The sequence below is a fragment of the Numenius arquata genome, chromosome 2 (genome assembly GCF_964106895.1).
Source record: "Numenius arquata chromosome 2, bNumArq3.hap1.1, whole genome shotgun sequence".
NCBI classification, from domain to species: Eukaryota; Metazoa; Chordata; class Aves; order Charadriiformes; family Scolopacidae; genus Numenius; species Numenius arquata.
In genome coordinates, this window is record NC_133577.1 from 125,518,494 (window position 1) to 125,643,723 (window position 125,230).

The window sequence follows — 125,230 nt, forward strand, 5'->3', positions numbered from 1 at the left end:
TTTGAAACAGATAACTTATTCACCTTAATTGATTATTTTCAACGGTGTGACAAAATTTGCCATTCCTAAATAATTAGTACCTTCATATTACAGGGTTCTACTGATTTGCTTACTTGCAGCCAGTTTTCCAAGATACAGATGAGGTCAGTGTCCTCACTTAGAGTCATGCACCTTAAGTTTTAGACTTCTAGCTTTAGTTTAATTCTTCTTATACATTTGGTTAGGATCCACTCATCTAATTCTAAAGTTAGTTTGGCTGTGCTAAACTATAACCCTAACCATCTCCGCCCTCAGCTTTTGCACCTATAAAATTACTCACCTGTACTGTTCCCGAAATACTATGAGGCATAACTGACCTGCACACATAAGGTATTTTCTGCTCAACACACTCATGCTGCACGTTAGTGCTGTTCGTTAAGTGGTGGGGCAGAACATTCCCTGTCCCATGTATTAATCAGGAAGAGACCGCTCTACAATTTGAAACAGAATCGTCCTTAAACTTGAGAATCAAGGTTAATCTCATCTGCACGTCAAAGGAAACCCCATTCCTAAGGTGAAATACTCCTCAAGTGTCAGTCAATCTTCCTTACATCTGCATTAAGAAACTTTACATAGTGTTCCAACGTGACATCTGAGTTGTACGAAATTTAACAGCCAACTGTTTTTCTCTTGGTCTGTTTATACCACTACAAAAGAGAGAGAAAGGAAATAATCTACTAACCTCTGTTTGACGCAAGAATGACTCGCATCCAATAGAAGGGATCTGCAGAATCCGATGACATGATTCCAAACAAAGGTATCTGTCAAAGTGCACAGAGGTATTAAGCAGATATACAAAGAGAGCCTCCATTAATCCAAAAATCTCAACGTGTAATGATTCAGCTGTTATATTGTTTAATATAATTTATTCCTTTTTTTTTTTTTTTTTAATTAAACCAGAGCACACAATAACGAAAATACTGACACTGTCTATTTTAATCCTCCAACTGGGGTATGACTCAGAGGATTAAACTATGTGAACTAAGACCCTTCTACAGGAAAAAGCAGAAACCCCTAAAAGAAGAGTCAGCGCACACAAACCAGATTACTGAAGCTGAAGATGTAAATGCCTGACATACGCGACTCTGGAGTACAACTACTCCCCAAAAGAAATGAAAGAGCGTAAAATTAATAGGTTACTCACCACAAATCATTAACAGAACGAGGAAAAAATATTAGATGATATTTCATTACTTATGTCACCAAAATTTTTGCAGATATTTTGTTTTAAAAAAAAACCAAGAGAAAACAGTAGCAAAACATCTTTGAGAAGATAGAAGAAAGCAGGGTTTTTTGGGTTTTTTTTAAGCAGTCCTAAGCAGAATTTCTTTTCAGTACAAATTAAAGATAAAGCATGAACTACAATGTAAATATCTTCCTCCAACATGTTCAAATACTCAAATTCTACAGTTAGGAATATGTTTTAAAATATCCCATATGGAATTATCAAAGTTAGCCAAGTTTATACAAAACTTCCAGTATTCTATATGTCAATACTGAGGGATTTTGAGCTCTTTGAAATTCTTCTTGATCACAGAAAGAGTACACTAGGAATCCAGACAATCTTATAGATTAATTCCTTAAAACTCTAGTCTGCATCATCTGATTTCCTTATTCAACTCCTACAATCTTTTGTACAGACTCAAAATCTTAATTATGCACTTACCCAGCAGATAGGAAACACGGATTAACTACATGTTCTTCTAGTCTAGTATCATTCCCACCTCCTCCTTCCAAAAAAACAGGTAGGTACAAGAGCTAGGTTTTAGCCTTTCAAAAGCCCTTCAGAGTTGTAAACAAAAATTCCAGAGTCTGGAATGGGTAAGTTAATACATACAACCTAAAAAGCCTGATTCTGAAGATGTACGGTTCATTTTAAATCTTTTAAAAGGTCTACAAGTTCTAAAAAGTATCTATCAAGTAATACACGGATTCTTATTTTCTGCAATATCTAAGTATTCTTTAAAAAAAAAAAACCAAAATCACTATCTGTTTACAACCCATCTACAGGTTCCAGGAACTCCTGCAACTGTGAGTAATAAAGATCACGTAAATGTTTACAAAGACCTGTGTTTTGGAGGAGGTTTTAGCTAACATTTTCGTCAGTATATTCACAAAAAAAACCAATGTCAACTTAAGACCTCAGAAACACTTTTCTGCAATCTTTACAACCCATCAGCTTGTTCAAGAGGAACCAGGTAAAAATAGTCACTTTATTTCACTTTCACACTTGTTACTGCTAAAATTTAAATTTAGCTATAAACAGAGGGTAAAGAATGCATAGTATTGCTCATTTTGTTTAGACCACTCAGTGAGTAATTAGCTTGGCCGCTTACCCTGCAGCCAGTATCATCATTTGAGAGGACCTTTCATATAACAAGAAAAAACATTAGGAATTTTAGACTAAATAGAAAGCATAAGTTTCTGAAAACATATACAATCAATAATAAAGAGTATTTCAGAGAATCAGGTTTCTTTAAGCGAGCTTTAAAATACTTAACCATCAAAATGCATAACTGAAACTGGCAGGTCCACATGAAACCCAAACTTCTCATGCTTTTAGCGTTCCATTTGATATGTGCAGAACGCACCATTTGTGAAACACAGAAAACATCAGCACCTACCTGGCAGCATACTAAGAAAATGAAGAGCGTGATGGCCGTCCATAGTACCTTCTCTCTGAACTGGATCTACAGAACAGATTGAAGAGATAAATGTGTTCACTGTATGTAGAATTTTCACTGTACTCTCACATTAGTACTAAATGCTATATCATTCAGAATTAAATGCAAAGATATTGAACCAGAAGGCATCATTTCCGACTAGAATTTATTTTTAATATTATTTCAGATTTTAGAGAGACAGTCAGTCATGGGCTTTTGTGTAGTCAAAGAAAACTTATATGAGATCTGGCAGACAGCGTGGCCAACATTCAGTGAGTAGAATATATTTTATATATAGTATTCTAATACAGTGGGTATTTACAGAAAAGCAATAGTATGGCTAAAAGCATGGACGTATCAGTGAAAGATTAACGGAAAAAACCTTTTATTCAGTGATTAGTGCCCTAGGCTTCAACAGACTGCAGGCACTGTTTTGTAAGGCTGGAAGTTATTAAACTAAAGCACTATAAAGTTTTTAAAGAGATTTAACTGCTGGGAAGACAAGTGATAAAAACCAGAAGAACCAGGAGTTTTGGATAGCAAATCAGAATATTTAGAATTAAGTTCTTCAAAGAGTGTTAGAGGAAGCTTACATTCACCATTACGTTCATGGACACAGACCGCAAAGTAATTTTTAAAGACTCTTTCCCTCCAAAATATTTTTATGGATGTTGATTATATATTACTTTAAAAAGAAGGTCAGATCGATGATCATTAGTCACTAATATGTTGAAGAGAATCTCAGGGTCACAACATTTGAGGCAACTGTAACTTGTGCGAGGTGCAAGAAGAGAAGAATCGCAAGATTTAGGTCTGAACCAGAGGATTACTTAAAGCGTGAGATAGAAAGCAATGCACTTGGAGTGACCAGAGAGAGCTAAGATGCAGTGTTATGTTCAAGTTCCCACCTCTCCTCCATGGACCATAAACATTAGGATAAGTGTGTTCACTGTAGGCAAGAGTACAGCAGCTACTAATACGTGACATGAACTAACATGCAAGATGGAGACAGCAGAAATAAATAGCTCTCTGCCTCCAACCACTGAATCTGCCTGTAGAGAATTAACAGGAAAAATGATTAGTGCCTGGTTTTTGTAGGTACTGAACACCCACAAATGAGAAATTACAAACCGATGCAGAAGCACAGCTGCTCAAGCAAAAGAAAACCCAGAAGTAGTCTATATCTTTATAAGTTAAATCATGCACTTACTTAGAAGCAAAATAATGTCAGAAATTTATTTACTGATACTGCCTCACTCTCTTAAAAAAGAGGCCAGATGCCAAAAATAGTTACAGAACAAAGTTACAAAAAGAAACATAGTGACAGCAGCAAATAAATCCAAACAGTATTTTCCTGCTAGACTTTATGCAGTGCTGACCCACTTTGCCAAGTGCTGTTTGAATTCTACAATTCAGATTTTAAGTACAGACTTCTAAAAAGAAAAACGCTTAACCAAAATATCTCTGCAGCCCAACAGTTAGCCTTAGCTTCTGAAACATCAGCCAAGCTCTACAATTGCTCTGGTTCTCTAACTGCAGTGATTATGAGCACTAGAGAAATTCGGCATCACTCAAATCGCAATTATTCACAAGGAAAACAGTCCCTATGATTCAAAAAGACAAAAAAAAGAAAAAGGAACTCATATGCCAGGAACAGCAAAATACAGATTGGTACCAAAATACGCCAGCCACAAATGATAACGAGCACAGGGACAGCACATTTCATCATCTGATCAGATTCAATTGGACATTTTATTCCTTTGACATTTTTCTTACAACTTGTGAAAATGAAGGGACTTAACCATCGTCTTCTTGATGCTCTGACCAGTGTGTTCTACTTAGGAAAATCTGTGCACATGAGGGAAATAGGAACCGATACTACTAACTACAGAAGTAGCAGTTGCTTCTGTTAATCAAGTTGGCCAAAACACAAAAGCAACACACTCCCTCCTGACAGAAAAAGCCCACTTCCCCCATATGCAATAATGGCAAAATGATTCGGTGAGAACCCAAATGAATCAAAACTTCATCTTCACTTAACCATCAATATAAGTTTAGAGAAATTAGATTTCCTTTTCTATTTTGTTATCTTCATTTCTTGTCCTGGCCTTAACCAACCCACTAAAACCATTACTAATGATGTCTGCCAGTGACAGCTGGCAAGAAAACCATAAATAACAAAGAACTACAGTTATATTGAATGACCTAGGTCACTTGATAAACTACACACAAGCAAGGAACATAAGTTAAAATGGTTAAAGGGCTCTCCAGTCTAGGAAAGATGTTCCCAATTATATTTTCACTTCAAATTTGTACAAAGCTGGCAACCGACAGTCATTGCTGAGACAGCGACCTAGATAGCATTAAGGACAAAGTGACCCAAGTAGAGAGGACAGGAATCTCAGCACCTCTCTAGGCATCCTTCATCTACTGACGGAGGACACAGATGGATCAACCCCCTCTTCCTCTCTGGCAAACAGAAAGGGAGGAGGAAAAAAAAACCCAATAGAAAAATTGCAACTCTCAATGAGCTTTACAGAAACATCAGTATCTGTAGACTTGTTTTAGCTTCCTCTTCCCATCCACCTCACTAGACAAAAATGGGATGGATGTAACCAACTAATCACAGATACACCATAAATCAGCACCAGAAGATAGCACTAAGGCTCACCACTGCAGAGACAAAGGTGAGTACCTTCCACCCAGATCTGGTGCATCCAAATCTTAGCACAGGGTCTGGCTACGGAGACTCCTGCTCTGAAGATGCCTTTGTCTGACCTAAATAATTAGTTTAGAAACCTGTCCCAAGAGAGAAAGATGCCAGAAAGCAGCAAGGAAAGACAGATGGAGCAAAGAGGGGATATCTTTTTAAATAATCAGGGGATTATCTTTTTAAAATCAGTTCCAGAGGGGAATAACCAGCAGTTTTTACTGTATCTTCTCCATTCAATCCAGCAGGCTCAGCTATGGTTACTGGCACAAACATCTCTGCATCCAGTCCTAACCTTCAGGAATCTCTCATCAACGAAAGAGGATTCTCTCGGATGGTGTCATGTTCCCAGCTATGCATTTCCTTTTAAGAATATAAAAATCAACATTTAGCTCTTAAGGAATTTTCATTCCAGTCATGACAACAAATATTAGGTAAATTGGTTACTCTAATTAGAACCTTTGACACCTAGTTGATATGTGCTTGCTTGAGTTTTGGAAGTGAAAAACGAGGCATTTGGGGTTTTTTTGACAAGCAGGTCTCTCTCTAATCTGTAGAAATTAACTAATTTTAATCTAGAAAATGTGTCAAGAAATGCGAGGAGTTTCTAGGGCTTGGGGAACAGAGTGATCAGCTGTAAAGAACTCAGCTCACTGATTCCAGAACACAGAAAAGTGTCACATCCAGTAGGTGAACAGGGAGCAATTACTTGAACTATATCACAGATCCCTTTCCCACTTCACCAAGGTGAATCACAGATATGGGAGGAGAAAATATTTTGTGGGAAAGGAAGAACTAAATTTGTGGTTCCTGAAGTACAGCACAAGCCTTTTCAAAGCAATATGTAAGACAGCTCAAAGCCCAGAGCTGTGACCAGTACTCAAAGCCAACAGTGGTATCCATAGGAGAAAAACAAACAAACAAACAAACCAAAGCTTAAAAACTCTGTTCTAGTATATTAAAACATAGTCAATCATATGGAGCTGAAACTAAACAAACTTCGTCTAGACATGAGTCATTTTTCTAAAAATTAGTTAGCATAATTACCAAGTGGAACAACTTATTTGAAGGCTGTTAAAAATTTGTCATCATGGTAATCTTTTACCTTTACACGGATTCCTCTCCTCCAAAGAATATGTCCTATTTTAAGGACCACTGTATGTATTTATATTGGAGTGTGGACTCGAGTATCACAATATTCTCTTATTTGTGATCCAATAAAAGTAAGAACATAATGTGGCACTCACTTTTCTTTCCGGTTTCTGGATTTCAGGTAACACTGCACAGAATGGCTTAATAACTTCTAAAAATTTTACTGTTCCGGAAAAACACACACACACAAAAAGAGACAAAAACATATTAATGAACTTTTATGAATTAACAAAACTTGATACAACTTTATTTAACTTCTAGGCAAAAAAATAAAGCATAAGTAGCACTTTATAAGTGATTTCATCAACACATACTCTAATTCAATGCCTGAAAACTAATGCCCTCTTAAAACAGTTGAAAACGGGGCAAAAATGTGAAACAGAATTCTCATTCTAATCACATTTGGCCCATTCTTTTTTCCACAGCTGGAACCATTTTAGATGAGAAGTGGCACCAGAACTGAACTAAATTGTATTCCATCTAAAAATAAGTGACCCGGTATCAGTCTGTGCTAGTTTAACATAGAAGCAAAGGATACTGACACCAAAAAGTATCTGTACAGAGATTAGTATCTTGTGTTTTACAGAAATATTTAGCTGAGAAAATAATTCAATAACATTTAGAAATCATATTTTAAATCACTGCAACGCATTCTTATCAGAACTTTGGGGGATTTTATTTTAACTTTTGATACAACTGTTTTCACATTTTCTCCTTTAAAAATGCAGAAAAGCTCAACGGTTTGAGCTCTTTTTCTGGGGAAAAAAATTATAATTCAAAGCACATATGCTTGGTGGGTAATTCATCCTCCAAAACTTGCATATTATTCCCAGCCCCAACACATTTGGATAGCCACAGAAAACAATCATCAGTACCTCTTCCAAGAAAAGGCATTTATTACACTGCAAGCCAAGTTCAGTAACATTTTGGTTGAAAGGTCATGTTTACTTTTACACTTTGCTATGACATATTTCTCTTTTATTTATTCCAAGCCCTCAGACAGCTCATCAGAAGATGCATCTTGCTGCACAGACTCAGAGAATGGTTTGGGTTGGAAGGGACCTTAAAGATCACCTAGTTCCAACCCCCCTGCCACGGGCAGGGGCACCTCTCACTAGACCAGGTTGCTCAAAGCCCCATCCAGCCTGGCCTTGAACACCTCCAGGGATGGGGCAGCCACTGCTTCTCTGGGCGGCACGGCTCCCATGTGAAAATACTAAAGCCGGGGTCGGGGGGGAGAAATAACCCAGCACAAAGCGGTGACTCGTCCCACCGACCGCCCGGCAGAAGGGAAACCTGCTCGGGAGAAGGCTGCCCCGCTGCCGCCGCCTCTCCGGCCTGCCCGGTGCCGCACCTCAGGCGGGCGGCCACCTCAGGCGGGCCGGGCCGGCGACCGACCCCGTCCTCCCCTCACACAGCCACCGACCCCACTCCCCAGGGCGGCTTCCCCCATTGCCAGGGCCGCGGAACGGCACCGTCCGTACTCACTGCCCATGGCGGCGGCGGCGGGACCGGCCGCCTCCCTCAGCCGCTGTCACCGCCGCTCCCCTCCGCCGCCGGCCGGCGCCCTCACGTGACGCCGGCCTCAAGGCCCCCATCCATCCCCCCTATCGCGCAGGCATCGCTCAGGACGACTATCCCTTCCCTGAAGAGAACGGAGCGACCGAAAGCGGCGGGGAAAAGCCACATCGACCCTATTTAACGGTTCCCTCCTCCGAGGTGAGGGGAACGGGATCGGCGGCGGGGAAGGACTGCTGTTACCGGGCGGATCAGGCTGGCGGCGGGCAGCCGCGCTCCCACAATCCCCTGCGCGCCGTGAGGGGGGCCGTTCCCGCCCCCGGGCCGCCTCAGCAACGCCTCAGCGACGACCGTCGCTGAGGCGTTGCTGAGGCGGCCCAGGGGGCGGGAACGGCCCCCCCCCCCCCCCCCCCCCAACTCTGACACGGCCAAAACTCATTCTTTGGTAATTTTTGTGTGAAAGGAGACAAATATCTCCTCTGTTGGAAAAGCGCAGGGTTAGCAGTTGGGTAGCGGTGTGTTTTACTAGTACGCCAATCCATATGGATGAGGGGGTGCGGTAATTTCACAGGTAATTGGGTAAAAGCACAAGTCTGCGGGTGAAGCGAAGCCGACAAGAGCACCCGGACTGAGAACAGGTGTCGCTGAAACAGGTATCTAACCCTCTTCAGAGCTCTCTGTTACAACGATCTGTAAACTGGGGGTTATCACAATTTATTGCAGAACTTGTATATGATAATTTAAAATTATTTATTCTTCCTGAGTTAACTCATCCCATGCATGGGCTTGTTTTCTTCCTCGTCAACATGGCAGGTGTTTTAGGCTAAATTACCAAGAAATAATATGAGATAATATGGCTCTTCCCCAACCTTGAATCTATATATTGGATTTTATTATCCTGAGAAGAAAGCCTCTTAACCAAGACCTTGCTACAATATCTTTGAAGATTTTTGTTCAAGAGCCTCCATCATCTGAAACGACATGCTGAGAAAGGCTTTTTTCTTCCAGCCCCTGACCATGGCAGGGTGTGGGTGTGGAACTAGATGATCTTTAAGCACCAAACTCCTTTTAAGCAGCACTGTCCTCTCTTGCTCAGCTGGTCTTGTTGCTGGAGTAAAGGTGCACTTTGGGAACTTATTCAAATGGCTTGAATTGCTGTATCTGTTTGAGCTCCTTCAGAAAACCTGGCTCATTACCCTCCTGTTTTGTCATTTGCTGCTGTTCTTTTCATCGATTTCTTCTATAACCTGTTTTATTAATGCATCTTTTCAAGACAAAGCGATACCTACACTGTGAAGAAGAGGTTTTGCTCAGGAAGCTCCCGACAGGCCTCCAGATGAGGACCTCTCCCAAGGAAAAAACAAAACCAACAAAAGCCAAGATGCCTGGGGTTATTTTGCTACAGCAGTTTTTTTTGCTAAGTCCCTTCAACCTCCTAATTCTGCCACTTGCCCTTCCAGCTTCTGGTGTATTTGAAAGAGGCCCCACTATTACACCTTTCAGCAAGCTGTCCCTCAAACTCCTTGCAGCCTGCTATTGCACTGTTCTGCTTAGCTTGCCACAGTTTTGGACTCTGTGTTGCTCTCACTTGGTCACAACTCATCCTCCTTCCAGTATGATTTTGTATGGGAACTAAGGACCGCTGAAGGAAGAAACTGAGTAGAAGTGAGCCCTCAAAAACAGTCCACGTTCATGAGAAGTGGTGAAACTGCACAGCAGCCTGGGACTGGAAAAGAGACTGTTTCTTAAATGCACTTCCTTTTGGCTTTACAAATGAGAAGTTACACATTCTTTGCCAACACCGAAGACTAAACCAATGGACCAATTTAACAATCTTGGGGCTAAATAAAAAAAAAAAAAAAACCAAAAACAAACCAACCAAACAAAAAAAAACAAAAACAAAAAAAAAACCAAAAAAACAAAAACCAAGAAACACAGCAAACCAGAAGGACACTAAGAAGAATTTCCCAGGTAAGAGGTAGTGTCACTCTTCAGGCTACCCTCTAGAAACTGGTTTGGCCTCTGCAAAATATGGTTCTAAAATATGGCACAGTACCTGCAGCATGCCTCACCCCACAAGCTTGATGTGAAAGTACGTCTCTGGGTGAGAGATATAGTGACGCCTGAAGCCTTTAGGAGCCATCCTGCAAGGTCTCCCCCAGGCTTTTACAACTCGTGCATTGAGAAGAGCACAAGCAGCTGCAATAAATTTCATTCCCAGCCCACAGGAAAATAAATGAGAAAATCCATAAGACTGCTTGAATGGCTCATTCCCAGGCAGGGGAAGCATTTATTCAAACAGACTAACATTTCTGTGGAAGCAGAAATGGTTTCCACACAGCCACCATCCCAGGGAACTGCCAAGTGCAGATAAGCAAGATGCTAGAAAGTATTTTATAGCCACCTCACCAATCTGCTCCCTGGACTGCATTAGTTTGGTTTTTTTAAACTTTAAAAATATGTTTTGTAGAAAATACTACAAGAGAAAAAGAAGTATCTAGAGTAACAGGCATCACCTCTCATCTTTAGGTATTCCCCTACATGAAAAAAATGCTTCATCATTACAGAACTTGTTCCGTTCTTTTTTCCCCATTTTGGAGAACGAAGAGTCTTAACGGTCTGGCTTTTGTTCTTCTTCCTAGGAGGCGGCACTAAACATGACTGGCAGCAGGAGTTCTCAGTCCATTGAAGACTTACATAAATGTGTTGGTAAGAATCTCTTCCTGCTGCTGGTGGTGTAGGGTTCCAATGCCAACTGCTGGGGCTGGTAAAGGAGGTCTGCTCACCAGACGGAGCTGAAATTCAAGTCAGGAGGAAATGATTAATGAAGCACAAGCATAAAATCCCATCTTGAGGTCCTCTAATGCCATGGTGGTATCTACTGTCAGATACTGGGCAGTCCCAGCTGCAAGTAATGCAGGAAGTTATCCTCCATCTCCTAAAGACCATGGCTCCAAGAACATTATAGTGCAGGATCTGCCAGAGCAAATGGCAGCTTTGGAGACTCCTCCTACTCACTTCAAGCATGTTGTTTCCTACCTGGGACCTTTCACCATCCTGTCTACTTAGATTAAACATCTGGTAAAAGAAATCTCCAGCCCTGCTCACCACCACTAAATGGTGCTACAAAGAGCGTAAGTAGCTTAAATTAGGACACACGTGTGGTTTAGGTATTAGGATTAGTTTTTCGTGTAAGCATCACAGAATTTTGCATTTAAAAGAGAACTTAAAACTTCATTTTAACGGCTAAAACACCACAGGGACATCTTACCTTAATCCCCACCTGCTTTTCAAACCGTGGTGACACAAAGGACCATGGACCCATGTTCTGTGGTTCTTCCTGACTCCAGATAAAGACTGAAGGAAGGATGAGGGTACATTACAAATGCACATAGTTATCTTTTCAGCAGCTCAAGAAAAACAGGTGTTTTTTTCTTTTGTAGCACCTCGGCCTTTTTTGTCTTGGCATTATTGTTGAAATGAAAACTTCCCAGATTGAATTCCCTTGCAGCTCACAGCTTGATGAAGTCAAACTAAAAGTACGTCCACCACTAGGGTATTGGTGTGGGTATATTCTGCTTTTCTACTGCCATTTTCAAAAGCTACGTAGAAGGAATGGACTGCAAAGACCAATGCAAAAAAATGCCCCAAATGGTTCACTCTGATTTTTAGTCTAGAAACACAAAGGTAAAAATCTGGCTGACCTTTGGCACGGCTGTATTTGCTCAACTCTTGCTGTAGAGCTTCCAAGGGGAAAGGACAGAGTTCTTCAAGTCTCAGAATCGCTGTGTTGTGCTGTTTCTCTCCTAGTGTCTCTCTTTGCTTCACCAAAGCATAGTAATGCTTACCAGAACAGAGCACCACTTGGGTGACACTGAAGAAAAACAGGAATGTTTCCAAGTTTAGTGTTTCACAGAAACTATGCAAAAGAGTTTCACACTTTAAGGAAAAACAGTCAGCCAAACTTTAAAGGTAACTTTATGAAGCTAAATTCCTACTCTAGACCATCTTTTCTGTTCCTTGCCTTCCCGCCCCTCCCACTCCCCTCCAACAGCTGGGAAACTAACCTTTGGGCACAATATGCCAGAGTCCAGAGGTCCTGCTTCTTCAGTAATCCTGGGACAGTTACCTTATAATGGGATTCACCTCTCTTATCTTTAACTATCTAAAAATTAAACACCTAGTCAAAGCTAGTCATCTATGTGCTCTCCATAGAGAATAAACCAGAGAGGGAGAGAAGTACCTCCGGAGTACGTGGCCCTCCCATGCCAAAGAGGAGTTGCCTGCTGGAGATATGCAATACCCTCCAGCCATCAGAGAGGCCTTGGCTGCCTAACCTTACTGGACCAAAGGCAAGGCGACAAACCTCACCCTTTGTGCCTCACCATCCCACTTAAAAAACCCAAGATGTTGAAATACTAACATCGGGGATGCTGTCAGACTGGGGTACTACTGGGACAAGGACCAGATAAGAACCTTAGGAGGGGAAAAAAAAAAAGGCAGCTAGAATTACCCATTGTGAATAGGATTCTCTACAATATCTGAAGGGAGGGAGATACACACACCCAATTTATTATTGCTCTAACTTCACTTCATCAGCTCAGGTCATCCAACACCATCAGATCACCTTGCCTCCCTGTGGGGGCAAGGGCTGAAAGCCTGAACACTTTACTGTTCTACAGACAGATATCCTAACTGCCAACAAGTAAGCAGAAGAAAAGGAAAGAAACAAGTAAAACTAAGTCACCCACCATAGAACAACATTCCCCCCACACACCCCCCAAAGTCAACTCTTTCGTATCACCTCAAACTCGAGCTGTTGTTAGATAGGAGAAAGGGACAGGACATTCTTTCTGAGCTCTTCCTCAATGAAAGCAGAGCTACCTTTTAGGATCTACAGAGGAGTCACCAATGACAGGCTTGAATGTTGTCCTTGGGGCCATTTCTTCAAAACTGGATACAGCAGCCTACATGGGGAAAGAGTCAGAAGTTACCAAATCTTGCTGTCTTTTTCCTCAGGCCAGAGTTGGAGAGATGATACCGAAACAGGATTTCGACAAGTAGAAAAGACACAACCTTCCCTCTCCCTCCCATTCCCACTCCCACCGATGAAAGGTGGGATTATAAGATTCTCAAGAACACCACCAGACCTAGAATCAACCCTACCTCTAGCTCACTTCCACCCAGCTTTAATCCTCAACCTATCCACCCCCCAAATAGGCAAAACCCCACTGATTTGACCCCAAAACAGAGATCGAAGAACACAGAGGAAGAAGAAAAAGAAAGGGGAAGAGAACACAGAAGAGGAGGAAAAAAAAAGGAGGAAGTAAAAAAAGGAAAAGAAAGTTTCCAGCTTACAGGCAGCCTGAGTAATACTTTGGGAGAAACAACAATGAGAGGTTTCCTGAAGTTTCGGACCATTTGCCGCCGGAGTAAATGGAAATACTGTGCTGGGGTGGTGGGATGCACAATGGACATGTTCACGTGGTCCCCATCAACTCCCTCTTCTGAGCTGTCACACATCTATATACGGGAACACAGCACAGAGAATCCAGGCACATAAGGCACGCTGACTAAGAATAGAAGAGCAAATATCCCAATTCAGACATTGATTGCAGGGAAGAACAACTTCGGAGAATAAATGGCTTTAGCATTTAACCGGTAGATTGTATCTGAACTGCCTCCTTCTAGCACACTGTAACCAGGGCATGACAGTTTTGCTAACACTGGTGAGATCATGACTTCTCCATCAGTGATAGCATCCCTCTAAACATGCTGCAAACCCCTCCTTAAGCCATTACTCACACGAAGCAGCTTTAATTTACTAACTACAGTCATAAGGGCACAACAGTGGATTTTTTTATTTTTTTTTTTTTTAAAATGTGCCACAGATCTACTAACTGATATTTAATAGTGTCCAGCATTGTGTGTGTATGATCTGTGCCTAGTGGACACATCTCTGAGCGGTTTGCTCAAGAGGGTAACTGCCTGTTTCTGATCATAGAATGGTTTGGATTGGAACCTGAAATATCATCGAGTTCCAACCCCCCTGCCACTGGCAGGGACACCTCCCACCAGACCAAGTTGTTCAAAGCCCCATCCAACCTGGCCTTCAACACCTCCAGGGATGGGGCACCCACAGCTTCTCTGGGCAACCTGGGCCAGCGTCTCGCCACCCTCAGAGGAAAGAATTTCTTCCTAATATCCAATCTAAATCTCCTCTTTCAGTTTAAAATCTTTACCCCTTGTCCTATCGCTACAGTCCCTGATACAGAGTCCCTCCCCATCTCTCCTATAGGCCCCCTTTAGGTACTGGAAGGGGCTCTAAGGTCTCCCCAGAGCCTTCTCTTCTCCAGGCTCAGAAGGCTCCAGGGAGACCTTGTAACGCCAACCTCTACAATGTCTTCTATAAGAAGTGCTCATTAGAGGTCTGCTATTTGCAATTCAGCAATTGTCTTGCCACTGGACTCACTCTGTGGTACAGTGACATTGCTGAGGGACAGCAATCAGAAAAAAGACAGCAGCACTGAAGCACATCCCACTAGGGCTGCTGGCAGAGGGCACAGGGCCTCTGAAAGCACTCCGCAAATCTCATGTTCGGAAATTTCGTGTTACCACATGCCCACTTGGGCAGGTGACGGAGATGCAACAGGAACAGCAAGCATTTATTGCAAGGTTCAGAGTCTCGCACCAGAGCTGTGGCAGCATTTAAACCAAAACTGCTTCCTCAGGACTTCTAGACCTACACCTTCTCATCACAGTCCCCTTTCTTTCTCCACTTTCAGCTCAGCCCGTTCCAATCTCATCGTGATGGTATCCTGGCTATGCCTCCAGCTACTGATGTCACTAGCAGGTACACCAGGAATGGGGCACTTTGTGGCAAGACTCCCAGAGCACATTGTTTTCCAGTGCTATGATGGGGGATATGGGAATATGAGAGGTGTGGCAGGGTACCTGTAAGAACCGTTCCATCCGGCAGGATGAGTGCTCAGGGCCTGCACCATCATAGCCATGGGGAAGGAGAATTACTATCCCACTCTGCAGAAGCCATTTGGCCTCACCTAAAAACACAAAATGAAGAGGAAGGAAAGAATGATTTCCACAGAACACAAAGCCACAAAACACATATCACATATTACTTTGCACAAACTACTCGGGGAAAAAAAAATAGCCGATTTCCTCATCATTAAATACGAACATGAAACACGCTGCTGGCATTTTGCCACGAGATTCACAATACTGAAACAGCACACTGAAGTTTCTGAAATTTTCATGTAACTTTGGGCTTCCAGAAGACTTAAGCCTCCATGCGGAGCGTGTGACAATGGTGAAGATTTTAAAACTGAAATCCTCTGAATGGAATTGTCCTCCTGACTATCAGGGGTCCTCAAAGGTAACTCTCCAGTGAGCAAACCTCTAACCATAATTAACCACGCATTTTCTGTGTACCTTGGTCATTTGCTCCTCTGCAGGTGTGACCCAGGCAGTATCCTGTGAGCCAGTCCTCACTACCACAGCGGTGCTAGCCACAGGCTAGTCCCCCTGAGCTCTGCCAAACCTCCTGCACTATTTAAGCAATTACAGTCAAATCCAGGAGGTAATTCATCCCAGCCTCAAATACATGCTGAGGATGGGTGGGATAAGAACGCCTCTGAATTTACATCTATGATTACAGAGGGAGTGCAGAGGTCTAACTGAGGCTAGATGCCAAAACTCTGGACACCAATCATCACTATTTTCTTTCTGTATTGCTTCAGGAATTTTTCAGGTGCCCCATGAAGGAAAGATACAGCCTAAAAAGCTATCAACTATATAGACACACAGTAAAATAAATGGGCGGTGGGGGTGGGAAGAAAGGCCATTAATATAATCAACTGTCCTTTCAGAATGACTGTCTTCTGCCAAGGATGGGGTGTCTTTCATTTTAGATGGACTGTCTTCAGAGAAAAGCTGCACAGAAGCCAGGACCACACAGGCAAGCTCGCAAGACTTCTTGAGAAAACAGAATTCTTTTCTCAACATGTTGCCCTTTAACGACGAAGGATCTTCTAAAAGTGTGCTTAGTACCAACGATTCATTTTTAAATCTACTAGCTCCTTTTACACTCACCTCCAGAGATGAAAGTGTCAAATATTATCTGGGCTCCATTAAAGAAGTCTCCAAATTGAGCTTCCCAAATTGGCAGTAACTTAGGGCTCTCAATACTCATTCCATATTCAAAACCAAGCACAGCTTCTTCAGACAAGGGACTGTTACTCACCTAACAAAAGGAAATTGTTGGGAGGGGTGGGTGAGGAAGAAGACAACCCAGGGTTAAGAACCTTTGGAACCAGGCACATCAGTGCTAGGGACACTGAGGACATGCACTCCTAAAGGCAACTGACGGTCACTTCTTTTGGCTTTTGGAAAAGAGAGGGGAAAAGAATAATAGCTGATCTCTCAAGAAAAGGCAAAACCCGTTGTTAGATTTGTACAGAGGGCAACTACAAAGAATAGGGGTGCCCTGACAGTTTTTATGTCTCTCGATCTGGGGTTTGCCAGAATATACAAGCTACCTAAATGTGTCTCAGCAGCTTTAAAACATGCATTCTGTTTCAGCACAACTTGAAGAAGGTTGTCTTGTGGACCACAGAACCTACCTCTAGGAAACCCTTCTGGTCTGGGGACATATGATTCAGAGGAATGTAGGTATCATCTGTCTCTTGGCAAACCAACATCGCGTGTCGTTGGCTAAAGGTTCCTCTGCCAACATCTTGTCCACTTAGTCTGATATTAAACCCTTGCCAAGCGATAAACAAAACACTGGATTAGCAAGTCATGTAAAAAGAGAACATGCAGGACAACAACTCCCTGGTTCTAAAGTATTACTTCTCTTGTTATGTCTCTTCTTGGATTTCCCCTCATCAGCAACATCAAATCTGAGATTCCTAACCAGCAGCAGCTCCAAGTCACAAGCACATTGATGCTCAGACATTTTTCTTCCCTCCTCTCCAGAGCCAAGAATTATTTTGTGGCAACTAAAGCAAACCGCAAAAAAAAAAAAGTGCATTCTCTATCATATGTAAATAGAGATATGAACTCAGGCTCAAGAAGAGGGAAAAGAAACAGTAGCATGGAACACAGTCTGAAAGTATTTGGGAGGTGCCACTGACATCAGCTGCACTGCTCAGCCCTATGCACAAACATTTTTGAGGAGTGGGAGGGAGCAACAATTCTTTGAAGACATTTAGTACTCAATCTACAAATATTAGTGACACACAGGATTCATATTTACCTACTTTTAATACCATGCAGGTGTAAATTGTCAAGTTTATACATACCAATCTTTAGACTTAGAAACACCGAAAAAGTCTAATGTTATACTTTATTGACATGAAAGCCAAAATATTTTATTGACTGCTGTCCAGTTGCCTCTTACCTTGGCTCAGCAGGGAACCAAACGCTAAAGCTTCAGCTGTTGCCCAGTCCAGCTTTTTTCCTTCCTCCATTTTTTGAACTCTTGACTAAACAAGTAAACAACAAGGAAAAGTTACTATTTTGCCTTTTTCCATCTGTAGCTCTTTTGGTGACACACATCAATATTAGAAGCTAAGAAAAAAAGGAAACACTGTGGAGAGAGATGCTATATTCCTGCAGCCAGCTTAGCTTGGTTTGAAATACACGCAGTCTGATTTCAGCACATCCTGAAGAAGGTTGCGCTGAGACCACAGAACCATGGATGACCCACGTGTTCACATACCAGTCAACAGACTGTGGACTGACAAGTTAGATCTTCGCCTGAAAATATTAAAAGTCTTAGCACGGGACAGAGGGTGCTCTTGGCAGACTTTTGATTTGTCTGGTTAGCAGCGATGAAAGATACCAGGCGTTAAGTATTTCAGTCTCTAGAATTCCCCGCTGTTCCGTCCTGCAGAACTGCAGACAAATGATCATACCCAGCTGGGGTGTTCTGGCCTTGGGCTGGGAAGACAAGAACATCAGTCTTCGGAAATATTCGACTCATGGCCTCTCCGTGGCTGCCAACCAGACACCTGCGCTTGATCATCATTCATCAAAGGGAAACAGTCACAAGCCCAAACCAATCCAAACATTGCACACAAATTTAGGAGCTATCAAAAGCTGACTGTCAAACTTGGCCACACATGTATGCTTAGGTTTATATATATATAAAACATACTCACTACTGCCTTTAGAAACTGCATACACTATTACCAAGTTGCTGATTCATTCTCTCACAAAGTACTCATTATAATAATAAAGTACATAAATGATATTAATTTATCATAATAGTTTCTATTATTTATAATAATAATAAACTGTATTTTCTGTAAGCTTTTTCCTTCATTGCAACAAAATATTGTTGAAATAACAAGATTAACTATATGGTCAGATTTTGGGGGAGAGGATGTCTGTCCTCAACACAGGAGGAAAAATGGCATAATCTCAGCCTCGAAAAGAGAGCGAGCAGCTTTTCCTAGAGAAGACCATGCCATTCTCCAACTGACAGCCTTGCTGTGTTTACAGTTTTTCCTGTAACGGGTCATACCATTAAGCACTGGGACTAGAAGCATTACTGTGCTCTACTGACCTGGGCATAGGTTTTCAGGAGATGGCTGTGCATCTGGAGTTCTTCAGGCACCTCTACAGACTTGACTCCAATAAACTGCAGAAGCGGTACAGGCATTCCTGTGTCCCACGTGGTGATTTTGGCAGAAGGCTCGACGAAGCCTTTCCAGTGAGCCTGCAGGTTGGTAGGAGGTGGACTATACAAAGTCATGTTGGCAAGATGATCGTTCAGTTTAGAATAGTACGTCGTCTTTATGTCAGATACTTCAGCCTCAGTCATGAGCCCCGCAGCTATCAGGTGTTCTGCGTAGGTGTCCGGGATGCTCTTACGGGATCTGTCAGGGAGGGAATCAAACCCCATAGATGTTAAGCCTGAAAACTTCAGAACGAGGAAATACCACCTTGCTACAGCCAGGTACCATGGAAAACTAAAATAAAACATGTCCTGATGTATTATACTCATTTGCATCAAGTTTGCTTTCCTGGAACTTCCAGAAAGATAATGCTCTTGAATACGTGCTTTATAGTCCTTTATTTAAATAAATAAATAAAAAGCACCTGTAGTTGGCAGTTAAGAGGTAAAAGCAAGGCAAAAAACCCTCCCAGTTAGACTGACACTGTGCTATCACACGTTTTCTTCACACAAGTTGACAGCAGGATTTCAGTATTGGCTGAGAATCAAGCCATCCATTCCATAAATGCTTCACCTAAAATACCAGAATTCATTGGCCACTAAATTATGTTTATTTTTCTTTGGGGATAAGGATGGGATCTGAATACATTTAAATGCTCCTAAAGACGAGTTCCCATTGGAACCCACAGGACCAGGCAAAGACGAGACAAACATCACACTGGCTTCCTACCCATTCTCCCGCATTATCTGCGCTTCCCTCTGGCACACAGAAGACTTTACCTTCTGATTACTAGCGATTGTGAATTTCAAATCTAAGGGCTATGTGCAAGATTCTTCTCCTAGAGGCATCAAGCCACATATCAAGAGCCAACACTGGTGGTTACCTTCATTAACATGACTTTCTCAGACTCACACCTTAGTCAAGGGCTGCTGACAGTGTAGCTACACTTACATAAAGACTCGTCAGGATGGCACAGGATCTTCGTTATACAGAGACTTTTATTACAGTCACAGGCAACGCTGAGTTGGTGTAGACACAACTACATTTTGCGTTTCCCTCATCAGGTGGCGTTACCCTTACCTGATGATTTTGTACATGCTGGGGTTGGTGAAGAAAGGCTCATCGAGTTCATTGTGGCCCCACTGTCTGTAGCACAGCAAGTCTACTATCACGTCCCTGCGGAACTGGCGTTGGTACTCGACAGCCAGTCGTGTGGCTCGGACAACTTCTTCAGGATCATCCCCATTCACATGGATAACTGCACATCCAACAATTTTACCTGCCCAGGGATTCAAAACATAACAAGAGAATCACACCCCACCCCTTCCGAAGAGTGCAGTCACACGTCTACTCTGCTGAAAATTACAGACAACTCACATGAAGTGTATTTAACAACAACAAATCTACAAAAGATGCTCTTTGTGATGACAGCTGGGGTAAGGAGTAGGAGTCTTCCCTGAGAGGAAGTACAATTAGCCCAACCTGTTGTATTTGTCAGTTTGATCACAGCTGCTTTATCCGCACTAAATTTAGAGGACTTTCTATACACAGGTCCTACATCTTCTTAATCTGGATGCAAATCTGTGGGGAATGGGAAAGAACTATTTGATCGCTTCTCTTTCAAACAAAAGCTGAGTTTTGTTCCCTTCTTATCCTAAGCAATCATTCCTATGAATTCATACGGCCAGAAACAATCTTCTTCCTTGTCAGCAGTCATTCTATCCATTGCTCCTCCAGGCAGAAAGGCCTCTTCATTAAAGTAAACACTGCAAAATTCAAACTTCTTAATGCCCCCTCCTGTATGACAATTTGGCTGCAAATCTTCCCAGCAAAAGAGTGCTCCTCTTGTACTTTATCTGCCCAAATTCTCGGAAATAAAGACATTTCAGCCATTTCTGGCCCATGTCGAGTTCCTCTCCCAGGAAAATCCTGAAGCTCAAATGGGTAACATGCCTCCTCCTCACCAACCAGGTACTAAGAAAGGAAAACTAAGGATGGAGAAAAAAAATACCCCAAACAAAAAGAAACCCTCCAACACAAAACCAGCCCAGGGAAAAAGCAATAACAACATACACTATCTACCTTATCAGATTAAATCAATCTACCCGTTTGGTTTGATGAAACCACAAAACAAACAGAAACACTTGATGTTAAATCTTAAAAACATGCATTGGTATACCTTTTTAATCATCAGAGACATACACAAGGGAACTACCTACTATGTCTCTGATCTTGACAATTAAAACACATCTGTTTATCACGACGAAAGACCAGTCCAAAACAAAAGGCTTCTAGTTTAAGCTTAGAAATGGCATGAGCCTCATCTCTCAATTAAATGCTCACCTGACAACAAACAAAACAGAAAAATAAAGGAGTATCTTGACTTAAAGTCTTGCTCAGAAAACACACTGGAAGGACTAAATTTTGACTAAATTGAACAAGATATATTTAAAATACACCTATTATAGACTCCATCACAATACATTTTAAAAAGCTGTCAATGACACGGCAGAACTTAAACAAGTTATAAGGACTTCACAGTAATCTTGCAAATATTTTATCCTGTAAAAACGTGCCAAGATTTTCCCTTGATATTTAGTCTTTGCCATAAAGCAGATGAGGGAGGGCATATTTTTAGCATCTGAATTTTTTTTAGTAGGAGGTAATCATCAATAATAATTTTAAATTTCTACTGTATCATGAAAATGGAGATATATTGATATCCCTGGAGTTGACAGGCACTTGCTAGAAAAAGCCTGTAGCATCTGGAGTTAAAAATACTTTCTGACACAATGGGCAATCTTCCTCCTGATTCAGCTATACATACCAATATCACTACAGTACAGAGATGATCTTCCTCGCTCTGGAGGAGTGGTATAGCCCAGCTGGTTATTAACAATCAAATGGATGCTCCCACCAACTCTGAAATGTGGCAGATTAGAGAGGGTCAGGGTTTCAGGAACAATCCCTTGCCCAGAGAAAGCAGCATCACCATGAACCTACATTAGGGAAGAAGATGGAAAAGTCTCAGTAGAAAACACTGGAGGAACAGCAAAATCAAAACCCTAACTCATTAAGCAAGACCCTTTAAATTGAGGAAGTAGAACAGATACAGTTTCAGCCGGATCCACTTCTTAACCCCTTTCAGACTACTCTTTTTATGATTTGACAGTTTATAATCTTATCGCTAACACAAGGTCATAGCAGCCAGCATCTGTACATGACTGATGTAATCCCTACCTGTAACTAACCTATAATCTCTTAAAATTGACCCACCAGTGTACAGGTGACTGCAAGTCCCATGGCTACAGCCAAGCTGCAGCAGTCAGTAGTGAGTCACCGACCATCAAACATAAGGAAGCCAGACACCACAGCATTTGCTGTACGCTTTGCTGAAAGTTAAATGCTGGTGAACTGGGACTTATGCCTACTCCCACCTCACCAAATAGAGACAAGAACAGAAACAACAGGAAAAGTGGAAAAGGAATTCAATGGAAGCATTTAAAAAGTAAATAAAAGCTTTCAGAAGGAAATGAAACCTAAGTTCTTAGTGAGATTTCAAAACTGCAAATAAATGTTGCAAATGAAACAGAAGTTTGGAAGGGGTGGAGAGACTATTGCAATATCCAACCCAGGTTTGCAAAAAGGCTAGAGATATTAGACTGAGTATCACCTAGCATTTCAGTGTTTTGAAACTAGAGACAGTTCTCCATTGATGAACATGATCACAGCTTCCTCAGAATGCAGATTCGATCCTTTACAGATCAAAGTCACTACGCGGATTGACGTAGTTTCTTATTGAAAGCAGATGATAGTTCTACTTTCTAGTTAAGGGGTAATAGTTTCAAGCCTTAAGAGACTTTTGGAGGCACACGTACAACTGGAATAGAGTAGAGGTGCAATCAACCAGTGAAACAGCAGCACTGGGTTTTATGCAGTTCTAATACAGAGACTTTTTTAAGAAGGCATCACAGAAAACCAAAGCAAACTACTGCAAGAGAGACCACACAACATCCCTGCTCTACCCCTTACTATGCTACACTTGTTCCTGAAGTGTTGGGTTTTTACTTCTCCCTTCTGGTTTCTTGGGTTATCTAAGAAGGTCATGTATCTTGGTGATAGCATTTGAGCGAAGACCCCAAAACACCTGAAAGAACTTCATGGCCTTCAGTACATCCTGAAGTATTAAAGCCTGTAGACAGTGTGACTATCCAGCTACACAAGACTCTTCATATGCACCTCAAACCCCAGATGTTTCAGTTCCTGTGGGGCAGGTAGGATTTTACTCATTCTAGCAGAAAGCTAGGAACAGTTTTCACTAGCATGTGTTTTTTTCTGGGCAGCATTAGCAAAGAACACAAAAGCAAGGTCACCAACAAGTTTAATGCATCAAACAGTGACCCTGTCAGTGGAATGTCAAATGTGAAATATACTTCAGGGAAACCTTATTCTTGGGTTTCAGTTCAAATCATAAAGACCAGTAAGTAGCTCTTGATGTCCAGGAAGCAGAGTTAAGGGACATGAAAAGGTGAAACACAAGCCCCTTTTCAGCAGAGATGGACAATTAAACATTGCAAAAGTGCCCATGATATTTAACAAAGAAGAGTTTTATAGTCTTCATATATTCCAAGCACACTGAAGTTCCAGAAAAGATCTTCAGTCAACTAGGCTCACACTGACATTGACACCTCAGCTATCTTCACTCTTTTTACCCTCAAAGTCTGGCACTCAGGCTAGTGGAAGAATAGAACGAACCTCAGTTCAGAGTTTCTACACTTTTTCTGGAGACAAAGCACTACGAAAACAGAAAGACTAAAGAGAAACTTCCAAACCAAGATTCTGAAAGAGGAGGTGTCTGATTTCATGTCTCTTCTCCATGAGCTGAATGAGAGCAGCTAGCGGTCACAACTGTAAAAATTTGCATTTTTTTTTAATCTAACCCTTGAACCCCTTAAAGACACAATCACGAGTACTGATGTTCACATTACATGACTATTTCCTTTCTTTTGCGAATACTTTGAGTCAGTTTACTAACACAGAGGTGTCTTGCTCAGAGTTAAATATTGTTCCTCTCTACTATGCAACCCTCCTACCGCTTACCCCTTCAAAACCTCAAAAGTCAAATTTTTCTTGCATAGGGAGTGTCCATTTATCCTGAAGAATCTTTGTTTAAAGAGTCACAATAGTTTCATTGCTACACAGTAAAGATGTAACTTTGAGACAGACAGAATCTAAGCAGCAGTAATATCTTATCAAACTAACTAATAGAACTGCACTGGAAGATGAGTAGAAGATGCGTTGGGCAGCAAACTTTTCTTCCTGCCTTGTATGCCTGAAAGACTTTTTTTTTTTCTTAATAAAAATAAGAAAAGAACCCCAACTTGCCTCCAGTTTTCTCAAAATTTCATATTCTCCTTTCTGCTTTTTTTCAGTACCCACAACCTTCCAGAAGGAAGAAAAACGTTTATTTTACTGAAATATGTTTTCACTTCTACCATGTAGAATCATAGAACGGTTAGAGTTGGAAGGGACCTTAAAGATCATCGAGTTCCAACCCCCCTGCCATGGGCAGGGACACCTCCCACTAGAGCAGGTTGCTCAAAGCCCCATCCAGCCTGGCCTTGAACACTTCCAGGGATGGGGCATCCACAACTTCCCTGGGCAACCTGTTCCAGTGTCTCACCACCCTCACAGGAAAGAATTTCCTCCTAATATCTCATCTAAATCTCCCCTCTTCCAATTTAAAACCATTACCCCTTGTCCTGTCACTACATCTCCTGACAAAGAGTCCCTCTCCGGCTCTCCTGTAGGCTCCCTTCAGATATTGGAAGGCTGCTATGAGGTCTCCCCAGAGCCCTCTCTTCTCCAGGCTGAACAACCCCAGCTCTCTCAGCCTGTCTTCCTAGGGGAGGTGCTCCATCCCTCTGATCATCTTCGTGGCCCTCAGCTGGACCCGTTCCAGCAGGTCCATGTCCTTTCTGTGTTGAGGACTCCAAAGCTGGACACAGTATTCCAGGTGGGGTCTCACGAGCACAGATGAAGTGCGTGTAGAAGTGAAAGTGTACACGTAACAGTGTCCTGTAACTTCCTCCACGTTCACTGTACTTCACAGGAGAACAGTTCTGCCCCAATTCATTTTCACTCCTGACTTTAAAAGCGTTTAAGAGATTGGCTCACTTGTATTTCCAAGCTGAATACAATGCAAGAAAAGAAAATTTATCTAGAAACTATTTAGGACTGCCTTCACAGCGATAAAAAGAGTAAAAATCAATTCCAACAGACTCTTCAACAGTACCATGATAAAGTGACATCATTTAAAATCCTCCTGTATATTTTGCAACCTTGTTGATAGCTCTTCTCCAAATCCATTTAAATTAAAAGAAAGCTGACAGTGGTGGTTTAAATGCCAAAGTGGTCTGTGAGGAAAGACACACATGGCTCTCAATGCAGAGTATTATTAAAATAAAGGAAGGTATCAGAATCAGTTCTTCAGAAATCCTAGAAGTGGAATTGTTTAATTGCCAGTATCATCACGTACATCACCTGGACATCTTCCTTGCCCTCCTCTTTCTCCATATAGAGAATCCCAATTCTTGATACTCTACATTAATTCGATTTTGTTCGATATTTCTATATACACCACTTCTCTTCAGATGCTAGTCCAGAAGTCTTACACAAATCAGTTAAAAATTTTGAGCAAAATACCTGCAGGCAAATAACTTTGTCTCCAGGCTGTGCAGAGCTCTCTGGGGAGTAATCTCCATCGAGCAGGGTCTGTTGCCTTCCTCGTGTCTTGCCCACGGCCACTGGATTGATCGCTTCTAAGTGTGAAGGGTTAGGGAGCAAGGTGACATGCACAGGCCTGTGGGAACCGAAGTCGAGATCTACAGAAGATGTCAGGTGGGAGAGAACATCCCCAATGGCTGGTGAATTCTCTGGAAACTCACTCAAACCACGCATCTTACGGAACATGAGCTGCATGGAAACAAATTTGGTTAAATTGACTTTACGATTCATTAACACACTGAAAGAAAAACATTTACAGATCTGTATGCTCTCCTACTCCTGGAATTGCAAGGACGCTTCAGATAACAGCACCTAAACCCCTTCATTAGAGCTCTCTTTAACAGGCTCCTGCAAAGATCTGGCTGAGGTGCTGACAGAAGGGGAATACACTCTCACACAAGTCACTTTATTGTTTCAGCATTCGCGACACAACAAACCGCTAGGTTTTTATCTCATTGCAAATCAATTAGGCACAGCGCAACTGTCAATGAGGTTCTACATCTCTTACCTCAGGTGGAAGCTGAAGTAAACCTGTGAGAAGATTAAGCCTTCCACGATGAGGCATTCCAAGAATGATATCCGTCACCCCGCTGTACGCACACATCTTGAACAACTCGTGGAAGAAACCCATCATACTCTCTGCTCCTTCACCACCATACCGCTTCACCGTGGCAAACTTTGTGGCTAAGAAGTGATCAAACTCCTATTAAAAACAGGAGAACTTCAGGATGAGGCTATTTTAAGCAGTACTCTTCTGTTTATAAAATTGAAATATAATTTACGTTTGTACCTTTAAGGCATACAAACCTAAGCATACCCCTTGAAAGCCTCAACTCATTCTCCACCCACACAGTCTATAACCAGAAGCTACAATGACTACAGAAATCAGTTCTTATCTCCTCTTAAGTAGAAAAATGTTGGATCAAGGACCAAACCGTCTCTAACACGGAAGGAGATGCATGAAGAAATATAACACCAGAGCAGTTTACAAATTCCTTGATAGTTTGCCTATTTTAGGTGGGAATTAAGGAATGGTGTTCTTTTACAGTATAAACTTCAACTATCCTGAGATGCAAAGTGCTAGAGAAGCACAGCATTTACTGTTAAACACAGCCCTTAGTACGCAGGTAGAAGAATGCTTGAGAGAAAGAAAAGAAACGAATCTCTCTACTCCATTTTCCTCTCACTCCTCCCACTTCACTCCATTCACTTACTCCTCGACAGCTCTCATAAGTGACAGAGTTTTGGAAGCACTGGAAGTGTCTGTGGTGTTTTGCAACTGAAGACTGAAAATAAATTAAATCTGTAAGTGAGAAGGGAAGACTGAGCCACAGCCAAAGATCCCAGCCAACCGCTGAGCACCACCTAGTTAAGCAACATTTAATTCTAAGGAGTAACATATACAAAACTAACCACAAATAGAAGCAGTTTTTCCCATCAGGGTTAAATTCTACACTCTAAATACAGTTCTGGTCATACTGAAATCAAAATGGGATCCACTAGGGTCCCGATTTCAGCCTCCTGTGTCACTGTCAAATTCCTCTAACTGCCAAAGAGGCAAGAACAATACAAAATATGCCATATACTTCTGCTTAGTCATTAGTAAATATTACATTTAACACTCCTTTCACTTGGAAAACTGGGAACAGGGACACCTTCACAGATCCTGCTCTTCTACCTTTCCATCCTTCTGGACAACACGGGGAGAAAAGGGAAAAAAAAAAAAGAAAATTTTTCAAAGTACAGAAGTATTAGAATAAATTTTCTCTATACATATTGTAAGTACATAAATCTTTCATCTCCTTGTGAAGTGAAAGAATGCATTGAACAAAGGTTCCTTTGCTGAAAAGCAGCAAATTTACCAGTGCTCTATGGCCAACACCTCAGTCCAACTCCGTTTTGTTCCCCAAAAACCTTGAGACGTGATATTTTAAAGATAGTAAAACAGACCAGCGTTAGGGTGAAAAGAAAACACAGAACACCTACATCAGAGCACAAAATTCCATAGAGCTCTGCCCAACCACACATTCCCACGAGTAACATTTAATATAAATTGTCAGATTATTAGCCTAAGAGAATCTCACTTTTGAAGACTGATTAGTCATGGATTTGTAGGATTATTATTTGTGTCTCCTGATGATAAATAATATATATTGTACATAACATACATTCTAATTAGTTCCAAAGTCTTTGGTGTTTGGAATTGGCTGGAAATATTTTCCTAGAAATAATTTCCAAAGTAATCAATGCAAACCAAAAGGTATCGCTATTTGTTTCAATAACGGCTGCTAAGTATATTCAGCAACAACCTCCAGTGAGATTCCTGCATTTGCGTATTGCATTTTTTCAAGCAAAACCTTGTACTTCTTGCACCCTGTCAAAGCCTTTCAGGATAGGGTTGTTCTTTTTCTGCATGAATGATGTCTGGAGCAGTAAAGGGTTCAGGACAGACTCCATGACTTCATTACAATCCAATAGTGAACAAATTACCTGTGACTCCAGCATCAATTTGCACAAGTGCTTTTTCTCTTCAGGTGTAAATGCTTCCTGTTTTAGCTCTTCAAACCTTTTAGCAAACCATTCTCTCTCCTCCAAAGTTGCAAGCTGACTTGTTTCTATGGAAATATGCCCGCAGTATATATGGTCAAGGTAAGCCAACACATCCTCCAGGGAAGCCTCTTCTTTTCCCATGTTTAGAAGCCCTGGTGGAAAGTAAATGTTATCAGCCACTTTAGGGGACAAATGGGGAGCACTAAGACATAAACTGTTGTCTTGAAATTACATTAACATTCTGAGAGTACAAATTAACGTCTTGTCTTCCTTTCCTCTATTTAAAAACAAAATTCAAGAAATTATTTCATAAGCACGCTTCAGGGTTATTAATATGCAGGTCTCGTGCTTATTTGTACAGTGCTCAAAATGCCTTTCAGAAAGAGTTTACCACGAATGACACAAAGTCCCTGTTTTTGTGACTCAGTATAGCACTTGGTATCTTATGGCTCAGAGATGAGCGCCAGTCCCAGCTGCACCACAAGCAAGCACCCATTTTGCACCTGTTTTTGGAGAAAATAAAGCATGGAGAGAGACCTTCCTTTGTACGAGGCCACAGCGAGAGTGTAACAGATCCAAGAAAAGACACGTCTTGACTTCTGCCCTAGTGCTCTGGCAGCTTCACTACAGTGTTTTAAGTATTACGCTAAATCACAGAACATTACAGCAACGCAAGAAATTAATGTATAACCTCAGTAGTTGTCAGAACAAGTAAAAATTTTCACGGCACCAAAGAGGTAGCCATTTATTACATGATGATTTCCGCAACAAACCTATCAGCAGGCTGAAGTTAATTTCCTGTCCAACAGTTCGTTATTGATTGAACCACGACTCAGTATTTGACTCTTCCATAGCAGACATAGCCTCTTAATAAACCAACCATGAAGACGGTTGATTTGCTGTGATAAGGCTGCAGACTTACCTGTAGTAATGAGAGGCCCTTGAAGAACTTCAGTCAATTCTTGGATTTCAGGTACCATGTTCATAACAGCTTGTCCAGCAAACAGTGGGTTTATTTTGGCTGCTTTGTGGCCATGTTCAGCGTATGCAGTTATTAATCGAGCAAGAGCATGGTCAACTAAAAACAAAAAAAAAAAAGCAGAACAGTATCACACAAGCGCTCACATTAATCCATTTACAGCACCAACACAGGAGTATTCTCTCACAACTCGAGAACGGCAAGGTACCAGTGTCCAAAGTCTTATTTCCTCAGATGACCCAAATCATACCGCTTGTGCCTCACTGTTCCTTGCTGGAATGACAGGAAGACAGGGTCTTAATGATAATTCAGGTCCTATGACTTTAAAAAAAAAAAAAAAAAGTCCATGTCTGCAGGAGCCAGCAGCCAACAGCATGTGAACATGCTGAGCCGGACATACTAAAAATTAAAAAATGCGAATATGTTTTTCAACAGACACCAGCAGCACACTGTTGTAGGCATTTTGCACTGAGGTCAAAAAAATTATTGACATAAGCAAAACTTGACCAGCTGAAAGGTCATGCACACAGCACTGCTGTCGCTGGGCACATGCCACAGACCAGGTCGATAAACTGTAAACCAATAAAATATATTGCAAGCAGAATCTGCTACAAATTAATGATATGAACCAATTTATAATACATTTTTAACTGGGGGTAGGGGTTCACCCTGATAAAGGCCCAGTCCTGACAGTATTCTGGTCTGAAGTCTTTCGTTTTCCAAAACAATGCAACTTCTGAGACCATTTCACAATTTTTTTCTGCAATAGTCACGTTTCCACTGCCAGCACTCTGCTACAGCTATTACATACACACCTTCGGCCCATTCAAACAGGGCTCTACAACAGAAGAACGTGACTCTAACGTCTCCCATAAACCTCTCAGCAAGAAAGCCATTTAAAAGCAACTTTAAAAACGTAACGTAAAAACATATTAACGCTTTCCTTGCTTAACAAGGAGGCTACTTGGTGATGGGACTCAGTGTCCTGGAGCTAACAAACCAGTTTCACTTCTGCTTCTGTGCAACGGGCTTAATTCCTGCTGGACTCTTCTGAGGTGTTAATGCAAGGATGACGTTCCTACCCCAGAAAGTTTTCTGCTTATTTTTCTGCACTATAGTATGGCTTTAAAAGCATCACAGTTGTTGCCACAGCAGAGCTCTCTGTACGTGGCAAGTTCAAGCACAATACTACAAAAAACTTTTATGAGCGGTAAAACGCAGTATCACAGCAACTTCAGCCCCTCACGGTGACTTCAGGCTGGGCAAGGCACCAGCCGGGCTGCCGGGGGAGCCTAAGGGAAGGGCTTCGCGGAGCCGAGGGCACGTTCCCCCGCACGGCAGGGGAAACCCGCCGGGATCCCCGCGGAGAAGCTCCGGACGGTGCTCGTTAAAGCAACGGGAACAACGCACAAAGCGCCTCACATCGACGCTTTCGACGCCCTCGGACTTTGGGCCCCTCAAGCGCTGGCGGGGCCGCCGGCTCCCTGAGGCGAGCGCGGGGCTGCCCAGCACAGCCCGGCCCGGCCCGCCGCGGCGGGGACCCCCTACCACCCACCCCTCAGCTCGCCGGGGACCCCGGGCCTCCTCCCCTCACGACAGCGTCGGGACCCCCTGCCTTCCCCCCCCCCCACCTCACGGCGGCGGGACCCCCTGCCTTCCCCCCCCCCCCCACCTCACGGCGGCGGGACCCCCTGCCTTCCCCCCCCCCCCCCACCTCACGGCGGCGGGACCCCCTGCCTTCCCCCCCCCCCCCACCTCACGGCGGCGGGACCCCCTGCCTTCCCCCCCCCCCCCACCTCACGGCGGCGGGACCCCCTGCCTTCCCCCCCCCCCCCACCTCACGGCGGCGGGACCCCCTGCCTTCCCCCCCCCCCCCACCTCACGGCGGCGGGACCCCCTGCCTTCCCCCCCCCCCCCCACCTCACGGCGGCGTCACCCCCTGCCTTCCCCCCCCCCCCCCCCCCCCACCTCACGGCGGCGTCGGGACCCCCTGCCTTCCCCCCCCCCCCCCACCTCACGACGGCGTCGGGACCCCCTGCCTTTCCCCCCCCCTCCCCACCTCGCGGCGTCAGGACCCCCTGCCTTCCCCCCCCCCCCCCCCCCCCCACCTCACGGCGGCGTCGGGACCCCCTGCCTTCCCCCCCCCACGACGGCGTCGCTCTCCTCCCCTCAGTCCAGCGCAGCCCCGCTGGGGGGGGTGTCTGACCTGCTTTGCCGCTCGGCCCGGCGCCCCGGGGCTCCGCCGCTCGCCCGCTCGCCACCTTCCGCGGTTTGTAGCCGTAGACGCCCCGCTCGGTGCGGTACCAGCGCCTCAGGCCGCCCCGCCATAGAGCGGAGCGCGCGGCGCTCGCCGCCGCCATGGCTGCTGCTGCTGCCGCCCCGCCGCCCGCCCAACCGCCGGCCCCGCCGCCGCCGCCGCCCCCGCGACGGGGTTGTGTGTGTGGGAGGGGGGGTGGAGTCGCCGCTTCTCGCCCCGCTGCCGGCGGCTGAGGCGGACAGGGGAGGGTCCGCCGGTACGGTCGGCCTTTAAATCTGAACGTCCGGAGTAGCTCTCTCGTCCCTTCAGCGACTTCAGCAGCGTGTCCCAGTATCCAGGTATTTCCTGTTAAAAAGCTGCCAAAACTCCCTAATCCAACAGTCTCTCCTGAAACACATCGGAGCTTAATCTTGTGTATGCGGCACGCTGGGCTGTGGTGAGACTGGGAAAAGACACAGCAACTTCATCGCCTCCGGAGAACCGACCAAAAAAAAGGCTTGAGTTACAGAGAAACAAAGTTTTAACAAAATCTGCAAGCCTCATCTGAAGTTTCCAGGTGCCTGCGAACCATCTCCAACCCCAGGAAAGTCATCAGGAGTAGTCAACACGGCTTGATCAACTTGATAGACTTCTAGAAGGAAGTGACAGGCCTGGTAGATGAGGGGGGAGCAGCGGACATTGTCCACCTGGACTTCTAAGGCCTTTGACACTGCCTCCCATAAGATCTTCTTATGGGAGAAGATGTGTGGGCTGGGCAAGCAGGCCCAGGGGGTGGTGATCGGTGGCACAAAGGCTAGTCGGAGGCTAGTAACTAGTGGTGTGCCCCAAGAGTCTGTAGTGGGTCCAGTTTGCAGATGAAACGAAACTGGGAGGAGAGGCTGATACACCAGAAGGTTGTGCTGCCCTCCAGAGGGACGTCAACAGGCTGGAGAAATGGGCTGATGAGAACCTCCTGAAGTTCAACAAGAAGTGCGAAGTCCTGCACCTGGCGAGGAACAACCCCATGCACCAGCACATGCTGAGGGCCACACAGCTGGAAAGCAGCTTGGCAGAAAAGGTCCTGGGGGTCCTGGTGGACACCAAGTTGAACATGAGTCAGCAAGGTGCCCTTGCTGCAAAGATGGCGAATGGTATCCTGGGCCGCATTAGATAAAGTATTGCCAGCAGGTCCCCTCTACTCAGCACTGGGGAGGTCACACCTGTCCAGTTCTGGGCTCCTCAGTACAAGACAGACATGGACATATTGGAGAGAATCCGATGAAAGACCATGAAGATGATGAAGGGACTGGAGCAATTCACATAGGAGGAAAGGCTGAGAGAGCTGGGACTGTTCAGCCTGGAGGAGAGAAAGCTCAGGGGGTTCTTACCAATGTGTGTAAGTAACGGAAAGGAGGGTAGAAACGGGATGGGGTTAGGCTCTTTTCAGTGGTGCCCAGTGGCAGGACCAGAGGCAATGGCCACAAACTGAAACACTGGAGGGTCTATCTGAACATCAGGATACATTTTTTTACTGTGAGGGTAACCAAGCACTCAAACAGGATATCCAGGGACGTTGTGGAGTCTCCATCCTTGGGAGGTATTCAAATCCATCTGGATAACTGACCCTAGGTAGCCCTGGCTGAGCCAGGAACCTGTGGACCAGGTGACCTCCAGAGGTCCCTGCCAACCTCAAACATTCTGTGATTCTGTAAACTTGTGGGAGGCAGGAGGGGTACTGGCAAGTTACCCTTGGTTCTGCCCATGAGTATACTTTGTAGACTGCCTTCCCAGCAGGGTAATCAAAGGGTATTTTTTCCTTCAAACCAAACCGTAATTATGTGCTTTTGGAACAGGTGGAGCTGGATTTTGCAACTGCATCAGTTATGACACCACAGTTGGCCAGGGATTTTATGATATTCATAGTTCTTGGAGAGGGGCCACCTGTGTTCCTTGAGGCCTGTACAGTGGGTTTGATGCAGATTTAAAACAGCCAATTTGGGAGAAAAATAAAAGTGAATGACCTTTAAAGCTGTAAAGAAGGCAAAAGGATACAGCTATAGAAGGACAATTGACATGTGGCCAACAGAGTAAAGCATAATAGAAATGTGCCTTTGAATATTGATTTTTTTTCAATGTCTATTAGAACAAAGGCACCTTGAAAATAATGTTGCAACATTACACGATTTTGTGGCGTTGCCGGTAAAGAGGCAGAAAAGGTTGCTATAGTTAAATATTTCTGTTCTGTTCTTGGGGAAAAAGACAAATGTTGCAGGCAGATCGCATGATGATGACATACTTTTCCACAGTTCTTAAGCAAATATCAGTCAAATAGCAGACACCAACATGGTTCTGCTTTAAAGCAGATAGAGAGCGGGTTGAATATTTCCCAATTAACACTGGCAGGAGGAATAGGTTTGAACATTAAAAATCTTCCAAAGTTAAAAAGGACAAAATGAGATGGTTCATTTACACAATGTGGATGTCGGAGAAGTAATGGAATATTTGTATATATGTGTTCACTTACCGGTTTAATCAATTCTAAGCATGGATTTATGGAATATATATCTCGTCAAGTCAACTTGTTGGGTTGTTTTTCTGTGATTCAAAATTAATAAATATGTAAAATATTTTGCAGACTTTTGCCAGCGTAATCATTTTGCACATGGCATGATTACACGTGGCAAAAGCCTTGCTGTAACTATATCTAGGTCAATAAAAGGTTTTGTTGACTTTGGTTCATGTCTTAATGTGAGAAAGTGGTACCTGTAGCAACAGAAACACTGCTGCTAAGGGCACGTGCTCTGGTTCTGCAAGGGGACTCTCCTGGCCTGGCTCTTCTGGCGCAGAGAGCCTGTCCTAGAGAAGACTCCTGTGTGAGGCTGATTCCGTACTACCTGATGTTCTGGCTAAGAAAATTAGAAATGCTTCAAAATCAAGATTGTGTATACTAAATAGCATGCGGCTGACTACCTAACAGATCTAACTTGGCAACATTTCAAATAGAAAATCATCATCAGCTGGAAGTATTTCTAAAGGGATTATAGTCCATGCCACCTTAGTAGTTATATCAACCCGAGAAAACCACCCACAAAGTCCTGACAAAGTTTGTCAGCTGGAGGTATGTGGTGAAGAAAGTCTGCCTTTGATCTGAGTGTTAAGATGGACCGGACATAAGCAAACGTGATTTATTTTAACAGCACCAGACAAAAGCTTGTACACCTTAGAATCATAGAATCGTCTAGGTTGGAAGAGACCCTTGGGATCATCGAGTCCAACCATCTACCCTACTCTACAAAGTTCTCCCCTACACCATATCCCCCAACACCACATCTAAACGGCTCTTAAACACATCCAGGGATGGTGACTCAACCCCCTCCCTGGGCAGCCTATTCCAATGCCCGACCACTCCTTCTGTGAAAAATTCTTTCCTAATGTTCAGTCTAAACCTACCCTGTTGGAGCTTGAAGCCGTTCCCTCTCGTTCTGTCATTAATTACCTGTGCGAAGAGACCAGCACCAACCTCTCTACAGTGTCCTTTCAAGTAGTTGTAGAGAGTGATGAGGTCTCCCCTCAGCCTCCTCTTCCTCATACTAAACAGCCCCAGCTCCTTCAACCGCTCTTCATATGATTTGTTTTCCAGGCCCTTCACCAGCTTCGTTGCCCTCCTCTGCACTCGCTCCAGCACCTCGATATCTCTCTTGTATTGAGGTGCCCAAAACTGGACACAATACTCGAGGTGTGGCCTCACCAGTGCTGAGTACAGGGGGACAATCACCTCCCTACTTCTGCTGGTCACCTTGAAAGACTATGGGCACTAAACCATGGGAATAAAACAGATGGGTCTAAAAAAAGTTATGTGAATATCAGCTCACTTGGCAAAAAAGATCGTTTTCTGGATTTGGCTACCAGGAAACACTGAGTACACCTACGGATTCCACATTAGGCCAGTATTTGGCACAAACTGTGATTCCTCTCTAAATACCGTGTGCATGTTTGGTGCCAGTAATTGAGGAAACACATTGAAAAACTTCGGAAGAAGAGCTTCAGGAATTTAAAAAAAAGACAGACGTGCTTTATATCTGAGACTCAGGAAATTAGATCTACCTGGTTTTCGTTATGGTAAATTAGCAGGAAAACTTGATCAGTATGTACATAAATGAAACAGGTACTTTACAAGGAAAAGCTTTCTGAGCTCTCAAAAGTAAAACAAGATTTACTTGCATGGTCTTCACAAAAGACAGTTCCAACACAGCCGTAGCTGCGTGGGAATGCGGTATAAGTACAGAGGAGCTTTTGTTCCCTTTCAAAATTGTAGCCATAGAGCATTTTATTCATGTTAGAAAAGGCAGCAATATCATGCTTCAAAAGAAAATAAGCCAACATTTCTTGACGTAATGCCACTGAAACTGAAACTCACGCCTAATGTAACGCTGAGTCTGCCTTTTCAAACCGGACCCAAAAAAAGACTAATTCAGAGGCAGCCGCTGACAGGCTACAGGACTGGTGGCTTTGGAAAATAAAGCGCCAACACTAACATGGAGTTATCCTCCCTATTTAACCTCTTTTTTTTTTTTCTGTGTTTAGCACGTGAATCTTCTCCACTCTAGTGAATCAGTTTAATCAACCCGGTAACTGAAAATTTGGCAAGTAAATGAAATCCTTGTGTAGCCGGGACACTTGAATGATCTGTGTAAATAACAAGCATGACTTCGGCCTTTCAAACTTTTCCAGAAAGAGGTTTTTAGATGTGCCTGCAAAATGAGCAGTGAAGAACAGGGAGGAGAGATCTTTCTAGGGAAAAAAACCCCCACAACCCTGTCTAGTCCTGTACCAGTTGGCAGAGCACAGCTAAAGCTCGGCATCAGTAAACAGAGTCTTGGATTTGGGCTGACTCTTGCCTCTGAATAAAAGGTGGCTTGAACAGCTGAATAATCTAATTATGCACATTGTTATGGTTTGAGAGAACCCATAACAATCTATTGTCGTTAGACAATTATTCTATCACCCGATGACCCCTCCCCACCCAGAAAGGGGAATCGGGGAACACAAAGAAACACAAGGGTTGAAATATAAATAGATTTAATAGACTAAGACTAAATAATTAACAATAATACTAAAGAACCAGTATTAATCCCGATACCGATATAAGATATACAGGAATTATACTCAGCCAATTCTATCAGGAGGAAGCTGTGCACTCCCAGCAGGGACAGCAAATACCGGACACTGGGAGAGCAATGGCTTCAGGAGGAAGGGAAGGCCTCAGGGCTCCGGCACTGGGGCAAGGAGTTGGCTGGACTGTCGCCATCAGGGAGAGAGCCAGCTACGCAGCAAACTTTTCTAATTTATATTGGATGTGACGTTCATGGTATGAAATCCATGTTGGCCAGCCTGGGTCAAATGCCCAGGCCTTGCTCCTCCTTGTCCCTGCCCCTGGCAAGGCTCGAAAACACTAACCTTGAATCCCACAGAGCCTGGCTGGCTATAAAGTAAGTATTTTCACAAATTCAGACACTGGAGTCTTCTAAAAGTGCAATTTTCCCCAGCATTAAAGTTAGTCCTGTGTCTCTCAACCCAGGACACACATCCAGGCCCGCGCCTGCTGTCGCGGCCAAGTGTTTGTGGGTGCTCGTTCTAAGCCTAGAGAGGGGTGTAAACACTTTGCCATACTGAAGAAAAAGCTTCCGTCGGAAACCTCGCTGCTCAACAATCTGGATTTTAAACACCAAACAAATGCCAGATTCACCCTGAAATTCAGGGTTGCACCAGCGTTTTCCTCCTGGGGCAACTTCGGGGTTGCCCAAGAGCCGACATCACGCCCAGACGCGCGTCAGGAGCGGTTCAAGGCAACTGGGAGGTTTGGTGCAACTCAATTTACGGCTGGAAAATGCCGTAAGATATCCAGACGAGGACACGGGGCAGGCCAGGAGGACAAAGCGGAGACACCAGACGTAGACTGCAAAACGCAACGCACAACATCCATTAGATCACCCGTTACATCCTAACTGGGTATTGCGCCCCTCTTATTCCCGGTATTGTATGACAGTGACAACCCGCACAGGCCTGGCAGCGCTGTGCCGAGTGTTCCCCCTCTCCCTCCCCCCTCAGAAACGCCACCCTTCACCACCAGAGTGACGCGCTCTGACGCCTCGCGGCCAGAGATACGTCACGGGAGTGACGTCACGCGGGGCGACAAGGTGAATCGTGCCGCTGAGGCCACCAAGAAAGCGCCATTCAGGGCCCATTCCCCCCCACCACTTCCTTTTCCCGCCGCCGTGAGGGACGGCACCGCAAAGACACCCACCCACCCTCTCTCCCCTCCTCTACTCCCTCCGCCACTTCCGCCTCCGCAGCCTCCCGGTAACCCGAGCAGGGCCGCCCGCCGTCAGGACCCCGACTCGGGGCTGCCTTCCGCGCTGCCTGACCCCCGCCCGTAGGGAAGCGCCCCTCGCCGAGCCGTCCGGAGCGGCGGCGACGGGCCGGTTCGGCGGCGCCTCCCTTTCTATCGCGCCTGGGCGCCGCGGGGCGGGTGGGGCGCGCAGGGTCGGGGCGGTGCTGTCGGTCAGGCAGCGCGGCGGGCGCCCCGGGAGGGAGCGCGGCGGGCGTCGTGAGGGGAGAAGAGCGAGGGGGCCTCGGGGCGGCGGGGAGGGGGCAGCGGCGAGCGGAGGAGTCCGTGCTTCCCGGCGGGCTGGGCCGATGTCCGCACCGGGCGGAGGTAGCTGGGCTGGGGATGGTGGCGGCGGCGGGGAGGCACCAGCCGTTCCGGGTAGAGTGGCCCGGAGGGCGGGGCGGGCAGCGCCGTGGTGTGTGGGGAAGAGGGCCCGGTGGGAGGGCCTGCCGGAGGCGGGGGCCGTGAGGCGGCGCGGGGAGGGGGTTCCTCGGGGCTGAGGTGTCTCGAGGCAGAGGGGGCCGTGAGGGTGAGGAGAAGGAAGGGCTGGGGTGGTTGAGGGTGACGAGAAGGAAGGGCTGGGGTGGTTGAGGGTGACGAGAAGGAAGGGCTGGGGGGGGGGGTGTGTGAGGAGAAGGAAGGGCGGGGGGGGGTGTGTGTGAGGAGAAGGAAGGGCTGGGGGGGGGTGTGTGTGAGGAGAAGGAAGGGCTGGGGGGGGTGTGTGTGAGGAGAAGGAAGGGCTGGAGGGGGTGTGTGTGAGGGGAAGGAAGGGCTGGGGGGGTGTGTGTGAGGGGAAGGAAGGGCTGGGGGGGTGTGTGTGAGGGGAAGGAAGGGCTGGGGGGGGTGTGAGGGGAAGGAAGGGCTGGGGGGGGTGTGAGGGGAAGGAAGGGCTGGGGGGGGGTGTGAGGGGAAGGAAGGGCTGGGGGGGGGGTGTGAGGGGAAGGAAGGGCTGGGGGGGGGGTGAGGGGAAGGAAGGGCTGGGGGGGTGTGAGGGGAAGGAAGGGCTGGGGGGGTGTGAGGGGAAGGAAGGGCTGGGGGGGTGTGAGGGGAAGGAAGGGCTGGGGGGGGGTGTGAGGGGAAGGAAGGGCTGGGGGGGGGTGTGAGGGGAAGGAAGGGCTGGGGGGGGGTGTGAGGGGAAGGAAGGGCTGGGGGGGGGTGTGAGGGGAAGGAAGGGCTGGGGGGGGGTGAGGGGAAGGAAGGGCTGGGGGGGGCGAGGGGAAGGAAGGGCTGGGGGGGGCGAGGGTGAGGGGAAGGAAGGGCTGGGGGGGGGCGAGGGTGAGGGGAAGGAAGGGCTGGGGGGGGCGAGGGTGAGGGTGAGGGGAAGGAAGGGCTGGGGGGGGCGAGGGTGAGGGTGAGGGGAAGGAAGGGCTGGGGTGGGTGTGTGAGGGTGAGGGGAAGGAAGGGCTGGGGGGGGTGTGTGTGTGAAGGTGCCTGCAGGGCACCGGGAGGCGGTGGCAGGGAGCGGGGCAGGCGGCTGTTTTTCTCAGCAGGGAAGGTAGAGCCCGGGAAGGTGGTCGGGTCGTTGGAGAGCTCGGCTGCGCGGGTTGACATGTGTAGAGGCGTCCAGGAGGAAGCGAGGAGGGTTGTTAGCCAAGAAGTCTCTTGCTCCGTGTATATTTAGCGACTTGCCTGTTGGGCCTCTTTTTTTACCCCAGTGAAAAGCCTGTTCCTGCAGATCTGACAGCAAAACACTTTCTCCGAGACCTATGGAATCGAAAGTAAAACTGCCCGGCTGGTTAGGCAGGCCTGCCTTCCCTGCCAGTGTGTAGGGGGGGCTTTTTTCTCTGCACTGTAATTTCCTGTCTTGCTCTCTGGGTCTCGTCTTTCAAAACTCGTGGCTAAGTTTATTTTCTTCTGAGTGGCCACGGTATTTTTCTTATGTTCCTTCCCTTACTTTAAGAGAAGCTTTAATTGCATTTCAGTTCTTGAAACTTTAATTTCTAACAGTGAAGAAGTTTGTTGCTCTTTTAGCTTTTTCAGCTGGTCAGAAGTTGGACATCTTGCCTACATTCTTTATTTCCCTTATCACTTTTGTAATAGAGTAGCTGCATAAAGGACTGTTTATGTGATCAATTTAAAAAAGATGTCAAAAATCTCAATATTCTTAGTTTAATAAAGCCGTATTTCTTCTCCTGATACTTGTGTTTGCAAGGATTGAGATCCAGGTTCATGGTATTGCAGTCTGTGACAATAGACTGGTTTTAATTATTTGAGAGGATTTAAGCATATCAGGCCAAGGTGTTGATGTTTATCCTTTTATTGTGAATGATGACTAGATTAATACTGCAGAATAACTTTTATGAATCTTTGATTTCTAAATGAAACCAGATTCTTTTATGAATCTTTGGTACATAGATGCTTTTTCTTAAATATTGCCTGTGTATTTTAAGACCCCTTTCTTAAGTCATGGATCCAATCCCATCAGTTTTCAAATTCTGAGATTGGTGTGAAAAGAACTAAGTAGAAATTTAGGTGCAGTAAAATGTTTCTTAAGTAAGAATGAGTTAAGGTTGGTCAAGTAGTGAAAAATTAAGAGGAATCTTTTCCTCTGGAGAAATTGCATCTGTAAGTGATGAAACTAAGACGATAGAGTATTAAAGCATCTAAACGTCACTACAAAAATGGACTGCCAAGAGTCCAAAAGTGTATGGAATGCTTGTCTAGTGTCTGTCTTCTCTGCCTTTCCTAGTTTTCAACTGTGAGCACCAATTCTTCCTATCTGTTGGCTTATGAAGTTCATGTCACTATCTTGCCTTTTCATCAGCATGTTCACATAAACATTAGGTATTAAGTAGAAGTTCTCTTAATGATTTTCTCTTAATGCTTCTTTACCATTCCTTTAATCTTGACAAACTGTGTATCTTCAGCCTTATTTCCTATGGGAATGAGACCCAGGCAGACCTGCTGCCAGTCTATTTCCATTTTTCTCTGCTTACTGCAACTTTTGAACCTTTTGGGCCAGTTTCGGTCAAGTTAGGCAGATGTTCTGAAGATATAAACTTTCTGCAGATGTTGTGATAACTGGCAGCTGAGGAAAAGTAACAAGGCCTGAATTAACATTCCTGCTGAGGGAAGGGCTATGGTGTAGGCTCAGTGGACAGTGCTGTTTTGTCTGTGCTGTTAGGTGACACTGGGGTGGTGACCGGTGAGAAGCGGTGTGGGTATGTATAGCTTGGAGGCAGCAACCGCGCTGCCTGCCTCCTGCCATCAGTGGTTGGTAGACATAAATGAACTGGCATTACGGTTGGAAGGGTTTGCCAGGTAAGGAGCTATGGACGTAGCAGGTAGTGAGGAGTACTGTAACATATGTATTATGTGATACAGGACAGAAACGTATTATACAGATTATTGGGGTTGTTTTAGTCACCAGTGTTTATGGGGGAAAAAGCAGATAATACTGCCTTGTGGTTGAAATCACAATATACCTGATTATGCTCCATCCCTTTTCTTTTTGTCCCATCTTCTGTATTTTGCGTTTATACAACGAAATCTTAAATACATCTTTAAAACATAATTCTTTGTTCCTAAATTTAGTAAGATTTTAAGTACTGTAATGATTTTGGTAAGTGACCGTTGTTAAAAGTTACATGTGTACCTGGGTATTTTGTTTTGTTGGGTTTTTTTCCCAGTTGTAATTGACTACCCTACTAACAACAAGTGGGGGGACGAAGATAAAAGCTGGAGTATTGGAAATGTGACATGCCTTTCCAGCATTTCTTTAATCAAACAACCTTTTTCTCCCAATGTTTTCCTTTAAACTTGGCTCCAAATTTATTATCTCTCAGTACCTAACACCTTTTTTTTAATTAATGTGTTACTCTGTTTTCTTCTTAATAGAATTCTTGGTGAAAAACTTTTTAATACAATTATTGGAGAGTCTCATGCAATGTTCTAATGGACCTAATCTTACTAGTAAGATATTACGGTGATGTTTAAATGCTAAAAGCTTCCCTTTCAAACCCCTTTTGTTAGTTGTTAAAAACAGTGGGAGGGGTAGTTTAGCTGTCCCAAACTGATGGAATTTCCAACATGGATTTGTAGTGAGAAAAGATTAGTAAACTGTTGTTGTTGAATTTGAAACAGAACATGTAGAGGATTTGCATCTCCCAGGTGGATCTGTGAGGAACAGGTCCCACTTAACTGGCCTACAGAGATGGAAAAATTAGTTCAGACCTTTAATATGAAGTGGCTTGAGGGGCTGCTTCGTTGCCTGGGTTTTGTTGAATTTTTTTTTTTTAATTTTTTTTTCCCTTTGGTTAAGTACTGATTTAATAATAATAATAATACTCTTTAAGATGATGTTGATCAGTGTTTTTGAAATCCAAGTAGTTCTGAGATGTTGAGCTGTGAAACCTTTTAGTTGTAGACATGCATTAGGGAGCCAAATTTGCTAGTACTTGTTTAAGCAATGCTGATTTGATGGTCTCACTTCCATAAATCAGTGTCAGAAACATTTTTTTGTTGGTGCTGTTGCCAATTGCTGTCAAAGAGGGCAAGTCCTGAATAGGTTCTCCATTGATAAGTTGTCTCTGCCCATATCTGAATATACTGTGAATGTTTGCAAATGTTTTTTTTCCTCGGAAGACCTGGATGAACATCTTAAAAACTGTAATGCAGCATTCCATACGGGATAGTCAGTATATGAATCTGTTTTGTTATGCTCTGGGGTCAGGGAGAGAATGTGGAATACTTTGATAGAAACAGAGATTTTCTTTAGCATGCTGTCCAATTTCTAGATATCTTGCAAAACAGTTAAAAATAATACTGGAAACACTTTACAGTAGATTGGAATGCAAGTGTCTCATTATCTGCTTTGTTGAGGAGATGCAGGAAATATGTGAATTTAGCATATTTTCATCATCCAGTCTGAGTAAAATGTTAGAAAGGCAAAAGTAGGGGTGGTACTTGGGAATCAAAATAGTATTACTAATAAAAAGTAAGTGGTGGTTCTTTAGGGAGGTATCCCATGCAATCGTATTCTATGAGCCCTGCCTCAGTATGCATTTAACTTGAAGCGCATAAATATGTGAAAATTAATTTAAGAAATGAATTTAGTGTGAAGTAAATGAGTCTTAGGTGTTTCTAATTGCCTCTTTCAGTCCTGTCTGATCCTGTCTGATTCTGGACATGAGTCTGCAGAATGCCCCTGCATTAAGGCCAGCTGCATTCTAGACTGTAGTAACAAGAAATATCCAGCAGGTTGAGGAAGGTGGGTCTTCCCCTCTATTTGATACTTAAGGACCACATCTGGACACGACGTCCAGTTGTAGATTCTCAGTTCCAGGAAAGGCATTGGCATGCTGGAGCAAGTCCATGGGAGGGCCACCCAGCTCATTAAGAGGCTGGAGGACATGATATCTGAAGAGAGACTAAGAACGGGGTTTCTTCATCTGTAAGAAGAGAGGGGGAAGTGTTGTTACTCTCTACAACAATCTAATGGGGCAGTATAGAAAAAATGGAGCTGGGTTCTCCTCAAAGCTGTACAGGGATAGGATGAGAGGAAATGGACATAAGATGAGCCATAGCAATTTCCAGGATGATATTAGGAAAAGCTTTTTCACGGTGTGGTTTTTCAGGTATTGGAATAGGGGCCCAGAGAGGGCCATTGCATCTCCATCCTTGGAGATACTCAAAACTTAGCTATCCAAGTCCCTGATCTGATTTGTCCTGCTTTGAGCAAGGGAGTGGACTAGGTCACCTCCAGAGTTTCCTTCTGATCTAAATTATTCTGTGATTATCCTTTTTTGTTCAGTATTTGTTATCTTTTGGATCCTTAGCCAACTGAAACTAAATTGTGTTAGGTCATACAGAGAAAAAATCAGGAAGGCAAAAGCCCAGCTAGAACTCAACCTGGCCATTAATATAAGGGACAACAAAAAAAGTTTCTATAAATATATCAACAAAAAGAGAGTGACAGAGAATGTCCATCCCTTACTGGATGCGGGGGGAAACCTTGCAACCAAGGATGAGGAGAAGGCTGAGATACTTAATGCCTTCTTTACCTCTGTCTTTAATAGTCAGACCAGCTACCCCCAGGGTGTTCAGCTTCTTGGGCTGGAAGATAAGAATGGAGAACAGAACAACTCCCCTGTAATCCAAGAGGAAGTAGTTAATGATTTGCTTATGCACCTGGACACGCATAAGTCTATGGGGCCGGATGGCATTCACCCAAAGGTTCTCAGGGAGCTGGCAAGAGAGCTTACCAAGCCTCTCTCCATTATTTATCAACAATCCTGGTCAACAGGAGAGGTGCCAGATGACTGGAGGGTGGCCAATGTGACGCCCATCTACAAGAAGGGCCGGAAGGAGGATCCTGGAAACTACAGGCCTGTCAGCCTGACCTCAGTACCGGGAAAGATCATGGAAAGGATCATCCTGAGTGAGCTCTCAAGGCATGTGCAGGGCAGCCAAGGGATCAGGGCCAGCCAGCATGGGTTTATGAGAGGGAGGTCCTGCCTGACCAACTTGATCTCTTTCTATGACCATGTGACCCGCTTTCTCGATGAGGGGAAGGCTGTGGACGTTGTCTACCTGGACTTTGGTAAGGCCTTTGACACCGTCCCTCACGGCATTCTCCTGGAGAAACTGGAGAATCATGGCATAGACAAGTGTACCCTCCGCTGGATAAAAAACTGGCTGGATGGCCGTGCTCAGCGAGTTGTGATTAATGGAGCAAAATCTGGTTGGCGGCCGGTCATCAGTGGTGTCCCTCAGGGCTCAGTTTTGGGGCCAGTCTTGTTCAATATCTTCATTGATGATCTAGATAAGGGGATTGAGTGCACCCTCAGTAAGTTTGCGGATGACACCAAACTAGGTGGGAGTGTTGATCTGCTTGAGGGTCGGCAGGCTCTACAGAGGGACCTGGACAGGTTGGACCAATGGGCCAAGGCCAATGGGATGAGGTTTAATAAGGCCAAGTGCCGGGTTCTGCATTTCGGTCACAACAACCCCAAGCAATGCTACAGGCTTGGGGAAGAGTGGCTGGAAAGCTGCCTGGCAGAAAAGGACCTGGGAGTGTTAGTGGACAGCCGGCTTAACATGAGCCAGCAGTGTGCCCAGGCAGCCAAGAAGGCCAACGGCATCCTGGCCTGTATCAGGAATAGCGTGGCCAGCAGGAGCAGGGAAGTCATCGTGCCTCTGTACTCGGCACTGGTGAGGCCTCACCTCGAGTACTGTGTTCAGTTTTGGGCCCCTCACTACAGGAAAGACATTGAAGTGCTGGAGCGTGTCCAGAGGAGAGCCACCAAGCTGGTGAGGGGTCTGGAGAACAAGTCATATGAGGAGAGGCTGAGGGAACTGGGCATGTTTAGTTTGGAGAAGAGGAGGCTGAGGGGAGACCTCATTGCCCTCTACAACTACCTGAAAGGAAACTGTAGAGAGGCGGGGGTTGGCCTCTTCTCCCAAGGGAATAACGACAGGACCAGAGGAAATGGTCTGAAGTTGCGGCAGGGGAGGTTTAGATTAGATATTAGGAAGAATTACTTTACTGAGAGAGTGGTCAAGCACTGGAACAGCCTGCCCAGGGAGGTGGTGGAGTCACCATCCCTGGAGGTATTTAAGAAACGTGTAGACGTGGCTCTTCAGGGCATGCTCTAGTGCCCGGGATTGTTGGTTTGTGGTGGGGTGTTGTGTGTGGGGTTTAGTTGATGGATGCTGCTTGCTTTTTTTTTTTTTTTTTTTTTTTTTTTTTTTTTTTTTGGGGGGGGTGTTGTTGTTTGTTTGGTTTTGTGTTGTGTTTTTTTGTTTGTTTGTGTGTTTTTGTGTTTTGTTTGTTTTTTTTTTTTTTTTTAATGTGGTTGGACTCGATGATCTCAAAGGTCCCTTCCAACCACTAAGATTCTGTGATTCTGTGATTCTGTAAAGCTTAGAGGGCTAGAAACCCCAAAAGATGCTGAAGCTCCTACAAGTTGCCAGAAAAACTTGAGTAGGAAGACATACAAATTGAAGCCTTTGATAATTTTTGATAGCCTTTCTGTTATTGTTCCCACTTGTTCTGCTGGCAGGGCGGTTTGTGTGTGCATCTTAGTCAGTACAGCACGCTTTTTGAGGTGGGAAGAGTGCTTGAGGTGACTGGGGAAATCCTGGGAAGAGGTAAGGAAAGAGGGGAACAAGGTGATGCCTTTTAGCAATGAGGACAGGCTGGAGTGTCTTGTCTGACCTCATGGTTGACCCTGCTTTGAGCAGGAGGTTGAACCCTTTCAGGTCCTGTCCAACCTGCGTTATCCTGTGATACTAAGTAGAGGTATTGGAAAGGGAAGTATGCTTAGGAGGTGTGTAGGAAGGTCAGTGAGGTGCAGGTGCATGCTGATGAATCGGCTATTTTTATTCATTTTTAAGTCTGGGGTGCTTTGCTTTCATCAGTCTTGGATTATTTTTTTCACATGGACTTCTGGTTTTTATTTCAAGCTTTTGTATTCCTCAAGTTGCCCCATCCCTGGAAGTGTTCAAGGCCAGGCTGGATGGGGCTTTAAGCAACCTGCTCTAGTGAGAGGTGTCCCTGCCCATGGCAGGGGGGTTGGAACTAGATGATCTTTAAGGTCCTTTCCAACTCTAGCCATTCTATGATTCTATGATTCTATGAAGTTGAAGAAATGTCAAATGTTTTTACTTCACAATTCACGCTGAAGACAGCTTTGCAGTATAACACTAACAAAATGATTTGTTTTAACCTGTTATTAGGTCCAGTCCTTAGTTCAAGAAAACTTACCTTAAACCTGCTTTTTATTCTGAGTCAGGCATTTGTCAGGTACCTTACTTAGTTAAGAACTAAGTGAGTATGGGTGGGCTGTGAAAGTGACTTTATATATCAACAAGTTTAAAGTACCTCTTTTCCTGTCATTCTGCAGACTTGCCTGGGTAACACAATGCCAGCTGAGCGCAAAAAGCCAGCAAATATGGAAGAAAAAGAATCTCTGTTAAATAATAAAGAAAAAGAATTTAGTGAAAGGCGACCAGCGAGCACCAGGGAGAAGCCAAAAGAAGATGTCAAGGTTGGCATGAAGAGAGAGACTTTAAAGGTTCCTGAAGATAAAAAGAAAAAACTGGAAGAGGATAAAAGAAAAAAAGAAGACAAGGAGCGGAAGAAAAAGGAAGAGGATAAAGTAAAGGCAGAAGAAGAGCAAAAGAAGAAAGAGGAGGAAGAGAAAAAGAAACTTGAAGAAGAGGAGAAAAAGAAACTAGAGGAGGAAGAGAAAAAGAAACAAGAAGAAGCAGCTGCTCAACTGAAGTAAGTTGCCTTTTAATGGTTTAATTGTGCCAAAAGCTAGTTCTGCTAACAGGGTTGTGGGCAGAATTATAAAAGATAAACTGTTTGAGTTTCTTATTATATGTAGCGTTACACATTTCACATGGCTAGCTGAGCATGCTTTATGACTTCTGTGTAGTTTTGAGTTTTCACCTCTACCTTCTGTTACTTCAGTCTCTGTTACGCGTTAGGGATAGTGTTCTCTGTGTAATGACCATGTAATGCACAAATATGATTAAATGAAGAAGCACAGTTTCCTTTTAGATGGAGAAGTGTTAATGTCATAAAATTGGGAATACAGGCTCTAGGGCGTCCACAGACCGTAACAGGAGCAAATCTGCTGTGAGGGATAACTGTAATTTCTGTTAATCGGTCATAGACAATCGATACCTGGATGGCAAACACAGAATGTAACCTGGCAGTTTAATATGTGATATTACCAAGAATATGTTTCTTACGATGTTATCAAAAGGTATTGCAGTGTTGAAGATGGCATCTTTAGACCAATAAATCCAAAATTCCAGACATTCTTGTGTTTTAAGTATGTCAGTTCCTAAGACTAAGGCAACATCATAGCTGAATTCTAGCTGGTGCAGATGTATTTCACCTATTTAAAGTTTTCATTATAATTTCAGTAGTCTGGGAATAAAAGATTTCCCTTAGCTGTGTAATACAGTAACCTGTTGAAAGGTGGTTGCTCTCTTCTGTAAGCACTTCACCTCTCTCTGGAGTAAATGGAGTTGTATGTTTGTTTTCTAAGTCTGTTGGGGTTCATATGTTCTGCATATGTTTGAGAAATTCTGTTTTTTAACAAGTAGTGCTTGACTTTTGCAGCAAAAAATTAGAGTAGTTAATGAAGCAGGTGTTTTGGCTTTCTAGGATTAACTTGTATTTAACAAGTTTAAAAATAGAGTATTAAGGGGAAATTGTCTTCAGAACTACTGGAGGGTTTCCAGCTATGACTTTTTTGTTTTTTCTTTGAACCGTTAACCTGAAAGTAATATTCTGTAATGAAAATGACAAATTTTTATTTCTCTTAGAGAAAAAGAGGAAGCCCATCAGCTCCATCAGGAAGCTTGGGAACGCCATCAGGCAAGAAAGGAACTTCGCAGCAAAAACCAGAATGCACCAGACAATCGCCCTGAGGAAAACTTCTTCAGCAGACTAGATTCCAGTCTGAAGAAGAACACAGCTTTTGTTAAGAAGCTAAAAACCATTACAGAGCAACAAAGGGACTCCTTGTCCCATGACTTTAATAGCCTGAATTTAAGCAAATACATTGCAGAAGCAGTAGCTTCTATTGTGGAAGCCAAACTGAAAATATCAGACGTGAACTGCGCTGTGCACTTGTGTTCCCTCTTTCACCAGCGCTATGCTGATTTTGCTCCTTCGTTACTTCAGGCTTGGAAAAAACATTTTGAAGCAAGGAAGGAAGAGAAGACCCCTAACATTACGAAGTTAAGAACTGATTTGCGTTTCATTGCAGAATTGACAATAGTTGGGATTTTCACTGACAAGGAAGGTCTGTCTTTAATCTATGAGCAGCTTAAAAATATTATTAACGCTGATCGAGAATCCCACACTCATGTTTCTGTGGTTATCAGCTTTTGTCGGCACTGTGGAGATGACATTGCTGGTTTGGTACCAAGGAAAGTAAAAACTGTTGCAGAGAAGTTTAACTTGAGCTTTCCTCCTAGTGAGATAATTAGCCCAGAGAAACAGCAGCCCTTCCAGAATTTGTTGAAGGAATACTTTACGTCTTTGACCAAACACCTGAAAAGGGACCACAGGGAGCTACAAAATATTGAAAGACAAAACAGGTGACACTTGAATGTTGCTTTTTATTTATGGGGGAAAAAAAACCAAACCAGTTTATTTATGAAATGCCTAGATTTGTTGCAGTATTTGTAAACAAGATCTGTTAGTGGTGTGTAGAAAATAAATGTATTCTGCAATACATCTTTTAAAAGTTCTACATTTGCTCTGAATTCTTAAAAAAAGAAAAAAACCAAACAGGCTTTTTGAGTACCTTTAAAGAAAATGAAGGTTGACCTTTAGCTTTAATTCTCTTAACTCTATTAGTTTGGTGATGCTCCCTTGGCATCTTGAGAGTAATGTTTCTTTTCCAGCTGGTACTGTCCTTTTCCAGTTGGCACAATCTGATATCTCCCTTTCCACCCACACGTATCTAAGGGAGCATATGCCACAATGGTTTTGGCTTGTTTACTTTTTTTGGTGTACCAGTATGGAGGGAAAATGAGGTTAGATTAACAAGGTATCCCTTAGACTTTAATGTGGGCAAATTTTATATATTAAAATGTTGGAGGATATAGATAATTTGATTCAAATCCTCTTAAATGCCTATGTGAAATACTAATATTGAAGGGTGTGAATATACACGCCTTTAAGATCCAAACAGTTCAAATTCTACCGTGATCACATGTTTGATAATTGTTTGCTTTTCTTTAAAACATCCTGAATTGTCTATTATTTGAGCCAGCCTAAATCCAACTGCTGGTCTTAGAACGTAAGTCATTCCTAAATCTGTTTGGAAGTGTTCTAGGCAGGCAGAAATGAACATGTTGCTGCGTGTAGGCCCAGATTTCAAGTAAAAGGCTAAACATTGGTCTAAAGCCAAATGTGTGCTTGCAATACATTGAAATTTGGTGTTTCCAAACCAGGGCTTTAAACTTGGATCCACTGTGCTGATGGATATTCTGTTGCATCCTACCCAGTCTCTGTCAGCTGAGTGGTATATTTCACAGGGCCATAAACTGACTTTTGAGCTACCATTATTTCTGCAAGTACCTTATTATTTTAAAGTGTGTTATTGACTTAGTTGTTGTTTTTTTTTTAAAGGTAATGAATATAAACTTTTATACTTTCACAGTTATAACTGGTTCTGGGCACATTGGTTCTGGCTGGGATTTCAGTGGGTGAGTGTTACGAAGTCTGTATGATAGGAAATAAAGTGAAGAAAAATTTCCAAGAGATACAAAGAATGTTAAGAAACCATGAAGAAGAAAGAGCATCAGTGATCTGGGAAAATATACTCTAATGTTTACTTGCACAACTAGATAAAAATGACTGGAGAGAACCCTGAGCAGCCTGGTCCGATCCCAGCATTGAGCCTGCTTTGAGTAGATCAGACTAGAGACCCTTTGTGCACCTTATCTGAATTATCCCTGTGAACTTCAGTGCAAAGCTTTGTTTTGGGAAGGGAATGTGAAGAAGTGTAGTTTATCACTGGATAAAGATAATTCTATTATTTATCTCTGTCTGAACTTTTAGGTATTTATTTTAGCTGCTTAATAAAAGTTGGGGAATAAGTTTTTTTTAAAGATACAAGACATCAGAAAACTTTCCTGACTAATTTTATTTGCTTACAATGTGTCTGTAACGAGAGATGCTTGGCATTTGCGTGCTGTGGATGTGCAAGGCATGAGGTCAAAGGCAGGACCTTGCCTGGCAGGAACTCTGTGAATTCTATAGAAATCTTCCTAAACTGTGGATTTCTGGAAAGTGGTTGTGGTGACGTGTTGTTGGTTTTTTGTTGTGTTTTTTTTTTTTTAAAAAGGAATAATCCTATTGGAAAATAATGGTCCTCTGTGTATTTGAAACCTGATCCACTTTGCTGATAGCAACAGCTTTTATTTCCATTGTTATTCCAGAACTGGTGAAGTGAACAGGGAGTGAACTGTTCCCTCTTGTGCATCAACAGTGTATTTATACACTGTTGTATTTATATGTATTTATAACAGTGTACATATTCTTAGGTTATGACGTTTTGTCAAGTAAATACCTCTGGAATTTACCTGTGTCAGGAGAGTGACTGTGAAGTAACTGAAGCTGTACAGATTGGTTGAGTTACTTGCAAATTAATATGCTAACCTTAACAGTGCTTTAGTATTGTGTTACCTGCTGAAATGTTTAGGTGAAATTAAAGCATTATTAGACATAAGGATTTCTGCAAGTGGATAATTAGGATAACTACCTTGAGTTACACTTTGATGGTAGAACCTGATGGTTGTTTGGTTACACAGCAAAGGGCACAACAAAATCTGTGCATTGTGTCATTGGAAGGAAACAACTTGATTCCCAAATTCTAGTGTGAGTTTTCAAAAATGAGTGTTAGATATGGAAGAAACTTCTTTTGTCTAAATTAAGTGTTCAAGATCCGCTGACCTTGCGTTGTGGTACTTTGTGAAATTCTGAAGAGACACAAAGTAAGATAAGTACTGTATGCTGTACTTCTAATTGTATTCAAAAATTAATTGAGCTTTTTAAAGTTTTCTTAGTGTGCTTTAGCTGGCTTAGTTGTTAACGCTTTTGGGAACTGAAACTGAGAACCGAAACTCTTCTACTGTTCAGCACTTGGCTTTTTTTGTTTTTCAGTAATAGCACAGATCTTCTGTGCTCATGTTTATGAAGCTGCTGATACATTTTAAACTTAAAATATGTACCTAGTGGATAGCTGTCTCCATGGAAAGGCTACGAATTGGCACTTAACTTTGTTTCCTGAGTCCAAACTGAACTACTGCACTTCAGAAATTATCAGTGGTTATTTAATGTGTTAGTTTTTTCTGCTCTACTCTGTAGGAGCAGGTAGTACATGTTGTATAGGTGTGTTTTTGTAGGAGTGTTAAGAAATAAAACTCTAGCGTTACTGCTTCTTGCCCTCTAGCAAGACATCCATGTCAAGTTTTGGTTCTGAGCAGACGTGGATTTTGTTGTTCAGCTGTGAATGTTGTGTAGAAAGACGACACTTGTTTTACAATTGATCTGGAATTGAAAAAAACCAAGATTGTTATCCCTCAACTTACATTGCTTAAACTGCTTTAGAATTTTTATGCCATAAAATGTTTGGGTCTTTTGGCAAGAATGTGATTGTATACTTATTGCTTAATAAATGCCTAATCATAACGTAATCATGCAACCTACTTTAGGAATTAAGACATTTGTACCTTCTTTTGAACTTTATCTTCTGACGCTTTCATCTCAGTGCAGGGCGAGATGTCAGTGTTTACAGCTAGTTAGTCCAATGTTGCTAGCATTATTCAAACTACTGTAAAACAAACTGGAAATGTGCTAGGCAAGCTCATTCTGGCAGCTTCACTTTGAAAGCCCGTGTTTGATCTGAGCCCATTTGTACCTTTGCTGTGGTAGGCACCCAAACAGCTCGGCTGACCCAAGGTGTCCGTTGCTGGTAAAGAACTGACTGTGCCTCGTCCATGTAAGAACTGTTGATGCAGAGTGGATCATGCCATGGATGGGAAAATCTCGAGAGCCCTAGTTGAGGACAAACTGGACCATTGCTAATGAGCAACTATCTTATTCTTAGTTAACCCAAAATCAAGGATGACAGTCTTTCATCAGTCTTCTGTGGCAAGCTTTGTACTGGCAGAGATTGCCTTGTTCTGTATATTTGGTTCAAACTACTGAAAGTTCTTGTTATTTTTTTTGTCTAAAATCCAAGATAGCCTTAATTGTAGTAGAACTGAGTTGTGTTGTTCTGCATGTAATCTTCAAACTGCTTTACTGTGCACTTGTAAGCAGTGATTCCATTCCTTCAAATGCAAGTTGCTTTTGACAATGGGTGTCAATTTAAAAAATGAGAATATAAAATAAGTATGGATAGTTGCATAAAAGAAAACAAAGAGCAAGTGAAAAATATAGCTGCTCTTAATTTGGACTGATAGCCTTGAAATAATTTGGTTTGGTTGGAAAATTAATGGCCTGGTCTTAATGAGCAACTTTTCTTGAGCCTCCTGGTAATGATTGCCCATTTTATCATTTGAACAACAAGGAAATGTATTGTTGCAGATAGAAAGCAACTTTTATCCAGCTTTCATGTAATTTGAATGTTATAATTTACTACAAAAGTATTTTTACAGTGCAGGACTGTTACAGGATAATCGTGGCAAAAGAAAATTTTAGTCTTTCTCATTGGATATTGAAGTTAGAGCTTCTGTGACTGTACAACCCTCAATGATATTTGAAGTTGGTAATTCAGCATGGTTGATTGGGGGGCAAAAAAATAGCATTGCTCAGATTTCTGCTATTGCAATCTAAACAGGTATTCTCAGAGTTCCCTCAAAGGAGGAAGGTTAGTTTGGCTCAGAGTGGTTCAGCATAGCTCAAATATTTTTTAAGAAAAAAGGTCATCTTACTGTAGCTTTGTTTTTTGTAGGCGCATTCTTCACTCCAAAGGAGAGCTGAGTGAAGATCGACACAAGCAATATGAGGAATTTGCAATGTCGTATCAGAAGCTGTTGGCAAATTCTCAATCTCTAGCTGATCTTTTGGATGAAAATATGCCAGACCTTCCCCAAGAGAAACCAACACCTGAGGGTAGGTCATCTTCTACGTCTTCTAAAGCAAGTGGGGTGCTGGTCTTGGTTTGGATGTGGTGGGAAAGCTAACCAAACCCTCTTACTGATGTATTCTTTCTATTGATTTCTTTTTATTTAGGCTTTCCATTTTAAAGATATCAATAAATGATTAATACATAGGTTTTTATTAAAGTAATTAAACCTAATATGTAACCGTAACTGTTGTATATGCTGTGTAGTTATGGTAATTTAAGTGATGTCTCTTTAAATTTATTTCAGTTAATATAGGAATAAATGGAAAATTAAAAAAAAAAATTAACCTAATACTTTCCATTTAATATAATGCATTTTTAATATTTAAAGAACTGCATATGTTAGAGTTCTAAAATCTGATACTGTTAAAAAATGAGTTTCAATTATATTTTGGGTCATGATGTTATGAGCAGGAACATATTGTTAAGCCAGGTAAGTCACTAGGTGGCTCTCTGACCTCCTGAGGAGAAGGACAGGATTTAACTGGCAGAGCTATTCAGTGCATTAATGAATCTCAAATTTTAGGTTTAGAGATGGTGTTGAAATCATGAATGTATGGTGGGGGGTTGGCACTAGATGATCTTTAAGGTCCCTTCCAACCTAAGCCATTCTCTAATCTTTTGTCGTCTTTGAAGTGGTCTTGAGCTTAAAAAAGCTGTATTTCTTGAATACCTCTAAACTTAAAATTATTCTTTTTAAACTTCTGTTCTTAAAATACAGTGGGATACAATTCATCATGCTCAAAGCAATTACTTTTGATAGTAATGTAGTTAGTCTGTTATAGCTTTCCTTTCTAATACCATGTAATGTGTTGCTTGATTTTACTTGATTTGACTTTCACTCTGACTCTGTGTTTACTATCAGTACTAAATTTACATTTTTAAAATAGCTTATTGCTATATCTAATATTAAGATTGGGTTGTTAAAAGCACTTTAAATTATATATTGCAATATTTAAGTGAAAACAGTGGTAGTAATAAATAGGTTAACGTCTTTCTAAAAGTATTTTTTAAAATACTTAAAGGTGCCTCTCTTTTTAGAAGGTGAGAAATTTGTGTAAGTAACTTTCTTATGGTTTTGCTATTTTTGCAGAACATGGACCCGGTATTGATATTTTCACACCAGGAAAACCTGGCGAATATGACCTGGAGGGGGGTATCTGGGAAGATGAAGATGCTAGAAACTTCTATGAGAATCTCATCGACTTGAAGGCTTTTGTGCCAGCAATTTTGTTTAAAGATAATGAAAAATGTTCCCAGAACAAGGATTCCGGCAAAGATGAATCAAGAGGTAGAACATTTAAATGAGTATTTCTTTAACGTGTCTTATCCAACAGGTATGCAGATTTGATGGAAGTAATGAGTCTTCAATGAAATAATTTGTGGTGATCGGGACGGTACACCAGTTTGGATGAATTTTAGGGAAGAAACTATGTGGGATAGGGATTATGTCTGGGTGTGATATTTAAGGAGAAAAAAAAGTAAATGCGTTTTAATACTGATAGAATTTTAAATTTAAAATAATTGGCCGTTAACCAATGTGAGTAAGTATTAACTTTTCTGTGAGAAACCTAAAAGTTTACCTTCTCTGAAAGATGTTAGTGTTCATTCTTTTTTTTCCACTAAATTGTTAACGATAGCTAACTGTCACAGTATAAAATTCCAGTAGATTAAAAGCCCTGGATGGTTCCTCACTTCTGATGCAGCCCTGGGTTCACAACCCGGCCTTGGTAGACTTTAGCTATAATGGGATGAAAATGACATTCACCATCGCTGGCTCAAAGTGTAACAGAAGATGCGTGTTTGGATAAGAGCAGTGTTTTAGTACTGAGGAAATGCCAACAAAGACACAGGTTACATGGTTTTCTAATATCCACACAGTAGGTCAGTGTTGAGTATTAACGGAATGTCAGCTGTGTAGCTCATGGCCCTGTTTCTGATTCTAAATTTCTGAAATTTCCCTGTGAGGATAATTAGGTGTTGGAGCAGTTTGCCCAGGGAGCCTGGAATCTGTCTTAAAAGAGATAACTGGAAAAAAAACCCTGAGAAATGTGGTCCGAATACAGGGCTCATTGGCTTTGAGCAGAGGTTGAACTAGAGACCTCGCTAGGGCCCATTCCAGACTAATTTTTTCTGGGATTCTAAACACACTGCCTGCTTTGTGGGTCTGCTATTTCCATATAATGTGTGCACTGTCTAGAACTTGTCACACTTTTGTTTGAGAAATTTAAGTATTTTAATAAGGTTGTTTGCCTTGAAAATTACTTTTTCATGAAGCACAGTCTGCAAATGAGGCTTAGAGGCCTAATAGAAGAGCAAAATGTTGTAGATAGAGCATTTTTCCAAGAGATTACTATGTCAGACTGGTGGTGTTATCAAACAAAAATATTAGCTATTCCATTCCGAATCTTCATCGAAAGATTCGTAGATGATTTGTTTTCAATGAAAGTATGATTTTTATTTGACCTTCTATGTAGCACATTTCTTCAATATTTTCCTCCTGTTCTGCTTTCTGCTTTTTTTTCTTAGTCTGTGTAAAACACTCTCTTTACCTTGCTTTGTCAATTTTTGTTATTAGTCGAGCTATGAAGAATATGTAGTGCAAACATTAAATTAGAATTTGCACCTTTGAATCTGGCTCTCTTTGAATAATGTTTGTGATATTAATTTACTGGGGTTTTGAAAGATACTGTTTTTCTGTGTGACCTTCCCAGTATGCAAGGTTTTTTTGCTTGCACATGCCATGTCATGCCCTGACAATCCATTTTAAGCACTTTTGGGCTTAGATTGCTACATTCTGAATATCTCGTTCTGTTGGAATGTATGCATGCCATCAACGAAGATGTACCAGTTGTAGTTCAAAACAAACCAAAGCACTGAAAACTGTTGGCAATCCTTAACAGACCCCAATGTAGGTAAATGTTTGCAGCTTTCAGGTGTGTGGATAAAGCTGTATGAGGGATATCAAACCACTAAGACCAAACAGATGAGACAGTATAGTCTCAAGAAGTAGATATTCTTTACTCAGTTTCCTTTTAAGAAGACTTAAGCACTAGAGAGATGTAGGTTTAGCAACGCACGTCTTCCTGTATTCTAGTCATGACTGCGTGTATTTAATAATTTAATATTTCTACTTAATTTTTAAATAGATTCAAAAGATGCCAAAGATAATAAGGAAGCACCTGGGAGTGAGGATTTGGAGTTGGAGCTGGAGAACCTGGATATTAATGATGATCCTCTGGAGTTAGACTGTGGAGATGAGGCAGAAGATCTTACAAAAAAGCTTCTTGATGAGCAAGGTAAAAAGAATCGGGTTTAGAAATTCTTTACTGTTTCCTGATCTTTTGAGCTTTATGGCTTTTAGTCAGTTGATAGAGTGACTTCAGGATGAACTATATTTATTTATTTATGAAATATTAGTTGCTGGAAACTTAGGATTGTGGTCAAAAATGAATTCATAACAACTTTAAGATACAAGTGAAAAGTTTTATATGGAGGTTTATGTAGTGAAAGTTACTAATTCCTTCATATAGCTTTAAAAAATAATAATAAAATTTGAAGGTAGTTGTCTGAAAAATGACTAGAAAGAAGTATGTAGACGTCAGTGCATAAATGATTTTCTTGTGAAATATGCTTGGGGTACTAATAAAATATTTTTGGTTTTTAACTTCTATTGAAATCTAAGATTCAGCTCTGCCTTTCTGTCTTGTTAATCGTTAAAGACTTTTCTTTTGATTTTATGGCTTTACATAGCAAGATTTAAGAAATCTAACCTAATTACACGTAAAGGGCTGCAAATGACACCATGAAAATCTGTTAGTTTTACTTGGAGAAACAGCAGCAATATGTTTCTTCAAGAATTTTTCTTACAAGTTGCAAGTTTTTCCTCCAGTGATACTGAATAGTGGGAAAAGCAACATCAGGTGTTAACAGCCAAATTCATAGAGAAGCAACTGAGTGTTTTCTTTGAGCCCAGTTTGTAAGACACTTTGGTTTTGCTGCTTTGGATTTCCAAGGACCAATGCAGATTCTTTTCTTTCATTTCTTAAGCAGGAAACTTGTTCTGTCTGGAATGTGAGGAAAACAAATCATCTCTAGAGTCTACTGGCTGGAGATTCTCTGGCTTAAAAGTGACTGTGTATCAGTGTTTAAAGTGTAGGTTCGTGGAAGCAAGCTAATGTGTGGATCTGTGGGTTTGGGTGTTGAGTAGCTTCAACAACTCCTCAAAGTGCCACTCTTAGCTTAAAACAAGGATGGGTTAGGGCGTATGGATCTTTAAATTGGGTGACTCTCTTGTGTACCTAAAGTTAGTTGAGCTGAAGTTAAGCTTGGGTCTATGCTGTTCTGTGACACCTCACGAATTCAAAGAAATTAAACGGTTCCGGAGTCAGACTCTTTCAGATTCCATCTGAAAGGAAGACTGTCATGGTAATTCTAGGTACTATTTCCTTAGCTTTTTCCTTTTTTTTTAACCCAGACAGGTTGGGAAAAGCCATACCTTCTTTGGAATAACTTTTTCTTTCCATTTATATTTTTCTCTGAGTAGTCATCAGCTCATTAAGCTGGTTAAGATGTGAAGTTTTAATTGCAGAACACTCATCTTTAGTGAGCTGTTGTGCTCTGTTCTTAGATCTCAAGCAAAACAGTGAAGAGCATGGTTCCAGCTCTTCTCCAGAATAAGGGAAGTTCTCTTGGCATCAAAAGGAAAAAGAGCAGTTCATTCTGAATTGGTGATAACCTACTAGATAGGCCAAAAATACTTTGTCAGTAGACATCTAAAGGAATGTGGGTTATTTCCTTCTTGACTTTTCTTGAAGGCATTCTTGACTGGATAGGAGGATGAAGATTTATTCCAAATACAAAGCCAAATAACAAGAGAGTGAGATCTTGTAGAAGTGAGGAAGGAGTAACAGGAGGTGAGAAGATGAGGTGTCTGTACAGTTCTAGCTCCCTGGGAGGTGATGCCAGTTTGTGTGTAAAAGGAAGATAATGCATGTTTTGTCATAATACGAAATATTAACCATGAATACTAGTTTCTGATTTTAAACTAGCCATTGACAGAGCATTAAGTATAGTCCCATCTGAAAGGTTAATCGAAAATGTGCCAGAATGGGGCTTATTTTTTATCGTTAAACAGCCAGCCCTTAAAGACAGCCCTTTGCTTTCTACCTTGTGAAGTAATGTCATTTGGCTCACAGTGTAGGCTTTTTCTTAGTGGAGAGCTATTGCTTCATGATTGTCTTTGAGGTTGTTTCTTATGAAACATATAGAAACTTTTGTGAATTCTATACCTTTGTCAAATTTCTCTGATACCAAAAGGTAGCTTCATAAATTAATGATGGAAATGAAAATAAATAGGGTCGCCAAATCCTTGTTCTGCTAGAAAAAGCAGCATCTAAGTTACTTTGCTGAAAAGAGAGAAACAACGATACATTTTTTTGGTGTGTGTGTGTAATGCTGAACATCCCTGGTTGGTAGCTCCAGATATACAGAATTAACAAAATTCTGAATTTAGACATTGTTTCAAGTTGTGTGATGTATTTACATTTAGTGAACTGGTAGATTTTTTTTTTTTTTTCAGCCTTTTTCTTAAGTAAAATTCACTTTGGTTTGAAAGTGGGAAAATCAGGTGTCCTTCAACTGCAAAATATAGGTTTAACTTTTCTTCATATGTACTGAATTTTTGTGCATCTGTACTTGATTTAAGTTAGTAGTAGTGTTTTGTGCAAAGCCAGCAGAGAACGAAACCCCTGTATTATGACACTGTTGCAAACATAAAACAGTACTCTTAGGTTGAGGTGGGCCTTTAGTATAAAAAGAGGATGCATGAGGTATAGCAGGGTCTTAGATGTAAGGTCCAAGATGAAGAAAAAAAAGTAGCTTTAGTTATTGTGATAATTTGGGGGTGTGGATTACACTGTCAGAGGGAATATGTAAATTTTAAAGGGAAAATAAGATAAATAGGATAGAGAGTCCAGTCAGACAGTGGGTACTGCCTGTCGTCTCTTACTTCTGCATCTTCTTCTGTCACTTCAGTTTTTTTCTCCGCTGTCCAAATGTGAGGGAGACAAGGCAGTTATTCATAAGTGTGTGTTTTTAAAGCAGGTCTGCCCTGGTGAGCATCCTCCACAGCATTGCAGTCTCTCTTTCTGCACTCCTTTCCTAAAGGTTGAAGTCTATAATCAACTAAGTTTAAGATATGCCATGTAAAAAGAAAGTTGACACAGTTAGTTGAAAAGGTTCATTTATCAAGAATTCAGATAATTTATTTTGTTTCTCTATTGTGTTAACTTTGAGTGAATCTTAATTTTCTTATTTTCAATATGCTCAGGGAAGAGAGAGGGAGGAGATAGCACCGGAGCTGAAAATAGTGACGGAAAGCATGCTGAAAGAAGTGAGTTTTGAGGTTGTTTTTAAAAGAGAAGATAAAATGTTAAAAATGAAGCTGTGTGAATGGAGGCAAAGACAATGTTAAGTAAGGAATGGCCAGAGTGGAAGCCATCATGAATACTGGGAGCAGGAGGACTCGGGTGTTAATATATGTACATATATATATATATACAGTGTCAGTTTTTGTAAGGTTGATCAGCAGCAGAGATGATGTGTAGAAAATGAGTGCTTTTAATTTTGCTATACTGTTTAGAGAGCTAGCAAAGTTCCTATCAGAAGAGCAGGAATTTAAACCAAGTATTAAGAAATATTTTTTGGACTTGGATGTTTTGTGAGTCTAAATTCTGAACACCTTCGCCAGTGAGGCTTTGATTCATCAAGGTGTTTAACGTTATGCTTGTGCCTAAGTGTTGTGCAGTGTTGTGGATTCAGCCAACAATTTATTCACAGTATTGGTTTGTACCATCTGACTGTGAGGGCTCCTGCATCATCAAATCCATAACAGAAGCTGATGCCACAGAGGGAATAGCTACTGCCTTTACAAAAGCACTTCTGTTATTTCCACTGTCTGGGTGATGCTACACCAACTAGACTGAAGCTTTCAGGCAGAGTGGAGTGTCTAGGACAGAGCTCCCTGTAAGGTTATAGTTTTGTAAAAATTTAAAAAATGTTAACAGTTAAGGGAGTCAGGGGTTTCTCAGAAAGTATGTCTGTAGGGAGAGGGGAAGGCAAACATTATTACTGAAGTAGAAGATTGTTTGGCACCAATTGTTGCAGGAGAACAACTTCAGTAAGTCCTTAGGGTCTTTATACTTTCTCCCTGAAAATTGCAGGATTGCATTCATTTCTGGTTAAATAGAAATGTGTTTAAAAAGAAGAAATAATTTTTCTTTCAGTCTCTACAGTGATCTTACTGCTTGATTTGATCTGTACCCAGATAGGCTATTATAAATAGTCTAACCACAATGGTTATACGTTATTACTTGTTGTGAATTTTTAAATAGAGGTATCACACTTTTAAAATGTGGTGATGCTGAAAGACTGGAAGTCAAGAGGATCACAGTAAAAAGCAGGATGTAAACTCACTTTTTGCATTAATTACGTGATTAGAATTGTTGGCTTTGGAGAAGGAAGCTCTGACTGTTTTAGTTCCTGTCACTGTAAAATTCTGAAGTACTGAACCTGCTTCAGGTACTACAAAAGAGCCTTTCCACTTAGAAAGGATCCACATACTGTGATGAGAAATAAATATGTAGAAATACAATGGGAGAATATCTGTAACCCTCTGGTGAAGCAGAGGACCAGCGAAAGAGGAGATATATTTGGGAACTATTGAAATTGAATGTGATAGCAGGCCCTCTGGAAAGATTGTCTTGAAAAGTGACTGAGTTGTCAAAGACTTTTTTTTTTTTTTTTTTTTTTCCATTTATTTTAAGAGCATTGAGTCAGGTTGTATAGGAGACGGAGGTGAGACAACTTAAGTGCTGTAAGGGAAAAAGAGGAAGATAAAAGAACATGAGAAGGAGACAGGAAGGTGTGACTGTAAATATCTAAAAAGAAAAAGGCATTAAAGCAAGATTTGCTAGTAAAAATTGTCTGGTTTGAGCTATTGCATGTGTCCTAGTGAACTGTAACTTGAGTATATGGATGATGACAGAGTCAGGGTTCCATTAAGCATTTAAAACTTCATGGTCGCCTTGTCTGAACATCTTCCTCTTCTTTTCTCTCCTTTCTTAATGAACCCTTCTCTCTTGTTCTTCTGACTTCTAGCTGCCTGTACAAGGGAGGAGGCAATGTCATCTGCTTTAATCTCTAGCGTCTTCAGGAAGGGGTAGCTGGCAGTGTTCCTTGGAACAAATTTTAGTGTTTCTCTACCTAAGCTCAACCCCTGCCCCGGCTATGTCCCCAAAAAAACCCCAAAAAACAAACAAACAAAAAAAAAAAAAAACACAAGAAAAAATGTCCTACAATGTAGCACCTTTGCTTTCTATTTGCCTTTCAGTAACTTGAAAAAGAAACTTCAGTCTTTTATGCTAGTTTAGCTACTGTGTAGCCTGTAAAGACAAAGTGACTTTACCAAGTCCTGGGTATTTTGGGTGCAATTTCACCACCACTGTATTCACCTTTTGAAGTCTGTCTCTGTTCTGCTTTCAAATACCTCGTAAGTATTCTTGTTACTGCTGAACATCAAACCTGAAAGGAAACCACGCATCATCGTGTTCCTTTTTCAGGAAGCAGTGTTCTTCTGTGTTGCTTTGGCCAAGGAAGGGTTCTTCCCAAGCGTTTGTGTTATAACTCACTGTTTTGGCTCCTGTGATGCTATAGAGCAAATTAGACTCTTCTCTAGGACTTAGTAAATTCTGGAAATATTTTTGAAGCGTACCACATGTTTTGTAATTAAAGGGTAACTGTAGGGGGGGTTGGTCTGGTGAGATTTTCATAGTTGATATTAGAAAATCTGAATTTCAATGGCAGAGTTGTCCTGCAGTCTTTTACTTGACTGGTGTTACTGACTCAATTATTAGATACAGTTCACTGTCACTGCTTGCAAAGCATTTGCCTGAAAAACAAGTTGTCTCTTGCCTTGCAATTGCTACATCATCAGCCCTCAATCCTTGTTGCTTTACGGTTCTATACTCTGCCTTCTGCACAGCTGAAAGAATGAAGTTGGCCTCTAGCTTTAACAGCACCAAGTGAAAAGATGTCAAGAACATACCAGACTAAAGAACGCCCTTAATGGATGTTTTTGTTCAGAAATTCTGTTTCTCCCGCAGGGCAACCATATGTAAAAAAGTAGAATCCACAATTGCATTAAGGTGTTTTGGGGTTTTCTTCCCCATAATTACTTTCCCCCATGTTTGGGCCGCCTTGTGGTCCTCCTTTTATCACCTAAAGAAATTACCATGGTTTTCTAGGAATGTATATTTGTTGTATCAATTAGGAGCTAGAGAACTTCATGAAGAGGAAGACAAGTTTTAAAGGTGATACTTTTGACTTTTGTCAGCATAGACAATCAGTGGATTTTTTTTTTGCTTTGAAAAATGAATTTTTGTACCTCTTTTTTTAATATGTAGATGAATATTTAACAACTGACCATTACAAATGCACTGTGTTTGGGGAATGTGATAGTAAATCATTATATTTCATAGCTTAAGGATGTGTATTGCTTGTTTATTTCACTCTGTTAGAACAAGAGGATGAAGAAGCCAGTACTGGATCTCATTTGAAACTTATAGTAGATGCTTTTCTTCAGCAGCTTCCAAACTGTGTCAACAGAGACCTCATAGACAAGGTATAGTCATATTTTTCATTTTTTCCACTCCCAGAGGCTATAATGCTCAATCAGATTGATCAGAAATAAATACTTGAAGCTTTGGAGTTCAGCAGTAGCTGAATTCATTTTTAACCTGAAGGAAATACTTTCTTTTCCTCAGTTAGCAGCAGTTGCCCAAATACCATGTGATAGTGGTTTCGTCTGTCCATTCTCTTATGTGTTAGATTGTTTTAGAAGCAAACTTGGCTTTTTTTTTTTTTTTTTGGCTCCCATCACTTCTTGACAAATTCCTCACGGTCTCCCTAAAGCTGTTTCTTCCTTGTGTTGATCAAAAGAATCAGTCTGTATTCCTGTAACTGGACATGTTTTTTAACTATGTCAGTTCTAGACAAAAATGAAGATTTTTCTTTATGGTTGTTTTTAAAGCAATGTAGCAAGCATAGCTCTCTGAAAGATCCTTCTGAAAAGCATGCTATGTTGCTTTAAATAAAAAAAACCCACTACATTAAAGATGAAGTATTATATGGGCTTTTCTCTTTATAGGCAGCAATGGATTTTTGCATGAATATGAATACAAAAGCTAACAGAAGAAAACTAGTACGGGCACTTTTCATAGTTCCTAGACAAAGGTAAGATCTGAAGGGGAACAAGCTGGATCCACCCTCTGGTTATTTAACTTTAACGTATGTGTGTATTTAACTGTTTAAATTACTGAAGGCTGGTACATATTCCAAGCTGCATTTGTTTATTCCTGATGGGTACTTCTGGAGTGATGTATGCCAGAGCACCAAAGAAATATTTAGGATTAATGTTCAAGCAATTCAATGCAATATGTTGCCATAGCAGTATAAAATTTTTTAATAGTTAGTTTCTTTTTTATTGTACTTGTGTGTTTATAGTGGATCTTTTCATGACTTTTTTAACCTTCAAAACAACACAAAGCTACCTTCTGTCAAAAAAAGGAGGATATATTTAATTCAGGAGAACTTGCACCTTTTTTACCTAAGAACTTCTGAATAGTTTAGGAAGCACAATAGTTTAGTTTAGCACAATATAGTTTAGGAAGGAGAATTTCTTATCTTATGTTAATTCTCGTATAGTACATAGCCATTTTGTCTTCTGGAACGCAGCTGGTTCTAGGCTGGCTGGCTTGGAGAACGCAAGGATAAGAGTTGGCCTGATAGCCTGGCCTGTTCTGTTTGTGTAGGTCTGTCCAGGATTTTGCTATTTCTGCTTTTCTGTCTCTTTGTTATAAAGAGACATCCCTGCACTTACAGGAAGAGTCTTGGTTACAGAAATGATTGCAAATATTGAGATAAAATTGTTAAATTAATTTGAAGAATAATATATTTCTCTGCTCTCTGGTAAACTTACACCTTAAGTAGGTGCAATTATAAAGGAGTCACTTTTCTTGCTCCACCTCGCCCTATTTCTCCTGAGAGGTTGTTTTGATGCTGCTTTTAGTTTCAAATGTTTCATCATCATCATCTTGGATTTCCTGTTAGAGTTGACACGACTTTGATTCCATTCCCTTTTCACACTGAGGAAAAAACCCACAGTTTGTTGAGTGTCCATTTTGTCTCCAGACTTGCGTAGACTACTGCTTTGAATAAATAGACTTTGGTTTGTTTTCCTTACTTTTAATCAGCTCTTGCATTGTGTTTTCAACCTCGATTCTGGCCTATTTCTACATCACATCTGTAATAAGCATCTACTGTGCTAATAACCCTGCACTCTTAGCTGTATGTAAACCAGTGGTTTGTTTGCTGACTCTGTGCATTAACCTGACTCTACCTTGATACTAGTTTTGCGGTTAGAATGCACGTAATCTTTCATTCCCTTGCTTTTCTCTAAAAATCATGATTTTGACACCTCAGTCTTTGGAGACTGCAATTGCTGACTGAGTCAGTAATTTGTATTTCGGGCAGAGACTCCTGAATGTCTGCTGTGTTAGACGTAACAAGGTGCTCTTCAGCCTGAATTTATGGTGTAGAGGCAATAATATTTCTATTTATCAGCCTGCTGGTAATCACAAAATGCATCAAAACACAACTTGAGAGGAACTCTTGCACAACCTGGCACATCTACAGCAATGTAAATCAGCTGGATGAGTTAAGCTTTCATCTTCAGCTCTACCACAGTAGAGAATTTTCCATGTTTGTTTGCAAAACGGAAGTGCCTTCTTGGCTGGTCTGTGAACATACTGCCACCACTGCCCTGTATTTCTTCCTGATGCTGTAGATTCCAGATCGCTCAAATCGATCATTTAACTCTTGGAACCTCTTAAGAGCTGCCTGATTTTCTTTGTGTAATCCACTAAATTGTGCTAGATGATAATGACATGAAGGCACTTGTTGACCTTGTGCACAGCAAAAGAGGTAGTTTCAGACAAGACCAACATGATGGCTTGTCAGTTTAGCGGTGTGGTTTCACAGATACACTAGAAATTCATCTTTTGATTTCATGGTACTGTCACATTAAAAAATAAAAAAAAAAAGGACGTGTGGTTTTGATCAGGCTGTACTAGGAAAACAGTAAGTTGCTAGAAATGTATATAGTCTCCACATAGCCACTGATTAACTGTCTTCCCAATGGTACTTCCACTATGCCACAAATTAATTTCAAAAATAATAAATTTAAAAATTAATTTTTCTGTGGAAACTCAATAGACTACTCTGGATGGTGTGGTTGGGTCAAGGAGCTGCTCTCTTTGGGACAGTTCTGTTCTCTAGTATTTGAAACTAACACTGAAGTGAATGGCTCAGCTGATCATAGAGTCATAGAATCGTCTAGGTTGGAAGAGACCCTTGGGATCATCGAGTCCAACCATCTACCCTACTCTACAAAGTTCTCCCCTATACCATATCCCCCAACACCACATCTAAACGGCTCTTAAACACATCCAGGGATGGTGACTCAACCCCCTCCCTGGGCAGCCTATTCCAATGCCCGACCACTCCTTCTGTGAAAAATTCTTTCCTAATGTTCAGTCTAAACCTACCCTGTTGGAGCTTGAAGCCGTTCCCTCTCGTTCTGTCATTAGTTACCTGTGCGAAGAGACCAGCACCAGCCTCTCTACAGTGTCCTTTCAAGTAGTTGTAGAGAGTGATGAGGTCTCCCCTCAGCCTCCTCTTCCTCATACTAAACAGTCCCAGCTCCTTCAACCGCTCTTCATATGATTTGTTTTCCAGGCCCTTCACCAGCTTCGTTGCCCTCCTCTGCACTCGCTCCAGCACCTCGATATCTCTCTTGTATTGAGGTGCCCATCACTTGTTCTTTAATTAGAAATATTCTTAAGAAATATGAATATTCCATGTACAGTTCTTTTTTTAATACTTCTTTCTGCTTTCTGCTCTGAGACTTACTGGACCAATGAATACTCCAGCTTCCAAGATCTTAAGTTCAATTCTGTGTATCTGCCTGTTCTTTCGCCTGCGTTAGTGATGCCTGTTTCTGGGCTACTAAGCAGGAGAAACAAGGATGCTGACTGAGCTGCTTGTTCTGGACCACAAACAGTTGCAGTGAAAACACCATCTGCCCATAGATGCAGATGATTTTAAAGGGTGATCTGTCCTAATATTTAAAGTTTGCTTTCTTACTGCGGTGGATAAAGGGGTAGTTCTTCTTTCTGTCTTGAAATCAACATTTGTAATCCTTGTGGAAAAACTCCAGATGTGTGTATGGCACACCGTACTAACATTTACTATAAAATGCTACAAATTCATTTAGAAAATTGTGTAGCACACTGCTTCAAAGCTTTGTATACTATGCATTAACAATATTTTTGCTTCGTGTATCTCTTCACTGAGCCAAATGATTTGTCTTTACCTTCTGTTATGGCTGTTGCATACTGGTGTTTACTAATTCCAGGAGTTTCTGCACTATCCCTCTAAGTCTAGCTATTATGTTGGCAGCCATAATAAGATATTTCAGTAAGAGAGTAAGTTCTGTTTCTTCCGCAGAGGTGAATTTTAGGAAATGTACAGGCACAACAATTTTACCAAGAAAGTACAAAACTAGTGTCGTGTTTGAGGAGTAATGCAGACACTGTAAAGTCAGAGTCATTATGCAGTGTTGCCAGGGAGCTTTCTTGCTCCCACTGGGGTTGGATAGATTAGGATAAATGCGGGATTCTTCAAGTCAGAAAACTTAATTTGACAAGAAGGAGAGTTTTTCCTCAACTAACTGTAGATTAGTGTTAGAATACAACATCATTGCACTGCTTTGTTGAATACTTATGAATGGATTGCATTTACGTTTCCAGCCGCGATTTGAACCTCCAACCCAACAGAACAGAAAGCCTTTCAAAAAGATTTTTCAATGCTAGTATACAAGTGGCTTTCAGATTTGCATTGGAGGATTGATTTAAAACTAAATATTAGCCTTTTAATTCAGGGCTATATAGTTTGCACTAAAATGACCATATGGTGATTTAACCCATACTGCTCACAGCTTTAGGGCATTTATGTGTAGTTCTTTGCCATCTAACTGAACTATCTTCCCGTACAGATACAGGTAATTATGTTTAATTGCATACTGTATTTTTTTAAAATTTTGTCAACTTCAATATGAGAAGTTTGTAGTCTTGTTTTAGGCCTTAAATTCTAAACAAATGCTAATATCTAAATTCAAATATCAAAATTCTAGACAAATGCTAAACAGTAAAGAGGGGATGTTGTGGCTTCTGGTTGTTTTGCGATTCCCATCTATGGTGATCTATGAAGTTGCCAGTTTACTAAGCACGAGACCTATTGTTCATCGTATGGAAATTTTTAGCATTTTTGTTGTCTGTTCTTAATTCAGAAGTTAGCCGCTTCTTGAGTGTTAAATAGTTCTGAAAGTTTTAACTCCGAAGATGTAAACCTCCTGTATATCTGCCTCCTTTCAGCTTCTTATCCTGAGAATCCTCAGCAGCAAGGTCTTTTTTGTTCAGTTTAACTTGACTTACTGGTGTTTGTGGCCTCTCTCATTTCAGGATAAAATCGAGGGATGTGTTTCACATAAGGAGCTTACGCCACAACTAAGAAACAAAAGCATAAAGTGCTTATCTGATCGCATGCAGATTCCACAGCATCCTTCTCTTCCCACTGAGCAGCGTGGGTGGCAGTTTATACCTGTTCAGGCCCTGTGAATACACTGCATTTATCTGGATGATGATTATGCTTGTGAGGCAGGAGTTATTGCTCTATTGCTTCATTCTTTGAGCTGTCTTTCTGGTAGAATCCCAGTTAATCAACATTTAAAATGACCCCTTCACTCTTTCTGGGTATAAAATTTTGGGTGCGCCCGTTCTAGAGAGGTTGAAATTAGGACTTCAATTGAGCAAAGGGGTTTTTTTTTTTGTTTCTTTTTTTTTTTATAAATTTACTTGAAATGCTACCAAAAAAGATGTGCTCTTAGATATTTCTCTGAAATGCAGTCCATGTGATCCAGAGATGCAGAGTTGACTAGATTTCAATCCAAGGTATATGGTCAAGGTAGAGGGTGTTTTACTGTGGTAGTTTATATTGGTGGTCCTTAACGTAGGCTTCAGAGAGTGACTGACTCGCCCCTGATGCTAGATCTTGCTTCATAACGTAGAAGAGCAGGCAGAGAAAGCAATAGTGTGGGGTTTGTGGGTGGCTTTAGTTGATATCTGCCCCCTTTTTGAAAAAGAAATGCTTCTCGAGAAAACAAAAAACTTAATTAGATTAGCCTTAGTGCCAGTAGATGGTGCCACTGATACTGCAATCTCTCCACTTCTGAGCACTTAATATTTGTCTCCCCTGTGAGAGAGGGAATGAATTCAATCTCTGATTGCCAATTTCACAGTAATTGACCTAAGGCTTTTCCTTATTATATTTCACCTATTTAGAAATACCTAGTCTTAGTATTCTTCCCCATGAAGAAACCTTTTGTGCTCTGTAAGGGAGTAACAACAATGTGCTCTAAGACTTTAATTTTCCCCCAGGTATGTTCAGTTTACAGAGATGAAATTATTAGCTCTCGGCAGGCAGGTACTTGTTCAGACCAGAATAAGACTTTGTGCTACTTGTCTTAAAAGAGATGCCATACAGAAATCCCCTCGATTAAAATACACCCCCACAATTCAGTCAAAGTCTTTTTTCAGTTTAGCTTTTGTATGTGTGCGTAAAGTAATGAGGCTTTTACTTCTTCTCTAAGAGTTAATGGCTAAAAGCTTAATAACATCGTAGTAATTTACTGTGGCTAGTCATCCTTGACTGTGTGTTCCAACAAGCTTGAAAAAATGTAAATACTACTTCAGTTATTGATTAACAAGAGAGAATAAAAACTGTTAAATAGGTAACCAGGATACCTGCAATGTTTCAACAGGAGTTTTATGTGTTTTCTGGAGGCTGCTTAGCTCTGCCTCTTTCAGGTAGTATATTCTGATGCTTCTAACACACAACTGAAGTACACAATCATCCATCTTTCTGAGTGGATATTAAAGATGTGGGATATGTTCTCTAGTGACACAGCAGTAGAAAGGAGAGGGAAGGCAGTCGTTTAGGCTTTGTTTTGGGGTTTTTGTCTTGGTGCTTTTCCAGTTTTACTTTGTGCCAGGGAAAAGCTCTGTGTATCAATTGTGCTTTTAGGTATATTTTTTTTCTCAGCAGCAGGTTGTTTTTTTTCTTTTATTGTAGTCTTTTTTTTTTTTTTTTCTTTTCCCTCCTGCTAGGGAGATGGGAAAACCTTAATCCTTCATAAAGTGTAAACTTGAGATCCATTTTTCCCTTACAGGCAATTTCTCACTGGAAGCATGCACATCTAAGATGTTTGTCTCCACTTAAAACAGTAGGCTTTTCTGCAGTTCATGTGTTCACAACATTAACTTCCGTTCTGAAAATAAACCAAAAATACGTTCTTCAGCTTGTTAAATGATATTATGAGGCTTCAGAGTGCAGTTGGTTTGTCTGCATTTAAAAGTGATACATGCACATTTATTCAAAGCAGCTGCTTAATGCTGTGTCCTGTTACACAATGCCACAAAACAGGTTTAAGGGCATTTATCCCATTTTTACAACCAGATGATCTTCCATGGGAAAAACCAAAGTACAAAACTAAAGGAAACACAGATTACCCTCCAAAATTCCCTAAGGGGAACATGCAATACTATGAAATGGCTATGAAGGCATGTAATCAGGGAAAGAGCTAAAAAAAAAAATATATATATATATATATAAATATGAGAAGTTCTATAGAAAATTTCAAATTTCATTTGTGGGAGTATTACCTGAGTTTTAGGGGAAAAAGGTTGCCACATCGCATCTGCTGAACTTTGTTTTGTGTGATAACACTGCTACATTCATTTAGAAATTCACTGCCTTAAAAATAAAGATGTTCTTACCTTCCTGGTTATGTCTCTGCTATTCTAAAAAAAAAAAATAAAAAAATTGCAATAACAAATGAAACAGTCTGTAAGAATTTTTCATTTTGCATATTGGGAGGGATCTGAATTTTTTTTGTCTGGCAATTTCTTGAAGGTCGAATTCCATAGTTAAGATGGTGTTTGGCATTTCACTTAAGGCAGTAGTTTTGAAAGGAAGCTAAGTGTGAAGGATTCCAATAGGATGCAGTATTCCTTTTTGTATTGTTATTTTTAAATGATATTGCAGTCTGCAGCGTGAGCCTGTAAAATTGCAGGTACGTAGTTCTGCCAGGATATGCACATTCACTCTTTTCACAAGCGAAATGGTACCCATAGTTTCAGACATAAATACATTTTTGTCTATAAATTAGTGTCTGTTTTATCATCTCCTTTGTCTGCAGGTTGGATTTACTACCGTTTTATGCAAGACTGGTTGCCACACTGCATCCCTGTATGTCTGATGTAGCAGAGGATCTTTGTTCCATGCTGAAAGGGGATTTCAGGTTTCATGTATGTCTTGTTGATTTAGTTTTTTTACATTCAAATGAACCAATCTGATAACAGGCATCCTTTGGGGAATAAAATAACATTTGATATTATGTAGATGCTGATTCTTAAATTAGTGAATATTTTTCTATCATCTGAGCAGATTTGTTCTAAAATACTAGATTTGTACATGTAAAAACAATTTTTTTGTAACTTACTGTATGTCTGCATATGTAACTATACAACAGTTATAACAAAAGTTGCAAAAATTAGAAACTGTGCTCCAACTGTGTTAAGAGTTTTCCGTACATTAATAACTTGTATTTAAAATGAGAACTGACATATTCTAATACCGCTTTCCCCACTACAAGGTTATTATTGTAATTTAGTGATTACTACTGTAATCTAGTGCTCGATTCAAATTACTGTTTTATAATTTTCATCAACCAAATTTTTCTGTTCCTCACAAGCGTATTTTGCAGTGTTGTTTCTTTCACTTTGTTCTTAGTTTTGTAATCAAGTTGGTTATGGTGCACAGCGATGATTGATTCCTTCACTGTCTTCTGAGTTTGATGGCACAGCTTTCAATTTTTTTCTAATATAAGCATTAAAAATGTGTATGAATTGCTCAGACTCACTGAAATCTTAACTATCTGAAGTTAACTGTTTGTCCTTAGGAAAAGCTGTTTCTGTTAGGGGGAAAATACAATTTTGTATTTTGTGAATTATGTGTGTGTGTGTGTGTATATATATATATATATATAAAAAATACAATATAAATTTTTACCTGGTTAGTAAAATGATACTGGATGTCAGTAATTTCAAAAGAAAAAGGAAAAGAAAAAAAAGTCTGCACTTTATTAAACCTGACTGGAAAAAGCTGTCAATGTTTAATATTTCCTTAGGGACTATACAAGTGTTCCTATTCATATAGAGACTACTTATTGACTCTAAAAAAATATAGAATCTGGAATATTTTACTACTACTTCCCTGTGGCAAAGGAGGAGTGAGCAGGTTGATGTGTGTCTGTAACTCTAGGTGTGTTAGAGGACTTAGGGCTTTTGAGGGGCAGGAGGTGGGAAAGAAATTCAGAAGCTTCTGAAGACACAAAGTTGTAGAGAGATTTTTAGAAAACGCAGTGGTAGATAAAGGTAGAGCATAAGGAACCAAACAAATAACAAATACTTCTGAATTCCCAAGCTTATGAAGCACATCCAAGTCGAAGTAATTTATAAGAGGTAGGTGTTTTTGACGGTCTAAAATCAAATGCGCTTTTTTTTTTTTTAAGGTAAGAAAAAAGGACCAGATCAACATTGAAACAAAGAATAAAACTGTGAGGTTTATTGGTGAGCTTACCAAGTTTAAGATGTTCTCAAAAAACGATACTCTCCACTGTTTAAAGGTCAGTGTTGTGATAGTCCTTACTACTGTATGTGCTGATAATGTATCCCCATCCTATTTCTCTTCGTATATCTATTGCTGATGTTATCCATTAGTTCATTGCATATGTTTTAAACCTTGATATCTGTTGCTACTGTGTATGAGGAGACTTTTATAGCTGCTCTAGAGGTTGAATGTTTTAATTTTTCTGATGTTAGGAATATATTAAAACAGACTTCCACCTTTGGACGCAAGCAAAATAAGAATAATTTTCTTTGTAAAATGATGGTAGACATTGCTACCTATTCATCTGCTATATATTGCAAAACTTTCATTATGGTGATTCCAATTAATGTCTCTACAGAAAAAATAACAGTAAGGAGGAGGGATTAGAGGCAGGAAGCTTTTCAGCGATGCAAGGAGAGGCTTATGTGCCATTTTTGCAGATGCTTTTGTTTGTTGAAGAATAAAATCTTTGGAAAGCGTTAATCTTTTAAGCGTATCATCTCAATTTGCGTGGTGATAAGGATTCAAATTTATCTTTGATGTCAAGTCCCAAATTAAAAATGCATTTTAAAAACTAAAAGTGCTTTTATAAAAGGTGGCTGAAGACTCATATGGGTTAAGATCACTCCCCCTAGGAGTAGTTTCTGTTCATTGACTCATTAGGTATTGAAGCTGAAACTTAAAAAATTATTCTTGCTCATTACTTTTTCTCCTCTCACCTATAACATACTGTAAAATGCAAAGCTCTGTTAATTGTTAGCTATGCTTAACTTAAACAATACAATTAAATTAGATGTGCTTTGAGGTTATTGTGTCCTTACACAGCATTATTTAGTGGCTTTCCAGTCTAGCAGCAGGAATTTTAAACCAGATACGACTGAGTTGGAAGGAGCATGGGAGAGATTATAGTGTTTGTTTTAATATTGTAGTCTTTTTATGCTAGGCTTAGGAAGCATCCTGTTTTTCAGCTTGCTGGAGCCTAAATTTGGGGTCTGGACTGTTCTTATAATACTTCTTTAATGAGACGGATATTTTGAATTTTGTTAACATCTGATCAGTGAAACCATTTGCATTTTTTTCTTAACGTAGAACACTGCAACAGTGTGAAGTCTTGTAGATATAACTTACTGTTTTCTGCAGTTGAAAAAGATGTTTAACATGCTGTGTTTTTATATAAATAATCTACCAGATGCTTCTGTCAGACTTTTCTCATCACCATATTGAAATGGCATGTACTCTGCTGGAAACCTGTGGGAGATTCCTCTTCAGATCACCAGAATCTCACTTAAGAACCAGTGTTCTTTTGGTAAGAGAAAACTTCTTGTTTTATGGAGGAGGGTGTCGTGCACCGAATTAAAACAATTACTACTTCTGTTTTGTGGCTTTGTGATGTGGTCTGACCATAAAGATGATTGTGACTAATACCTTATTTGTCAGTTACAGCATTCAAGCACTAGTGAGTGAAAACTTTTGATTAAGTTTTATCTTGAGTGCTCAGGGAGGATAGAGTTCTTGTCTCTGTTTTTATTAAATAATCAAGTATGGGAGGAGAATGAAACAGTTTTCCTGAGCTCTTGCCTCCTCCTTGTAGAAGGGGGTTGAGATGGGCTGGCGATGCATATGTTTAAGTCCTGGGTTGTTTTGGCACTGTCGACCTTTTATTTGAAGTCCCGTGGACTCCTATCATCCTGTCCAATGTTGTGTCAGCTCTGAGACTGCACCTCCTGTGAGAACAGCTTTCTGAAAGGATTCTGGAGAAATCCAATTGATCTCTAAACCTGTTCATGACTTAATAGAAAATGTAAATAAAGGGTTAAATTTCTGAAGCAAAAAGCTTTTTGCTTTTGAACTACAAATAACTCATTGATGGGGCAAAACCAGAGGATGAGGTTGAAAGAATATAGTAGCTCTACCTGAACACACCTGAGATACTATTTGAGGGGAAAAATGGTAGTAAATAGAACCGGAGATCCTAAGATATTTCAACTGGAGGTGAAGACAGTTGTGAAAGAAGTGTTTTCTATGCCCTGCATAATAATCTGGGGTTATAAATTTGAAAAACAAGTTTATGAAGATACTAGAGGGGTTTTAGTATCTTTATGAAGATACTAGGAAGGCGTTTTACATACGGAGATTGGTAATTAAGCTAAGAGTAGAAGTGGTATCCATAAGTCTGGATAAGTACTGGCAAAGATTTAAAAATAACAAGGGTTAGCTTTGGGTCTTTAGTGTGAATTTGAGCCCTGAATAATGTGTTTACTGGCTTGAGAGACAATCCTAAAACCTTGTGTCTATGGGAAGAGACCGAGTCAAACATGGTTGAAGTGCTTCAAAGGTAGATACTAGCAATAGGAAATTGCATTAAATTAGAAGCAGCTTAAGCAGATACAGACCAACTAATAGACTGTGGTGTTGTGTGAGAAGTCTGCCTAGGTGTTGTGAAGTTGCCTTCAAATCCATGTGCTACAGGGGGAATATAGCCATGCGTATCTGCCATAGAGAAAGCAGTCACTGCGTTTGGAGGAGAAAGTGGACCTAGTTTGCCCCTTTCTTATCAAAGCACAGGCTTACACTTGACAGGCCTTTCTCTTGAGTCCATATCCTCCTTTCTCTTGAGTCCATATCCTCCTTTCTCTTGAGTCCATATCCTCCTTTCTCTTGAGTCCATATCCTCCTTTCTCTTGAGTCCATATCCTCTCTTCTTGTTCTATAGAGTTAATGGAGAAGTAGCTGTTGTGTACTTGGGTATATTGTTGTACAATTTCTTCTCCACAAAATGATGTTTCTTTCTGAACCTCTTTGAATGTCCTAGCGTTGGTTGCGGTGGTATAGTCACAAGAGTCACAAATTAACTGCAAGTTTTTGCCTCATGCTTTTGTTGCAGAGTGTTTTGTATCTTGAAAGGTTTGAATCTCTGCATTTTCTAAAGGTTTGCCAGCTGATGTGTTTTATCAACAAATACATTCCTTTCCGTAGTCAAGTATTTTTCCCCTGAAAACACTGTTCCATTATCTTTAAAAGACACTTTACTTGTTGCTACCATTTTTTGGTGGTGGTTGTTAAAAATTTTAGAAGTCAGGAAAAACTCAATACTTTTAGCAGAGCTACTTTTCCTACCTGACTGCTTGTAGTCTCATGCACTACAAAAATGCAGATTGTTAGCTGTACTGCTGAAATCCGCTGGATGAATGCGAAATGTGACTTATCTGTGAAGTGTAAGACAAGCCACAGACACTGTTTCAATAACTGAGGCTTGAAGCCTCACAAAGTTTCAGGTAAGTGGTCTTTTCTTATGCATTGGGGAACCGGGACAAGATAGAGGTAGCAAATGCTTTGGAATATCTGCTGATTAAGACGTAAAATAGGCTAAAGAGATTTATAGCCTGCAGCCATCTCAATAAATGAATCTTGTAATGTTGCCCTGTTGAAACTATAGAGATTATTTTTGATTTAAATAGTATTGTACAAATTAGGCCATAGGCTGATGGTAGTGGTCAGTGTGAACTGTAGAAGAGATTATTCCCAAAGCGAGCTAATTAGGCTCTTGTGGGGGGAAAAAATAAAAATCTAAGTAAATGTAAAGCTGATCTTATCAGTTACTCTTTTAGGTAGAATTAAGGCCTGCTGATCTTTTAAATCTTTATTGGTCTTAATCTTTTCTGCTGGTGGTTATACTATGTAGTAAGATGCCAAACAGGCTGCATGTGTCCTATTAAAGACAATATTACTTTGTCCTGATGTGCAAGGAAGTCATAGTTAAGGATGGATTTTTAATAATTACTTTTTCCCTTAATTACTTGTAAAGTGTTATATAGAGCTCTGCAAACTTAGCAGCACTATGTGACTTACTAGAGAGACATTTAATGATTGCATTCTGGTTTTGTGGAACTACTGTCGTGTTTTGCAAATTATTTAGATATTCTTTTTTTACCAGGGCAATGTTTATTTCAGTTAATCATTCTTCTTGGCAAGTCTTTCACGCTCAGTGTCCTTTATGTAATTTAAAATATTAACGTAAAACTAACTTGGCCTTCAGATTGGTCTGTTGATGGATGGATTATTTGAGTTAGTGCTTTGGAAGGAAGATCAGCATAATCTTGATCTAAGTTTCTGTAACATAATCATGTTAAAATGTCAAATGCTTGTGTTCTGCTGTTGTGATGGTCTTAAAAGAATATTTGAAGTTTTGGTATTAAAAGCCTTCTGATACATTTTTAATCCTTTTAATTTAGACAATTGTATCAAATTGTCTTTTTAATCTTCAAGGCAAGATCGTTTGTATTTATAAATATGTATCTTAAGCTACATTTCTCAGCATGACTCCTTTTATAGATAAAGTTGAAACTGTGGGAGAACATTGTGCAGACAGAGGCTGTGACAAAGTAATTGCTTGTAGTTAGAATGAGACTGTTTATTGACTGTAACAATAGTGTGCTTCCAAGAAATTGAAAATTTTAGTTTTGAACTGCTGGAACAAGTGAAGGGGCAGAACAGTGTAGGTGGTAAAGGGAAGGAGGAGTCGGAACAGTTTCAGCATCTTCTTACAATGCAATAATTTAACTGTCAGTCATGCTGAAATACTTTTCTGAATTGGTTTTTTTCTGTCTGTTAGGTTTTACATACTCTCATTACATACTATCCCATTACATGCTATCATTACATACTCATAGCCATAGAGTGACTATACTCGCATTTTTCTGCTGCTTTGCAAAAATTAATTCTATTTCTTGCAATGAAAATTGGTATAACCAGGTTTTTTGAATTGGGGGAGGCAAGAGCAAGACTCTTAACCAGAAGGGCACCTCCTGGTTCTTACCAGATTTTCTTTTGAAATGGGTCTGCGGTATGCACTGCATGCAGAAAAGTTCTGTTTCTCACCAAGGAGGAAAAAAAAAAAAAAGCCCTTTTACTGTTTTATGTTGAACGTTTTAATGTTGTTTGTTATCTGTGTCTCTCCTTACCAAAGGAAAAACAGAAACCTAATTTTCAACTGTAATGCTTTTTACCTTTTGTAGTTCTTCATTTTAGCCTAGTAAAATGAAAAGCCAGAGTAGTTCATTAGTTTAAAACACTTTATACTGCAAGTTTTGCTTTTTTTCCTCTGAAATGTGTCAAGGTTTTTTGTTATTGTATCCAGCGTATTGTTACGGTTTCTCTTTCCTGCCTGCTCATCTGACTTCACCCCTTAAATGATTGAGACCTTCCTGGCAGCAGATGCGCACAATCTATGAGGAAAAATATATTATTAGAGTTACTATGTTACACAAAAGCGGCTCTTCCTCATTGAATTAGCAGCTGAAAATCAAGGTTAAGAAGCTGTTTGAGTGCGCTTACATTTTAGTTGAACTGAACCACTGCCTTGTAAAAGAAACTTGACATTATTCAAGTTTAGTGGAAAGTCCACCAGAATAAAAAAACTGCGCAGCTTCACCAAAGATAAGAGGGTTTAAATTCTTCCCATTAGTTTTCTGGACTACACACCCAAATGTTAGTATATACATTCGTGGTGATAAAACACTACTTACACCTTAGTTTTGCTTATCTGTTTGATGCCAACTGCTATTAACTAAAAAAGTCTAAACCAGTGCAAGTTATTTTTCCTGTTGAACCACCGATTTTTAAAACACACAGAATAAATCTTAAAGTACATAACCAAAATGTAATATGGAGAAAAGATTGTATTCAGTGAGGAAAATTAGGACAAACCTGACAATTAAGCACAGTAATTAGTGTTGATGTAGTAACCTTTAGCTTCTCTTTTTTTTTTCCTGAAATACTTCTTTATGGCAGGTACTGTTTTCCTTGCAGTCTATTCTGCTTGGGTAAACAGCAACAATGGAGCATGTAATAAGAAAAATGCCATTGCTTAAACCATTGAAAATTCATGTGAAACCTTCAATATAAATTTTTTGGAGTCACATGTTGATGTAAAAAGCAGATTGCCACTCTTAACGATGATTCACTATGCTTGTGTCAAGAAATCAGTATTTCAGCTACTTTAGTTAAATAAAATCATGTTTTGAATAGAGTGGCTAATAATCTTATTAACCATTTATCTAAAGAGTAACATTTAGACTTCAAGTTAAACTTTAAATACTTTCCTGAAACTTTTTTTTTCACCACAAGTGAAGCATTATAAAAACAGGGATTGTAAAGAAAAATCACCTTGGAATTAGCGACACAGAACCATATATATGCTTTGTCCTTTCTTGTCTCTAGCCAAGCTTTTAACTTCCTTTCCTGCAACATTTCATGTTTCCTTTATCCCAGACTTAACTGTAAAAGTCTTTGGCTTGAGAATGTAGTATGACAACACGTTTAACTGATATTTGCATTTATTTCTAGGAACAAATGATGAGGAAAAAACAAGCAATGCATCTAGATGCACGCTATGTTACAATGGTAGAAAATGCCTATTACTACTGTAATCCTCCTCCAGCTGAAAAAACTGTGAAGAAAAAACGTCCTCCTTTGCAGGAATATATTCGTAAGCTTCTTTACAAGGATCTCTCCAAGGTTACCACAGAGAAGGTAAATCCTTTTGAAATCTTTGATACAGATTTTACTGGAAGTAATGTAGATAAACTTTCAAAAGGCTTGGAGAGGGTTATAATTTTTTTTTAATTGCAAGGAGGAGGAATTGGGTTAGTATCCCTGATTGTTAAGATAGTTTAATCTCTTTCATTAATGCATGGAAGCTCCAGCCATGGACCTCCATTCTCCACAGTCATTAAGTGAAGAAGAAATTCTCTGAAGAAATAGAGAATGAAATAAGAATCTTTGTACTAAGTATCTTGCACTCAGAGTGAAAGAAAACAGTTAAACACAGCCTGTAAGAGCAAGGAAATTATGGAGCCGGTTTGGACAGCTTGATTAGTAGTTAGAGAACAGCAATTGGGTTACATCTACAAGGCTTTCTTGTAGCTACTGCAGATCTGGAGTATGCTTGAAAAAGAGAATGAGGTTGCTTGCAGACACTTCCAGGGATTTCATCCCAACCATGAGAGAGAGGGGATGACAGTGAATATCTTGGTATTTTGCCTGCTAAAATGTTAAGCTTGTCTTAAAACTTGGTTTAGGTCCTGAGACAGATGCGCAAGCTGCCTTGGCAGGATGCAGAAGTAAAAGACTATGTTATATGCTGTATGATCAACATCTGGAATGTGAAATATAATAGTATTCACTGTGTAGCCAACCTCTTAGCAGGGTTGGTCCTTTACCAGGAAGATGTTGGAATCCATGTTGTGGATGGTGTGCTAGAGGATATTCGACTGGGAATGGAGGTAAACAACCAACACTTTTACTGAACCATACTCATCTACTTATGTTGAAAGGAAACAAAATAATCATGCTTAAAGAAAGGAATCCTTGGATTCTGGATTTTTGTGTGATGACTTTATCCATTTCAGTTGTTTTCTTTGTATAGGTTTATTTAAATTAAAAAAAAAAAAACAAAATCTACACCCCCCCAAGAACGCCAACAAACTGCAAAGATTACTAGGACATTTATTTTGCCTCCCTTATTCAGTAAAGGGATACAAGTTATTCTTGCACAGTGTAGTCAGATTTATGCAATTTCAAGTGTCTTTGGAGCCTAGTCCATATTTTGATTGGGATTATAGTTACGAGAATTCTCTGGGCAATGGAAAATCATCGTAGATTTAAAATAGAGTATGTTAAATGTGTTTGAGCTTTACAGTATCTACTAGTTGACCAGCTTCCATAAATATCTTCAGTGCTTTCTAATGTTTAATTTTGCATTGTATGTTGCCATAAATAACCATCTTTTATTGTAATGAATTCCCTCAGTTTAAAGTTTAAAAAAAAAAAAAAGCAAAGAAACAAACCCACAACCTTTACAAAGATTTTATGTATCTTCATGAAGAAGTGATTTTTTAAATATTTTTTTTTCTTGATAAAGGTTAACCAACCGAAGTTTAACCAGCGGCGGATCAGCAGCGCCAAGTTTTTGGGGGAGCTTTACAATTATCGAATGGTGGAATCAGCTGTAATATTTCGAACTCTGTATTCTTTCACATCGTTTGGTGTGAACCCTGATGGTAGTCCTAGTCCCCTGGATCCTCCAGAGCATCTTTTCAGAATCAGACTAGTCTGTACGATCCTCGATACCTGTGGGCAGTATTTTGACAGAGGATCCAGCAAACGAAAACTTGATTGCTTCCTTGTATATTTTCAGGTATTCTAAATTAAATTTTATATAGTGCTGTAGATTACTTAAATGAGCTAATGTAGGTCAGTCTGTTATATATTTCTCTCATTCTCTAGCACTATCGTTTATAGCGTTCTGTCTGTTTGATAGCAGTGTTATTTTAAAGTAACGTTATGTAGACGTTACTGTTCCAACAAACTTGCAAAACATCAGGGTGCCCTGGTAGATGAGAGGAGAGACATCAGCAAACTGAGCTAAGCCCAGTGGAGGGTCACCCAAAGGATCAGAAGCCTCTCGGTCCTCACACTGGGTTTGCTCAGCTTGGAGAAAAGTGCGAATTAGGTTGCTGCCCTCAGCTGATAGTGTTTGTGGAGAAGGGGGAGTCAGATACTTCTCAGGCATGCACGGTGGAAGGATGAGAAGTAATGATCACAGGTCGCAGCAAGGAAAGTTCTGACTCAATAGATGTAACAGGGAGAGGGGGAAAGATTTCATAACAGGAATGTTTAAACACTGGAATGGGTTCCTCTGAGAAAATGTGGAATTCCGGTCCATGAAATTCATGCTAAAACTCTTTGGACTTAATTTCTTTGTTTCTTTTTGCTTCTCACTTTTTAAATTATACTAAAACAAGGATATAAAAAACTCAGAGTGATAACAACTTGGTGATGACAACAGTTCAGACCTTCAGGATGCATATCCTCCATCTGTATCCGAGATGTGAAATTATTTTTTTGAAGTACAGTATGGTCCCATTTTGAAACCCAAAATAAACTTGTCATTGAAGTTATTATATTTTTGTTATGCCTTCTAGTTTCAACAGGCATTCCTTTTGACCATGTCACCTCGTAAATAAATGTTCTGTTACTCATAGTTCATTTTCAGGTGCAATTTTTCCAACACCTTTGTTCTCTGATTCTACTGTTAGGTTCCCTTAAGATCAGCATTTATTTTTTTACAATTGTATTGGGGTAAGGGGTATGCGCTAATTTGTTATAAAGCAAACTGGGTAAAACACTTTGTGCTAGCTGCAGTCTTAAAACTTTTTGTGATGTTTTCCCCCCTTCTCCCCATAATATGCCTTTGTGGGAATTCATTTGCTTGAAAATATATGGAGGAAGGAATTGAAAGCTGGCCAGTTGTTAAGTGCTTATCTCTCATAGAAGGACTCTACCCTTAGAAGGCACTTTCTTTTCAGTGCTTTTTGGCTCAGTCTTCGTACTTCTAACAGTCGTCATGATAAAATGACCCTATCATTAATGTTTGTGATATCCAATGTTATCAAACAATGTTTAGTGATATCAAAATATCTAATAGTTGTGTGAAATAGAATAGTGACGTGAAATCTTGTGCATTTTCTACTGCACAAACATTGCTAGGCATTACAAACTTCGTAAGTTAACTAGGTTATAAATGTCAGTGTGCTTATAATTTATTTGAATATTTTGTATTCTAGCGGTATGTTTGGTGGAAAAAAAGTCTGGATGTTTGGACAAAAGATCACCCATTTCCTATCGACATAGACTATATGATCAGTGATACACTGGAACTGCTGAGACCAAAGATAAAGCTCTGCAATTCTCTGGAAGAAGCTATCAGACAAGTGCAAGACTTGGAACGAGAATTCTTAATAAAATTAGGTAAGAAAATGTGCAAGGGAAATGAGGTCTTTTTGACAATTCTTGTATTTCTCAAAATTATCTTTTGTATGATGATGACATGTAACTATTGTTATTCTCATGATAGAATCTTTTTAACCTCATGATAGAAATATTTTTGTAATGTCTTTGTATTTTTCTCATCACTGTAGAGATCATATCCAATCTCCATAACCTTAAAGTGATTGAGTATTTAAAAAAAAGTCAATATGAATATTATTAATATGGAAGTATTTGGAGAGGGGGAGCATGTACCTGTGTGTGTGTGTGTATATATATATATAAAAATACATATATATATATATATATAAATAAGTATATGGAGTATTATGGTGCAAATGATGAGGAAGAAAATTGAATTTCATCAGAAAAATTTAGGAAGCACACTGCTACAGAAATCAAGGAGTATCTGTGTGCTCAATTACTGCATCCTGTTGGCTGGTGAGCGCTGATGGAAACCAGTTTGGTCGTTTTGGTAGATTGGTTGCTTGCAACTCTGTTCCTTCCACAGTTCTGGATTTGACTAGAGCTGCTGTGTCAAAGTAAACATTAGTGTAAGCCTACAATACAAGAGAGAACATGTTTTGCTTTCACAGCGCTGTCAGGTACTTTGAGCCTTATACTTCCTTTGGAATAACTTTGAATGGGCCAGAGGTAGAGGCCAGAGGTTTATTTCCTTTTCATGAATTAAAAAGCTTTGGTTGGATTGTTAAAGTTGGTTTTTTTTCCTTCTTAAAATGCATCTGTCGGCTAGGTTGTGTGATAGCTTGTACTTCCTGCTAAGACTAGTGTGATGTGTATTTATAAATCATGTTATGTTAACTGATTTGTTCACTGATTCTGTTAAAAATCAGTGCGTTTCAAGAGGAAAACCAGTGAGGCTTGCAGCACAGCTCAGTTGACAAAATACTGGTTAGTGTGTGTGTAAAACATCATATTAACCTTTAAACTTTTTGTACATATCAGGTCGTACTAATTACTGGGTTCTACCATGCTAATTTCTCATTAAAAATCTTTCATTTTTATTTGAAGACAAGCTTGGGCATGAAAAGCTTTTATATGTAAATTTTACACTTTATAAGTGTTAATTATAGCCTTAATAGCACTTCATCTAGTTAGACAAGTTCAATTTTTAAGAATAATTCTTTAATCCAGTGGGATAAGTATGTGTAATTGCCAGGTGAAACATTGCAACTTCTGTTTTAGGAGGAATTTATATTTTTAATATGCTGTTTGTTTAATTGACATGCCTTAAAATGACCCACATAGCAACTGAAATGCAGATAAAACATTTCCTTATGGTGTGGTCTAAATTACTAGCCTTTATACTCTCAAAATGGTAACCAAGAGCTAGTCACATAAACTTTAATATTCTTTTGAAAGACGCTCAGCACTTCCTTCCTACAAATCAGAAGAACTTCTGTTCTAGGAGTCACCACCACTAGAGCAGCTGAATTCGGTGTGGTTAAGGAGGAGATACGTGGTCACTGAACATGAGCAAGTGTTGGAGAACATTTTATTGTGTTAGTTTTGGTATGAGGAAAACCCATGAACAGCTACAGCCTTTCAAAAAGGGGGTTGTGTCATGTATGTCCCACACGTGTGTTATTTTTCTTGATATTACTTGCTATTAAACATCAGTATAGGGTGTGATGGTTCCTAGTCCTTCTCCTAGGACTGTTTGAAGGTGGTCTCAGGAAGGTTGTCATCTGCCTTTCTGATCTTTGAAGGTTATGACAATAGGTGCGAGCATATCTGAAGGAAATTAGGTGGGGTTTTTTAATACTTTAGCAAAAGCTGTAGTAAAACTGGAATTCTTGATCAGTTTGTCCCCACGGTTCCTCAGCCCATGAACACTAACAGGGAGAAGGTGTTGCGCGGAAGACCATGGCGTGCTTTGCTCTTCATCAGCGTGAAGTGTAATTCTAGGCAGAACAGGGGATGGCTTCTTGCCTGCAGACCTTGAGTTGGGGACTGACTGTTGGTTCCTGTGCTGCTCTGGTGATTTTGCACTGGTGAGAATGTACTAAGTGATACAAAAGAAACTCTTGTGCGATTATGGAGCAGCACAGATTCTGAAGAGCCCACTGTTATTAATAGGAGGCGGGGGGGATGAATGCTTTAAACCTCTGGAATATGAAGGAGGAAGTGTGTTTGTGTATGTGTTCACACAGAACTGAAATCCTCAATAATTACTATACAGCCATATATACCATTCATTTTATTTCTGACTTTTGTCTAACTTAAGCACGGCTTTAAAAATTCACCTCTTCCTAAAGCTGATCTTTGTGATCTTAATCAAATTTCTGTAGAGGCGCCTGACTGCGTGTGTTTGCGTATTACATCTCTTAAAGATATCTGGAGATAGTGCCAAAAAAAAAAGCCACTCCCCACCAAAAAACATTCAAAAAAAAACCCCAAACGTGGTACCCCCCAAACCACTTGTATATTCAGAGTCTAGAATTCTGCTTAAGGATGCTGCATTTGTCCTCTGCATATGGCAGACAACAAAAGAGGAGTGCCACGAGCACAGAACAGATGTGTTCATTTGCTGTCCAAAAGACTGTACACTAAGAGCCAACCCTTTTGGTGTCGTTGGTATAATGTCAAAATATGAACGACAAACTGCACAGTAACTGTATTGACTCCTTGGTAAAATCTTTGAAAAATTGTTGGCTTTAGATCTGCCGTGTGGCAGAGGGCTGGCATCAGCATCGCTTTCTGCTGGCTCAAACCACGATCCCCTGGAGGATTAAGTGGCTTTGTAAATTAATGAAAAACAAAAAAATTAAAACAATGTGTTATAACTACAGTGTATGCTGGAAGCTTGGTCTTTTTTGCATTGGATGACTTAACTTTTGCAATAGCTGTTCTCTAAAAACAGATATTTTTTTTTTTTTTTCTTGACTTGGAACCAGGCTCAATTCTTAAATATTTTCTCTGAAAACAATTCTGATTGAAATGTATATCTAAGATTAAATTGGTCACTGAAGCACTGAAAGAAGCCGAAACTTATTTTTCAGTGCTGTGGGAATAGTATAGATAAAGGTATTACATTGAAGGATACCTTATTGAAAGAAACCAGAAGTTTAGGGGAGCTATGCTTGATACCTGACTGAGTAAACTAAAATATCTTGAGGGATGGAGGTGGGGGACAGGTCAGGAAGGAAAACTGCAAGATGAGCTAAAACACAGTGAAAAAACTGTTAGTCCTGTCTGTGAGTAGGATGTCACACTGGGAAGACTTTTGGAAGAGACTCCGGTTTCCTAAACAGTTCATAGGGATACCTATGTCCTCAGGTTCAGGTGCAGCCTTGAAGCATTAGAAAAGAGTCAAAAGGTTTGTTACAGGCTGAGAAAATAGCGGTTTCAAGGCTGTTAATTGATAGTAGTGTGAAGTACTGGAACTGAGACTGCGGAGGCTTGATGGTTTCTGGGTTCTGCTGGTTTTGTAGAGCATCTGTAATTTAGTGCTTATATTTCAGTGCACATTTCATTAAGGTTGCACGTTTAGTTTGAGGATATTTTGAAGCAGTTCACACAGTGCAGCTTCTTGATTGTTGTTATATGGGAGATTTTAAACATTCTCCATAATTTTTTCCTCCTTTTCTGGCAAGGAAATGATGACCCTTTATGAGTAAAGTAACTGTATACAGAAAATATTTCATTGAGCAGTTGAATATTACCTGCTTGAAGTTTCAGTGTTCAGTAACAGTGCACTTTTGAAGTGATCTTCCACATGTAACTTGAGTGATTATGTGTTCTAATGTTTTGTTTCCTTGTTCAAATTCTTTCTCTTCCTCCAAATTTTAGGAATTGTGAATGACAAAGATTCCAAAGATTCCATTACGGAAGGAGAGAATCTGGAAGAGGATGAAGAGGAAGAGGAAGGTGGAGCAGAGACAGAGGAACAATCTGGAAATGAAAGTGAAGTAAATGAGCCAGAAGAAGAGGTGAACTTAATCATTTACCTTGCCTTGTATAAAAAGAATGAGTAATCAATATTTTGATATTTGACCCATTACTTCTGAAGCCCTTTCTGTGTCACGGAGTTAGCAGGTAAAATATGGGTATGCACAGCCCAGTCAGTACTTCGAGGATATTTCCATCCCAGTTTTGTATATATATAAAACTGAATACAGAGTGTCTGAGGCTTATTCCAGTGAAATTAAGGCAGAAACTTGAACCTGACAACTTTGCTCAGAGTATGTGCTGATTCTCAACAGGAAGATGCCTTCAGTCTTTTGGCATGCAAACACTTTCAGATAATTTTCTTTATCTATTGCAGAAGCAAATGTATTGACTAGACGTCAAAGCAGTCATGTAGGAAAAATAACAGGTGCTCAGAGTATGCCTGTGTAATATGAATAAATAAAAGATTTACGGAGCGTAACAATCTTCCTTGTTTACTGTGCCAGTAATCTTTTGAATCAAAAGCGGTGGAGCAAATAAAAAAAAAAAAAACAGATGTGTACATAGAAATTCTAACCTGTCACTATGACACAGCGAAGTTGACGTGCTAATGGTAGTGTAAAGAGAAAATTAGTTCATCAAGGAAATGGGAAACAATTTTTTCTCCTTATGCTTGGTTGGTTGGTTTGCTAGTAAGCTTGCTTTCAGTTGGTGCTTCCCAGTGTTAAAGTTCCTGAAGTTTGCCTGGATTTGTGCCTTTGCCCACAAATTAATAATATGATTAGAATCATAAATGGTTGGCAGGTGGGCAAGGGACCTCTGGAGATCTTGTCCAACTTCCCTTGCTCACAGCAGGGTCACCTACAGCAGGTTGCCTGAGGCAATGTCCAATTAACTTTTGAATGGAGGAGGAGCCTCCATGCCAAGGAGCCAAGGATGGAGGCTCCACAAACCTCACTGGGTAATCTGTTCCAGTGTTTAAACACCATCACAGTAAAAAGGAGCTGCTTTTTTTTTTTTTATGTTTAAATGAAATCTTTCAACTTGTGCCCATTGCCTCTGGGTCTGTCACTGGACGCCACTGAGAAGAATCTGGCTTCCTCTTCTTTCCTCCCTCCCTTTGGGTATTTATACATATTGAGAGGCTAAACAACCCCACCTCTCTCAGCTTCTCGTCCTATGACAGGTGCTCCAATCCCTTAATCATCTTCACAGCCTATTGCTGGACTTGCTCCAGTATGTCCATATCTGTCTTGTATTGGGGAACCCAGAGCTGGGCATAGCACTCCAGGTGTTCTTGGTCAGTTGATTGTCCACCAAGACCTCAGGTCCTTCTCTGCTGAGCTGCTTTCCAGGTGGTCAGCCTTCAGCCTGTACTAGTGAATGGAGTTACTGCTCCTCAGGTTCAGGACTTTGCATTTCCCTTGGTTGAACTTTGTGAGTTGTTGTCAGTCTATTCCTCCAGCATGTTGAGTTCCTTCTGAGTGGCAGCACAACCATCTGGTGTATCAGCCACTACTCCCAGTTTTCTGCTCCACATTTGTGAAAATGTCAGATAAAGCTGAGGGAGTTCAAACTGAAGCATTAAATACAAAACACAATGAATTGACTGAGACCAAACTGAACTAAACAGGTTTGGATTGGCAGAGGGTAGGAAAGGTGCAGAAAACATGTGTAAGGAATCAGATGCAAATGATCTTTTTTGTTTTAAAACGGTCAGAAGTTATTCCATTCTCAAATTTTAAACATTGAATATTTCAGGAGGGCTCTGACAATGAGGAAGAAGAAGGGGAAGAAGAGGAGGAGGAAAACACAGATTATCTTACAGACTCCAATAAGGAAAATGAAACTGATGAAGAGAATACAGTATGTACCGTTGCTTTAGATAAGGGAATTGACTTTTGCATCTTTGTTTTCTTTACTGAAAGTTTTTTGCCAATGCTGCTCATAACATATCTGGGAAAACACAGCGAGAGCACCCTCTCCTATTCTTCCAAATACATTTTAGAGCTTCTTTTTATATCTGCAAACTTTCTCTATTATCTTCTGAAAATATTTATGCCGTCAACTTTACTGCAACAAGTTTTCACAGGACTGTGCGCTTTCACAGGTAGCTAGACTGGAAAAGATTGCATAAATGATGGCTTTGTAATGCCAGCAACAGTAGCAAACAGATATGATAAAACAGGATATGCTAGTTACACTCCACTAGATCTCAAAACTGAAAAGGAGACAGAGGAAGAAGTGCAAAATTCCCAAAATACAGGTTTAGGATTGGCAAATTATAACATCTATAGCAAAAGAACTCATCTAGTTAAACCTGAATTGCAGTTATATAGTAGAGGAAAGTAATGATCGTTACAGAACGATGTATTGGGGTACTGACTTCAACCACTTTTGTTGTTCTGTTGCGCTTTCCAAATACTTCAGGATAGTATTCGTCTTGAAAAGACCACCTAACTTTATGGACTTAATGGGAAAATGAGTTAAGTTAGGTGTGGTAGGGATAGAGACATTCCTTTGTATTGTTGCCGTACCTGGAATGTGTACACATGCTTCTGTACATGTACACTGATACGTCGGAATATTATGAGGGGCCAACCTTCATAATAACTGATGCAATAGACATCAGAAAATATTTCTTCAAGAAAATAATCCAGGCTGAAAAATTTTTTTCTTTTAACAACTTATTTTTTAAACTTTTGATTATGTATTGTATGGAAACAATAAGGGTATCTTCCCCGTATTTCTAGACTGAATATTTATATTTCTGAAACTAATGTAATAGAAGGGGTTTTTTTGCCGATACAATAGGAAGTAATGATTAAAGGAGGAGGACTTAAGCACGTCCCTTGTGCAGAAGACGAGGACTTCATTCAGGCATTGGATAAAATGATGCTGGAAAATCTTCAGGTATAAATATTTATTTTCTTAAATTAATGTAATTTGCTGTACAGCTAACTATAATTGATTATTTTAAGTGATTAATGCACAGCTTACCATACTAAAGAACATGTATCACTTTTTGTAGCTGTGGCTGCCTCTTTGCAGTTTGACATGTTTGGATAAGTAATTTTTAGTAAAACAGCTGCTAATTGTATTGCCCAGTGAATATATGACATACTGACAGATATTTTATTGAATTAATAACTGCATCAGATATACAGTGCTTCTGACTTCATTCTAGACTATCCAAGCCCAGGTTCTAATATGTTTAAAATGTAGCTGCATTTAAATTTACATAATGTTTAGGTCTTTTTTTCAGTCACATCTGGTAAGTATTTGAGTACTGCAACCTCTGTATGAGCAATACATCAATAACATGCTACAAAAAAATCTTGAATGTAGAATGGCCATTCTCAAGTGTGTTTAATCAAGTCTCTGGATTTCATTCCTTACAAGGTTAAGTTATCTAAAATTCCTTTGAGATTTGAAGTACTTACTCCCTCTAACTTTCTCCTTCACAAGCAAGGAAATCAGAGGAAAATGTAATAAAACCTAATACATCTATTCATATATTACTCTGTTTTCTTGGAAGGTTAAAACTTTTTCAGTCATAAAAAATATAAATGTTGCCAAACTGACATTTTTAGCATCCGATTATTTATAGACTTTTTTTTTAATAGCAACGGAGTGGTGAATCCGTTAAAGTACATCAGTTGGATGTTGCTATTCCTCTACATCTCAAAAGTCAGCTCAAGAAGGGTCCCCCACTTGGAGGTGGGGAAGGAGAGTCAGAGTCTGGAGACACAATGCCATTTGTCATGTTAACACGAAAAGGCAACAAACAGCAGGTAAGAGTTCACGTAAGGTGTAGATATTGCTTAAATGAATAAATAAAATCCTTTCACTTTTCTGAAAGTCACACTGTGACTTCTGAAGTCACAGAATTTTTTGTTTCTTCGTCCTTTTATCAGATTAGGATGCAGACATCTTAATTTTGACAAATAGGAAATACTGAACGTAGTTACTTGGAATTCTTGGTTGTTAATAGAAATCATGTAGGAAAATTCTGTGGTTAAATTATACCATGACTAACTATGTTTTGTGATTACGCCAGTGGTATGTTTATATGTATTTTAAACATAGTTGTTGAAGATGAACACTTGTGGTTGGTGGGCTGCCACTGGAAGTTAAAAGGAGTAGAAAAGGGAATATTCAAGATTCTAAAAAATTTTTCTGAAAACACATTCATCTTCAAATCAAGATATATGATACTAAATTCCATTTCCTACATACATGATACTTGGCTGGATTTGTTCGACTTGGAAAACGTCATTATCTCTGAAGGCTTTTTGAGGGGACTCTTCCAGAATGCGCTGAGTGAATCTGTCAGAGAAACTTAAACAAATAAATCCCTTCATGCAGCCAAGCCGTACGTTTGTCTTGGCACTTTTCTCCAGTATATGTTTGAATTTTCCTATGTCAGCAAATGCATCGTATACAAATCAATACCTAACACATTCCACGTCCGTTTCTCATCATGGTTTAGGTCTCCTAAAGAAACCTTTTCATTTTGGTTGTATAAATTAATGATGAAAACGAATGACTCTTGAGTTTATATGGAAAGAAAAAACAAGGCATAGTTTCATCGTGTGCATTTGTACCTTTCGAGTGTTTAGATCCGTCTCATTATTTTTTGACTTTTGTTACCTGAATTGTGACTGTAGTGCAACAGCTGAGGCATATAAACCTGGAGTAGAGTCTTACTCGTCCTTCATGTGAAAGACTTTTTAAAAAATCTGTGTAGAAAGCGAGAAGGTCTCTTCTCATAAAACACTTGAAGTAGTGGGTGTGTGCTGTGCTAAGGGAAGTGCTTTGAAAGTGAAAGTGGCAATACCTATTTGAGTGGGCACATGCGTGCTTACATTGACGATCAACTGACTTCCTTACTACATTTGCTTGGTTGTTCTGTTTTCCTGGAGCTTGAACGTTGTATACAAAGTTCTACAGAAGTTTTGAGTGGGGAATTTTAACTGTTGTCATTGGGTTCAGAAGGGATTTAAGAGATGTTTAGTTAAAAACTATTTAGCTTTTTCAGGGTAATTTACTGGGAGTATCTGTAGTTACAAGAATTTTGGGATCTTCATATTCTGTGTGAGGGGAAAATATTGCCAACATGTGGCTTGAAAAAGAAAGCAGAACTTGTTCAGGAGCTTTCCCTGCTCCTCCCCCAATATTTGCTTTTGGGAGTAGGCTCTTCCTGCCAAAACTCCTCTCAGTGTTTCTAGAAATGTAGAAAACAGTTGCTTTATAAACTACTTCAGTTCTTGAGTCAATGAAAGGCTTCTTTGTCCATAGTTATGTATTGAGGAAAAAAAATGTCTTACTAGTCAGGTTTAATAGAAAAATAAGCAGGAAAGAAGAGGTGGAGTTGAAAAGAAAATAATTATTCTTATAGTACTTTATTTTAAATCTGCATGAGGAGAACGTGCAGAGTTTTGAAGGGATGGATATATACTTTACTGTTAAGTTATAGCCGTAAACTTCCAGCTTTTTAAAAGCAGTCAGAAGGAGCTTGCAGACAACCTGGAAGGCTGGAGGTGACGTCTCATCTGCGCAGTCACTGGAATGATGGGAGTCACCACCTCGCTACGGCATCAACCTCATCCGTTCCTACCTTAGCAATTGGTTTGGTCTCTGTTCTTTGTCAACGGTGATGCTGAAACTAGAAGTCTTTGCTGGAAGGAAGTACTTACTGCTGAAAATGGCACGTGCTGTGCTTGCTTCCTTCTGGAGGTTAATACTTGGTAGTTGAGGTCTGGTCACTAAACAGTTCACGTCCCAGCGTTCAGCCAGATTTTAATAGTCATTGCAGGCTGATGGTAGCAAGGACACCAGGTTTTATCCTTTTTTGTTACGCTGGTTTACAAAAACAGAGTGGCAAGGATATTGGGTACTCTAGTGCCTTGCAATAGGTGGCTGGCTTTTTTTGCCCATCAGCTGTAGCAAAGAAATTGTATGACAAAACTAGTAGCAGTAGAATTGAAAAAGGCTATTGGAAATTTAGGCTACGGCATCGTGATGTATCCACAAACCGTGAGGGAGCAAGGGGAAATAAAGAAATGTTACAATTGTAATAGATCAGAGCTGGGGTCTGTCTAACACCATTTGATGTTTTTGAAACTTCCCAAGAAGTTTTATGCCAGGTAGGTGTGAACAAGGTGAGATTTATCCAGCAAAAAAGAAAGTCACTGAGCATCAAAAAAATTGATTAATACTTAAGACAAAAGATTTCCTTTCATTTGAAAGATTTTTAGCAAGATTCCATAAAAGAATGGTAATGTCCATGGAAACATAGAATCATCTGGGCCAGAAGGGACCTTCAAAGGTCATCTAGTCCAACCCCCCCCACAGTCAGCAGGGACACCCCCAACTAGACCAGGTTGCCCAGGGCCTCGTCGAGCCTCACCTTGAATGTCTCCAGGGAAGGGGCCTCAACCACCTCCCTTGGCAACCTATTCCAGTGCTCCACCACCCTCATGGTAAAGAACTTATTCCTAATGTCTAATCTAAATCTGCTTTTTTCCAGTTTAAAGCCATTACCCCTTGTTCTGTCCTTGCCGGCCTTTGTAAACAGACTGTCTCCAGCCTTCCTGTAGGCCCCCTTCAGGTACTGGAAGGTTGCTATGAGGTCTCCCCAGAGCCTCCTCTTCTCCAGGCTGAACAACCCCAGCTCCCTCAGCTTGTCCTCATAGCAGAGGTGCTCCAACCCCCTGATCATTTTCGTGGCCCTCCTCTGGACCCTCTCTATCAGGTCCATGTCCTTCTTATATTGAGGGTTCCGCACCTGCACACAGTACTCCAGGTGAGGTCTCACCAGAGCAGAGTAAAGTGGCAGAATCACCTCTCTGGATCTGCTGGCAACACATCTCTTGATGCAGCCCAGGATGCGATTGGCCTTCTGGGCTGCAAGTGCACGTTCCCTGCTCATGTCCAGCTCTTCATCCATCAGCACCCCCAAGTCCCTTTCCTCAGGGCTGCTTTCTAATACCTCACCCCCCAGTCTGTATTTATACCGAGGATTGTTCCGGCCCAGGCGCAGAACTGCACTTGCTCTTGTTGAACCTCATGAGAGAATGGTCAAGTCTGTCCTTGAATGTGAAGTTCTTTATCAGTGACGTTTTTATGAAATCTGTAATCTAGTCTTCTGAGTGATGATTTTTGATCTTTATTCAGTTTGCCATCTTCTAAGTGAAGTCCTTTATGTTCTGTCCCCATCTCACAGATTTTTTATAAGAGGTTTTCAATATACCTCTTCAGTGTTTGCAAATCGGAAATGTCTCACTTGCTCAGTAATCATCACGTCCTTTAGTAATTGTCATCAGTGATTTGACTTCAGATGGCAATCATTTGATTGCCTTGAGATACTGACTCAGTGATAATTTGTTAATTACCAGTCTGTTGGGTTTTTGTATCTGTTTCTTTCATTTGCACCCTTCCGTATTTCAGTTTTCTTTTTTCTACTTTAAGCATCCTGTCTGAAAACACTTACAATCCCATTAAGCTGATAAATCCATAGAACAGGTGAAATATAAAGGACGTAGGAAGGTAGATGAGGAGCTTAATGGTGAAGCTAAGGAATTATTTTTATTGTTAAATGTGTTAGTTATTTGTGTAGTTTGCGTAAAGCTCACTTGACGTGTGTCTGGGAACATGTGTCGTCTGCTCAGCAATAAGTAACTGAAGCTTGCTTTTTTTTTGTCAGCATTTCAAGAACTTCCATTTTTATCCTTCCCTGCACACCTTAATAACAAGGTTTTTCTCAAGTCTTTGCAGGAGTCTGTCTTAACTGTTTCAAACACAGTTTATTTTCAAATGCTGCATCTAAGCACTCAGTGTCTCCTTACACTTGTCACTGATCTGCTGGTGGGGCACTACCATCTCGGAGATACCTGAGATTTCTTAGTAATTGTTGCCTTAAATATTAACCATGTGCCCATGAGGATTTTGCTTTTACTACATTCCTTCTCAACAGCAATTTTGATAATGTATCTTTCCGTCTGCAACTTTTGACAGTGTAGCAGAAAAGAACACTTAGAAATTTGCTCCTGCTTCTATTTCTGTGGAAATAGATCTCAAATGAGAGGAATAGTTCCTGGAATGTTAAGAGTGATTATCCTTAAATGCATTACCCTACTTATATCATGAAAATATTTATTTCTAATGGACGTGCAGTTGAAGGGGGACATGAAATTTTCCTAAATGTGTTCACAAACTTTGGCATTAAGGGGTTTCTGAAAACTGTTGTTTCAGTTGCAGATAAGATTAAGAATCACTTCTCTGTTTTGGAACAATTGTAAAAAAAATTTTGTGTGGAAATAAAAACTTGGATTTTTCTGAGGCTGGGGGAAAAAGAAAGCGTCTTCCCTCTGCCTCTCCAAAATTCTCAGCTGTGTTTTTCAGAGAGAGGGTACTTGTGCAGGAGTAGTACCAAGGTTACCTTTAATGTAGCTTATGGCAAATCAGATAATGAGGTGAATGTGTAGTGTGGATGTTTGGGTGCGGGGGAGGAGGAAAAGGTTAGATTTGACACCACAGTTGTCTCCAGACTAATAAGCAGCACCGTGAAGCCAGAATAATTTGTAAAAGGAAAAGTACCGGCCAAGGAATGCTGGAATCACAAAATGTTATGGGGTCGGAAGGGACCTCTGGAGATATCTAATCCAACCCCCCTTCCAAAGCAGGTCCACCTAGAGCAGGTTGTACAGGAACTTGGCCAGGCGGGTTTTGAATGTCTCCAGAGAAGGAGGCTCCACCACCTTTCTGGGCAGCCTGTTCTGGTGCTCTGCCACCCTCAAAGTAAAGAAGTTCCTCCTCATGTTTAGGTGGAACTTCTTATGTTCAAGTTTGTGCCCATTTCCTCTTGTTCTGTCACTGGGCACCACTGAAAAAAGACTGGCCCCATCCTCTTGACACCCACCCTTTAAGTATTTATAGGTGTTGATCAGATTCCCCTTCAGCCTTCTCTTCTCCAGACTAAAAAGACCCAAGTCCCTCAGCCTTTCCTTATAAGAGAGATGCTCCAGGCCCCTAATCATCTTTGTAGTCCTCTGCTGTACCCTCTCTCCAGCAGTTCCCTGTCCTTCTTGAACTGGTGAGCCCAGAACTGGACACAGTTCCAAATGGACCAGGGCAGAGCAGAGGGGGAGGATGACCTCCCTCGACCTGCTGGTCACACTCTTCCTGATGCACCCCAGGATGCTGTTGGCTGCCTTGGCCACAAGGGGAGGATGCCTGAAATGCTTGGAACAAGGGATCACAGTAGAAATTCTGTTCAGGGGCTTCATCTCCTTGGAGGGTAGAGACCTTTGGAGGGAGATGCAGCTTTCTCAGCCAGCTGTGGGGCTTTGTTTTCGAGACCAGTGTAATTTACTGTGAGGGTACTGGCTTGTATGAAAATAAGAAATAAAGCATGTAGCTGTTTGTGGTGAAAGGTAATAAATTTTGTTCCCATGAATATTGTATGTAGTAGTCTTCTCCCTTAGCAGTACATCAGCCTTTCTTGTATGTTCTGTGTACAGAACTCATAGAGGTCTGAATATCTTGAATTTCTCCTGCTTCTTTATATGAAGCAGAACTTTAAAAAAAACCAAATCCAAAAAAAAACCCCAACAAAACCAAAGCCCCAACAAACTCCAGTAGAAGCTATGTAGACGGTAGCTCATCACAATATCCTAAAAATAACCATAATAACCCCACAACAGAAGAAGGACGTGGACCTCTTGGAGCAGATCCAGAGGACGACCATGAAGATGGTCAGAGGCTGGAGCAATGCTGCTGTGAGGACAGGCTGAGAGAGTTGGGGTTGTTCAGCCTGGAGAAGAGAAGGCTTCAGTGGAACTTCATAGCAGCCTTTTAGTACTTAAAGGGGGCCTATGGAAGAGATGGAGAGGGGTTCTGTCCAGGGATAGGACCAAGGGGTAATGGTTTTAAACTGAAAGCGGGGAGATTTAGATGAGATATCAGCCTACCAATATCTGAAGGGAGCCTACAGCAGAGCTGTCGAGGGACTCTTTGTCAGGAAATGTAGTGACAGGACAAGGGGTAATGGTTTTAAATTGGAAGAGGGGAGATTTAGATTAGATATTAGGAGGAAATTCTTTCCTGTGAGAGTGGTGAGGCACTGGAACAGGTTGCCCAGGGAAGTTGTGGATGCCCCATCCCTGGAAGTGTTGAAGGCCAGGCTGGATGGGGCTTTGAGCAACCTGCTCTAGTGGAGGTGTCCCTGCCCACAGCAGGGGGTTGGAACAAGATGATCTCTTAAGGTCCCTTCCAACTCTAGCCCTTCTGTGATTCTATGATAGCCCTTGCGTATTTTTGGATTGTGTTGCGGTTGGGTTTCTTCTGTCATGGGCACTTAAAACTTATTTTCATTTGCAGTTTAAGATCCTGAATGTACCAATGTCTTCCCAACTTGCTGCAAACCATTGGAACCAACAGCAAGCTGAACAGGAGGAGAGAATGAGGATGAAAAAGCTCACTTTGGATATCAATGAACGGCAAGAACAAGAGGACTACCAGGGTAAAAAAACTACCAAGTATTTTATTTTTATTTTCAGAGGAACTTTTGTGGATCTACAGAAAATATTATTTGTGATAATAATTCACAGTTCAAGTTCCATATTTCACTTTCAGTCATTCATTATTTACTCCCTGGTCTCTGTGCTTGAAGAAGTTTTCGTAGCCCTTTCAGGAGAGGGAATTTTCAAGTGGGCCTGAAATCTTGGCACTTCCATTTGTTCTTCCCTTTTCCCAAAATAGATTGTTTCCTTAAAAATAAGATAACACAAAATTAATCTGATATTTATTTGCGGCATTGTCTCTTTCACTGCAAGACAGTTGGGTTGGATACAAGAGAAATTAATTCTGTGCAACTAAAACTCTGCTTTTTAGATATTAGCAGGTATTTTAGATATTAATGGTATTTAGAATCTTCATCAGTCTTGCTAAAGACTTGGAAATACTAAGAGGTAACCCTCACCTGAGAAATAAAAACTGTCACCTCAGCTTCATAATGCTGAAGGTTCTAGGAGTGCTACAACTAAGAATGTATTAGCAGAATGAAAGTTTCATACAAAATATATCATCTGATTTATTTTTTTAAGGATATGTAAGCCAGGTATTGCAGAACCTAGACAGACTGAAGCAAACAGTTAATACAACAGATCCTATAGCCCCTAAACCAGTGCACTTGATGTGTTTGGTTTTTGGGTGGTTTGTTGGTTTGTTTTGTTGGATTGGTTTTTTTTTCAGACTCAACTTTCCTTGGCTTACTCAGCTACTAAGCAAAGCCAGACCAATAAAATTGATAGTATTCAGTTCTTAACGTTAGCATTTCCATTTAACATCCACAAAGTTCTTGCTCTGCTTTTTTATAAAGATGTTGCAGTCTGATGGTAATCACAGCGTAAGTAGTTAATTAGCAGGAAATCTCATTTAAGGTATTTAGTGAAAGGTCATTACTCATCAAGAAACGGGAAATTTAAATTAAAGCAGCTCTAACTCTAAAACCACAGTGGAATCTAACACTCTTTTCAGAACTTTGATAGTACAAGAACTAAACTTGTAATTGTACAAAGGAGTATTTTTCCAAAGTAAATGTCTGCAGAGCTCTGAAATGATAACACAATATATTCTTCGTATTAAACATTGTAATCAGCTTAAAAACATATTTTCTGAGTCACTCCCCTCTTCTGAAGGCCACTTGTAAAAAAGGAAGAGAAACAGTAGACTCTAGAATTAGATATTTTAGTGCTTTTCTCAGACTTTTTTTCTGTGGGTTTTCCCTCATTAATGATATTTCTGGTGTTTTTACTGGTCAGGACATTTGGGGTTTTATGCCTTGTCATATGACTTCGTGGGTATCTTTAAAATCAGTTGGTTTAATTTAGAATTTTATTATGAGCAATTGTGCTTCTTATGCAAAAAAAGATTACATTGATTTTGTCCAAAAGAAATGACTCGGACAACTGACACCAATTGATAACCAGTAATCGGCAAATTTTTTAATTTCTCATAAATTTTCAAAGTGCTGTGTATAAAGGACTAATATAGGAGGAAAATCAACACGGAAGAAACAAGTTTTTCTGTAATTGACATCCATTTTTAAAAAATGGCTCCTAATTCTTTTTTATTAACCTGAGTAATATACACAGTAAAACCAAACTAAAAAGGTCATTTTAATCAGATTAAATTTAAACAGGCCGTGTTACTATTTTTTATTTAGATTTTGTAGGGCTGATTGTTACTTTTGAAGAGTCAGTTTTCCTGTAACAAGTTGGTACAAACCCATTTAGAGAAAGAGTTGGTTTTAAATTTCTATTTCAAGCTTTGAAGTTGCCAAGGGAGGAAGAAGCCTTAATTTCGGGAAGAAACGCCTCAGGGTTGTCCTAACGTTTGCATGTACATTTGGGTTTTTTTCATCTGCACAAGGTAGCAGAGGAAAGTTCACCATTCTACTTCAAAGTAGTATCAGATAATTATTTAATACTTCATAGAATCATATAATGGTTAGAGTTGGAAGGGACCTTAAAGATCATCTAGTTCCAACCCCCCTGCCATGGGCAGGGACACCTCCACTAGAGCAGTTATGTTAATTAGCATTACAATAATTTTTAATTTAAAGAAATACTAGGAATTCAGTGACTATAATTTAGAACAGTATTTTTCTGTGTAGAATTTTTTTCTTTTCCTTCACTAAAAGCAAAGATGGGTGACATCCCTGGCTAATACGCTGTGCTCCTTTGCCATGTCTTCCTTCTGTTATCTTCTCAATTACTCGACTTCTCAGTTACTGACTTTGCACAAACCCTGATATTTTCTTTCACCTCCGGTGTGGAAAACAGAAGAGACAGGCGTCCACACGCTTGCTTCTAGCGCCTGGCTGGCAGCATACCATCACCTCTTCTTATTTTCTTCCTGGGTCTCCTCGCTGTCAACAGAGATCTCTCCTGGCACACAGGATTGGTTTGAAGGATGTTATTTCGTGATGTTTACAAAAATGTGTAATGTCAGCGTGGTGAATGGCTTTTTTTTGCCTTTTCCAGGTGTTGATAGGGGAGTATACGGATTGTGAATGCACAGTTTAACTGTTGACACCAGTATGGTATATTGAATCATTTGTAGCTTCCCCGTTTCTGAGAGACCGGGTGGATAACTTACTGAAAGCTCCGTGTGCATTTTGTAAATGGTGAGAGAATCTCATTAGAGACTCAGGTTCGCCCTGTGCAAGTCACTGTGAGAGCAGGGTTCGTTTCTGGCAGGTGATGGGTATGTGTCTTCAATGAGATTACCAGAGATTAGAGAACCAGACAGAGCAGACTTTCAAACGTAATCTGTTTAACAGCTTATTCCACTTTTCCCCTTCATTTATTCCATCTGTCTGTTTGCTCAGCAATGTGGGTTCTTGCACAGGTGGACTGTCAGAAATACTTTCCATTAGATGCGCTAACATATGGGCGGAGGTTATGTGGAGGTTCCTGAGGTACTTGTAATTATATTGTGTACTTAATAACCATTAACTTAGCCTGGAAAATAGCCTTTTTTTAAAAAATAATTAAAAAAAATGAAATTAAGTGTTAGAAATTAAGTTTTACCATATGCAAAACCACAATACTTACCTGGCTTAAACTGCCCCAAAGCTGGATGTCCAGGGCAGCGTGGGCTTCTCTCTGCACCCACTTATGTCTTCTTGCTGACCATACAGTGCAGAAGTCCCTTGGTGAGATAGCTAGTATGACGTATGTCAGCTGAGTCACCCTCTTCAGGTGCCATCTTTCTGCAAAGAGATCCTGTTATGGCTTGCTTAGACTTAAATACCTGATTTCTCAGTGGCTAATTTTAGGACAGGTTTCTCACTGAGTCTTTAATTGGCAGCAACGTTGTCCAGTTGTTGCTATTTCAGGGTAGTTTCATGTTGTGACTTCTCATGCTGCTGGGAACCTTTGTCCCTGCTCATTGATTAAAAAACAAAGTGGTGGCTGATATGTTTAGAAAGTAAAGGTGACCTTTCTCAAGCTCCTGGGATGAAAACCGTTGCTGGCAGTTCCTTCTGTAAGAACATCTGGAAATGGAAGTTTTACGAGGTAGCTTGGATTTATCAAAACTATCTATGCAATTTAGTAAATATTTTTTTTAATTAGCTCTTGTGGAATAAATAACTTGAGCGTTAGCCCTAAAGCACAGCAAAATGTCAATAAGGTGTCTTTTTTTACTGCGTGGCAGTGAAATGTCATTGTGTAAAATCCTCTTTTAAAAGATGCACGGAAAATAAATGTATTTAACTTTCTTCTGTATGAAATTACAGAAATGTTGCAGTCTCTGGCACAGCGTCCGGCTCCAGCAAATACTAATCGTGAACGGCGGCCTCGTTACCAGCATCCGAAGGGAGCACCTAATGCAGATCTAATCTTTAAAACTGGTGGGAGGTAGGACAATCTTCCTTTAAATGTGGTAATTCTGGTTCTAGGCAAGTAATTACCTTCCTAATTGAAACAGATAATGATCTGTGTAGTGCGAGTGCATTTGTTGTTTCCATTCTAAAACATTCTGTTAACCTGCCGAGCAGTGTTTTTGTGTCTGTAAATATGTCCTTTACAGAGGTTTGGAAGCCAGAGGATTATTTTTCAGCTGTGAAAAGGCTCATAGTCTGAGTCTCTTTTTAAAAGGGGAAAAGATGCAAGGCTGCCTTCTCAGTAGGCAGGGGGAGATGGGGAGGGGGGAGAGGATACGCAAGAATATCTAGAGAAATTCCCATTGTGCTTTTTCAGTTTGGTAGATTTGTGAGCTCTGTGTTGGAAGCCCCACATGGGAAGAAAATAAAGACAGGGAGGAGAGCCTTTGATTTATGGTGTGCAAGAGCGTACCAAAAACAGTGTTGACATGAAAAAGAGCCATCCCAGTTTGCCTAATAGTCATTCTACAGCTTTAATATACCTCGGTGTGTCTCTTCACTCAGGGTAAGCTTGAGAATAAACCATTCAATTAACCCTGCAGCACGAATTTGAATAGACAGTTTCAGGTGAAACACATTCTGCTTTCATGTCTCTGCCCTTTGCGAGTTAATTCTGGAGGTGGATAGATGGGAGCAGCGAGAAGAAAGGGAGAGTTTACCTGCTAATGGGCCTGTCTCTCTAAACTAGAAATAACGTGGTGTGATAATCCTATGTTACAGTAACATCGCCAACTTCTTTCTGGTGTGTTTTTATAGGTGTTGTAAAACTTCCTGGTGATCGCTTACTCCCTTGAGACCCTACACAGATACTGCTTGTAGAAAAAAAAACAAACATCTCTTTTGAAAACAAATTACAACTTAAAATAAATATTTTCTTAAAGAATTAACCAGATGTAACTCAGTAAAATGAGCAATGCTGTCCATTTAGCTTTTTTGTATCACTGTGACCTAATACTGTCATAGAAATACAAACTGCTCAGTTACACTGAATTGCCATAATACTCACAGGTGTTTCATAAGTAGCTGTGCAGTCTTCTTTCAGTCATCTCTCCCAAATGCCTATACTATTAGCTGCTACAGTTATTATATATACAATATATGTAGCAGTTCTGTATAACTACGGTTATTCTTCAAATACAGCAGCCAGACCAGTAAATGCGGTATTTGCAGTTTATTTGTTTGAGTTTTTTTAATGCAGTTCTTTGGAAAGCTTTTTATTTTCAAATGTTTTAGGGAAAATAGAATTGAGGACTTCACTGTAAACTAGGTCAGACACTGTCTGGAGAACAGTTTAAGTAGTGTTTGCGTGTTGAAATCTCCGTGCCGTGCACTTGCAATTCTGGTGTAGTTTTGTATTATGGAATTTACTCTTTGTTCCTTTTAATCTGTAAGCTCCTTAGAGCAGGGACCGGGAAGTTTGGTTTAGCAGGCATATTTTATTTGTTGTATAGTGCAGCGCTCAGGCTTGTGGTCAGGCATCAGTTCAGCCATCGTAGCCTGTAGTAAGGGAACGTTACTTTTCTTAACCCCCACTGGAAGATATTTAAGCAGAGATTTATTTATGGGAGACTGCAGGTCCACTAGTGGCCTGTCGATTCTGGTACAGGTTGTCTCGTTTTAGAGCTCCTGATTTATAGGTTATACTGAAGTTTGTCTTCTGATTTTAAAGAGTTGCACTGCCATCTCTCTGCCCCTACTACCCTCGTGGTTCAGTTAAGGAGTTACTCATGGACTCTAAGGACACCAGAGTATCTTCCTATTTGCTGAGAGCAAATAGGAACCAAGCTATTAATTTTAGTATCTGTTTGAAGAAGTTCTCACTTTCCTACATGATAGAACCAATTTGTATAATTACAGATGTTATCACTTACATGAAGAGTGAGCCACGTTGGGCTGTTCCTTCTTTGTATAGGAGGAAGACTAATACATTATTCTCTTTCAATAATAACTCAAATTATTGGGAATAATAACATATATTACTTTCTTTAGGGTATGCAACTTTTTATTTTACATTTCCTGAGGTTAGGGATAGTCTGACCAAGGAAATCTCCTGGTTGATTCCATTGTAATGTACAAGCTGATGGGTTCTTATAACTGAGGTTGAAACGAGGACTTTCCTTCATTTCACAGAATCACAGAATGATATGGGGTTGGAAGGGACCTCTGGAGATCATCTAGTCCAACCCCCTGCCAGAGCAGGTCCACCTAGAGCAGGTTGCGCAGGAACTTGTCCAGGGGGGTTTTGAATGTCTCCAGAGAAGGAGATTCCACCACCTCTCTGGGCAGCCTGTTCCAGTGCTCTGCCACCCTCAAAGTCAAGAAGTTCCTCCTCGTGTTTAGATGGAACTTCTTATGTTCAAGTTTGTGCCCACTTCCTCTTGTCCGCTACTACTTTGAAGTAGTGTTGAGAGTAGATAAATTGATTTGGTGGTTTTACTTTTATTTTTGTGTTGCTGAACATGTCCTGAGCACTATTTCCAACACCTTCTAGAAAGTTAAATCCAAATCTACCAGTCATAATGGATGATTCAAAAATTAATGAAGGCCTTGTTAAACCTCATCCTGTTGGCCTCGGCCCATTGATCCAGCCTGTCCAGATCCCTCTGTAGAGCCTTCCTACCCTCCAGCAGATCAACACTCCTACCCAATTTGGTGTCATCTGCACGCTTACTGAGGGTGCACTCAATCCCCTCGTCCAGATTGTTGATAAAGGTATTAAAGAGCACAGTCCCCAGTACTGAGCCCTGGAGGACATCACTTGTGAGCCACCACCAACTGGAGTTAACTCCATTCACCACAGCTCTGTGGGCTCTTCTTAAGACCTGCTGATCCTGCAAGGAGGAGATTCCTTCTGGGACTTGTACATGTAAGGCTGACTGGCCTTAAAGATAACTTACTGTGATTCCATTAAAAGTAGGGTTCCTTGATTTGCTTCAGCAGAACTTGGCAATAATTTTCACCCTTGCCTCCAGTTGTGTAGAATATATGTATTAAAAGAGGACTTTGGTTATTGAACTGTTAAACTGATACCTTCAGGAAACACAAAATTTAAAAAAGTAATTTTTTGGGTGATGGGTTTATCATGAAAATATTCTTTCGCAGCTCTGGAGAACAGCCTCACTTCTAAAAAGTGTTTTTCCTTTGTTTAAAGAGGATTGAGATCCATTAAATGCCTTGCTTATAAAGTGGAATGTAAATAACCATGTTTTATGAAATCTATTTTTAAATATCGATTACCAAGAAAGAAAAAAGAATTGCAGTGAGAAATTTGAGTCTAGAGAAGCGGACCTTACTGAGGCATTTTTTAACTTGTTAAACCTCTCCTTATTAAAAGCAGTAACTCAGAACTCATGGCTGTTTTGAAAGTAGCGGACCCGTCTGTCAACAGGCCCGTTGGGATGCAGACATAAGCTGACAAACTAACTCATATTCAAGTTAATTGGTAATTTCAGGTCTCCTATTTGCGTCTGACTCTTATTTCTCTTTAACCCATTTAATAAAAAAAATGAAGCATGAAGGTAATCACAGGATGCTAGGGGTTTATTAGCTATATTCTCATAATAAAGAGTGTTTCATTAATGCTGAAAAATCAGAGTATAGATAATAAGGAAAAATGTGAATTTAACATCATCTCCTGTTTCAGCTACCGGACAAAATACACTCCATACCTCCCCTGCTATGTAGTTTTTGTATTGACCAATATTATACTTTGAAGCTTTGAATGCACACCTTGACATACCAGAAGTCTCGGGCAGCCGAAATCCAATGTCTCCAGTAGCTTCGGTCTCGCTGATTGTCATAGACCATCGTTGTCATTTTCTCAAACTAGAGACTCTTGGGTGTTGGTGCAGCCCCGTCTTGAACTGACAAATCAACCCTTCGTTCAGCATGCTGCTTTTGAAATCTGTAGTTGTCATTTTCAATGATCTCTTTTTCTATTCTTAAAAAAAAAAAAAAAAAATCACTTTAGCAGTATTATCTTGCTCTTGCATCAGGGATTTTTATGATGAAATGGCTCCCATCTTCACATTCTAGATCACATTCTAGATACCATAAATGCTAAAAAATTCAGTGCTGTGTTTAATTGTGTGCTAGCTCAGTTCACCTTATTCTCTGCCATCTTTTTCACCAGTATTTTGATCTTGACCTTTTCTCAGTTGTCATTCTTGTTCCTGTACTACATCCCTTTCCCTAATCCATACACGTGCCACCGCAGCCTTCCAGGAAGGCTGCTCAAACTCGGCAGAGAAATTCCAACCTCCCTTTTCAGCTGTTTTATGGGAAGAAAGGCCCAGGGGCAGGAACAGGAAGTGTGTGGTTGGGGGTTGTTCCAAATGGACTGCACTGGAATTGAACAGAAAAGAATAAGAAAAAGTGAGATCCTCAGGCTTTTGTCTTGGCAAAATATGGTGCTTGGTGGGCTCTGCAAGTGGAAGTGAGAGTCTAACCCATATAGCAAAGGTGAAGAGAGACCTGGTCATAATTACAGTTAGGAGGGAAAGGAAGGCCTTTTATTTATTAGGAATATTTTAGGAATTTGTTAGTAATATTAGGAAATTATTAGGAATATTAGAAAAATTACGAAGCTGACTATAAGGTTTTTATACAGATCATTAACTGTGTTGGTAGCAGGGGAGAGGGGTGAGGGAGTAGGCTGCAAAAAATGGATTTACATTACACATGCAGTTCAAGGTGTCTTTAATTATAGCTATGTACAAAATTTGACCTTGCCAAATATAGTTTGGGATCAAGTTTACTAATTTGGAGAGAAATGTCGTGTTGAAATACCTGGTTTTGGAAAAACTGCTACTAAGATTTTCACCAGCAGCATCTCGCCCTAATGCGCTGAAACGCAATTTACTCTGTTTTATCGACCTCCGATACGTGCAGCTGGTCGTGGCCTTTCTCCTTCCCGCCCCATCAACAGCAGAAATATATATTTATTTTTTTTTAAAGGGAGATAGAGAGGTAGAAGCTTCTTCTCCGCTGTAGCATTCATAGAATCCTAGAATGGTTTGGGTCGGAAGGGACCTTAAAGACCATCGAGTTCCAACCCCCCTGCCACGGGCAGGGACATCTCCCACTAGAGCAGGTTGCTCAAAGCCCCATCCAGAACACTTCCAGGGATGGGGCATCCACAACTTCCCTGGGAAACCTGGGCCAGTGCTTCACTACCCTCACAAGAAAGAATTTCCTCCTAAGATCTCATCTAAATCTCCCCTCTTCCAATTTAAAACCATTACCCCTTGTCCTGTCACTACATCTCCTGACAAAGAGTCCCTCTCCGCCTCTCCTGTAGGCTCCCTTCAGATATTGGAAGGCCGCTATGAGGTCTCCCCGGAGCCCTCTCTTCTCCAGGCTGAACAACCCCAGCTCTCTCAGCCTGTCTTCATAGGGGAGGTGCTCCATCCCTCTGATCACCTTCGTGGCCCTCCGCTGGACCCGTTCCAACAGGTCCATGTCCTTCCTGTGTTGAGGACTCCAAAGCTGGACACAGTATTCCAGGTGGGGTCTCACAAGTGCAGAGTAGAGGGGTAGAATCACCTCCCGCGACCTGCTGGCCACACTTCTCTTGATGCAGCCCAGGATGCGGTTGGCTTTCTGTCCTGCCAGTGCACGTTGCCGGCTCACGTTGAGCTTCTTATCCACCATGCATCCACCACTTGCATTCTGCAAGTGAAACCCCATTCTACTAAATATATTAAAAATTCAAGTTCCTTGCTTTGCAACCGCATAGCCAACATTCCTGAGACTGTGTGTGCCACAAAGAATTTGAATATTTTATTGTGTAACATTAAAACACAGTTAAAAACCAGAAGCCAAACTGCAGTAAGTTGCAGTGATGCGTCAGCTCAGCGCTTCCTGACAAAAATATACAGTGTTTTATTTAAAAACATGCAAATGCTGAGCAACTGAAATACTGAATAACAAAAAGCAATAGATAAGGATATTGAATTACTGTGAAAGCTTTGCCTGTTACAAGAAATGCAGAAGTTACTATGTGAATTAAACACACTTGCGGCATTTTTCTTGCAAGATTTTCAATAAAAACTCGATTGAGATTAATTTACTGTCCAACAAATGCTTGAGGTTTATGAACTGCTGCAAAGAACATGAACTTTTCTGTTTACGTGGTAAAAGACTTGGGTGTGTAGCCCCGGAGCTTGCTTGTAACTGTCAGTGGTGTCTAATTGTTAGTTTGCTTTGTGCTACTAAGTTTTAATTTACAGTCTAGAAACGAACTAAAACCCAGCCCCAGATACGGTGACTGACAGTTGTGCTGAAGATGGGGATACGAGATTAGCATCGCTGCTGGATTACTCCGGTCTCGTTTTATCATATACAACACCTGCAAATTGGTGTAACTTTTCAAAGCGTAGTTACATTCTTGAGAGAAATAAATGTGACTTTTTCTGGGTGGGGACGTGTTTTTCAGGAGCAAGGGGCGATCGAAGATTTTAATTCTAACTGTTGTCTCTCTAAAAATGTTCTAAGCAATTACTTGACTCTGAAGAGCCCTCTTTAACATTTCTGCAGTACTTCTAAAGATTAAGAAACTGCACAAAAAGATGAAAACTATTTAAAATAACTTGTATTTCAACATCTTCACAAATCAGCTGTGCACTTCACTGGTGTAGCATCTCATCTAGCAGGGTAAGGCAGCTGTCTTGTTTCTGAACAATTTTAGACTCGTCTAAAATTAGACTTTCTGCTGAAATTGTGTTGGGGACTTTTCTCTGGTATAATTTCTCTACCCTCTTTTGGTTCACGTGGCCTTTTGAAAAATTTGTGCCGATAAGTAACTTCAATATGTAGAGGCTAAAAGAACTATCGAAATCACTAGCAGTTGATTCCGCTGGTTGCAAACCTATACCGTGTTGGATATCTCATATTAAAATATTTATTTTTTTTCTTTTCTTTTCATAGGAGACGTTGATCCAGCAGCAGGTGTCATTTCATTAGGTCCTGTATCTCTGGTGTTGTGGATAGCGGAGTCCTCCAGCGATTAAACGAGAGCAGTGGACACATCTCAGCATGTCAGTCTAAGAGCGTTCAGAATCGAAACCTGGGACAGGCTGGGGCCGTGGGGCAGAAGCAACAGCCTCTCCTCTTCCCCCCCCCCAAACCCACACAGAACAAGTGGAAGCTTCCAGTCATGGCCTACCAAAAAAAAAAAAAGAAAAAGAAAAAAAAAGAAAAAAAAAAGAGAAAAAAAACAACAAAAAAAGCTTTTTGTTATGGGAACTGCGTTGAGGGTTAGTTTTCTCATAAGAGCAGAAGTGAATGAAAGAGATGGTTAACTTGACCAGCGAGCAGCTCGGTGAAAACGAGGATCAACCTGAAATTCAGCTGGATTACACTGGAACGGAAAAGGTCTCTGACAGCTCAGGATGTGGGAGAGCAAAGTTCTAAACTTTTGACGCAAGTTACGTGATCTCCGAATCGAGCGCTTTGTGTTGGAAGGGTGTTCTTTGGGGGCTGCAGGACTGCAGTAGAGAAACGTAGAGCAAAGGGTGAAATCTAAAGGCGAACCCTGACGAGCAGGATAACTTCTTATCAAACACTCCTCAGCAGGAACGTTTTTTGGTTAAGAAAATAGCCTTTTGCTGACAGAAGAGGAGGAGAGGCGTGGGGAGGGCTGAAAAACTTCAGAGCCAAGGAGGTCAAAATGTCTGTCAGGGCTTAAAAGAGCGGGTGAAGTTGATTAAGGCAGGGTGGTGGCTCGTTCTGCTTGGGACAGCCCGGCACCAGCCTGAGGCCAGGGATGGAGCTGAGCCCATTGTATGTATCATTGAAAACCAAAAAGTGCCAGTCAGCACCACAGGAGGATGTCGAGGAGTGGATCCAGGTATTTTGTTGATCTTCATGGGTTGATAAGCCTCTGTGTCTATTGAAACAAACAAACAAAGTTTTAAAAAAAAAAAAAAAAAAATTAAGTCTGGAAACAAGTAGAATTTTTATTTTTTTCTAAGTAGAAATGAGGTTTCTTGGTCTGTTTCTGACAATCTGTTATTTATTAGCGTAGTTTTTTTGTTTGCATTCAGGTAGAGGTAGTTAATTGAGTTAAGGAGCTCATCTGTATGTTACTACTAATTCTTTTTTCTAGCTCTTTTAAAATCCTTTTTACCACTGGTTTTGGTTTCTGCATGTAGAAAGAGAGACTTGTAAAATTGTAACATTTCATACAGAAATGCCGCCCGATCTTCACCAGCTTCAGAAATCTGACCTTTGCCAATGCTGCAATAAAGTGTTGTAATTTAGAATCGACGCCTGTCTCTTTACGTTGAACTCATGTTTTGAAGGGTTTGTGGTACGTCGTGGGGCTCGGGCGGCGCTTCCTACAAACAGCGTAAAAATAGATGGCGTTTTACCAAAGCAGGAGAATTCCTACTCCGGGAAACACACTTAAATTAACACTTAGTAAATGCAGGATTTTCTTACTGTTTAGCAGAGAGTTGTGAATGAGATCTTCATTTCACGCAATGTAAACTGCTACATGCATTTAGTTTAACCTGAGTTTAATTAAGCTGGCTTTGGGTAGATTAATAGTAATGACGTTCCCGCTTGTTGCATTGGCATCTCAGTTCATGCACTGACAGGTGGAGGGGTGAAACACCGTGGTGGACCTTACCTGGACCAAGACGAGAGGGGAGCAGAACCCCTCCTGGTGATAATTTGCTTGAAAATCTAAGTGAAATTGTGGCCAAATAGTGTTTCTGCTGCTGTCACCGGGCAGTCCTGAGATACAGACAGCAGCCGTCTGCTTCAGCTAGTTATACGGCACTTACAGGGAATTTTACGATGCATAAGCTTTGGTGAGAAGAATTCAAGGTTTTTAAAATATACCTACTTAAAGCTGTGTCCTTTAATCACAGAGTACATCATCGAGAGTGGAAAAACTGCAAGCACAGCTGTAGGTCGCCTCCTTTGCGCGCAGGTGCTGTGACAGCAGGTGGGGATTGAGAAGGGCTGGAATGGTGAGAGCAGGATTTCCCCAAGGAACCTTGCTGGTTGGGGTGGTGGTTGAAAACTTCCAGTTTGCAGAGCATGGCTTGAAGTTTCCGTAACACCAGGTGTAGGTACGTTTCTCTAGATTTCTGCCAGATCTCGTTTTGTAAGGAGGGGAGTGTCCTGAAAGTGTGTGGTCACCCCAAACCCCACGTTTTCACAGCTCTTTCCAGGTTCAGTGGTCTCTGCACAGAAAAGGTGCTTCCTGTGCCTCGGCTGCGGGATGTACCTGTCCTGTGAGGAGGAGGAGGAGGACCTCGTAGGAAGACCAGGTCTACGTTTCAAGTTGCATGTGATTCTTTTCATATCCATTGTTTTCTGCATAAAATTTATGGCTACACTTATTAATGATATTTGTCACTGAGCTCCTCCAGGAATGTCTTCTACAGTGACGTGGCCGCATCCATCGGTCAAATCTAATTTCCACTTCCCTGATGAAAAATGCCGACCAATTCCTAATAGCAAATTAAGCGTCTAATTGTGGTTCGAACTAAAGCAAACTTCCTTTTTCTTAACATGCTGCTTATTTTCAGAAGCATTTAATTTATCCAAATCGAATAACTGCATAGAAATAAAACATGTGAATTCCCATGAGCTCTGGTTTGTTTGTGCCCTGGATGGAATTTGGATCAATGGAAATATCTTTATTTTCTGAAAATAGTTTGGGATCGGTTGGGGCTTTCCCTGACTTCAGGCTGAAATCAAAACACAATTCGGTGAAAGTTTTTGAAGTTTAATTTTAAAATAAATTATTTTAATGTCATGCTGAATAAAAATCTGACGGTGAAAATCATTGCGAGTGAAACAGTCAGGGTTGAATATAAACAGCGAAAACAATGTTTTCGTCCTATTTATTGTTTGCTTTTCCCCTGCGGGGTGGGCATGTGCTCTCCTGCTGCTTGCGGAGCGGTTTTGCCACCTGATTTATGTGCAGATCATTGCTGCAGGGACCGCAGGGCTCCCGTGCGCTGTGTGGCACGAGAAAGCTTTGTCTTCCCTTAGAGAAGGTTTAATTAAAAGGGTCGGGTGTATCAGGTTTTGATACAGGAGCAGGGGAATAACCCGTATTTTCAACGGTGCTTGTCTGTTGTCTGTGAATCGTGCTGCTTTATCCAGATTACAGGATGTTTAGTTTAATTAATGAAGTGATGTCTGATATAATTGCTCATCTTTTCTTACAAAAGAGAGAGGCTCTTCCTCCAGCAGCGTTTCCCAAGGGACACCAGTTGAAGATGCTTTTGCAAGGAGTGTTTCCAAAGCAGCTTTCCCGAACGCGCACGGGAGGAGTTAAATCTGGGAAAATGTATGTAGATGAAAGAGAAACTGTTTCATGTCCTTGTTTGCGTAAAAGATTTATTATCTTATCGTTCTTCGGAAAGAATTTGGACTGAAGTCAGGTCCAGGCATTTGAAGTTGCATCTTCAGCAACGTGAGGCTCGCTGGGCTGGCTCACTGACAACCAGGGGATGTGTTGTGTGACTGTACTCGGACAGGTTTTTGTGCCTTAGTTTTTGACTGTAGTCTCTCTCCTCGCATCGCTCAAACCCCTAAAAATCAAGGCAGGGAATGGGGGAATGAAATCCCTCCCATTGTAGATCAGGTTTGTGACCACTTGAGGAACCTGGACGTGGGACCCGAGGAGATGTGCCCTAGGGCATCCCAGGGGCTGGAGCACCTCTGCTGTGAGGACAGGCTGAGAGAGTTGGGGTTGTTCAGCCTGGAGAAGAGAAGGCTCCAGGGAGACCTTATAGCCTCTTTGGGTACCTGAAGGGGCTACAGGAGAGATGGGGAGGGACTCCTTATCAGGGAGTGGAGTGACAGGATGAGGGGTAATGGTTTTGAAATGAAAGAGGGGAGATTTAGATGAGATATGAGGAGGAAATTCTTTCCTGTGAGGGTGGTGAGACACTGGAACAGGTTGCCCAGAGAAGTTGTGGATGCCCCATCCCTGGAGGTGTTCAAGGCCAGGCTGGATGGGGCTTTGAGCAACCTGGTCTAGTGGGAGGTGTCCCTGCCCATGGCAGGGGGTTGGAACTCGATGATCTTTAAGGTCTCTTCCAACCCAAAACATTCCATGATTCTACGTTTTATGACCTGTCACTTGAAAGCCTGTTAGAGCCGAGTGCTGTGTTAGTCCTGGCTCTGGGGTGGAGCTGGGGTGACTGGGAAGCTCCGAAATCGGAAAGTGCTGTGTTCACCCGGGAATGTCACTGCTCACAGGCAACACATTGGACTCCGGCCGGTGGCGTTGGCCTCTTTCTCTACGCTGCAGGGCGGTCGTGCGATAAGAGAAGAAATGGTTGATTTGGGGGGGTTGTGGTGTTGTCTTGGTTTTTTTTTCATGAACTGCTGAGTTTTCAGACTTGTTATCGTTTTATTAACTTCCCAGGCCTTCGGAGAAAGAAGTCTCTTGTGCCATTTCTGTGACGGAGATAAAAATACTCTATGTACAGTGAGGCACGTATGCTGCTGCACATGCACATAACGTGGATTTTATGTATATTAAGGCTTAGAAAACCACCTCTGTGTGGTGGAAGCTGCCTGATGCGCTCCAGTTTTTAGGTTGTTTTTTATTTTATTTCTTTTTCTGGCAGGGTAGCGAATGTTCGCTTGGCAGGGCAGCACCGTGGGAGCTGCAAGGAATTACGGTGTTGGGCTCGGGCAGTTTGCTGATGCAGCCTCTTCTTTGCTTCAGGTGGGGACGCCTTTCCTTTGGTAAATGCAGTGCTACTGAAAAGTGCTGATTTGGAGCAATAACCCCAGGGGGGGCTCCGGGGGCTTTTCCCAGCCCCATCCAGCCCATCAGCATCAGCACCGACCCGGAACGGCCGCGGCCAAGGGCGGGCAATTAATAGTCCCTGCACGTTTGGCCCGAAAGCCCTGCCAGGCAGCCGGGAGAGGCTGAGCCCCTGTCATTGTAACACCCTCGTTATCCAAACGGTCGTTGCACTTCTCTGTCGGGAGGTATAAACGAAGGTAGATAAATGAAAAAGCAAGTAAACAAACGTGCTAATTACTATCATCCCCAAGAAGTGATGCTGTGGTGTTAAGACCACGTATCCCAGCCTGGTAAGGGAGTATTTTCAGTGCTGTTCAACATCTTTGTCGGAGACACGGACACTGGGATAGAGTGTACCCTCAGCAAGTTTGCCAATGACACCAAGCTTGGTGGCTTGGTCGACACGCTGGAGGGAAGGGATGCCATCCAGAGGGACCTGGACAGGCTTGAGAGGTGGGCTTGTGCAAATCGCATGAAGTTCAACCAGGCCAAGTGCAGGGTCCTGCACCTGGGACGTGGCAACCCCAGGCACAAACACAGGTTGGGTGGAGAATGCCTGGAGAGCAGCCCTGAGAAGGACTTGGGGGTGTTGGTGGATGAGAAGCTCAACATGAGCCGGCAGTGCGCACTGGCAGGACAGAAAGCCAACCCCATCCTGGGCTGCATCAAGAGAAGTGTGGCCAGCAGGTCGCGGGATGTGATTCTACCCCTCTACTCTGCACTCGTGAGACCCCACCTGGAATACTGTGTCCAGCTTTGGAGTCCTCAACACAGGAAGGACATGGACCTGTTGGAACGGGTCCAGCGGAGGGCCACGAAGATGATCAGAGGGATGGAGCACCTCCCCTATGAAGACAGGCTGAGAGAGCTGGGGTTGTTCAGCCTGGAGAAGAGAAGGCTCCGGGGAGACCTCATAGCAGCCTTCCAATATCTGAAGGGAGCCTCCAGGAGAGCCGGAGAGGGACTCTTTGTCAGGAGATGTAGTGACAGGACAAGGGGTAATGGTTTTAAATTGGAAGAGGGGAGATTTAGATGAGATCTTAGGAGGAAATTCTTTACTGTGAGGGTGGTGAAGCACTGGCCCAGGTTTCCCAGGGAAGTTGTGGATGCCCCATCCCTGGAAGTGTTGAAGGCCAGGCTGGATGGGGCTTTGAGCAACCTGGTCTAGTGGGAGGTGTCCCTGCCCATGGCAGGGGGGTTGGAACTCGATGGTCTTTAAGGTCCCTTCTGACCCAAACCATTCTAGGATTCTGTCACTTGGCTCTATTTGCAGAAAATCCTTCTAGACAGTTCTCCTCTTGCCGCTCCTCAATCGGTGTCAGCATCCTGTGGTTGTACAGGTGAGGGGCCTCATTTCAGGGTAGACAGAGCTTGTTGTAGGAGTTTGTGTCTCATTTACTAATTTCAGACCGGAAATTCCCCTCCCAGATGTAGGATGTGCGTGAGGAGACTCCCCCTGTGTCCCATTCTTCCTCAAAATAGGAATTTGAACTGGAAGAAGACCTTAGAATGGTTTAGGTTGGAAAGAACCTTAAAGACCATCTAGTTCCAACCCCCCTGCCATGGGCAGGGACACCTCCCACCAGACCAGGTTGCTCAAAGCCCCATCCAGCCTGGCCTTAAACACCTCCAGGGATGGGGCATCCACAGCTTCTCTGGGCAACCTGTGCCAGTGTCTCACCGCCCTCAGAGTGAGGATTTCTTCCTCCCACCAAACCAGGTTGCTCAAAGACCTTAAAATGCGGGAAGGTCCATGAAAGCACCACCAAAGGTTGTGTGACCCGTCAGGGAGTGATGCTGTGAGGAGGGATGTGTTGTGTCCTGCTGGTTCCACTGAAAAAAAGTCCCCTCTGGTGCCCTTAAAACCTCACAGAGATGCAAAATTGCTCAGGTGCTGCTTCTTGCCTTTAACGGGCGCCGGAGTGTGAGAGGTGGGTTGCTGTGACTGCAGGCAGCTCGCTGTGGGAGAAGAAATGCTGAGACGGTGTTAATGAGAGACTTCATTTTGCCGTCATCGGCCACTGCTGCTCGCTCTGCTCCCCTGCAAACAAGGAACAGCCCCTGCAAACGCGGGAGCTGGGGATACCCAAGGAAGCCTGCTCAGGACTGGAATTCACCACTTACTTCCAGGGCTCGTAGCCACCAACCAGCCCCTTAAAAGCCTCTTCTCTAGTTAATTTGGTTAAATCAAATCAAGTTAAATTAAATATCCCCATTTTGGGGATTATATTCATTACAAAACCCTTGGCTTTCTTCTTGGGCAGCTCCTGGCTGACGCCAGCGATGCTGCGAGAGGGCAGTGACTGCCCGACTGCGCCCACCTCTGCGTGGCCAGAGGATGCCCCACGGGAGCGGGTTTCAGAAGCCCTTCCCCACCAGCAGTATGGGGACAATCACACGCCCTGCACTCGCCTGGTGTCAGGGCCACCACCGGTCTGTGACTTGCTGGGAACTTCCTCCAGCTCAGTGTCACTGCCCAGCTGAGCTGGTTGTCCTTCTTGCTGCACCAGTATCCAATTATTTTAATTATATATATATATATCTAGCGCATATATTCACACACCTCTCTCTCTCTCGTATATCTGTTCATAGTAAGCTAAAGAGCAGATGTTCTCTCCTGGGAAGCAAGGCTTGGATGCAGCAGTAGGACCTTCATAACCCACCTGAGGAGAGGTTTGGTGCCTCCGTTAAATTAACCCGGTGAGTGGTTATTAAATCGGTAAGGGTTGCTGGAAGTTGCATCCCTGGAGTGATGGAAATGAAGCCCGGGTAAGGAAGTGGTGAGAGGGATCTCGGAGGTGGCTTTGGCTTTTCTTATCTCTGCTCTGAGAAGCTGTTCACGCGGTGATGGGGCTCCGGCTTCCTCCTCTGGCTCGGGGCAGGATGAGCCCTTTCCTGGGAGGAAGACCCGGTGTCAGCCTGGTCTGGGAGGATCAGTCTGCTCCTCCTGGAATTCAGCCGGGCTGTTCCTGGAAGATGCCGGTTCCTCATCCCTCTTGCGGTAGCTTTTCTTTCCCAGTGGAAAGATGGACACAACAGCAGGACGTAGACAAACCCTCCCTTTTTTTATTGTAATGCCCAAGAGGCTTAATTGTGGTTTATTATTCAGGTTGGTCCCGAATCCCACGCCCTGTGAGACTGCGGGGTTTTTACTACCTGGGAGTCTTACCTGAGGTGAAATCAAACCAGCTTTGGGTTCCAGAGAAGGTAGGATTGTTGCCTGCAGGGTGACACGCCGCAGAGGACACTCTCTGCTCTCAGGGGTTTACAGGCATCCTGGCCTGTGTCAGGAATAGCGTGGCCAGCAGGAGCAGGGCAGTGATGGTGCCTCTGTACTCGGCACTGGTGAGGCCTCACCTCGAGTGCTGTGTCCAGTTCTGGGCCCCTCACCACAGGAAGGACATTGAGCTGCTGGAGCGTGTCCAGGGGAGAGCCACCAAGCTGGTGAGGGGTCTAGAGAACAAGTCCTATGAGGAGAGGCTGAGGGAACTGGGCACGTTTAGTTTGGAGAAGAGGAGGCTGAGGGGGGACCTCATTGCCCTCTACACCTCCGTGAAAGGAGGTTGTGGAGAAGTGGGTGGTGGCCTCTTCTCCCAAGGGAATAATGACAGGACCAGAGGAGATGGTCTGAAGTTGGGGCAGGGGAGGTTTAGATTAGATATCAGGAAGAATGACTTTACTGAGAGGGTGGTCAGGCACTGGAACAGCCTGCCCAGGGAGATGGTGGAGTCACCATCCCTGGAGGTATTTAAGGAACGTGTAGACATGGCCCTTCAGGGCATGCTCCAGTGCCCGGGATTGTTGGGTTGTGTCTGTTTGGGGGTGGGGTGGGGTGTGGGTGTTTGGTTTGGTTTTGGTGTTCTGGGGTTTTTGGGGTGTGTTTCTTTGTGGTGGTTTTTTTTTTTATTGTTTTTTTTCTGTTGGTTGGACTCGATGATCTCAAAGGTCCCATCCAACCAAAAATATTCCGTGATTCTGTGCTTTCAGGAGGCGGCAGGAGCCGCGCTGGGCGCACAGTGCCCATTTCCTGGGCTCGAGCGCGCTGGAAAACTCATGCCGTAAATAAAAATTAAACTTAATCAGGCAAAGTAAATCCGTTTAGGAAGGCAGGAAATGTTCCACGGTAATGAAGTTTGTTGCCTGAAGACCCTGTTGATCCTCTACCCTTGCGCTGGTTTGTGTATTGGAAATAGAAACGCGTTGACAAGTGTTTCCCGACAGAGGTTTAAAGAGGAAGAAATAACCTCCCTCCTGCCGTGACGGCCTCTACGAACGCGTCGCCTTCTGCTGTCGTTCCACCCTCTGAGCATCAGTACAATGGGGGGCTTCTCTGTGTCCGTCAGAGTACGGACAACTCATTGCACATGTGAGTCGAAGCTTCCAGGTTGCTGGGTTGGGTTTTTTGGGGTTTTTTTTTTTTGTTTGTTTGTTTTGTTTTGTTGGTTTGTTTTTTTTTTTTCTCCAGGGCTGGCAAGTAACTGTTCCCGGGGCGGTAGGTGCGGTGGCGGGAGAGGAAGCGTGGTTCAGGATGAGCACATAAGCCTGGGAACCAGAAGGTCAAGCTCATCTCTGCCTCTTTTGTTGGTTTTTTTTTTGTTGTTGTTGTTGTGTTGGTGTTTTCTTTTTTTTCCCTTGGCTTTCCATCACTGCCCTCGTTTCCGGGCTGGGAAACGCAGCTCTTGCCCTTCCTCGGGGGGGGGGGGGTGGATAAGCGAGCAGAGAACAGATTAAAAAAAAATAAAAAAAATAAAAAAATTACACAATTTTCTGATGGTTACAATAACGCGAGCCCAAAGAGCAGGGAGCTTCTGCTGAAACGATGGGGAAAAAAATACATCGCCAACGTTTGATGGTGAATTTGACCTCCCCAAACCCCTGAGCTGCTGGAGCGTGTCCAGAGGAGAGCCACCAAGCTGGTGAGGGGTCTGGAGAACAAGTCACACGAGGAGAGGCTGAGGGAACTGGGCATGTTTAGTTTGGAGAAGAGGAGGCTGAGGGGAGACCTCATTGCCCTCTACAACTACCTGAAAGGAGGGTGTAGAGAGGTGGGTGTTGGCCTCTTCTCCCAAGGGAATAATGACAGGACCAGAGGAGATGGTCTGAAGTTGTGGCAGGGGAGGATTAGATTAGATATTAGGAAGAATGACTTTACTGAGAGGGTGGTCAGGCACTGGAACAGCCTGCCCAGGGAGGTGGTGGAGTCACCATCCCAGGAGGTATTTAAGGAACGTGTAGACATGGCCCTTCAGGGCATGCTCTAGTGCCCGAGAGTGTTGGGTTGTGTCTGTTTGGGGGTGGGTGTGGGGTGGGGTTGTTTGGTTTGGTTTGGTTTTGGTGTTTGGTGTGGTGTTTTTTTGTTGGTTTTTTTTTTTGTGTGTGTGTTGGTTGGACTCGATGATCTCAAAGGTTCCTTCCAACCAAGAAGATTCTGTGATTCTGTGAAATGGGTGACCCCGTTACAGGAGACATCTCCAAGGGTGAATCAGGGAGGGAGGGGACTTGCAGGGGAAGCCACTGTCAGCGATAAGCCAGGAGCGCTGTGATAGCGGCCAGTAAGCACCAGTGTCTGCTGTGCCCAGCAAGAGCTGGGGTCTCTGAGAGCCCCCCACAGCTTGGTGATGGCTCTCCAGGTCCACGAGGGATGCTCACACCCTGCCCCACGGCTGCATCGAGCTCCACGAGGCTTCTGAGTCCCTCTGGGGCTGACCAAAAAGGACAGGACCTGCCCTAAGGTCCATAGTGGGCTTTGTCAGGGAGCGCAGTGGCACTGGGAGGTGGACGTGTACTTACTGGGAGAGCTTGGATTGGGGGGTGGGTGGGGACACTACTGGGTGCAGCCATCGCCAGTGAAGGGACTAAAGCCAATAGCTGTGACGGACCTCAGGCAGCAGCTCCACAGCGTCCTTGGTTGGCTCCAGCACAAGAAGGTGAGGGATGTTCATCTCATGGGCTTTGGAAAGTGGAGCTGGAGCCCCAGTCAGTGGTAAAAGCAAAGGGTTTTATTTGCTTTCTTTTAAACTCAAACCTTTAAAAAAGTTTTTTATCAAGTTATTTTATTAGAAGAGTGAACTATATATATATTTTTTTTTTTTTTTTTTTTAAATGATGGAGAAAACCCCAAATCCCCAAAAAAGTTGGGCTCTGTTTGTCCCTCAGCTGAGGACGCTGTAGCAGCCCCCGTTCCTTCCTGACACAGAGAGCCCCGGGATAACGGTGCCCCAGCCGCTTCGGGGAACCCCTCAGGATTAGTTTAGGATTCCTGGGGCTTTGCGAAACATTCATTAAGGCTCAGGGGCAGGTGCAAAGACTCACAAACAAAAGAGAAATTGAAGCTGAGCCGCTGCTTCCAGCCCACCAGCTGGTTCCTCTGCTGCTCCTCCCGCTGCTCAGCTTCTTTCTAAAGTTACTGAAGCCTCTTCTGCTTTTCTTTATTTTGCCGGGGGCGAGTAGCAGGAGGTAAATACGACCCAGCGGAAAAAAAGCTAAAGGTTGAGATGTACTGGCTACCCCCGGTAACAAAAATAACCTTTCCTCGCAAATCCCTCGAGGTAAGAACGCATCCGACCAGCGGGTGAAGTAGCCAGGGATGCACCGAGGATTTTTCGAGAAAGGCATTTCCTCCTTTGGGAGGGGTCACCTCCAATAGGAAGAGAAAACCCCGTTCTGAGGGGGGGGGTGGGAAAAACCCCACAACAAAAACCAAACAGGCAAGAGAAGGGTGTGTCCCCTTGGAAGGGTTTGGCTCCATCCAGTCTAAGGACCCTCCTTACCTCGGGGGAAAAAGATATTTATGGTTTGGGAGTCAACATGGTGATGATGAAGACTCCTCTGGGTTTGCCTCTACGTGACGCAGGGATTAGCGGAGAGCGAGACCCTGGGCAGGTGGAGGGTTGCACGTAAGAAGTGATGGATTAAAGGCTTCCTCTCAGATCCGCATCTAAGGAAGCATCCATAGCCACACTCACGTTGATTTTAAAAATCACCTTGCTAAATCATAGAATTGTTTAGGTTGGAAAAGACCCTTAAGACCCTCGAATCCAACTGTAAACCTCACTCTGCCAAGTCCACCACGAAACCATGTCCCGCGGCACCACGTCTACACCTCTTTGAAATACTCCACCACTTCCCCGGGCAGCCTGTTCCAATGCTTGACAATCCTTTCCAGGAGGAAAGTTCCAGTAGTTCCCTGACCCTCTTGAATTGGGGAGCCCAGAACTGGATGCAGTATTCCAGTTGTGGCCTCACCAGTGCAGAGCAGAGGGGGAGAATGACTTCCCTCGACCTACTAGCCACACTCTTCCCTATGCAGCCCAGGATTCCGTTGGCCTTCCTGGCCACAAGAGCACACTGCTTGCTCATTGTCATTTTGCTGTCTACCAGGACCCCCAGATCTTTCTCTTTGGAACTTGTCTCCAGCAGGTCCACACCTCACCTGTAGCCTCTTCCCACGGCCCCAGAGATGCCACCCCCTCAAACCAGCCTCTGCCCGGCCACGGCCAACATCCCTGCGGCCGGCGCCGTTCCAGCAGGGATGTAAGCTCATAACCTCGCAAAATGGTACACGCAGAGCGGCAGGGGAAGCCGAGCCACCTCCCTGTCACATCCTTAGAGCAAAAGAAAGGGAACGTTTAGAGGTGAACGTGTTTAAGGTAAACAGGCTTTCAAGTTTTTCCACTCACTTCACGCTCACCCTGCCCATCTTTCTGCGCGGCTTTAATTAAAGACACCAAACCAACCTCGCTCAGGGTCCATCGAGAACAAGTGAGAGTTGTGGGTGCCGCAGGGGCGCGGGATACACCTGAAAATCCAAACCTCAGGGCTGGGCTCTGCGGCTGCCACCACAGCAATCCCCCGGCGTCACCGCCCCGCTCGCCACGGCCTTTGAGCTGGCTCCGCCAGGAATAACGACGAGCGGCACCCCCCAGGCAGCTAAAGAACGCGGTCTGTAATTTTGACCTCGGTGGGTTCAGTCACAAACCAGTTTGAGTTCACTCCTGAGCACTGGAAATTACAGCCCTTCTGCTTGTGCCTCCAGCGGCGCAGAAAAGCAGCCCCAGCTGCTGGGCTGGAACCATCCTCTACCATCAGCCTCCTGCCTTCCCCATCAGCCACAGGTAACGCTTTCTCAGGCTGTTTATTTTCAAGGGAGAAGCCAAATTTATTCGCTTTTATTTATAAAACAAGCACAGGAGTCAAAAAACATCAAAAGCTTATTCCCAGAGCCGCAGCCACTTGAAAGGCTGAGGGTAACCGGGCAGCTGTGCCAGGTTCTACCCTACAGCAAAGGTGAGGCGCCGTAACTTCGTTTAAGTTTCATCATAGGTGGAACCAAGTTAAATTCTCTCACACCGGCTCCAGGATGGAGTTGGACACACTTACGAGAGGCCACCTGGCCTGGCCTGGCCGGGACGCGTACCCAAGCCCTGAGGCAGCCCTGGAAAGCTTTGTGACAGGCTGCTAGACCTGCTGATGCTTTTGGCTACCGCCAACATCCTACCTGGGGGATAAAAAAGTAGCTCATGCCAATGGAAGTTAATTTTTTTCTAGAGTGATTTCCATTTTATCTTTTCTGATACATGATATTTGCATAAATGCTCAAGACCACCCGAAAAAAAAAAAAAAAATCCACCTTCAAAACAGTAGAATTAGTTCAAGGGTTCCTCCTAGGCCTGAGGTGGGTGGTGGTGTCACCCTCCAGCCTGGATGCAGAACTAGGGGCTGAAGCCACCGAACGCAGTCCTTGCCCGAGGGAGTCTGAGTAAAAAGCAGCCACTTGTTCCTCAACACGTGCTCTTCTGAGGGCTTTGTCATCGTTGTTATCAAGTCAGGTTTAGAGCCAAAACTAACAAACTTTTTCCCTACTTGAAGCGGGACAAGTCTCAGCGCAAGATGATTTAGCCACCACCGTTTCATCGGGAAACCTTCCCCTCTGTACTCCCCGTAGCAGCAGGAACTGCAGGAACACACGCCAGAGTCAGTGCTACTGCTAAGATACTTCCAGCCGAGAAGTCTCAGAAGGGATGGGGAGGAAAATCCTCCGAAGAGGGCAACAAGACAGACATCTACCCTCAGCAGCACCACACTCGCTCATGGTAACACCCACGGAAGGCGGCCACTGAAACACAAAGATGAGTTACTGTTCTTCCTTGTATCCAATATTCCTCTTGGAAAAGTCATTTTAATATTGCAAAAATGTTGGGAGTGGGGGGGGGCTCGTGCCTACTTCAAAATGGAAGGATTGACTCGGGATGATCGATTCAGGATGGACTCCCATTCCTGCAAGGACCCCAGTCACAGTTCCTGAAGCCCGGCAGTGAGGCTTCTTGACAGAAGACACACCTAATCCTCCTTTCTTTTTTGTGTTTTTTTTTTCCTCCCTCCCTCTTGGCGTGACAGGATGGAGCTCTACTCACGCACACCGCCCCACAGTTGCAAGAAGAAAAGTTGTTAAATTGATACCGGCCATTAGAATCATAGAATGGTTAGAGTTGGAAAGGACCTTAAAGATCATCTAGTTCCAACCCCCCTGCCATGGGCAGGGACACCTCTCACTAGAGCAGGTTGCTCAAAGCCCCATCCAGCCTGGCCTTCAACACTTCCAGGGATGGGGCATCCACAACTTCCCTGGGCAACCTGTTCCAGTGCCTCACCACCCTCACTGTAAAGAATTTCTTCCTTATATCTAATCTAAATCTCTTCTCTTCCAATTTAAAACCATTGCCCCTTGTCCTGTCACCACTCTTCCTGACAAAGAGTCCCTCTTCAGCTCTTCTGTAGGCTCCCTTCAGGTATTGATAGGCTGTTATAAGGTCTCCCCAGAGCCTTCTCTTCTCCAGGCTGAACAACCCCAGCTCTCTCAGTCTGTCTTCATAGGAGAGGTGCTCCATCCCTCTGATCATCCTCGTGGCCCTCCGCTGGACCCGTTCCAACAGGTCCATGTCCCTTCTGTGTTGAGGACTCCAAAGCTGGACACAGTACTCCAGGAGGGGTCTCACGAGTGCAGAGTAGAGGGGCAGAATCACCTCGCGAGACCTGCTGGCCACACTTCTCCTGATGCAGCCCAGGACACGGTTGGCTCTCTGGGCTGCCAGTGCGCACTGCCTGCTCATGTTGAGCTTCTCATCCATAAGCACTCCCAAGTCCTTCTCCTCGGGGCTGCTCTCCAGCCATTCTCCACCCAACTTGTATTTGTGCCTGGGGTTGCCACGTCCCAGGTGCAGGACCCTGCACTTGGCTTGGTTGAACTTCATGCAATTTGCATGAGCCCACCTCTCCAGCCTGTCTAGGTCCCTCTGGATGGCATCCCTTCCCTCCAGCATGTCAACTGCGCCACCGAGCTTGGTGTCATCATCATTAAATAAAGTCCCTTCCCTCCTCTGAGAAAGGTGCATGCTACTGGGTGACAAGGAACAAAATTCCACCTCCCATCTGCCATCGTTTCATTGGTTTTATCCCAGTTTAATAGACAATTTATCGGATTCGTGCAAGACAGTTACCTCTAACACAAGGGGAAAAAAAATAAAATCACAATACATACACACAAAACAAGATACACAAAATAGAGCTAAGTTTATATACAGGTAATTAGCAGCTAGACTCTTAACTTCATTTAGTACATGGCTTTACTTACTACAGTTTTAGGCACAGAGAAAGAATTTACCAGTAGGATAATCGCTATAATGAAGGGCCACAACGAATACCTCGTTCCAAGTCCTCACTGGGCAGAAATTGGTTTATCTAATGAAGATCTAACTCTCCCTTCTCACCGGCCGAGGATGCAGCCCTGCACAAAGGATGAAAGAACACGATCCGGCTAATTCAGCATACTGCAGCTTTATACTTTAGAAATTAAACATCTAATTTATTTTTGTTTGGGTTTTTTTTTTTTTAATAGGGTTACGTTACGGAGTTATTGAACAGGACTGAATTTCAATGAAATAATTAGCATCAGGGTTTGTTTTTTTTTCCCCCCCCTCCCGTTTGCTTAGCACGGACACTCAGCCGTAAACAACTCAAAGAGCTGGCAAGAACCGACTAGATGCGAAGATTGCTTCGTATGCACTTCACATTTATAATGAAGAATTTGCTTTAACAGGATTTAAAAGCACAAAGGTCATGAAATATTTAAATTTACTTAGCAGCTTATGTTAATAAATTACGATGCACCATCCACGTGTGGGGACTCCGGTCCAGGCTGCGGGGAGGCAGGTGCTTGGATGTGGTTTACGTGCTTCCTTGTCTTTCTGATTTAGGGCTACAGACTCAGGCCGGGCAAAATAAGCGTGTGCTTTACTCCTAGCACACAAGCAGCCTTTTTTTTGTGTCAGCGGCACTTCTCACGTGTGATTATGCATGCCCAAGCGCTTCGCCAGCCCCAGGAATGGCCACATATTTTAATTACTGATTGCTTATGTATAGTCTGCCTGTCACAATGAGCAACGGGATCGCTTACCCAGTGAAAAGGCTGAGAAGAATAACTACAGAACAGAACCAGCCAGATACCATAACAACACAATTAAAGATTTAAGCAGCAAGCAGATTAAAAAAAAAAAAAAAACAAACAAAACAAAACAAAAAAAAAAAACAAAAAACAAAACCACACACAACAACAAAAAAAAAACTTTAACTTATGAGGCAGGTTAAAAATGAGGCAAAGATTTTTTGCTTCACGACAGCTTCATTTACAAGTACAGCTCAGCAAGTTTGAAATACTTTATCACAAGAACTACAAACTTGTTTATCACAGTTATGTCAGAGCTCCTCGCCGAAGGGTGTGTCGGTTTCTATTATAGCCGCTCCCCTCCTCCTCTCCAAGGTCTATTACTCAGCCACTTGGGAAAAAGAGGGGGTTGCTCGAGGCTTTAGAAAGTGCAGAGAATAAGTGAGTTTTTTCCCTTTAGAAAAAAAAAAAAAAAAACAACCAACAAAACACTGAGAACTCTTAAACACGCAGGAATAACAAGAAATTTAGAGGGTTTGGCATTTGATTTTAAAATGGCTATTCTTGATGTTTTCAGGTGTACAAAAAAAGAGAAGGGAGTTTTAACGTGGAAGAGCAGCTTTGCCATATTAAAAAAAAATAAATCATACCAACATACAAATATACTTTTGAGACCATCTTTAAAAGCGTGTCTATTGAACAAAGGCAAAATAACGCCAACTTGGACCATTCAGGAGTGACGTGCTCTTACACACACAGCGCTCTCCTCTAACTCCACTTCGCCCGCAGGAATTTTTGGCTGTAACTTGTGTTACGCATTGGCAGGGCAGAACCACCCGAGGCTGCGAACAGAGGATTATTGGGGCCGTCAAAACTACAGGAAGATCAAGCGACAGTTTTTTTTAGAAGTAACAGAACTTACAACTATTCAGGGTAGTACAGCTATTGGTCAAAAAAGTAACAGTTTCTTCCCAGGAACCCTAACGTAAAAGGTAAGACTTTTGACAGAAGGTTCTCGCATTTGGTATAAAGTTGATTTGTTTCTATGGCTTCTCTGCTCGAGGGTCGTCACTGGTACAGAAGGTTGGGGTCACAGATTGTCAGGAGACTCTTTGGCTGTCAGTGCGAAAACCGGCATGTGGTGCGTATCCTTGAGGCTTCTCCGGTGCCTGTCACTGGACACGGAGGTTGCTGGAGCGTGACCAAGAAGCAGGTGGCTGGGAAGAAAGGCGAGACTTCAAGTGAAGCAGCAGAGCGATGCAGTCACCCACTCAGAGCTCGGGCTGCTCTCTCAAAGAGAAGGTCAAAGCAGAAACCAGCCTCTGTGCAGTCTTGAGTCGAGCGGGGACAGGGCAAGGAAGCAGAAGACTCCACCACTGGCAGGGAACGAAGCCAGGCCAGATAATACAGACAACAACAACAACAAAAAAAAAAAAGCGTGTCACACTGGTCAGAAATTTCAGTTTTGACGTTATCTCGAGCTCCCGTGAACAGACACACACGTGTGGGCAAGACAAACGGAGCTCTCATTTTTGGCTTCAGAAAGAGCAAAAGGCAGATTCGCCATTCGGT

The 125,230-nt window shown here is 41.9% G+C and overlaps 3 protein-coding genes across 3 annotated transcripts in view; 1 reads left to right on the plus strand and 2 right to left on the minus strand.

Annotated features, from left to right (window-relative positions):
- SEC61A2 (SEC61 translocon subunit alpha 2) overlaps positions 1-8,059 on the minus strand; it is a 16,855-nt gene extending 8,796 nt beyond the window's left edge. Inside the window, exons 1-4 of the mRNA XM_074167730.1 lie at positions 8,053-8,059; positions 6,660-6,727; positions 2,664-2,729; positions 722-800 (exon numbers count right to left, since the gene is read on the minus strand). Of these exons, the coding sequence (XP_074023831.1) occupies positions 722-800; positions 2,664-2,729; positions 6,660-6,727; positions 8,053-8,059 (220 nt within the window). The remainder of the gene's footprint in view (positions 1-721; positions 801-2,663; positions 2,730-6,659; positions 6,728-8,052) is intronic.
- Positions 8,060-10,342: 2,283 nt separating this feature from the next.
- Positions 10,343-31,479, minus strand: DHTKD1 (dehydrogenase E1 and transketolase domain containing 1). Its single transcript, XM_074164372.1, has 17 exons — positions 31,304-31,479; positions 29,041-29,196; positions 28,059-28,270; positions 26,077-26,271; positions 25,488-25,757; positions 21,610-21,781; positions 19,863-20,061; positions 18,671-18,983; positions 17,501-17,585; positions 16,722-16,861; positions 16,192-16,342; positions 15,037-15,143; positions 13,441-13,605; positions 12,967-13,049; positions 11,787-11,956; positions 11,354-11,439; positions 10,343-10,877 (listed from the first exon to the last, which is right to left on the minus strand). Exons 1-17 carry the CDS (start codon positions 31,455-31,457, stop codon positions 10,776-10,778), a joined length of 2,760 nt encoding a protein of 919 aa, XP_074020473.1. The 5' UTR covers positions 31,458-31,479; the 3' UTR covers positions 10,343-10,775.
- Positions 31,480-37,928: 6,449 nt separating this feature from the next.
- On the plus strand, positions 37,929-108,692 carry UPF2 (UPF2 regulator of nonsense mediated mRNA decay). Its single transcript, XM_074168973.1, has 22 exons — positions 37,929-38,048; positions 46,568-46,947; positions 48,006-48,785; positions 53,156-53,316; positions 54,423-54,620; positions 56,479-56,628; positions 62,908-63,011; positions 63,537-63,622; positions 70,764-70,872; positions 72,138-72,251; positions 73,425-73,541; positions 78,581-78,766; positions 79,315-79,518; positions 80,157-80,432; positions 81,862-82,045; positions 85,877-86,016; positions 87,737-87,841; positions 88,790-88,888; positions 89,602-89,769; positions 96,359-96,500; positions 100,284-100,404; positions 107,358-108,692. The coding sequence occupies exons 2-22, from the start codon at positions 46,586-46,588 to the stop codon at positions 107,365-107,367; spliced, it is 3,816 nt and encodes a 1,271-aa protein (XP_074025074.1). The 5' UTR covers positions 37,929-38,048; positions 46,568-46,585; the 3' UTR covers positions 107,368-108,692.
- The last annotated feature ends 16,538 nt before the right edge of the window (positions 108,693-125,230 follow it).

What these genes read in the sequence shown, in the direction of transcription:
- DHTKD1 (XM_074164372.1), bottom strand. Translation starts at nt 31,457, where the DNA reads ATGGCGGCGGCGAGCGCCGCGCGCTCCGCTCTATGGCGGGGCGGCCTG. An exon ending in CGGGCCGAGCGGCAAAGCAG is followed by an intron (nt 29,197 to 31,303) that starts GTCAGACACCCC and finishes TTTTGTTTTTAG; the next exon opens with TTGACCATGCTCTTGCTCGA. An exon ending in TGACACTTTCATCTCTGGAG is followed by an intron (nt 15,144 to 16,191) that starts GTGAGTGTAAAA and finishes TTGTGTTTTTAG; the next exon opens with GTGAGGCCAAATGGCTTCTG.
- UPF2 (XM_074168973.1), top strand. Translation starts at nt 46,586, where the DNA reads ATGCCAGCTGAGCGCAAAAAGCCAGCAAATATGGAAGAAAAAGAATCT. An exon ending in CGGCAAAGATGAATCAAGAG is followed by an intron (nt 54,621 to 56,478) that starts GTAGAACATTTA and finishes ATTTTTAAATAG; the next exon opens with ATTCAAAAGATGCCAAAGAT. An exon ending in GAAAAGGCAACAAACAGCAG is followed by an intron (nt 89,770 to 96,358) that starts GTAAGAGTTCAC and finishes TTTCATTTGCAG; the next exon opens with TTTAAGATCCTGAATGTACC.